General features: G+C 40.0%; 2 protein-coding genes across 3 annotated transcripts in view; one reads left to right on the top strand and one right to left on the bottom strand.

The window, feature by feature from the left end:
• RBM11 (RNA binding motif protein 11) overlaps positions 1-7,828 on the bottom strand; it is an 11,818-nt gene extending 3,990 nt beyond the window's left edge. The window contains exons 1-4 of one of the 2 annotated variants that reach the window (XM_059688092.1): positions 7,652-7,828; positions 3,329-3,491; positions 1,910-1,982; positions 687-783 (exon numbers count right to left, since the gene is read on the bottom strand). In XM_059688092.1, coding sequence (XP_059544075.1) covers positions 687-783; positions 1,910-1,982; positions 3,329-3,491; positions 7,652-7,747 — 429 coding nt within the window. In that variant the 5' untranslated portion in view covers positions 7,748-7,828. The remainder of the gene's footprint in view (positions 1-686; positions 784-1,909; positions 1,983-3,328; positions 3,492-7,651) is intronic. The other variant, XM_059688091.1, reaches the window with a different exon arrangement.
• Positions 7,829-39,755: 31,927 nt separating this feature from the next.
• On the top strand, positions 39,756-107,376 carry LIPI (lipase I). Its single transcript, XM_059686200.1, has 9 exons — positions 39,756-40,130; positions 43,185-43,293; positions 46,424-46,525; positions 53,873-53,962; positions 55,479-55,646; positions 57,348-57,449; positions 85,223-85,331; positions 89,600-89,776; positions 107,289-107,376. Exons 1-9 carry the CDS (start codon positions 39,786-39,788, stop codon positions 107,374-107,376), a joined length of 1,290 nt encoding a protein of 429 aa, XP_059542183.1. The 5' UTR covers positions 39,756-39,785.
• The last annotated feature ends 36,803 nt before the right edge of the window (positions 107,377-144,179 follow it).

Raw genomic sequence — 144,179 nt, 5'->3', positions numbered from 1 at the left:
ACATTAAAAATCTTTGCCTCTAGTTAAAAAAAAAATTCTTAAATTAATCCAAGTCCAAAAGCAATATATTTGTGATTAATGTTTACATTATAAAAACAATTCACCAAATAAAATAATTTAATTCCAAAAAAATATCTTTTAAAACAGCCATTTAAGTCCTAGCCGGTTTGGCTCAGTGGACAGAGCGTCAGCATGCAGAACAAAGGATCCCAAGTTCAATTTTGATCAAGGGCACGTACCTTGGTTGTAAGGTCCTCCCCGGCCTGGTTGGGGCTCATGCGGGAGGCAACCAATCTCTGTTTCTCTCACATGGATGCTTCTCTCTGTCTTTCTCTCTCTCTTTTACTTTCCCTAAAAATCAATGTAAAAATATCCTCACGTGAGGATTAACTAACAAAACAAAACAAAACAAAAACCTCACTTAAATGACAACTCTACTCAAATTTTACTCGGACCACAGTGCATTATCATTCCCATCCACTCTTCTGGCTGTTTGCTGAGGTAGGTACTATGTTCTGGACTTAAGATGACTGTATTAGAGCCCTCTGCCATTGGGGGAAAGTGTTCTGGGAAGCTGCTGACTTTGTCCCAAGATTAGATTTGAGCACTGTAAGCTCCAAATAGTTTTCATATTCTTCACAATTTGCACCACATTATATATTGAACGAAAGGCATATCAAACTTACCATCTTCTGAAAGAAAAAATATTCTTGAGGTAAAGCTGCATTATTAGTTGGAAAGAACTGCATGGGAAAGAAAGAACGGCCCATGGCTTCTTCATTTCTTTGGAAAGGTAAAAGAAAATAATAAAAAGTTAAAATTCCTACCCTCAAATGTCCATTTTTCTTAAAAATAAAACCACAGCTCTTTATAATTAAAAAGAGAGAGAGAGAGAGAGAGAGAGAGAGAGAGAGAGAGAGAGAGAGCTCCTCTAAGAGAATGTGGTTAAGAACAATTAACTGTAAACATACATACACAAATAATCAGTTAATTAGGTACAGGAGCACCTTAAGTCATATTAATAGCTACATATTTAAATCTCAATATTTAGAGTCACATTTAGCTTTTTGATAGGAAAATAGTAAGCAATGTTAATTTTATAAAGAAAAAGAACACTTAGATATGAAGACAGCAGAGCAAGTCATTAATAATTATCAAGGGTAAATTCAATATTTTACAGATATTGAACAGTCAAAAAAAGGTAGACATTTTTCTCAATTTATTTTTGAATGTATATTTACTGTTTATATAAATTATGCTCCTTCCTAAATGTGCTGATGTTAACATGAACACGTATTTGCTGATTTCTTCTACACATTCATATAGTCATAAAAATTGCTAATTTAAAACTGTGGTGTGTAAAGCTTCATATCAAAGTGTACTATTTTCTTCTATGGAGATGTTCAAAAAAGTAAGTAACAAAAACTGGCTAGATCTATAGCTTGTCTTCATTAGTCTACTTGCTCCAGAGTATAGTACAATTTTAATGTTAATACTACTAATCCTTGCGACAGAAAGTATACTTTGGGAAGAGTGCAATTAACACAGGCAGGTCGAGGCAGTCAGATGAATAGGTGTATATCCCAATTGTAAGTGTTGAGAGTAGTGCCACAGAAGGCTAACTGATCCATCACAACGAGGCCTTGGATGCTTAAATGATTAACAGCTATGAAAAGAACATAATGAACTGTAAAGAATATACAGATATAACTCCCTACACCACATGCTGCTGAAAATAATATGACTGAAGTTAAATGAAAATATCTTGTCACTTTTCATGGTTTCAGAAAAAATGAATTCCTTAATTTTATTGTATGCCTAAATGGTAAGGTTTACAATAATCCAAAACATTTCCTGTCACAAGAACATATTTATTTTCTTTACCTTCATGAAAAAATATTTTAATTACCTGTAGCTGTGTGAATTGATCTTAACACAGCTCTCAAAACTTTGATTAGTTGGTTCAGAAGAGCGAGAACTCCCTTTAAAAGAAATAGAATAACATGGTGATTACTTCATTGTATAATTTTTTGAGTTCTAAAATAAAACCATAAAAACCCTCCAAACCAAAAAGGACATAGTATTAAGTAAAATTCTATACTCATATAAGATACATGGATATGTTATTGGTCTCTCAAGAAATATTTACAGATTGTTTATATTATTATAAATGACTAAATTATAATCAGGCTTTGTCCAAAGCAATGGCTCTATAATAAAATTATATTGACATGGGACCATACAAGATACATGCTGTTTTGCTCTATACACCTGTAAACTAAAAATGGCAACTCATCAGTGTTATTTGCTTCCCATGTATACGGCATGAGTTCTTTAAACTGCACTGACAAAGCCAATGCAACCTTACACAGGATGCTAAGCAGCTGTGTAGGGAAGTGTCAGAATATGATGTCCTGGACCATTCCACCAGCTTTTATTAATTAAAAGCTGGTAGAATGGGACAGTGCTGAGAGCATGATGCAGCCAATTTTCTTTGCAAAGAAATTAACAGAATGAAATGCAAAGAGAAGCACTTTTCCTTTGCAACAAGGCATTGTTTTATTCTTATTTGTTTTTGCATAGGAAGGTAAATAAAAACAAACAAACAAGAGGTATATCAATAAGCCTGAATCATTTAGGGGAGAGAAGCAACGTAAGCATTGCAAGCATTGCCTCTATCAGTCCCTTCAAACATAAAAGGCCTAGAGTATGAGTAGTGTTCTCGGGATAACTAATGAAAGATGATCAGTTCTTGGCATGTGCATAGGAGAAGGCACTGGAGGCTATTCATGTCAGGAAGCTTTCTCCCACCACTATGAAGGATCACTCTGGAGCTGGTTTTGGTCAGTTGCTCTTAAAGGGGCTTAGATCCAGGGCAATATACATAGCATGATTCCCTCCCCTAGTTCCAAGGAGAAGGACTGTTGCCTACTATATCTTCCAAATAGTAGGTATTTTACATCATATATTAGCAATGACAAAAGGATGAGCAAATATTTTTGCTATATAAAAGCTAGAATTGTGTGTCTCCAGTTCATTTAAATTTTGCTTAATTTATAATAGCCAATAGCAACTATCATAGATATTTGCTGGCTGATACTAAAATAGAACATTAAAATTTTTAATACAGAAGCAATGCAATAGGGTCGGCAATGTAATTAGCAATACTAACTACTAGTAATTACATGCAATTATGAATTAAACATGTGTTTTGAGAAAATTTAATAGAGACTATGGGAGCACTTTTTTGGTCTTTGCTATATAGAAAACAAAATGCTTACACTTCTGAACTCACCAACAATAATAAAACTCACTTGGATACACCTACCAAATCGATACTGCACATTAATCGGTCTTCCATATAAACGAATTCCATTCAGCAAAGCTATGGCATAAGACACTGATTCTGGGTGTTTAAAGCAGACAAATCCAAAGGACTTCGGCTTTCCTTCTCTGTCTTTGCATATAGTCACTTTGGTTAATGGCCCAGCCTAGAAAAAACTTAAAAATTATTTTCTCATAAATCTAAAGATGTTTTTCACAAATAACTCACGTACATTTAGTTATAGATTTTAAAAAATCTGTTAGCAATAACAGCTTTATGTAGTTCTGCTAATAATAGAATTTCCTAACAATTAATATTACACTTCATCACACTTTCTTGGTACTTTCTGGCTCATCAAGAAACATTTACGGTGTTAAGAACAGGAAATTGCCCTAACCGGTTTGGCTTAGTGGATAGAGCGTCGGCCTGCGGACTCAAGGGTCCCAGGTTCGATTCCGGTCAAGGGCATGTACCTTGGCTGCGGGCACATCCCCAGTGGGGGGCGTGCAGGAGGCAGCTGATCAATGTTTCTCGCTCATTGATGTTTCTAACTCTCTATTCTTCTCCCTTCCTCTCTGTAAAAAATCAATAAAACATATATATATATAAAAGGAAATTCTAGGTAATGGGAAATTCTAGGTAATAGGTCCAAATTTTGAAAGGAATACTATAATACCCTTCAATTAGGTTTAATAAAACAATTTAGAGAGCATTTACCAGTGTATAACTAAAAAATGAAATGACAAACCCAATGTTGGTTGAGTTATGACAAAAAACAAAACTGGTAAAAATTTATCACAGCCTAATTTTTTTCTGTAAGAAGTTTTTTCATCAAGAAATGTTTTTATAGTGGATTATTTATAATTAGTGAAAAATCAGAAAGGCTCTAAATCCAACTGGAGAATGTTATTCCGTGGTGCATTATTAAAATACTAGAGGCCCGGTGCACAAAATTTGTGCACTGGGGGGGGGGGGTGGTCCCTCAGCCTGGCCTGCAACGACGCCAGCGTTCCTTGACCCGGCCTCCGGCCCGAGTCCCCTCCCCTCCCCTCAATCCACACAGCCGGGACCCCTTCCCTCCACGCTGCTGGGGCACGGACGCTGGGCTTGTGTTGCCAGGGCAACGCCGCCAGCATCCCACCCTGGCCACTATGGGCACTGCCACCTTTGTTGCAGAGTGACGGTTAATTTGCACATTACTCTTTTATTAGATAGGATCATATCTGGACATATTCAATATGTGATATTGAACCTGTAATTAGAAATATGGAGTAAAAAAGTGGAGTCAAATATTATAAAACAAATAATTTTATTAGTTATACTAGTAACTAAGAAAAAGTTTGCATCACCATGGTAATGATCAGAGGAGGGAAATACATAAACAGCTAAGATTTGATAATGAAGGGCTCAAACTTTTAAATTGTACCATAATTAAAACGGATTGCTTTTCTCTGTAGAGATGGATAATTGTAGTAAGAAACTGCTTTTAATCTGAAGAAAAATGTTAATTATCATCTTTCACAATGATGCTGTGTTTTAGGATTCAGTCTTCTTTTCATTCTCTGCTTTCTCATGAACTAGCTTGTCCTCCCTTCTGGCTTCAAGGATCACTTCATCAAAAAATCTGTTCTTTTCCTACTGATTTTCTTCTTTTGTGCCTCTTTCTAAGAGACAGTCTCCTGGAAACTTCCATGTGATTGTACTTCAAACTCAACATTTTGAAACTTAATTCATTATCTTTCCCCTGGAAATCTATACTCCATTCCTTAGTTAAAAGTACAAAGATATTAAACCTTACTTTCTCACTTCAAAGGATAATCAGAAATTTGAAAGACCCTAGTAAAAAGATAAATGCATAGTAATAAAACCAATTTTAATCAGTACTTTTCTACCACTGGTATTAAATATATGAAATCACAAAGGGACAGAATATCTTAAATGCTTTGAATTTTGTAAATTCAAAGATATGCCAAAGCATGTTGAAAGATAAAGTTCAACGAGAGATGTGCTTATAGCAACAATCACATTAGCTTAATCTTTTTATCGAAATAAAATACATTAATAGTGTTGTAGTTGTCAAGATTTGCTAGGTTGGCTGGGTTGAAGCCTTTCTAAAAGATACCTCACTTTAGCAACTTCTCCTAGAACAGTGATTTTCAACCTTTTTCTTCATAAGACACACATAAACTAATTACTAAAATTGTGCACACACCAAAAATTTAATTTTTACCAAACTGATAAAACAAATTGTTATAATTTTGATTCATTCACACCAGATGGCTGTTGTTGTGTTGGCTGTTGTCATTATTTTATTTGACAATCGAAGGGGAAAGAAGTCAGTGCCCCTGACTAAATAGTCAGGCACTGCATGTTTTAAAATTCTTGTGGCAGAGGTGGAAAATCGCTGTTCTTGAATAGAAAAGGATGTAGGCAAAATAAAAACATATGCTTGGTTGCCTTATCGTTAGAAAAGATGAATGTTTTGTTTGGGTAGACATCATAAAAAATGAGACTACATGGATCCAGTCCTTACTGAGTAGAAATAACATGTGCATGGGGGCCTTCATGCCTTATTCCTCCCACCCGCCCTTTGTTTTTGGAGGCTCAACATAAAAAAGCCTTCTGGAGAAAAAGAATGATTAAGTTTCCCAACCCCCCCTTCTCCCTCCCTTTCCTCTCCCTTCCTTCTGTTTTTTTAGAGTGACAAGTTCTAATGATATTGGGGGGAGGGGGGGATAACTATAGGAAAAGGACAAGTATTAGAGCAGATTTTAAACAGCAAGTTTTAAAAGATGGCAAGTTATTGGAAGGATAAGCTTAAAAGGCTTATACTTCATATTTTTCAAATATTAAAAAGGTTTATGTCCAGGACAGGAAACTGTATTCCTGGAAGGGACTGTCTCTATCAAATTGTATCTACTAGTATAATTAACAGAGGGGAACATTAGTTCAGAGGCAAAGGGCCTTTCAAAAACTAAATGAAGAACCCTCTTCATGGCTGCTACTATACTTACTCATGGAAATTTAGGTTTTGCTATTGTCTCCATGGGAACTTGTCCTTATTCTGACAGGGGAACTCTCTGTCCTGGCTTCTCTTGATGTTAGTATTAGCAGTACTGTCAGCAGTAGTGGCAGCAGCACACAGTGAGTGCCAGGCTCAGTAGTTTTCCCTGGATGCACTTATTTAATCTTCACACATCATACTGGAGATACTATTGCGCCCGAGCAACAGTTCAGGAAATCGAGGCACGGAAGCTCAGTTACTTGCCCAAGGTGACATTGCTGACGTCAGAACTCACGCTTAAAAACAAACAAACGAAACACTTGGCTATAATATGCATCCCGCTCTTCTGTCGATTATCCAAAATCCGGGCAATTAATTTTGTCTTCCCTTTTTTTTATTATTTTTTTGATTTTTTAAATATATTTTATTGATTTTTTACAGAGAGGAAGGGAGAGAGATAGAGAGTTAGAAACATCAATGAGAGAGAAACATCGATCAGCTGCCTCCTGCACATCTCCTACTGGGGATGTGCCCGCAACCAAGGTACATGCCCTTGACCGGAATCGAACCTGGGACCCCTCAGTCCGCAGGCCGACGCTCTATCCACTGAGCCAAACCGGTTTCGGCTGTCTTCCCTTTTTAAAAGGCCAAAGTCTACCTCTTAAACTGTATGCTCAGTACCTCACTTAGTGTTTGCCATGTGATTCTGGGTCTTGAATGAGTATATCTCTTTCGCAAGTGAGACCCAGGTGTACAGAATAGGAATGGGTGTTTACAGGAGGCAAGAGGCTCAATCCTGGAGGCAGCAGGTCTGGAGTATTTCTGGGTCTTCTGGGCATGAGATAAAAGGAGCTGCCCAGGGAATGAATTGGTCACAGTCATGACTTAGCTGAGCAAATCATCTCAAATCTCACTTAACAGACACCTCCACACAACAGGGCCTGCGGATAAAGTAACGGGTGGAGACTTCTACACATCTCATTTCGCAGGAGGTGAGGCGTGAGAACGCTATTTTACCGCCTGGAGCAGTGACGGGGCGGGCTCTGTCTTCGCTGAGCCCCGCGCAGGCCCGCAGCCTCCTCGCAGCCCTAGCCCAGGGCGGAGCCCATCACCGCCCGGCGCGGCGTGGGGCGCACCAGCGCCACTTCACCACCCGGCTGCCCACCGGGGGCGCGCGCCGGGCGGAGCCAAAGCAGAGCCCGGGCCAAGATCAGGGCGGAGAGGGCGCTGGGCTCGGAGGGTCCACGCCCGCCCGCCTCTGCGGCTGCGCTTCCGGCTGCGCGCGCCCGCCCCCTCCGCCGCCCCTTCCCTCCCGACGGTACCTGAAGGAACAGCTCGTAAAGGATTTCTTCCCGCACTCGGGCCTCTAAATTCCCCACAAACACCGTCCTGTCGGCCTCCTCCTGAGCAGGGAACATCCCTCCGGTCCGGGCGGAGGCCTGAGGCGATGCCCACACGCCGCCCTCTTTAGCCTCTTCCCGGCGCGGCCGGGCCAAGGGGCGGGGGCCCTGGAGCCCCGCGCGGGGGAGGGGGCGGGGGCGGGGCCTGGCTGGGAAGCCACGCCCCCTCCGCCTGAGGAACCGGCCCGCAGCGCTGCGCCCGCCTGGGACTGGCTGGGACTTGGGGTGTGGGGGGAATAAGTAAGGCTGGTGTGGAAGGGGCTTTGCCCTGCGGCTTGTGGAGTGCCCGCGATATTTCTGGGAGCAACATTATTCATTGATTCTGGATTTATTCAACCAGCATTTTATATGAACTTTCTATAGAGCTTACCTTATACTGTCAGGCTAATGGGGGGAAATCAATTTCCAAAGAGTAAATGAATCATTAGGATTTTAAAATTATATTCTTTATAAAATTCTTTTTTGAAAGAATGAATGTGTGCATGTATGCATGGATTTGGCTACAATAGAATACTAAAACTAAAGTTTATTCACCTAGATAGCATTTCCTAGAAAAGTCTGAAAATGGCTGCAGAGGTTTTAGGTGGACACTAGAAAGCATTTGAACTTGAGAAAACAGCCTATACCAAGGAATACTAGAAAAGTGTATATAGCAAGTTTTGTGACTGAAGCCAGAATTCTTGGGGATGGCTGCTGGGCACTGTAACAGGATACAATATTTATACCTTGTATTAGGACTGTACTTTGTATATTGTGTCCCAGTGTGAAGAATTGATTCCTTTGGGACAGCATGGATGGACCTGGAGAATATTATGCTAAGTAAAATAAGCCAATCTGAGAAAGAATTATCACATGATTTCACTTATTTGTGAAATCTAATGAACAAAATGAATTGATCAATAAGATTAGACCCAAAACGTGAAGGTATGGAACAGACTGACATACCTTGATGTGGGGTTGGGGAAACGAGAATAGATAAACCAAAGAACTTATATGCGTAGCCCATGGACAGTGGCAATAGGGTGGTGAAGACCTGGGGGGAGGGTGGTAAGGGCTGGAAGGACAGGTGTAAAGGGGGCAAGTGGGAGACATCTGTAATACTATCAACAGTAAAAAACATACATAAAAAACACAAATAGGAATATTTTAAGATGCCAAACTCATTTGTCAAGTAGATAATCAAGAAGAATAAGTTAAGCCTTGGAAAATTATTCCATTCTATTTTTTAAGTACCTACTTCATGTAAGTGTGTTATGGTACATGGACTATAGAAAACATCTTCAGCATGCTTTCCTTCCATCTTTTGCCAGGATTATTTGACATCAGTATTGCAAAAGGAGTGGTCTCCAAACGGTTTTATATAGTAACTAGAGGCCCTGTGCACGGATTTGTGCACTGGTGGGGTCCCTCAGCCTGGCCTGTGGAGATTGGGTGGAAACTGGCTTTCTGACATCCCCCAAGAAGCTCTGGATAGCGAGAGGGTGCAGGCCAGGCCAAGGGACTAGGTCTCCAACATTCCCTATGGGTCCGGGGTGCAGGTGAAGCAGATTCGGAGCCAACAGTGCCCCAGCAGCAACCTAACCCACGGCCAATTCTGCGAGAAATCAGGCTCCCTCCTCTACTGGTTGGAGTGGCTGCCCCCTAGTGGTCATTGTGCATCATAGCTACCGGGCAAATGGTTGAACAGTTGGATGGTTGTTTAGACTTTTATATATATAGATTTTGCAAATGTATATTTTATAAGCTGATAAGATACTAGTACTATACTATGTATGTTTTAAAAGTAATATGAATGTATGTTTTTAATGAATGAAATAAAATAAATATAAATGGGGAAATGAAGAATTGATTCCTACTTGAGGAGGATTTTTAAAAGTCTTAAAAAATAATAAAAATAATTTAAAGAAAGGGGGAAGAAAATTTAGAATCTCAGTATTTTGGTAAAGCAATTATCTGTTAACTTGGCTTCCTTTCTGAAGATACCATATGTCCACGTAGAAACCTGAAATCATTATGTTAGTGTCATTTAAGTAATCAGGATACCATTTGGCCTTTAGGTAGGCATGGAGAGAATTCACTTTGATTTGACAAGGCATGCTTTTGCTTGAATGGTGGACCAAAAAATAAAAAAAATAAAAAAAAATAATCTCTTCAAATGAAAAGAGACACATCTTTGGAACCCTGATTTCTAATTGAACTTTGACATTACTTAATTTTATGATTTTAGATAAGTAAATTTACTTTTTGGAATTCAAGTTCAATTTCTTAAATTGGATGGACTAATATAATTACTTCATTGAAAAGGTATTTTCTGAGTGCTTGTTATGTGCCAGGCACTGCCTTTAATCCTTGGGAAATACAAGTAAGTATAAAGATCTGCCTTCCTGAAGCTTACCGCATAATGGGAGAGACATACTTAAATACAAAATAGTGTGCCAGCAACTTTACTAATCACCTCCAGTTGATATATCATAATATAAATCCTGTCTGCATTTGTTCTTTCTTTCCTCTGTCATCAACATTGTTATAGTAGGGTAGAAAGGGGTGAAGGAAACTAGCATGTTATAAGTGTATAACAAATATATGTTCATCAAATGAATGCATACTTGCAAGTTCCTGTTATGACTGCACCTATTGATTTTTAAAAATTCATTTACCTTATAAATCTTATCCAAACCAACATATTTCCTTATTAACTCCCTTCAGGCACTGCTTATCTGGGAAGTGTATCTTCAGGTTTTATTGTAATCTGGAAAATAATGTGCAAGATTCATATTACCCTGTCACTTCGAAAACACAAAGCAAAAGGATAATTTATGTTAAATAGGAAAGACATATCTTTTAATTTGAGTATACTCTGGTTAAGAAAAATCTCTTTTAGCATGTATGACAATTATGTATTTTTTCTTCCCAGATTTTGAAATGATGTTGTCTATATCTTGGTTAGGAAAGTGCAGTTGATACAGCTAAATAATATGAAAGGACCTAGGTTATTTGGTGGTCTTCAGTGAAATTTTAATGGACACAGATAACAAAGTGGTTAGAGCCGGAGGGAAGGGAGGGCGAGGCCTGGCGGAGAGGGACAAAGTAGGAGCAAGGGGTGGGCAACATCTATAATAATGTCAACAATACAAAACTGTTCATGGTGACACCCTTTTAAAAATGAAGTCTCACAAAATAATGATGAGGCTTCAGCAGCAATTACATTTTTCATTATTTTTAAATGAATAACCCATTCTGTTTGTGAAGCCAATGAAACACCTCCTCAGACTGAAGACTGGTTTCTGTTGATCAATGATATAATTTAAACACTTCTTTTTGTAAAGTATATTTGGAAATTTAAAGACTTAAATTAAAAAAAAAACAAGTTTAATTTTGAACTTGTAATGCATGATTTTAGAACAATTCTCTATTTTCCTTGCCTACTGAAGTTCATTGCTGGAAGGAAAATAAGAGAAAAATTAAGTAAGTGTATGAAATAAAACCTATAATAATTGTAAAATATGTTTGCTATACTAAAAAATATTTTACGTTTTCAAATTATAGATCTAGAGAGACAGGCTAGCATTTTAACATTTAAAATAGCCACTGAGTTTGGGTTACATAGTGACAAACATGAAAAAGCCATATTTTATACTTGACAGTTTTATGGATATGAATTTCATTATTGATTTTATGGTGTATAAAGACAAATTAGTTTATAATCAAAAGTAACATAAAACCCAACTTTTTCTGACTCTTTCCATTTCTAGCATTTGTTAACATCACATTGCTCTAGGTTTTCAACAAATATGTTCTTCCTAACCACTTCTGAAATCCTGAGGTTAAGAGAAATGAAGAAAGATATAATTAGGTTTTTCTTTCCCTTAAATCCAACTTGTATGATTGAATGTTTGTGACTTATTACAAAGTCTTTGACTTAAAGTCTTTCTCACAATCACAAGCTAATTGGGTAGAAACAATCTACCTCACCTTTTCAACAAACAGGGTGGAGCAAAGGTCAGGGATCTTTTACATTAAAACCTAGCAGACTGTAACAGTCCTACCAAAGAGAAACCTCACTGGCTATCACAATTTCTTTTTTGGTGAATCTAAGTGCTTCTTTTTATCAGATTCCAAATGAGAGTGTATATATTTCTCTGTTTGATGTGCTGTGCAAGATCTGGTAAGAACTTGATAATTTGTATTATCTTTAAAACTTGTGTATAAAATAATCAGTTTGTCTGTATTGTGGGATATAGACTGCAGACATGATATGAAAAATATACTGTGATTATGGATACAAATGATATCAAACAGATTACTATGAAGAATATATATAGTGTGTTTTGGTAAAATACATATTTTGTTTTTCCTTTCCAGGTAATAGTAGCTAGAAAACCTTTTACAAAAAAGACATAAATAGAGAACAAATAGAAATGTTCAAGAGAAATTAGAATAATTAAATTTTTATGTAGGTATATTGTCAACTGCCAAGCAAACAAAGTAAATATACTACAATTTTCCTTTTTTTTAAAAAAAATTTATCCTATTATGCTAAAGTAAAACTAAAACTGATCTGTGGTAATAAAACAGAACTTTTTTCTCCTGGTATACTAGTTTATGGTAATAAAGTTTACTATTTTTAATAATATCACTTATTACTTTATGGCAATAAAGTAGAACTACTTGTTCCACTTTATGATAATAAGAAAAGTAAATTTAAAATTCATGATGAATAGTTTTTTGTTGGGATTTTACAAAAGCAGATATTTTTCCCTTTGTTTTGATTTTAAAATTCTTCACTGCATACTTGAATCTCCTTAAAAATATAACCTAAAAATTCAAGTTATTTTTTGTTTCTCTTCCATTAGATATTTCAGCTAATCAGAAATTTTAGAAATGGTTGCTTTTTATATTCTGTGGGGAGGAGGAAACTTTCCTCTACCCTCAAGGTTCTTTCAGTTGATCTGATAATGACATAGGCATGAGACAGAGTAACAAGAGAACATAGCCAATTTAATACATGCATATGCATGGAACCTTCCTTGCATACATGAGAGATTCAAAGAGCAAAAGAGAAAGCAGTATATATGACATTCTAAGCTAAGGATGAGGTAAGGCACCTTGGGCTTCAGAGGGAGGAAAGCCATTTACAGGATGATAAGAGCAGGTGTTTAGCAATTGGAAGATAGATTAAAAAAATATCTCTAGATAATCTCTTATTATGGGTAAGGCCCCTAATTAGAATTTCTCTATATAGTTAAGGGGAGAGGGCAGAAGTTTCTGTTAAGCCTATAGCATCTTGATTGTGTTTAGCTCAATCAATCTGAATACCACAGAATGACATCTGAATCACTCGTCTACACTTCAAAATTCAAATACAGGACTTAAATGGTACTAATATAGAGTTTATCATCAAATTGGAAGTTTCTTGGTAGTATTTTATGTTTCTGTAATGTATAATAGTAGCACCTCTACTTGAAAGTCAGAGAAATATGAAATCTTAGGCTCCTAAGCTTGTATCATATCAAGATTTATATCATTTTAATATCACAGTTTTTACACCAAATTTATATGGTTGACTTTCTGAGATTCTTATTATTTTTGTTACTCGCTAAGCAGTTACCTATATTTTCAATTGGAAAAACTCAGATATAATTACTAAGCGTGTTTCTGACTATTGACTAAAATAGAATAGTAGACCTTTTAGTTATTAATAGGAAATAAGGAAATTAAAGATTTCAATGATTCCCAAAATCACTCTTAACCTATGCAAACTCTTATGCTTCCTCGCATTTTCTTTTTCTTGTTATTGATATTATTACAGATGTCCCCCATTTCCCCCCTTCACCCTGCCTTCACCACACTGTTGTCTGTGTGTTGGGCATTGCACTACACATATATGTTCTTTGGCAAATCCCTTCATCTTCTTTTATCCAGTCTGCCTTTAAAAAAGGAAAAATATTTTAAAAAACAGATTAGTCAAATGTTTTTTTTAAAAAATTTCATTTAATAGAATAAAAGGCAAGTGAAGTGGTAACTAAACAAACTGTATATAAATATGTATGAATATACATCAAAATTGTATGCATATGTATATATATTATTAGTATAGTTTCTGATTTATACGTATGTTAGGCCTTGAGGGCCAGTCTCGTGCATCTATTCAACTCTGCCATCATAGTATGAAAACAGCCATAGACAATTTGTAAAGAAATGAGTGTGGCTGGGTTTTGAAAAATTTGTATGGATGCTGAAATTTGAATTTATTATAATTTTACTTGCTATAAAATATTATTTTAATTACCTGAAATTGTAAACACCATTCTTAGCTTTCCAGCCAAATTTGGCCCACAGGCCTACTTAGCCAACTCTTGTGTTTCAGTAAGTTGTAAGAGATGTTAAAAATAAATTAATTCATTCTCATTTTACTGTTGAAGAAAGTGAAATTCAGAAAAATAGAGTCATTTTTCTAAGATGGTAGAACTTACAATATGTGATATTGGACATCTAGAATCGTATTTAAAATACAGACTTTTGGAATTCTAATACAAGGCATGGGAACCACACTTTTAGTAGTGGTAAGAGTTTAGAAATTTGTAGAACCTTATTTCCTAGGCTGTTTGTAGAGCAATGATCTTTTAAAAACTTGTGGAATTCTGAGCCCATTGTCTCAATAAATTCTTCATTGTTTTTCTCTAAAATGCACAAAAATATTTATGATATGACTAGTAATTTATTTCAGTTGATTTACTTGAATCAGGTGCCACAAATAACATTAATTTATTAATTTTTAAAATTCATTAATTTACTCTACCAAATTTCTGGAAAATTTGGAAAATGTGAAAGAACATGGGATTGAAGTAGTGGTGGCTTGTTATCCCAGGCCAAATCATTTAACCTCCCTGAACCTTAGTTTTCTTACTTGTAAATGGAAGTAAAATTATAGTACTCTTTTTTCTGTCCTGTGAAGCTCCAAGGATATAACATAAATATGTGATTTGGTCAATTATAAAGCAGTATAAATTAGGTTAGAATAACCCACTATGTTTTCTTCCATGTCCACATTCTCTGTTATTCTCTCAATATTCAGGTGTAAGGTGTTGCCATTGTGGCCTGTGGACCACCTGTATCAGGATCTCCTGGATTATGCATTTAAAAATGCAGATGTAGCTTTTAATCCAGAAACTCTGGGGATGGCCCCAGGAAGCTACATTTTCAATGACTTTCCCAGTCACTTTACACTCATTTTTAAACCCATATTTATGAATTCCTGCTCTAAAGATTTACTTTATTTTGCTTGCATAGTCAGCTTCATTTTCAACAGCTTTCCAAACATGTTGCCCAGCTGAATTAGTTACTGATTGAATATTTCGATTTCTTAGGACATGTTAAATAATTATATATATTCTAAATGCACTTTGATTGCTTCAGAATTAGAAAAGCATGTTTTTACATTATCTGATTTTGTGTTCTGCCACTAGCTTTCCGAGATTTTAAAGTTCTACCTACAGTTTTGCACCTTAACAGGCTTTATGGCCATACAAACCTCTGCCTTGTACCTGGAATTCTGCTGGCCCCAAAAGATTTTCATTTTTACTGTACATGAATAAACAACTAAACTAGTGGACTTCTGATAATCTCATTTATGTTGTTCAACTGTTTACATAATGACATGTGCCATAAATATGTCCATGCTTTTCAGATCTCACCCAGAGATGTCCTCTTGCTTCTAATTATGTAATCTTGGACAGGTTGTTTAAGCTCATAAAACCTCACTTGCTTTATATATAAAATGAGGAAAAGGATAGCAAACATAAAGCAGTGCAGTGCCTAACATGGAATGATTGCTAATGATCATATACCATTATTATTGTTGATTGATTGTTACAGCTGTTAGCAAATACATTTTGTTTTCAGAAATGAGGAAAGAGAAGGAAGGAGGTTTTCATGTGGATTTTGAGAAGAGTGTGGGGTTTGAGAAGATTAACAGAGGAAGAAGGGTTAAATCTTTCCAGAATGTGTTAAGATTGGTAGCTTTTTTAAAATTTATTAATTTATTTTTTAAATTTTATTTTCTTGTTTAAAGTATTACAAATAGTAGCACATATGTCTCTTTTTTTTCCCCATAGACATTCCCCCGGCCTCCCCTACACCCTGGCACATGCCCTTACCCCACCCCCAAGTGTCTTGTGTCCATTGGTTATGCTTATATGTATGCATATAAGTCCTTCAGTTGATCTCTTACCCTGCCCCCCCCAACACTCCCCAGCCTTCCTGCTGTAATTTGATAATCTGTTCGATGCTTCTCTGCCTCTGTATCTATCTTTTTGTTCATTAGATTATAATGTTCTTTATTATTTTTAAACTAGAGGCCCGGTGCACAAAAATTTGTGCACTGGCGGGGGGGAGGGGGGGAGTGGGGGTTGTCCCTCAGCCCCACTTGTGCCCTCTCACAGTCTGGGACCCCTCAGGAGATAACGACCTGCTGGCTTAGGCCCACTCCCGGGTGGCAGAGGGCAGGCCCAATCCCTAGGTGCTTGCCCTGCAGCTCCTGGTCGGGCTCAGAGCAGGGCCGATTGGGGAGTTAGGGAGCTGCCCCCTGTCACACCCAGAGTAGGGCCGATCAGGGGGTTGGGGAGTTCCCCCCTGTCACGCACAGAGCAGGGCCGATCAGGGGGTTGTGATGTCACCCTCAGTCACGTTCAGGGTAGGGCCGATTGGGGGGTTGGGGCGCCGCCCCCTGTCACACTCAAGGCAGGGTCAATGGGGAGGTTGCGGCGCCACCCCCTGTCACCCACAGAGCAGGGCGGATCAGGGGGTTGTGGTGCCACCCTTGTCACATACAGAGCCGGCCGATCAGGGGGTTGGGGCACTGCCCCCTGTCACGCAAAGAACAGGGCCCATTAGGGGGTTGGGAGCTCCCCCCAGTCATGCACAGAGCAGGGCCGATCAGGGGGTTGGGAAGCTCCCCCCTGTCATGCACAGAGCAGAGCCGATCAGGGGGTTGGGAAGCTCCCCCCTGTCATGCACAGAGCAGGGCCGATCAGGGGGTTGGGAAGCTCCCCCCTGTCATGCACAGAGCAGAGCCGATCAGGGGGTTGGGACGCTCCCCCCCTGTCATGCATAGAGCAGGGCCGATCAGGGGATTGGGGCAATCCCAACTGTCACACTCAGAGCAGGGCCGATGCGGAGGTTGGGGCGCCGCACCCTGTCACACACAGAGCCGCAGGGTGATCAGGGGGTTTGGGCACTGCCCCTTGTCACGCTGCTCCAGGGGCCAGGAGGCCTCGTGGCTCTGCTGATCCCAGTGCTAGGAGGCCTCGTGGCTCTGCTGATCCCAGTGCTAGGAGGCCTCGTGGCTCTGCTGATCCCAGTGCTAGGAGGCCTTATGGCTCTGCTGATCCCAGGCCGGGAGGCCTCTCGGCTCCGCTGATCCCGGTACTGGGAGGCATATTACCCTTTTACTATATAGGATAGAGGCCTGGTGCATGGGAGGGGGCCGGGTGGTTTGCCCTGAAGGGTGTCCTGGATCAGAGTAGGGGTCCCGCTTGGGTGCCTGGCCAGCCTGGGTGAGGGGATGATGGCTGTTTGCATCTGGTCACACCCCCTTCAGGGTGGGGTTCCCCACTGGGGTGCCTGGCCAGTCTCAGTGAGGGGCTGAGGGCCGTTTTCAGGCTGGCGGGTGACTGAAGCTCCCAACCTCTCCTTTTTTCCTTTATTTTTATTCTGGGGTTTATTTATCTTCTATGGCTAATACTGGAGCTGAGAGCCTGCTTTAGCTGTGAGACCTCAGCTGCTGAAAGCAGGTTTCTGGGCTTTGTTTACCTTCTGTATTTGAAACTTTGTTGCAACTCCAGCTCTGAGATCCCGGCCAGCTGAAAGCAAGTATCTGGGGTTTTGTTTAACTTCTGTATTTGCAACAATGTTTCTTAGAGAGCAGCTCAGAGCCCAGCAGTGGCAGGCAGGGAACCTGGCTTCCTCTGTCACTGGAGCAAGCAAGCCTCCTGTTCGCGTCAGTTGCCTGGCTGCCGGCCGCCATCTTGGTTGGCAGTTAATTTGCATATCTCCTTAATTAGCCAATGGGAAGCATGTCGGAGCTACGGTTAATTACCATGTTTCTCTTTTATTAGATAAGACTAGAGGCCTGGTGCACAAAAAAATTGTGCACTCAGGGGGAAGGCGGGGGTCCCTCAGCCCGGCCTGTGACCTCTCGAAGTCTGGGACCCCTTGGGAGATAACGACCTGCTGGCTTAGGCCTGCTTCCGGGTGGCAGAGGGCAGGCCCAATCCCTAGGTGCAGCCCCTGGTCGGGCTCAGAGCAGGGCCAATTGGAGAGTTGGGGCGCCTTCCCCTGTCATGCACAGAGCAGGGCGATTGGGAGGTTTTGATGCCACCCTCAGTCACGCTCAGGGTAGGGCCAATTGGGGGGTTGGGGCACCGTCCCCTGTCACACTCAAGGCAGGGTCGATGGAGAGGTTGCGGCGCCACCCCCTGTTACGCACAGAGCAGGGCCAATCAGGGGGTTGGGGCACTGCCCCCTGTCACTCGCAGAGCAGGGCCCATCAGGGGGGTTGGGGCTCTGTACCCTGTCATGCACAGAGCAGGGCCTATAAGGGGGTTGGGGCACTGCTCTTTATCACCCACAGAGCAGGGCCGATCGGGGGGTTGGGGCACCACCACTCTCACATTCATGGCGGGGCTGATGGGGAGGTTATGGCTCTACCCCGTCACACACAGAGCAGGGCCTGTGGGGGGGGGGGGGGGTTGGGGCGCCACACCCTGTCACACACAGAGCCGCAGGGTGATCAGGGGGTTGGGGCGCTGCCCCCTGTCACGCTGATCTCGGTGCTGGGAGGCCTCGCGGCTCCACTGATCCCCGTGCTGGGAGGCATATTACCTTTTTACTATATAGGGTAGAGGCCTGGTGCACGGGTGGGGGCCAGTTGGTTTGCCCTGAAGGGTGTCCTGGATCAGGGTGGGGGTCCCCACTGGGGTGCCTGGCCAGCCTGAATGAGGGGATGATGGCTGTTTGCAGCTGGTCACACACCCTTCATGGTGGGGGTCCCCACTGGGGTGCCTGGCCAGTCTGGGTGAGGGGCTGAGGGCTGTTTTCAGGCTTGCAGGTGACTGAAGCTCCCAACCGCTCCTTTTTTTCTTCTTTTTTTTAATTCTGGGCCATCTTTAGCTCTGAGGCTCCAGCTCTTAGGCCTCCGCTGCTGAAAGCCGGTTTCTGGCCTTTGTTTACCTTCTGTATTTTAACAATGTTGCGATCCTGCTGGCTGAATCCAGGCGACTAAAGCTGGTTTCTGGGGTTTTGTTTAGCTTCTATATTTGTAACATAGTTGCTTAGAGTTGCAGCTCAGAGGCCGGCAGCGGCAGGCGGGGAACGTTGGAGTCCTCTGTCACTGAAGCAAGCAAGCCTCATGTTAGTTTCAAGCTGCCTGGCTGCGGGCTGCCATCTTGGCTGGCAGTTAATTTGCATATCGCCCTGATTAGCCAATGGGAAGGGTAGCAGTTGTACGCCAATTACCATGTTTCTCTTTTATTAGATAGGATGAGTGAGATCATGTGGTGTTTTTCTTTCACTTCCTGGCTTATTTCACTTAGCATAATGCTCTCCAGTTCGATCCATGCCGCTACAAATGGTAAGAATTCCTTGATTTTTATAGCAGCATAGTATTCCATTGTGTAGATAAAGCACAGTTTTTAATCCACTCATCTGCTGATGGCACTTAGGCTGTTTCCAAATCTTTGCTATTGTAAATTGCGCTGCTATGAACATAGGGGTGCATATATCCTTTCTAATTGGTGTTTCTGTTTTCTTGGGATATATTCCTAGAAGTGGTATTACTGGGTCAAATGGCAGGTCCATCCTATCTAATAATAGACAAACATGATAATTTACCGTAACTTTGCTACCCTTCCCATTGGCAAATCAGGGCGATATGCAAATTAACCGCCAACAAAATGGTGGTTAATTTGCATATGTCGGCACAATGCTGAGAGGTGAAAGGGGAAGAAGCCGCCTGCCACCCGGTGATTCGAAACCCAAGTGGCACCTAAGAGCCCGGTGGCAGGGCAAAGGTGGCCCTGCGGCTCAAATGGAAGGAGGCGATGGTGGGGTCCCGCCCCCTGTGCGGCCAGGCCATTCTTTCTGGGCTCAGGCAGAAAGCAGCGAAAGGGGTTTCCCCGCCCCGTGTGAGCCCACTCCATGTGCGGCCAAGCCATCAGCACGGAGCTCAGGCTCAAGGAGGGGATGGCAGGGGCCCCGCCCCGTGTGCAGCCCCCTCTGTGTTCAGCCCTTCCTGAGTGCAGCCCCAGCCATCCATGGGGCTCAGGGGGATCATGGCGATGGCATTGGCCCCGCCTCCTGTGCGCCCAGGCCATGGGCATTGGGCTCAGGAGGCTCCACCAGCAATGCGGGACTGTGGATTTGGAATGGGCACAAGGCAGACCTCCTGGTCCTTCCCCTCAGCTGGCAGGCTCCTATCAATCTTCTGTTTCTACTGAAAGGAATGTGGCGCCTCCACTGGGCAGCCTCCCAGGACTCGCAGGCTCTGGAGTGGAGACTTCAACAAGGACTTCAGTACCTGCTCAGGGGAATAACCACCAACTCTCTACTCCGCAGCTGCTTCGGTGTCTGCAAGAAACTGCGCATGCTCCTTTCTGTGACATGGGCAGGGCGAGAGCCTGAGTTGTGCGGTTCCGCCATAGCATAGCAGCTGGACCAGTGCAGGGATGGAGGGAAGGAGGGCAGGGAAGGAGCAAGGGGAAAGCCCTGGTTCCCTGCTCCTCCTCCCACAGGCATGGCCCTCGCTGCTGTTATGATAAAAGGAGTTGTGTTTTTCTAACTCTGTCTGGGTAAAGGAAACAAGTGTCTGTTGACTTCTGATCTTATTCTCAGAGCTGCCAATTAATCCCTCTGGATGCATCATATCCAACCTCCATAGGATCCGAGGGGTAGGATCAACCTTTGCTCCATAGTTGAGGAAATTGACCAATAAACACATGTGTCTCATGCCTCAGTGTTAACTACCACAGAAATCTCCGGGTAATGACTCAGATTCTATATCTAAGGGTATATTTTCTTCTGTTTTCATGTTTAATTCAGCCCCAAGAATCAAATAATACAATAAAGAATAAAATGAGTTCAGAGGGCTCAGCATTGTATTCCCAGGACCTTTGGTCCCACCCAAACCGCAGAGCTCAGTTATCCTGAGATGAAAGGAAAGGAAAGAGAAACATGAAAGGTTTCCCAGCTCAGTCACAGAGACATCTCATAACCACATATTAAGGACACGACATTAACTTAGGAGTGGAAAGGACACAAATGGAATAGAATATGGAGCCACTTGGAGTGAGCAGGCCAGCAGAGGGGCAGTTAGGGGCAAGCACGCCAGCAGGGGGAGTAGTTGGGGTGAGCACACTGGTACAGGGGGCAGTTGGGGCTGATCAGGCTGGTGGGGGGGCATTTGGGGGCGAGTAGGCTGGTGGCAGGGGGAAGTTGGGGGCAAGCAGGCTGGCAGGCAGAGTGGTTAGGGGCAATCAGGCAGGCAGGCAGGCAGGCAGGTGAGTGGTTAGGAGCCAGCAGTCCCAGATTGTGAGAGGGATGTCCGACTGCTAGTTTAGGCCCTATCGCTGTAAACCAGCAGTAGGACATCCTTCTAGGGGTCCCAGATTGGAGAGGGTGCAGGCCGGGCTGAGGGACACTCCCTCTAGCCCCCGAGTGCACAAATTTTTGTGCACCGAGCCACTAGTTTTTAAATATTTGAGGAAATTCCATACTGTTTTCCACAATGGCTGTACCAGTCTGCATTCCCACCAGCAGTGAAGGAGGGTTCCTTTTTCTCCGCATCCTCTCCAGCACTTGTCATTTGTTGATTTGTTGATGATAGCCATTCTGACAAGTGTGAGGTGGTATCTCATTGGTGTTTTGATTTGCATCTCTCAGATGATTAGTGACTTTGAGCATGTTTTCATGTGTCTCTTAGCTTTCTGAATATCCTCTTTCGACAAGTGTCTATTTAGGTCCGTTGCCCATTTTTAGAATGGGTTGTTTATCTTTCTTTTGTTAAGTTGTATGAGTTCCCTATAAATGTTGGAGATTAAACCTTATTGGTGATAACATTAGCAAATATGTTCTCCCATGCAGTGGGCTTTCTTGTTTTGTTGATGGTTTCTTTTGTTGTGAAGAAGCTTTTTATTTTGATGTAGTCTTATTTGTTTATTTTCTCCTTGGTCTCTCTTGCCCTAGGATCTGTATCTGTGTAGATATTGCTATGACATATGCCTGTAATTTTGCTGCCTATGGAGTCTTGTAGGGTTTTTATGGTTTCCCATCTTACATTCAAGTCCTTTAGCCATTTTGAATTTGTTTTTGTGTATGGTATAAGTTGGTGATCTAGTTTCTTTCTTTTTTTTTCTGTTTTTTTTTTTTTCATATATATGACCAAATTTCCCACCACCATTTATTAAAGATTCTGTTTTGACTCCATTGTATGCTCTTATCTCCTTTGTCAAATATTAATTGAGCATAATGGCTTGGTTCAATTTCTGGATCCTCTATTTTGTTCCATTGGTCTATATGTCTGTTCTTGTGCCAGTACCAGGCAGTTTTGAGAACTGTGGCTTGGTAATATAGTTTGATGTCTGGTATTGTGATCCCTCCAATTTTGTTTTTCTTTCTCAGAACAGCTGTGGCTATTCGTTTTAGTTTTAGTTTTTGTTTTTTTTTCCAGATGAATTTTTGGAGAGTTTGTTCTAGATCTTTGAAATATGCCATTGGTATTTTAATAGGTATTGCATTGAATCTATAGATTGCTTTAGGTACTATGGACATTTTAATGATGTTGATTCTACCAATTCATGAACATGGGATGTTTTTCCATTTGTTTATGTCTTCCTCTATCTCTTTTTTCAATGTCCTGTTGTTTTCTGAGTACAGGTCTTTTACATCCTTGGTTAAGTTTATTCCTAGGTATCTTAATTTTTTTGGTGCAATGGTAAATGGGATTTTTTTTTTCATTTTTCTCTCTGGGAGTTCATTATTGGTGTATAAAAAGGCCATAGATTTCTGGGCATTAATTTTGTATCCTGGTACACTGCCAAATTCATTTATTAGGTCTAGTAGGTTTTTTGTTTGTTTTTTTGTTTGTTTGTTTGTTTTTTAAACATTTTAAAAATGTTTATTTTAGAAAGGAGGGAGAGAGAGAAACACCAATTTGTTGTTCCATGTATTCGTGCATTCACTGGTTGATTCTTGCATGTGCCCTGATTGGGGATCAAACTGCAACCTTGGTGCATTAGAACAACACTCCAACCAATGAGCTACCCGGCCAGGGCAAGAATCAGACTTTTGAAACTCTTCAAGTCATAGCATGTTCAAGGGATGGGTGGAGCTCTTTAGGAGCAGTGGTCAGATTCTTCTGGGCTGCTCTTAACTCCTCAGGGCTACAAACTAGTTCTTGCCTGCAGCTGGTTTCCTGGCTCTGAGAAAGACCCAGATCATCCTCAGTTCACCAGGGCTGCAGATACATCGGCCTTTCATCATGCTCTTACTGGAACACCTTTGGGATATTCAGGTATCCCACCACCACTTATTAGAAAGTCCATCTTTGCCCTAGTGATTTAACAAGTCACCTTTATCATATATAAATTTCTGTGTGTCCTTGAGTCTGTGTCTAGACTTTCTTTTCTGTTCCACTGGTCTTTATTTTATTTTATTTTGTTTTATTTTAATTTTTTAAAAGTTCTCTGCATTTATTGTTCTTCCAGTTCTTATCACTTTTTATTTATTCATTCTTGTGGCAGTTTTAATGTTAGAGGCTTTATAGTATTTTTCACACCTGGTAGGGCTAGTTGCCACATGCTTCTCCCCCATTTTTTAATTTTTCAGTGTTTTCCTGGTATTTTCACATGTTTTTCAGTCTGGTTTTATATTTTTTTATTTTTATTTTTTTAAAATAATTTTTATTTCTTGAAGTATTACAAAGAATATTACATATGTCTCCTTTTTCCCTCCCTTGACATTTCCCCAGTCTCCCCTACCCCCTAGTGTCTTGTGTCCATTGGTTATTCTTATATGCATGCATATAAGTCCTTCGGTTGATCTCTTAACCGCCCCCCAAAACCCTCCCCAGGCTTCACACTGTAGTTTGACAGTCTGTTCAATGCTGCTCTGCCTCGGTATCTACCCCTATTCATCAGTTTATCCTAGTCCCCATTATCTGTCCCAACCTTACTGGAGCCATCCCAACCTCACTGGGGCCGTTTTATCCTCACCAGGGCCGTCTTGACCTCACTGGGGTCATCCCTACCTCACCGGGGCTATCCCTACCTCACAGGGGCCATTTCAAACTCACTGGGGCCGTCCCAGCCTCACCGGGGCCGTTGCAACCTCACCGGGGCTGTCCCGACCTCCCTGGATCTGTCCCAACCTCACCAGGGCCATCCCGACCTCACCGGGGCCGTCCCGACCTCACTGGGGCAGTCTCGACCTCACCGCGGCCATCCCAGCCTCACTGGGGAAACACGAAGTTTGGCACTCTGTCCCCTCCTGGGCGGCTCCCCACTAGACAAAATCTCCAGGCATTCCTGGTGGCTGAACATCCAGCATGCCTGCTTGGACTTCGCCCTCCACCAAGTGCACAGACTGCCCATCTGCCGCCCCCCAGCATCCCACGCAAGACTGGATCCGGTGGGCGTGCTTGTGCACCTGCTGGTACAGGGGTTCCACATCGCTGGCCCAGCCGGGTCCGGCCCCGGCCCCGGCCTGCCCCGAACCCGACTCTGCCCCCCGAGTGCATCCCTCCCAGATGCGAGGAGCCGAAATCTGCAGCCTGCTGGGTTGGGCTCTGTACTTGGTGCCTCTGCACATCCTACTCAGTCTCAATGCTCTTCTTTCTATGCAAGGAGTTGAAATCTTCAGTTTGTTGGGTTGGGCTCTGTACTTGGTGTCTCTGCACATCCTACTCAGTCTCAATGCTCTTCTTTCTTTCCTTCCAGTTGTAGAGCTTCCACTGGGCCAGCTTTCCCATGGTTCCATATGATCGCTGTTTGTCCTATAGTTGGTAGTTTTGATGTTGTTGTGGGAGGCAGCATGCACAGGTCTGTACCTTACGCTGCCATCTTGGTTCTCCTGGGTCTGCTTCTTGAGTGTGTCTCCCAGGGTGCGAGGAGTTGAAGTCTGCAATTTGTTGGGTTAGGCTGCAAAAGTGCAGGTGGGTCTTTTTGTGCCCCTGGCACAGCTTGGATGGGAATGTAAATTGATTAGGGCTGGGTCTCAGGGGGTCACCAGGGCGGAGCAAATAGCAATGTCGTCTCCACAGGTCCTCGCCTCTCTGGGGCTCTGGGACTTTGAGTCCCCCAGTGCCGGCGAGCAGCTGTGCAACAGAGCCTCCCTCGCTTTCTGATGGCTGCAAGGCCATGCCACCTCTCCCCGTAGGGTCTGGTGCCTCATGATCCCACGCGAACCAGCTCAGTGGATTTGAGAGTTTGTAAAAGAGCAGGCATTTCCTCTTGTGCCTCTGGCACAGCTTGGATGGGGATGTTAATTGTGTAAGGTGGGGTCTCAGGGAGTCGCCAAGGGCGGAACAAATAGCAATGGCGGCGTCTCTGCGGCTCCTTGCCTCTTCGGGACACCGGGACTTCGTGTCCCCCAGTGCCAGCGAGTGCCGGGAGCCGGTCCATCCTTGCTGTTTCAAGGGACCTGGCATATATGGCATACTGTTCTTAATATGTTTGCTCACCTTCTAAGGTAAATGTAAAGGCATGGGAGGAGATAGGCCCAAGGAGCCTTATCCTTAACCCCACTGCAGCCTTTCCACCACAGGAAAGTGTAGGATTGGCAAGCTCTCCCTGGGGTGATAGATCAGGACTCAGGTAATAGCGGAAAGCGCCAATCCTACTCTTAAAATGGATACAAGAGAGCATTTGGGGTTTTTTCTTTTTAATGCCTGCTTTTAAAAAATAAAAAAGGGGGAATTTGCCGGGAGCCGGTCCATCCTTGCTGTTTCAAGGAACCTGGCATATATGGCATACTGTTCTTAATATGTTTGCTCACCTTCTTGGCGCTATGTGTTTTAACCAAGGTCACCTCTCCGAGAAAGCTTGTTTCCCCAGGTAGGGATTTTCCCCTGAAGTTAGGGAGGAAATAAAACCCCTTAACTAAGTGCCAGGCGGGTAGTTAATCACTTTAACTATGAACAATCATGCTTAAGCTACATAATCTTTACTCCCTGGAATGGAGATAAGAAGCGCCCTAACCTTTGGAATAGAGATTGATAGGATTGGAATCAACTGGTATAAATACAGATGCAACAAGACAACAGGACACAGAACCTACACAGAATCTAGAGATGGAACCTAGAGACAGAACATGGCAAAAGATCCTGGACAGAAACTGGCAACAGAACCTAGAGACAGAACCTAGCGAGAGAACCTGGCTGAAGATCCTAGAGACAGAACCTGGCTACAGAACCTGGACACAGAACCTAGAGACAGAACCTGGCTACAGAACCTGGCTACAGAACCTGGCTAGAACATGGCAAGAGAACCTGATTTGAACCTGGACAGAACCTGGCTGGAGAACCTAGTGAGGGAACATGGCTACAGAACCTGGCTGGAGAACCTGGCTGGAGAACCTAGCAAGAGAACATGGACACAGAACTTGGCTGGAGATTGTGGCTAGAGATCCTGACAAGGCTGCTGATCAACTGAACACTGTCTCCGTGTCATTCCTTCTTCGCCGACTCCGTCCACACCTTTGGGGACCCCTGGACCTGCTGGGGTTGGACCCCAGCAAGCGAGCAGCTGCGCGCCAGAGCCTCCCTCGCTTTCCGACCACTGCAAGGCTGTGCCGTCTCTCCCCATAGGGTCTAGGGCAGGGGTGGGCAAATTTTTTGACTCGAGGGCCACAATGGGTTCTTAAACTGGACCGGAGGGCCGGAACAAAAGCATGGATGGAGTGTTTGTGTGAACTAATACATGCTAACACTGCTGCTGGTGAAGGAGCGGAGGGGAGAGCAAGAGAACCCTCCGCTCTTTCGGCTCTGTGGGCCGGATAGAACAGCCGAACGGGCTGTAGTTTGCCCACGGCTGGTCTAGGGCCTCAGAGACCCGCCCCGAGCAATCTGGTTGAAAAAAATCCACACATCCAGTTGCAGCCCGCCTGGGGTGCGACTGTGTACCTCTGTTTTTGGCGCCTCTGTAGCTCCTACTCAGTCTCACTGTGCTTCTTTCATTCCTTCCAGTAGTAGAACTTCCACTGGGCCAACTTCCCCATGGTTCTGAATGGTGTTTGTTTGTCTTATAGTTGGTAGTTTCAATGATGTTGTGGGAGGCAGCACGCACAGGTCTACTCCCTACGCCGCCATCTTGGTTCTTGGTCTAGTAGTTTTTGTTTTTGTTTTGTTTTTGTTTTTAAATATATTTTATTGATTTTTCACAGAGAGGAAGGGAGAGAGATAGAGTTAGAAACATTGATGAGAGAGAAACATCGACCAGCCGCCTCCTGTACATCCCCCACCAGGGATGTTCCCGCAACCCAGGTACATGCCCTTGACTGGAATCGAACCCGGGACCTCTCAGTCCTCAGGCTGACGCTCTATCCACTGAGCCAAACCGGTTTCGGCAGGTCTAGTAGTTTTTTGATGGAGTCTTTGGGGTTTGCTATGTATAGTATCATGTCACCTGCAAATAAGGATAGTTTTACTTCCTTTCCAATTTGGATATATTTTATTCATTCTTTTTATCAAATCACTATGGCTAGTACGTCTAGTACTATGTTGAACAGGAGTGGTGAAAGTGGGCATCCATGTCTTGTTCCTGTTCTTAGGGGAAATGGTTTTAGTTTTTGCCCATTGATTATGATGTTGGCTTAAGGTTTGTCATACAGGGTTTTTATTGTGTTGAGGTATGATCCCTCTATTCCCACTTTGCTGAGAGTTTTTATTCAGAAAGGGTGTTGGATTTTGTCAAAAGCTTTTTCTGCATCAAGTGATATGATTATGTGATTTTTGTCTCTCAGTTTGCTTATGTGATGTATCACATTTATTGATTTGCAGATATTATACCATCCTTGCATCTCTGGAATAAATCCCACTTGATCATGGTGTATGATCTTTCTAATGTATTGCTGAATCTGATTTGTAGAATTTTGTTGAGGATTTTAGCATCTGTGTTCATCTAGGATATCGACCTGTAGTTCTCGCTCTCTTTTTTTTTGTGGTGTCTTTATCTGGTTTTGGGATTAGGGTAATGTTGGCTTCATAGGAAGAGCTTGGAAGTGTGCCTCACGAATTTTTTGGAATAGTCTGAGGAGGATAGGTTTTAGTTCTTCTTTGAATGCTTGGTAGAACTCCCCTGTAAAGCCATCCAGACCAGGGCTTTTGTTTGCTGGATGATTTTTGATCGCTGTTTCAATTTCTTCAGTAGTTGTCAGCCTATTCAGGTTTTTTGATTCTTCTTGGTTGAGTTTTGGGAGCCTGTATTTTTCTAAGAATATATCCATTTCGTCTAGGTTCTCCTTTTTGTTGGAGTAGAGTTGTTCATAGTATTTCTTCATAATCGTTTCTATTTCTGTGGGATTGGTTGTTATTTCACCTCTTTCATTTCTGATTTTGTTTATTTGGATTTTCTCTCTTTGCTTCTTGGTGAGCCTGACTAGAGGTTCCTCAATCTTGTTTATCCTTTCAAAGAACAGCTCTTGGTTTTGTTGATCTTTTGTATTGTTTTTTTGGTCTCTATTTCGTTTATCTCCGCTCGGATCTTTATTATTTCCTTCCTTCTGCGTATGCTTGGCTTTTCTTGTTGCTCTCTTTCTAACTCTTTGAGTTGTAGGGTTAGGTAATTTATTATCATTGTTTCTTATTTTTGTGATAGGCTTGTAGAGCTATGAACTTCCCTCTCAAGACTGCTTTCACTGTGTCCCATAGACTTTGCATTGTAGTGTTTTCATTGTCATTTGTTGCCATGATGATTTTTATTTCTTCTTTGATCTCTCTGGTAACCCAGTCATTGTTTAATAGAATGCTATTTAGCCTCCAGGTGTTTTATTTTTTTATTGTTTTTATTGTAGTTGATTTCTGGTTTTATGCCTTTGTGATCTGAGAAGATGCTTGATATGATTTCTATCTTCTTGAATTTGAAGAGACTTTGCCTGTGACCCAAATTTTGGTCTATCTTTGAAAATGACCCATATGCACTTGAGAAGAATGTATATTCTGTGGTTTGGGTGAAATGTTCTGAAGATGTCAATTAATTCCATCTGATCTAGTGAGTCATTTAGGATTGATGTTTCTTTGCTTATTTTTTGTTTAGAGGATTTGTACAATGGTGATAGTGGGGTATTAAAGTCTCCTACTATGACTGTATTGCTGTCAATATCTCCCTTGATATTCTCCAGAAGTATTTTTAGGTATTTGGGTGCTCCTGTATTGGGTGCGTATATGTTTACCAGAGTTATTTCTTCTTGTTGGGTTGCTCCCTTTAGTATTATGAAGTGGCCTTCCTCATCTCTTTTTGTTTCTTTCACTTTGAGATCTAATTTGTCAGATATAAGTACTGCTACCCCAGTTTTTTTTTCATTTCCCTTCACCTGAAAAACCTTTTTCCATCCCTTCACCATCAGTCTGTGTGAGTCCTTTTTGGTGAGGTGGGTTTCCTGTAGACAGCAGATTTTGTGGGGCACAGACTTCCCCAAACCTCTAGATCCCGTTCTCGCATTTCCCTCTCCTGCCTGTATTGCAGACCTCACTTTTCCTTAGGCCAGTGGTCGGCAAACTGCAGCTCGCGAGCCATATGTGGCTCTTTGGCCCCTTGAGTGTGGCTCTTCCTAAGCCTTAGGAATACCCTAATTAAGTTAATAACAATGCACCTACCTATATAGTTTAAATTTTAAAAATTTGGCTCTCAAAAGAAATTTCAATCATTGTACTGTTGATATTTGGCTATGTTGACTAATGAGTTTGCTGACCACTGCCCTAGGCAAAATCTTACCTTTCCATGAGAAGGTGCAGAGCTCATCTGAGTCCATGTATTCGAGCTGCTAGAGACCCTGTGTTCCTGGATTCATAGCTGGTTGCTGGGTGTTGTGGTTGTAGAGACCGGGCTGTATAGGCTTCTAATAACAGCCACTCACCCCTTCAAGATGGCGTGGTCTCCACGGCAAACCTGGTCGCTCTGGAGAGATTTCAGCAGCAGTGGAGGCTTCCTGGTCAGGGGAGCCCATTTCGGCAGTCCCCAACAGTCCCTTGGAGGATAGCTGTCCCTCACCCACAAATATACACTCCTCATACATCCCCATGCTCTCCTTTTATTCTCTCCCTCTCACAATATCTTGCAGACTGCTTTCCTGTCAGCAGCCATCTTCCCCTTCAGGATTAGTAGCTTTTTTTAGCTGAGTTTTGAGACCTCTTTGTTATTGATTTGGTCAATGCTGAAAGTTGCAAAACAGGCTAACTTGTCTCTGAAGGTTACCACCACTAAGATTGGGTTTGAAATCAAAGAAAGTTAGAATAACACGAGTTATTTGAAGGAACCAAGGCTCAGAGATGAGAAGAAAAAGAGAAATTGTTAAGTCATAAGAGATGTTTGAGAGAAGCTAGAGACTCTTGGGTCATAGCTACCCATGTCTAGCTCACTGTCCACACATTGAAATTCTGTCCATTCGATCTCCTTGTCCTCTTCACAGTCATTCTCACTATAATGGAAATATATTTCAGGGACACAGCTGAATGACTTAGAATGATTGTTCCTAACATCACCATATGTCTTTTATATTTTTAACAGTTTACTGCCAAAACCTCGGAAGATTTTTAGAATTCTCTCTCAGTGTATCTCTGTGTTGAAATATTGCTAGAGTTGTGGCAGAATATATGGGACAATGATCAGGCAGCACTCTGAGGAAGGAAAGTTTAACCTTTATTTTGCAGATCTGCTAGTCCAGGGGAATTCAGGATCCAAAGCCTGAACTGAACTAGTGGGGAGGCTCTGACCTATATATCTCCTCCTGTGGCAGGCCTCTGAGGGTCCCCGAAGCTCCATCCAAGTCAGTCTTGGGGGGCTTTGGGGTCATGGTCCACAACTCTGCCCAAGTCAGTCAGAGTGGGGAAGTAAGACTACAGTTTTAACCAGATACTGAACTAGGGTGCAAGCCCCCCGCCCCCATTTTCCTTTTCAGAGTCATTATCTTCCTACATGGCAAAGAAATATAATATTTGGTCCCTCTTACTGAGTTTCTAATTACAATACAGTTACTCAGTAAAATTCCCAGGCTCTCAATGTCTTCGTTTTCAAACAGGATTTAACAAATCAATATTTTTCTTTTTGTTTTAGATGTTTTTAATTTTTTGCTAATAATATTATTTTTGTTATCATTTTTAAATACCTGAAGTCTATTTGAACAACTTTTGTCATTATAAAACTAATAAATAATTTAGATCCAGAACATTCAGAAAATATTAAAATACAGAAAACAGAAATAGAGAAAAACATAAAACATCTTCATTAATATCACCATCATTACAAATAACAATAAAGTAATTGTTTTATTTACTACCAGCCCCATTACAATATGTGCGTATGTATACAAATATGTATCTGTGTATATAGTATACTATATCATCCTATATAATAAAAGGGTAATATGCAAATTGACCAAATGGCGGCACGGCCTGTCACTATGATGTTCACTTTCCACCAGGGGGCAGACGTTCAATACAGGAGCTGACTCCTGGTGGTCAGTGAGCTCCCACAGAGGGAGTGCCGCTCAGCCAGAAGCCGGGCTGAAGGCTGGCAAGACCAGCGGCGGTGGCGGGAGCCTCTCTCATCTCCGTTGTAGCACTAAGGATGTCCAACTGACGGCTTAGGCGCGCTCCCTACGAACATCCTCAGAGGGCTCCTGGGCTGCAAAAGGGCGCAGGCCAGGCTGAGAGGACTCTTCCCCCACCACGCCCCCGCCCCCCTGCATGAATGTCATGCACTAGGCCTCTAGTACTGTATAAATATCATACACTATTGATAACATTATAACTGTATATATGAACTATTAATTGCTGCATATAGTTCCTATCTATAGATACACCATAATTTATGTTTCTAGTTTCTCATTACCATATATTTAGTTAATTTCTAAATGTGCACTATTAAAAATTTTGTGATACATGGTGTTGATGGTCAATGTATATAATGGTAAAATGACATGGTAATATTGTTTAATTCATCTTTATTTGACTTTTAAGAAGGTCAGGTACATTTTAATTAGTTTATGAGCAATATTTTATTTTGTAAAATTGTCATTCACTTTGTGTTCAATTGGGGTATTTGCTTTCATTCAAAGTATCTTATACATAAGTATATTAATTTCTTCCCTACTTTTATTTGGAAATATTTCAGAGGGAAGCTTTGTGGGAAGAGATTTACCAAAGAACTTGTATGCATAACACATGGACACTGATAATACTGTGGTGAAGGTGTGGGGCAAGGGGCAGGTGTGGGCTGAAAGGGGTGAATGGGGATAAAAAGGGTACAACTGTAATACTTTCAATAATAAAGATTCAAAACAGGTTTAACAAGCATCTTGATGTGTTTCCCCTGCTAACCTCACTTTGAAAACTACTGTAGCAACATATCTATCACAGAACATTTTAACTGGCACAAAGTACACTGGGAGAAAAGAAAGAAAATTATTTTCCTAGTTTATTTATTTTTTTGTCATTTGCCTAATGTACAGTGTTTTAATATTTCTAATGTATGCAATTGTATTTTTACTTTTTCCTAATAGGAGTTTCTCATTATTCCCTGTTTCATCTTAATCTACTGTACTTTTAAACATATTTTCTTTATTGATTAAGGTATTACATATGTGTCCTTATCCCTGATTGGCCCCCAACCCCGCACTCATGCCCTCACCCCCTGGTGTCTCTGTCCATTGGTTAGGCCTATATGCCTGCATACAAGTCCTTTGGTTGATCTCTTTCCCTTACCCTCACCCTCCCCTATCTTCACCCTGAGGTTTGAAGGTTTGATTGATGCTTCTCTGTCTCTGGATCTGTTTTTGTTCATCAGTTTATGTTGTTCATTATAATCCACAAATGAGTGCGATCATGTGATATTTATCTTTCTCTGACTGGCTTATTTCACCTAGCATAATGCTCTCCAGGTCCATCCATGCTGTGGCAAATGGTAAGAATTCCTTTTTTTTTTTACTGCAGCATAGTATTCCATTATGTAGATGTACTGCTGTTTTTTAATCCATTCATCATCTGTTGATGGGCACTTAGGCTGTTTCCAGATCTTAGCTATGGTAAATTGTGCTGCTATGAACATAGGGGTGCATATATCCTTTCTGATTGGTGTTTCTAGTTTCTTGGGATATATTCTTAAAGTGGGATCACTGGGTCAAATAGAAGTTCCATTTTTAGTTTTTTGAGAAAAGCCAATACTGTTCTCCACAGTGGCTGCATCAGTCTTCATTCCCACCAGCAGTGCATTCCTACCTTTTCTCCACATCCTCGCCAGCACTTGTCATTTTTTCATTTTTGATGACAGACATTCTGACAGGTGTGAGATGGTACTGAATTGTCATTTTGATTTGTATCTCCTGGATGATTAGTGACTTTGAGCATGTTTTCATATGTCTCTTGGCCTTTCTTATGTTCTCTTTCAAAAAGTGTCTATCTAGGTCCATTGCCCATTTTTTTATTGGGTTGTTTATCTTCCTCTTGTTAAGTTGTATGAGTTCCCAGTAAATGTTGGAGATTAAACCCTTATCGGTGATAACATTGGCAAATATGTTCTCCCAGGCAGTGGGCTTTCTTGTTGTTTTGTTGATGGTTTCTTTTGCTGTACAAAAGCTTTTTATTTTGATGTAGTCCCATTTGTTTATTTTCTCTTTTTTTCCATTACCCTAGGACAGTGATGGCAAACCTATGACACGCGTGTCAGAGGTGACACGCGAATTCATTTTTTGGTTGATTTTTCTTTGTTAAATAGCATTTAAATATGTAAAATAAATATCAAAAATATACATCTTTGTTTTACTATGGTTGCAAATATCAAAAAATTTCTATATCTGACACCGCACCAGAGTTAAGTTAGGGTTTTTCAAAATGCTGGCACGCTGAGCTCAAAAGGTTCGCCATCACTGCCCTAGGAGCTGTATTGGTGAAGAAATTGCTTTGGCATATGTCTGAGATTTTGCTGCCTGTGGATTCCTCTAATATTTTTATGGTTTCCTGTCTTACATTTAAGTCCTTTATCTATTTTGAGCTTATTTTTGTGAATGGTGTAAGTTGGTGGTCTAGTTTCATTTTTTTGCACGTATTTGTCCAATTTTCCCAACACCATTTTTTGAAGAGGCTGTCTTAACTCCATTGTTCTTGCCTCCTTTGTCAAATATTAACTGAGCATAGTGGGTTTGGGATGATGTCTGGGTTCTCTATTTTATTCCATTTGTCTATATGTCTGTTCTTGTGCTAGTACCAGGCAGTTTTGAGAACAATGGCTTTGTAATACAGTTTGATATCCGGTATTGAGATCCCTCCTACTTTGTTCTTCTTTCTCAGGATTGCTGCAGCTATTCGAGGTCTTTTTTTATTCCAGATGAATTTTTGAAGAGTTCATTCTAGGTCTTTGAAATATGACATTGGTATTTTAATGGGGAGTGCATTTAATCTATAGATTGCTTTGGGTAGTATGGCCATTTTAATGATGATTCTATCAGTCTATGAATACGGTATGTTCTTGCATCTGTTTATGTCTTCTTCTATCTCTTTTTTCAGTGTCCCGTAATTTTCTGAGTACAGTTATTTTACCTCCTTAGTTAAGTTTTTTCTTAAGTATCTTAATTTTTTTGGTGCAATGGTAAATGGGATTTCTTTTTAGTCTTTCTTTCTGTAAGTTCACTATTGGTGTGTAGAAATGCCATAAACTTCTTGGCTTTAATTTTGTATCCTGCTACATTGCCGAATTCATTTATTAAGTCTAAAATTTTTTGATGGAGTCTTTAGGTTTTTCTATGTACAGTATCATGTCATCTGCGAATAAGGACAGTTTTACAACTTCTTTTCCCATTTGGATATCTTTTATTTCTTTTTCTTGTCTAATTGCTACGGCTAGCACTTCCAGAACTCTGCTGAACAGCAGTGGTGAAAGTGGGCATCCCTGTCTCATTCCTGTTCTTAGGTGAAATGGTTTATATTTTTTGCCCAGTGAGTATGATGTTGCCTACAGGTTTGTCTTATAATGCTTTTATTATATGACATTGAGGTATGATCCCTCTATTCCCATTTTGCCAAGGGTTTTTATCAAGAAAGGGTGTTGGATTTTGTCAAATGCTTTTTCTGCATCAATTGATATGACTATGTGGTTTTTTCCTCTCAATTTGTTTATGTGTTGCATCACATTTATTGATTTGCGGATATTGTACCATCCTTGCATCCCTGGGATAAATCCTACTTGGTCATGGTGTATGATCTTTCTGATGTAATGCTGGATCCAATTTGCTAAAATTTTGTTGAGGATCTTGGCATCTATGTTCATGAGGGATATTGGCCAGTAATTCTCTTTCATTGTGTTGTCTTTATCTGGTTTTGGTATTAGGGTGATGCTGGCTTCATAGAATGAGCTTGGAAGTGTTCCTTCCTCTTGAATTTTTTGGAATAGTCTGAGGAGGATAGGATTTAGTTCTTCCTTGAATGTTCGGTATAACTCCCCTGTGAAGTCTGGCCCCGGGGTTTTGTTTGTTGGAAGCTTTTTGATGATTGCTTCAATTTCTTCCATAGTTATCGACCTACTGAGATTTTAGATTCTTCTTAATTGAGTTTTGGAAAGTTGAATTTTTCTATGAATATGTCTATTTCCTCCAGATTGTTGAGTTTGTTGGAATAGAGTTGATCATAGTATTTTTTAACAATTATTTTTATTTCTGTGGGGTCTGTTGTTATTTCATCTCTTTCATTACTGGTTTTGTTTATGTGGGTCCTCCCTCTTTGCTTCTTGGTGAGCCTGTCTAGAGGGTTCATCAATCTTGTTTATCCTTTCAATGAACCAGCTCTTCATTTCATTGATCTTTTGTATTATTCATTTGGTCTCTATGACTCTTATTTATGCTCTGATCTTTATTATCTCCTTTCTTGTGCTCATTCTGGGATTTTCTTTTTGTTCTCTTTCTAATTCTTTAAGTTGTAGAGTTAGATGATTTATTACAATTTTTATTGTGTGTTTTTTTTTTTTTTGGTAATCTGTATTTTTACCCCAATAAATTTTATACATTATTGTCCTTGCAGTCTAATAAATGTACTATAGTGTTCTGAAATTACTTTTACAGCTTTTACTGGATAATAGATCTCTGTGTTGATTGTTTTGGGTGATTTCTTTTCCTTATATTCTAGCAGGGATTTTATTGGGTTATTCCCCATTACTCATTCCTAGGCCAAATAAACTCTAACTTGGCTTGGAATGGACTAACAGTTTGGATATATCAATTGCATTTGGCCTTCTTACTGTTCTGGGTGGTGGGAATGTGGATGGACATAATTTCTTATACAATTTATACAGTACAGCAAGTACTGTTACTGTACTGTGGTTTGATTTATCCCTTTTCTTAACTTCCTCATTTTCTAGTACTTAGAATAAATGAAGTATCAAGATTTTCCAAGTATCTTGACCAAGTATCTCTTCACTATTAACTCGGGAGTTAAATGCAGGTCATGTTTTCTTTCATTGCCTTCCTCCCATATATTTTTCTAAATAATTGTGACAATATTACATATATACTTTCCAAACTGGAATGATTTTAATGAATAAATAATAACATTTTTATGATTTATCAAATATATATATATAGTAGAGGCCTGGTGCACAAAATTCATGCACTTGTGGGGGAGGCCCTCAGCCTGGCCTGTGCCCTCTTGCAGTCCAGGAGTCCTCAGGGGATGGGGAATGGGCCAAAGCTGGCAGTTAGACACCCTTAAGCTGCTGTGGGCGTGGGAGAGGCTGCCACCACTGCCACTGTACTCACTAGCCATGAGCCTGGTTTCTGGCTGAGCAGCACTCCCCCTGAGATGCTCCTGTGTTGAGCGTCTGCCCCCTGGTGGTCATTGCATGTCATAGTGACTGGTTGTTCCACCGTTTGGTCGATTTGCATGTTAGCCTTTCAACACTAATAAAAGAGAAAAATGATAATTGGCGTACGAGCTACCCTTTTCATTGGCTAATCAGGGCTATATGCAAATTAACTGCCAACTAAGATTGGCAGTTAACTGCCAACAAGATGGTGGTTAATTTGCATATGTAGGCACAATGCAGGGAGGCAAAAGGGAAAGCAGGAAGAAGCCCCCTGCCACTGACAGTGATCGGAAACCCAGAGGGGAGCTAAGAGCTGGGGGGCAGGGCAAAGGCGGCCCTGGGGCTGCCTTTGCCCTGCCCACCAGCCATGATCGGAGAATCAGGTGCCTTTTCCGCCCTGGCCAGTGATAGCAGGAAGTAGGGGTGGAGCCAGCGATGGGAGCTGGGCACGGTCGAAGCTGGCAGTCCCAGGAGCTAGGGGTCCCTTGCCTGGGCCTAAAGCGAAGCCCACGATCGTGGGGCCGCTGCAGCTGCGGGTCCCCGCTGCCCGGGCCGGACGCCTCAGCCAGAGGCGTCCTGCAGGGGCAGGGGCGGCACCCCCCCGCTGCCACTGCAGGTCCCCACTGCCCGGGCCGGACGCCTAGGCCAGAGGCGTCAGGCCTGGGCAAGGGGCCGATCCTGAGATTGGAGGGTGATGGGGGTCAACGCCTGAGGGCTCCCAGTATGTGAGAGGGGGCAGGCTGGGCTGAGGGACACTCCCCCCCCCACACACACACACCCAGTGTACGAATTTCGTGCACCGGGCCCCTAGTTATTATATAAGATATTATATTTATATATTAAAACACTAGAGGCCCGGTGCACAAAAATTTGTGCACTTGGTGGGGGGAAACCCCTCAGCCCGGCCTGTGCCCTCTCGCAGTCTGGGACCCCTCAGGGGATGACCACCTGCTGGCTTAGGCCTGCTCCCTGGGGGATTGGGCTTAAGCTGGAAGTCATACATCCCTCTGGCAGCCTGGCAGTCCTCAGGCGATGTCCACTTGCCAGTGGGGAGCAGGCCGAAGCTGCAGTCTGACATGCTTAGGGCTGCTGAGGAGGCAGGAGAGGCTCCCATCACCACCGCTGTACTGGCAACAATCAGCCTGGCTTGGGGCTGAGCAAAGCTCCCCATGTGGGAGCGCACTGACCACCAGGGGGCAGCTTCTGCATTGAGCATCTGCCCCCTGGTGGTCAGTGTGTGTCATAATGACCAGTCATTCCCAGTCTTTCTGCTGTTAGGGTCAGTTTGCATATTACCCTTTTAATATATCGGATAGAGGCCTGGTGCACAGGTGGTGGCCTGCTGGATTGTCCTGAAGGGTGTTTCGGATCAGAGTGGGGGTCCCGCTTGGGTGCCTGGCAAGACTGGGTGAGAGGCTGAGGGCTGTTTTCAGGCTGGCCTGCGACTGAAGCTCCCAGCCTCTCCTTTTTTTCTTTTTTTTTTATTCTGGGATTTATTTACCTTCTATAATTGAAACTCTGTTGCCGTCACTGGCGCTCCCAGCTCTGAGGCCACGGCTGGCTGAAAGCAGGTATGTTGGGTTTGTTTAGCTTCTATAATTGAAAATTTGTTGCTTTTGGAGCTGTTGCTTTCGTAGCTTAGAGCTGGGCCACAGCAGGCGGGGAACCTTGGCTTCCTCCATCACCAGAGCAAGCAAACCTCCTGCTCGCTTCAGCTGCGTGGCTGCTGGCCGCCATCTTTGTTGGCAGTTAATTTGCATTTCTCGCTGATTAGCCAATGGGAAGAGTAGTGGAGGTATGGTTAATTACCCTTTTGTCTTTTATTAGATAGGATATTTATAGTTATCAAATATCCTATATAATAAAAGAGAAACTTGTAAATTAACCATCCCTCTGCTATGCTTACTAGCCAATCAGAGTGAGTATGCAAATTAACCTGACAAAGATGGCAGGTTAATTTGCATACACAGGCACCTGGCAGCCAGGGCCATACTGGGAAAGTTCTGGCCCCATGGCTGCTTGCTCGCACACTGGCCCTGGGGAGCCAGGAGCAGGGAGGCATGTGCAGACGCTGGGGAGCCAGGGTCAGGCAGCGTGTGTGGAAGCCGGGGGCAGGGCTTGGAGTGCAGGAGCAGGCACCAGAGCCAAAAGGCCTCTGTCCCCAGGACAGTCTAGATAGGTAGGTAGGAGGATAGATAAGATGAACATATGCATGAGAAGACTTATAAGAGGATATTTAAAGTGTCTTACATTTTGGTGTGCTTATGCTTAACCCTGTGATTAATGACTTTACATTTAATATTATTGCTTATTTTATTAATATAAATCCTAGAAATAAAATCAGGAAGGATAAATATTTTAAGATTATCTGTGTGATATACACACACATGTAAAATGTCAAAAGGATGCTGTATTATCAGTATCCATGTAAATGAATATTTGTTACATTTATCCTCACAAATATTGAGTATTAAAATGATTTTTCTACTATTGCTTAATTTGGTAGGAAGAAAAAGATAACTTATTGTTTTGATTTGTATTTATTTGATCCCTAGTCAGTTAAAATATATTTTTTCTAATGCTTATCCATATGTAACTATTTTCTGCAGAATAACAGTTAAAGCTCATAATCAACTTACCTACTTTTATTGCTGTTCACACTTTATTAATAATAATAATTTTACTCAAACTATTGCTACTAGTATATTGTACAGATAAAAATAATTCTTAATTTTAATCAATTTTATTTATTTCTATATTTTATAGTAAATTTTAAATAATTCTAGTTCAAAAATTCATTTTACATAATCAGCAAATCAACATTGTAGTTACTCAGTAAATTGTGTTGAAGTGCTAATGAAATTAAATTCTCCCCACCCTTCAAGTTCAATCTTGCTTTTTTCAAGAGCAATGGGAATGGAATCAAATACTATATCAGTACTCAGCTTGACTGATTTTTTTTTTCAGAGAATAGAAGACCATGCCTTGAATTTACAAAGCTATCAATGAAGGATTCCTTCAGTGATTTGTTTAATCCCCAAGTGAAGATGTTTTTGTTAATGTATACAAAGAACAACCTAAACTGTCCTGAGCCACTGTTGGAGCAGGATAATTCACTTAATGTTAAGTTCAACACAAGTAAGAAAACAGTCTGGCTTATTCATGGATACAGACCACTGAGCTCCATTCCATCATGGCTTCCGAGCTTTATAAGGATCTTGAATCATCATGATGTGAATATAGTTGTAGTGAACTGGATCCGGGGTGCTACAACGTTAATTTACAGTAGAGCCGTTAAAAACACCAGAAAAGTTGCTGTGAGTTTGAGTGAGAGCATTCAGAAGATGTTGGTAAGTCTGGAATGTTATGTATTATATACGTTATACAATATACAGTGTCTTATGCAAGACTACAAACTGTTAAAGAATGCTTTTTTCATATTTTAGTGCTTAATGCTTTTTTCTCAGAATTCAGAATTATTGTTGATATGCTAATGTATGCAGCCATCCTTTTTTGTTTATGTAAATGGATAATTTTATGCCTAGACATGACCTGTCTTAATTTAAAAAAATATGTTAAAGACTAAGTTATTGTGTTTTATCTTTTAGGATTTTAACTTTTTAACTCTATACAGATTTCAGGATAAAGTAATGATTCTATATAGACATAGGAAATAAACTATATAATCATTAGATACTTTAAATAGTTTTTCTAATGTATGGCTAGTATGTTTATAGTTTATAGTTAATCAAGTGTGAATTGGTAAAAATTAGAGAAAAACAACTGAAAAGTAGCTTATTTCTGCCAACCTTGGAGGCAGGTCTTAGTTTCATTCATATTTGTCCAGCATTTCGGTCCAGGGTTGGGTGAGTGAAATAAATTCAGGACAGTTTTAGGTCATCTGCCTTTACTAAGTCAATCCATATGGAGATCCATGTCTGTTCCAGAGATAGGTGGTGGTGATGGGCACTCGAGAGAAAGAAGGATATTTGATTTGGGGGACATTCATAGCCTTGAAATCTGCCTTTGAATTGTGTTGTGCTTAATTTCCAAGTCTCTGCTCAAATTGAGCAAGCATGTCACATCCAAGTAGTTACATGCAGTGGTTAGGACAGCCGTGGGCAAACTACGGCCCGAGGGCCGGATCCGGCCCCTTTGAAATGAATAAAACTAAAAAAAAAACAAAAAAACAAAAAAAAAAAAACCATACCCTTTTATGTAATGATGTTTACTTTGAATTTATATTAGTTCACACAAACACTCCATCCATGCTTTTGTTCAGGCCCTCCGGTCCAGTTTAAGAACCCATTGTGGCCCTCGAGTCAAAAAGTTTGCCCACCCCTGGGCTAGGAGCTAGACTGGAGGGTTTCAAAGACCCAATCCATCTCAGCATCTGTGTGACTTTGAGCAATTGCTTAAGCTCTCTGCCTCATTTCCTTAGCTATACATTTGGAATAACAAGACATTATGTCAATATTTAACTTTTAAATAAAATTAATTCTTAACCAGTGCCTGCTATATAATAATCATTGGCAAAAATCATTTATCCTAATTAATATTTATATACTTAAATGTGGACAAACCCAAACCATCCCTCTAGAGAGAGGTAATTGATGCACCTGTTTTTATGGATAGTCTATGATTTTCATAATTGATTGTTTTCCTTACAGCAGTGCTCTTTAATTAACATGCACCTTAAAGTATGGAAAATGTGAATGTGAAATAGAAAAATTTAGGAAAATTTGTAGTTTCTATATGTTTCAAATTTAGGAAAATTTGTAGTTTAGATATGTTTCTAAGAGTGGCTTTGCTTGCAAAAGCTTCATATTAAGGGGAAGAGATGAAAGGACCAGTAGCACTAAACTTGAGAGTGATACTTCCTCAGGTTTCTGGGAACTGCTCTGAAAATTTTGAAGAAAATTATCACCTGGAGCTTGGAAAGCCTACGTCTAATTTCTCATTAGAAATAAATGCTCTATATCTTCAATAAGCCATTGCATGTGTCACTGTGTAAAATGGACCCTCACTTGCTTCTTGAGAACTTGGGGGAAGAAATTCTCCCTCATTTAAGCTTTTAATTGGCCTCCTCCCCCACCAAGGAGGGGTGTTTGAAGCTCAGAGAGGAGTCTAAAATTTGGGCTTGAAAGATCAGATTTCATTGTTCTTTGATGTGATCTGGGGAAATCACTCAAAAACCATGAGTGATTTATCATCTCTGAAATGAGGATGATGATTCACACTCTTCAGTCTTCCAAGAATATTTGACACAATCTGATGAGAATATATTTTGGAGTTAAACAGACTTGGACTAGAAGTACACATTTTTCCCTTTTAGAAATAGTACATTTGGCTTTGGGCAACTTAAGATCAAATGATATTTACTCTGCATTTATACATTCTAGGAAAAATAGGATAACAATAAATGACTCACAGAGCTAGTGTGAATATTAAATATGAGATTTATGAAGCACTTGTCAAGGTAGCTAGTACAAAGTAAATCCCCAATAATGTCTAATTATTATTGTTATACAATGATTTACTAATTAAATGTGTTATTTTGCATATATTATTCTAGATAATAGGTGGCAGAGGTTTAACATCGATATATATATATATATATATATATATATATATATATATATAGCCAGAACGACTGGAATGACCAGACGCTATAATGTGCACTGACAACCAGGGGGCAGATGCTCAATGCAGGAGCTGCCCCCTGGTGGTCAGTGTGCTCCCACAGCCAACTTCCCCAGGCTGGCCAACCTCCCACAGTCCCTTCCCCCAACTCCCAGGCTGGGACAGGGAACTGGGGGTGAGTGGCAGTGGATGCAGCCCCTTTTCCAAGGGGGCTGAGGGTCAGCTCCCTCCTTGGGAGCAGTGGCCAACCTCCTGTGCCCTGTCCCTCCTCCCAGCCAGCAGGCCCTGATTGACCTGCCTGCCCGCCTTGGTGGTGGTGTGGTGGCGAGGGAAGGAGGAGGGGGGAGGTAGGGAACCGCACAGTGGCGAGGCGCTGATGATCAGCATCCAGCATCTGTTCCTTCTGCGCCCAGCCAGGCGACCATCACCTCCTCTCCAGCCCAGCCCTGATTCACCTGGCCCCAATTGTCCCTGATTGCTGACCAGGCCTAAGGACCCCACCCGTGCATGTATTTCGTGCACCAGGCCTCTAGTTTTTAAATAAAAATTTAATGTAATTATTAAAAATGTGTAGAGAAAATTCAGATATTTCATGGAAGAAGTTGAACAAAGATAGTTGTTTTAAAATTATAAAATCTTATTTTCTATCTTTCAGAAATGGATTAAACTACAAAAAATAACAAATTTTAGAATATTGATGCAAAAGGTATAATTTGTGATTTTATGAAATGAAAACTGTAACATTGCACTTTCTATTGCAGAAGCATGGAGCATCTCTTGATAATTTTCATTTCATAGGTATGAGTTTAGGGGCTCATATTAGTGGATTTGTTGGAAAGATATTTCAAGGTCAACTTGGAAGAATAACAGGTAAAAATTTTTAAATAAAATTAATGTGTTTGCATATATTTAAGCATCAGAAATTACTTTATTTAAACTTTAATAGATATAATATTTAAGCCATAAAAATAATGCACAAATATTTATTTTTTCTATATTATATTCAAATGTTAGTATTTATTTTAGTTAGATTTAAAAGCCTTGTTTGGTTCTTAGATGAGCATATTACCCTTATAGTATTGAAAAGAATCAGATCAACTTCTGCAGCCCCATTTGAATTTTAAAAACACATCATAACAATACAAAGAAAAAGTGTTCCATTAAATATAAAGCTTTTTTAACTGAAAATATAATAATGTGCTATATTTAATTTCAAAGAATTTGATGAATTTCAATACTTTTAAAAATTTTACTGGAACAATAGGAGAGTTGGGAGTTGGTATTTAAATTTAAGGGATTCCAGATCCTCTCATATTTTCATAACAAAGTTACCTCATCCGGTAAGCTTGATTACCAAATAATGCTGACATGGATTTTCATGCTTCCCTTTAGGAATGCTGGTGAAATTTTTTAGAATTACAGATTTTCTTTGTACTGGAAGACTTCCATTTATGGTAGGGATGAATTGGCCATAAGGCCACAGAGCATGGCTGCATAGGTTGAGCTCTGTACATCTCTAGGATACGATGGAAATGGTGCTCCCTTGAGTTCTTGTGTCCTCAACCACTCAGCACAGCCACCCATCATGGGAGAATCAGGGCCATCTGGTCTTCCTACCTCTGAGGTGTAGCCTAATTAGTGAAAGAATCTGAATTTGAACGCAGGGCTTCTTTTTCTCTGCTTGCCATCTTCTACAAGCATGTATCAGTTTTCTGGGGACAGTGGCGGAAGTGGCTTAGCTAGGCAGGGCAACATGCTTCCACTCTGTTAGTGTAGAGTTGTTACTGGAAGGTGGTATCCAGTTTCTCTCTCTGCTTGCGATGCCATCCAGCCAGTAAGGCCCCATTTCTCAGCACCAAGTGGTCTAGGGGTCCAAGTGGTTTTCCAGACCTCACAGTTGACCTAAGTGCCAGTCAGTGAGAATTTCATTTTAATTTTTTATTATTTTTAATGTTTATTTTTCAATTACAATTATATAATTTTCAGGTATACAGTATAGTGGTAAGATGGCTATATAATTTCGAAGTGACCTCCTCCAATAATTCTAGTACTCACCTGCCTCTAGAATAATGGTGATTTGAGAACTGGTAGGATATTATCCCTCCCCAACCAGTTTAGCTTTTTAAGAATTAAGGAGATTGATGTCTATAGAAGATTTTTAATAATTTCAAGTGTAAATAAAAGGTAATAGAGTTTTTAGGAAAGTTAAGCAAAAGGGGGAGAGGAGTGGATAACTAGTACAGATTGTTAGGATGTTTACAAGCCTTTAGTATACCTTCCTTACCTTGATCCGTTTTAGTGTCATTCTCATTATACAGATGTGAAAACTGAGGTTAATTGAATGAATGTGAAAGTGTTAAAAAGCAACAGCTAAACCAGAATTTATACGAAGGTCTCTAGCAGCCAAAGCCCATATTTTTTTTCAATCGCCATGCTAACTCAGTTTCAACTGGTGGTAAACCTACTTTATTTTAAGGTGTGTTTAATCACATATTAGTCCAATTTAAAAGGTTATACATGTCAAGCAATTATGAAAGTTTACAAGTCCAGGAAATGTGGTGCTTCTACATCAGAATCACTTATAGAAAGAGAGAATTTTCTGCCTTAGTCAGTAAGTGGGCTAAATAAACAAGAATAAAGAAGGGCCTGAGATAATCAACATTAGATTTTACTTTAAAAATCTCTTTTTAAGATGATGTGTCTTCCATTGTGTATATCTTATCAAGGCATTGACTTTTATCTCCTCCCTCCTTTTTTTGGCACTGTCCAGAAGATCATGAGCCTAGACCAGTGATGGCGAACCTATGACACGCGTGTCAGAGGTGACACGCGAACTCATTTTTTTGGTTGATTTTTCTTTGTTAAATGGCATTGAAATATATAAAATAATTATAAAAATATAAATCTTTGTTTTACTATGGTTTCAAATATCAAAAAATTTCTATATGTGACCCAGCATCAGAGTTAAGTAAGGGTTTTTCAAAATGCTGACACACGGAGCTCAAAAGGTTCACCATCACTGGCCTAGACTTTTTACTTAGAATTTAAAATATATCAGAAATGTATTCATATTTCATGGAACTTTTAATATATTTTTCTTATGTGTGTGGTAAACTTTTGTAAGAAGTAAATGATAAATAAATGTTTATTTAAATATAAAACAATAGAAAATGTATTTCATCCCACAGCCCAAATTACATCTGATGCTTAACATTATTTTAGACCTATAGATGGACCCAGGATGAACTAATAATGCACAGGATTGGGATTTATTTTTCCCCCTTCACAAGTTGTAGTAGTTATTTATTATTAAAGTTATAACATTTTTTCCTAATTACTTCTTAAATAAAATTGCTAAAACCTACAATATTTTGTTGAGGCATCTCTAGTGATACTTAATACTGTATTGTTGATAAACTCTGAAAATTGGTAGAAAGTATCCTATAAAATAAAACTCTAATATGCAAATAAACCAAATGGTGGAATGACCAGTTGCTATGACAAGTACTGACCACCAGGGGGCAAACGCTCAAGGCAGGAGCTGCCCCCTTTGGTCAGTGGAAGTGCTGCTCAGTCAGAGGCCGGGCTTATGACCGGTGAGCCCAGCAGCAGTGGTGGGAGCCTCTCCCGCCTCTGCTACAGGTAGGCAGTAATGAGAGAGGAATACAAGACTGCGAGAGCCCCGGACTGCGAGAGGGGTGTCTGACTGCTGGCTTAGGCCCAATCCCCTAACCTGGCAGGTGGACATCTGCCTAGGTGTCCCAGACTGCGAGAAGGCACAGGCCTACGAATTTCATGCACTGGGCCTCTAGTTATTAACATAGTAAAGATACTTGCTATTCATCCAATTTTATTTATCTTTAAATTTGTTTTTTGACAGATTTAAGCTAAAACTATAGAGGTTTATATTTATGATGTAATAATAATGCAAGCATATGATCTGGTGAACATTATAGTAGAACTTGAATAAGAGATTTATAGTTTCTTTGTTGAATTTCAGGACTTGACCCTGCTGGGCCAAAATTCTATGGAAAACCATCAAATGACAGATTACATTACACTGATGCAAAGTTTGTGGATGTCATCCATTCTGATACTGATGGTAACAATGCAGAATTTATTGATTAATTATTTTAAAATGAAAAAAGGGATGTAGACACTTAGAAAGGAGAACCTAAGAAGAGAAAGAGTAGGAGATAAAGTGATGATATATCTGTAACTATGTAGTGAGTGTATTTACCACAAGCTGTATTTTTTGGAGTTAGTGAAATCCTGTGGTGTCTATTGGCACTCTTTGTTTTCAGTGTCCCAACTTCAGGTTTCAAGAACTATCATGTCATCAAAAAAAAAAAATTAAAAATTATAAAAAATATTTCATCTTGATTATTTTATTGAGAGTTTTATTGATTTGATCACAATTTCCTCCATGCATATTGTATTTAAGTTACCGTTCTCTCCACTCATTTTCTAGTTTTATCAACTAGAACTGAGCACAGCAATTCAGGCATAGGGAAGGAATACCTTTCCCTACTGGTAGGAAAATAATTTAATTATTCTTCCTGAAAATGTCTAATAGACTATTAATAGTTTTGGCCAGAATACATTGGACAGACACTTTCAATGAATAATTTAAATATTCATTGAAATCTGATATCTTTGACACTGATTATAATAATACTAGTGGCCTTGTGCATGAATTTGTGCACATTGAAAGGAAATTAATTAGAAGAAATATTTTAATATCACTATTTGCCATTTCTCTATAATAGAAGTGTCAGAGATGAAAGAAAATTAGTAAATGTATATGAAAATAATATATAAATTGATTAATAAATAAATAATAACAGCATGATATAACAACATTTAAAATAGGGTTGAATGTATCCTGGATAGAGAGATGAAATCCATAACACTGCATTTGTGTGACTCGTGTCCTTACATTTTGTCTAGTATTATTGTTTTGTTTTTTTAAAAATATATTTCTTTATTGATTTCAGAGAGGAAAGGAGAAGGAGAGAGAGATAGGAACATCAATGATGAGAGAGAATCATTGATTGGCTGCCTCCTGCACACAACCTACTGGGGAACGAGCCCACAACCCAGGCATGTGCCCTTGGCTGGAATCAAACATGGGACCCTTCAGTCCACAGTCTGATGCTCTATCCACTGAGCCAAGCTGGCTAGGGCTTGTCTAGTATTATTGTTGATTACACTGTCATCTCTGAGTCTTAATGCAATATCCGTTCTTTTTCGCCATGTGAAAAAGAATAGGACATGTCATTGCATATAATGTAGGAAACAGGATACAGTGGGGCCTTGACTTACGACTGTCCCGACTAACGAGTTTTTCGAGATATGAGCCGTCTCTCCACCGATTTTTTGCTTTGAGTTGCGAGCTAAAATTCAGGTTTCAAGCCAGCTTCAGATACCCCACCGCTAGTTGGCGCAGCGAACATCACAGTGAATGCCACAACATCAGCCCAGCATCACATGTCTCACTCGTTCACTTTAATGATTTGACATATGAGTAATTTGAGTTACGAGCTCCGTCACAGAACGAATTAAACTCGTAAGTCAAGGCCCCACTGTACTGATTTGTTTCATTTTAGTGGCATTTGGATTATTGGGATCTAGTTTACAATGAATGATGCCAGCTTCTTTTGGTTTCAGAGGTACATGTGACAATAGTTGATCTTCAGACATATTCTGTCAATGATGCCACTTTCTTTAGCCTTCAGAATGTCAACAAAAACAACCAAATTTATAATCGACAATGACAGATCGAAACACATGTGCCAGCAGGAGCTTTATATGTATTGTGCATGTGTGAGTCGACTTAGCCTTTTATATACATAGAATAAAACTTGCTTAATTAGACCTGCTTTCTGATTTAGCTAAACTTTTTCCAGCCCAATGAAGCATCCCAACTTCTCTTTCAGGTAATTGTCAGCAACACAGCAGTAAATATCAACACAAAGCAGATTATTATTGTAGATCACGCAGGGAGAACAAAGGATAAAATACTTGACTGTAGCAGTGTTTGACTATATTCTGCTCAGTGAGAAAACTTGAAGTCATTTTCAAGGTCCATCATTTCTTTTTTTTAAAATATATTTTTGTTGATTTTTTAAAATGTATATTATTGATTTTTTACAGAGAGGGAGGGAGAGAGATAGAGAGTTAGAAACATCGATGAGAGATACATCAATCAGCTGTCTCCTGCACACACCCTACTGGGGATGTGCCCACAACCAAGGTACATGCCCTTGACCGGAATCAAACCTGGGACCCTTGAGTCCACAGGCTGACGCTCTATCTACTGAGCCAAACTGGTTAGGGCAAGGTCCACCATTTCTTACTTCTTTTCAGTTGGGTTAAGTTTCTAAACTTTCCAAATATCTGTTTTTCAGCTAATGAAAAGAAAATAGGATTCTACTGAGTCTCCTACCTACCTACTCCAGGACTTCTGTGAGGATCAAATGAGATGAGGCACATGAAAATGCTTCATAAACATTTGGTTAAACTGTAAAATGTTTGCACCTGGCTATAAAGCAAGTCATGTTCCTGGGCTGAAGAAACTCCAAAGGAGGCTAGTCGCTAGGGAGAAGAAGCCAGGCATTGATACATGGTGTCATTACCTGGCACCCACAGGGACTGTTTCCGGGATGGACTGGGCTGTGGGCCACATTTTGCACTATGGGGTCTTAGAAGTGTCCAGTGCAATTAGGTAGGGTGTCGCTCCAGGGTGGTGGCAGGGCCTGTGTCCCACTTGGGGAAGCCAGGCGTTAGTTTGTCGGTGCCAGGTCCATGGTGCCGTTTATTTTTAAATGGCCAGTGTGCATCATGGCAGCTCCTGCATTAAGCATCTGCCCTCTGGAAGTCAGTGCACATCATAGCTTCCGGGTGGAGGGAAGGACGACACTTAGCCTTATATATATATATATATATATATAGATTTATTGAATATTTCCTATACATCAGGCAATGCTTTAGGTGTATGTGAATTAATTATGGACTTCTTCTAGGTCCCTATAGATAAGTAAACACTATCATTCATGTTTTACCAATGGGGAAGCTAGGGTCAAGTCCCAAGGCCAGCAAGTGGCAGAGGCAGAATTTAAAATGAAAGCTTTTGATTACAGAGTCTACACTTCACTAGTATGTTGCTCTGATTAAGGTGTGTTGTGGTTGTGGTCATGGGAAGGATATGGTGTTAAGACAGAGACAGGAGGAAGAGACACTTGGACTGCTCATACTTCCTTGTTTCCTCGAGTTTCTTTTTCTTTGGTCCAGGTAATTTATTTGCTCCCATATTACTCTGAATGTACCTTGTGGCAATGCCTTTGTGAGGAATATAAATGCCATATATGCCATACATAACAATTTTTCAGCTTCTATGTCTATATGCCAATCCACTGAAACTATAGTGGGAGCAATTCTGCTCCTTATTTGGAATCTAAGGTCACCTACAGTGCCCAAAGTTTCATAGTCTGAGTACAATAGCCCCAACATCTCAAGTTACCTTTATCTCAAGCTCTGTATATCAGCTTAACATTCCTATACACAGCACACCTGTTGCCCAATTACTCTTAAGTTCTTTGTCTGAACTATTCTTCCTGAAATCCCAATATCTATTCTGCCTACAGCCTTTTGAATTAGCTCTGTATACTTTTTCTTATTTTTGTTTGCATATCTTACTTTTCCTAATAAACTTTTTTGGATTGTCATATACAGTCATCGCTTGGTATCCATGGGTATTGGTTTCAGGACTCCCTCATACCCAAATTCACAGCTGTTGAAGTCCCATGTATAAAACGGCACAGTATATGCATAGAAGCTACACACATCATCCCACATACTTTACATCATCTCTACCTTACTAATACCTAATATATTGTAAATGTTATGTAAATAACTGTGACACTGTATTGTTTAGGGAATAACAACAAGAAAAAAGTCTGGACTGTTCAGTAGAGTTGCAACCATAATAGGCCTAACTACATAACACATGTCAGAAACAATGTAACGCATTTTTTTTGAATATTTTTGATCTGTGGTTTGTTGAGGCTATGGATTTGGAACCCATGGATTTGGTGGAACAACTGTACTCAGCATCTTTTGATGAAAAGCTGGTCATATCTTAGTTGCCGCTAGATGCCACAGAGTTGGTATCTTTGGTAATCTTTTTATGACAATCACAAATGGGGAACAGAGATTTTGACACTGCACATTCACCTGACAATGTGGATTGATATCAGAAATACAGGGTGGGGCAAAAGTAGGTTTACAGTTGTGAGTACATGAAACACAAAGTTTATTCTTGTATCATTATTTGTTAAATTTTGTATCATTTTCCATATGAACAACTGTAAACATACTTTTTCCCCACCCTGTACACTAATAGTCTAAGGAAGCCAGGCACAAAATAATACATGAAGTATGAGTCAATTTATGTATTTTTTCAAAATGGCCAAATCTAAATTGTAGTGTTTTATGAGGTAAGCTGAGATGATAAAGAATAGCAAAATGAAGGATATTATAAATGGAAAAAAAATGTTTTTTTTTTAGAGGAAGGAAAAACTGGTGATTGGATAGGGTACACCAGGGGCTTCTAAGTTACTATTTCTTGACATGGGTATCAAGTGACTAAGTGGCTACTGGCTTTATAATTATCACTAGCATCACGCTCTATGTTCCTTTCTGTATTTATGTGTTACATATATAATAAAAGAGCATTAAAAACCCACATTTGCTCTCCCCACCCTGAAGCCAAGTGAATGAATGACCTGAGCAGACCATGCTGCCCTGCCCCCTCCATATGATAAAAGGGACATAATATGCCTGAATTGGCTGCTTATAAGTTAATAATAAATATATTTTGCTTCTCCATGATTCCTGAGCAGTCTTCTTGGTTTGACTCTACTTCAGTGGCAGATGGGAGAAAATTATGACTCTAAACCTGGAACCCTTAGTCTTGCATCTTCATGTTGAGCTCAGATATAAGGAAATTTTAAAGATCTCACAAACTATTGGACATTTTTTGGCCACATTTAGGAGGTTGTTCATCCTTGCTTAAATTCCACAAGTTAAGCAGATGATGGCATGTAAAGAGGGATTGGTTAGTATACTTTTTCCACTGTCACAATCAAATCACACAATGATTCACTGAATTCTAAGAGGTTCTAATAAAGCATCTAAATCATGCTGTCTCTTTCCTTATATACTGATTTCCTGTCCTTTAATGCACATGCCCAGTATTCTCATGCCCTGGGGACACCTCACTAGTTGTTGTTTTGTTCTGTGATATACTAGAATTAAATCAAGTTGTTACATTTTTTTAATCTTAAAATTTTTATTACTATTAACAGCTTGTGAAAACATTTCCCAAAATTTATTTTTAGTTTACAATAATGTCTCCCAGTAAATATTTCACTATAAGCAACAGTTTATAAATGTTAAAATTCTCTAAGAAATTATATTAAAACTTACAGTATTTTGCAAGTTTATTATGAAACTAGAGGCCCAATGCACAAAATTTGTGCAATGGTAGGCCTACCTTTCCCTGGCTGCCAGCTTCTTGGTCCTGGCTTCACGGCCTCACTCCCCAGCCGCCCCTGCACCTGCCTTGGCCTGGTGCTGCCCGTGTCCACTACCACATACACCCGGTTCCCCAGTTCCCCCTGATCAATCGCCCCACAGAGGGTGACCTGAGCTTCACTCTTTGGGGCAATCATGGAGCCCCCTGATTGATTGCCCTACCAGCCAGTGGTCTGGGCCTCCCTCTGTAGGGTGATCATGGGGTGATGGCCTGGCCCCCCTGACCAATTGCATCGCACCTGCCCTGGCTGGCCTGGCACCAGTACATGTCATAGTGTGGTCATCTGGATGGTCATTTTGATGTTCGGCCGTTCAGTCTGCCGCAACCTTTGGAGCAGAGTTCAGGATCTAAAGGAGGGGCTGAGGCACAAATGAAAATACTATACAAGAAATATGAATTTAGAAGGCATGGGGGCCAGGTGGAAACCTCTCTCTAGGAGAGGCACGCCAGCTTCTAGCCTGTCTGCTTTTTATTTACTTGAATACACATTTGCCCTTTAGCAATTCATGCAGGTATATCAAAGGTAAAGTTTGGTAAACAGTAAAAGGATTATCAGGTTAGGGAATTGCCTTCAACCATTGAGCCCACAGCAGGGCAATATTATGCTGATTTTTAGCCCTGCTGAATATCAAAGTCCATTGGCCTTCCAATGGGTCTTTTTGCATCAATATGCTAACTACTGTTGGTTTTAGTCTCTGGCATAGTCGATTTGCATATAATGCTTTTATTATTATAGATGAGCTTTTCTTGGGTGGTGTGTGGTGGCAATGCCTGATCTAATGCTGTGTCTACTCAGGAATGGTGTCCTTTTCATTTTCTAGAGGGTCATTGTAACCCTTACTATCTATCTAAGTATTTATCTTTGTTATGCTAAATTTATTACTGATCTCTTTCAAGAATTCATTAAGTTGTAGGATATTTCTTCCACCTGAAGCCAAAGCATTGCTATCTTATTTGGCAGCAAAATTTTATATCCAATTACAGTTTTGAATATTGTGAACTTGTTACCCTCTTTATAGACCTGGGTTATAGACTCCATTTTTGTAATGGACCCAGAATTTGTACTCTTCTTAGTACCCCAAGGATCCACAGATGTGCAGAAGCCCTTAAATCACAGCTACATGTTTCATGTCACTATGGCCCAACTTGTTCCAGCTTAAACAGCATTTTTTTATTTTTTTCCAATTTGTGAATCTAGCCCCAAGTCCCATGCATTATTATCCAGAATAAGAGTAAGTCATCACACTTGCCTAAAAGGTCCTATATGACTACCCTTCATTTCTTCCAGTGCTCCTTTTTACACATTATACTGTAGCTAACCTGGCTTCTTTGAGTACCCTGGGCATGCTCACACAGTTGTCTACTTGGCTCATTGCCTCACATATACCCTTCAGCTCTTTGCTCAACTCTTAACTCCTAAGTGGGAAATTCTCTAATTTACTTAAAAGTGCAAACTACCACCTCCACTAGTCACTTACTATTCCCTTATTCTATTAATTTTTTCTATAGCACTTATCTGACATACTGTATTTTGGGGTTTTTTTATGTCTTACTTCCACTGTCATTTCCAATTTTTTTTCATTTATGTTCATAGCACAAAGAATTATGATGGACCCATAGTAAACTGGTGACTGGTAAATGTATTGAATTGATGAACCATACTTTTCATGAGGAATTCATTTGAGGAATTAGTAACAGAAAAACTCATCTTCTTAAAAATTGCATTTATTTTATTTTCAATTTAAATTTTTAAAAGTCTCCTTCAATAGATTTATAGGAGAATTTATTTTATACAAGTATTGTTGATCTGATTATTTGCATTTTGTGATTCTTGGGTGCTTTTCTTCTTAGGTTTAGGCATTTTAGAACCCGTGGGACATATAGATTTTTACCCAAATGGAGGAGAAAAGCAGCCTGGCTGTCCTACAACAATATTTGGAGGTATATGAATAGTATTTTTACATGAATTACATATGATTCAAAATGATGAAAGAAAATCAGTATTTTTTTTCTCCTCTTAAACTGTGGGGCAAAATTTTGATCACTATTGCCATGAATTGGGAGTTATTGGTGAAAAATGGTTAAGTTTTATCCTTCTTAGTTTGTAAAGTTTACCAGTAGATATACTATATGGTCATGGATGAGAACTAGTACACTATGGTTTTAGCAGTTTTAGTTCTTAATTTTAACATTAGGAAAATTTTTAAGTCATTGAAGGTGCACATGTAGCTAACCAAGTATCATATACCACAAGTCTGGCCTCACAATTTAATCTTTCCTGTCACCAATAAACACAATCTTTCCTGTGTTTATTGTATAAACACATATTTATAAATTCTTGCACTTTGTTGTTTTGTACATAAATAGCTTAGAAACTTCTTCATGTATGGGATTGGGCTAACTTCAAAGCCTTAGAGAGTAATGCTCTGAGTTCTACAGTGATTAGGAACACATTGCTAGATGCCACTGCAGCAACAGAAGTTTTCTCAAAGGGATAAGGACATGAGAAGTTGGCAAAGGAAAAGGGACATGATAAAGTTTTTAAAATAATCCTCACCTGAGAATATATTTTTCCAGAGAGAAGAAGTGAGAAAGAGAAAGAGAGAGAGAGAGAGAGAGAGAGAGAGAGAGAGAGAGAGAGAGAGAGGGAGAGAGAGAGAGGTGAGAGAGAAACATTGATTGGTTGCCTCCAAAATGTGAGTGGGTCTTGAACCAGCAACCTTTTGGTGTACAGGACGATGCTCCAACCAACTCAGCCACCTGGCCAGAATGGGACATGATAAAGCTTTAGTATTTCATAGTCATATTTGACATTGAGTAGAAATGTTAACAGTGTGGGGTTAGAAAAGAGATGTATATACCAGTTATTAAGTATGACTAGAGGCCCATTGCAGGAAGATTCCTGCAAGAATAGGGCTTCCTGCGGCCAGAGCAAAGCAGAAAAGGGAGTGAAACCCGCCAAGGCAGGCTTCACTCCCACCTCCACCACCCCGCTTGCTTCTCCACAGCTTCCCTCCCTTCTGCAGCTCTTGGGTTCCTTCCATGTTGTCTTCAGTCTTCGCTCAGTGCCTGCATATGCAAATTAACTGCCATATTTGTTGGGTTAATTTGCCTACTCGTCTGATTGGCTGGTGGGCATAGTGGAGTGACACCAATTTGCATGTTTCTCTTTTATTAGTGTAGATAGCACCATGTTTGAGTTTGTTAAATTATTGAAATTAAAAAATTGCTGCTAATGATTCAGAAAATTTCTTATAAATATGATGTAAAGGGAATATTAAACTTAAGTTTTAATTTGTATGACTTATTTAGTTGCTCACAATACACTGCATTGTAGTCAACACTTTAATATTCATGAAACAGTATTGAGTAGAACTTAATTTTTAATTTTTCTTCAATTTTCTTGAACTCAGTCTAATGCATTTACAATTCTTTTGCTTGATTTTTAACACTTAAGGAATACAATTTTTTAAATGTGACCACCAGAGAGCAATCCACTTGTACATGGCAGCTTTGGAAACAAACTGCAATTTTATTTCATTTCCTTGTCATTCATACGAAGATTACAAGGCTGGTTCATGTATGGATTGTGACAACTTTAAAAAGAAATCATGTCCTAGGTTAGGTAAGAGAGATTATTATAATTACTATAATTCTTTTTGGGAAATGTATAGCATAATTGTATTAGTATTTTGCTGCTTCAAGCTTTCCTATTTATTTGTATGTCAACATTTTATGGAAAAATTATCTGTGTAGTAACCAGAAAAAAATAGTTCACTTTTTAGTAAATATTTTTAATATGTGTAGTGAGGGGAACTTGATCAAATGCCTTTCTATTTTCAATAGAGTGTAAATATTTGGTGGCTTCATGATGACCCATGTTTTTTATATTCAAAAGGACTCATTCTCTATTTGTCATCCATCTACTAGTATATTTCCACTAAAGAAAGAGCCTGGTGCATTCTTAGTGGCACTAAGGTTTTTTTTTGCTTTTTTTTTTAGTGTTAGGAGCAATTGAAGAGGTGTGAATCATAATCATAGTTAGCTTTTCATTTGCTATTAGCAAGTAGACATGACTCATACATGGTTCACACCTTCTGAAGTGATAAAGCTTGGTAAGAGCATTTAAGTGTTGCCACTTCTGAGAACTAACGCCTGCTGATGGGAAATTTGGTGAAAAAAAGATTCCACATAAAAATAGAATGTTAGAGCTGGAAAGAATCTCAAAGTCTGTTTGGTCAGAGATTCTAAAGAGAATAGCAAAACCCAAGCATGTCATGAGCATGTAAACATCTGATCAGTGTCATGACAAGGTCTGCCAGGTATGTTTCCAAAGCCAAAGGCCTCAATTGAATGGGAAGCTATTACAAAGGCTGAACTGAACAGCCTCCCACAATTTTCTTTAGCAGGAGGTTTGCGCTAAGGTACTGAGAATTGCTATGGAGGGGTAGGAAATAAGCAAGTTTTGCCAGTTTTATTTTCTCATAGTCAGTCCACAAGACAATTTGTAGAATTAGTTTTCTTCATACCTTATTTTGGGGGTTGCTTTTCTGGTCCCATTGCTTTCCCATATAAATAAGAAGCCTCCTGTGAACATATGGATTGCTTCAGGTTACAAGTGAGAACTAGCAATAAACCTCTGAATTCCCAGTTCAGTATCCTTTCTACTATATTCAAATCTCAAATTTAGAGGTAGCAATGTGGAAACAGATAAATACATGAAGTGAGAAGCATTTTAATATGTACCTATTTGTATAATACATGTTCCTTATAATGTATGTATCTAAAATATATATCACTTACATAATATATAGTGCATATCAATGCTACCTATACTATATATTATATATAATGTATACATAGGCATACCATATTTATATGAATGTATATGTAGAAGTATTGGGGGCAGTACTCATAGAGCTAAATTTAGTGTTAAAGTTTTATCTAATTGATTTATTCTGATGACTTTATTAAAAAGAGTTACAGGTACGATTCTGAACTTGTAATACAATAATGAAAATGTGTACAAATGGACTGTAGACATATGGAGTACATTAAGTTATGATAAGATTTCCAGGGAATGGATTTATTTGTAAATATTCAACTTAAGACTTATTATTGTAATTAAAATATGTGAAATTATTTGAAAAGTTTTGTTATAAAAATCCATGAATAATAATAGCAACAACAACAATAATAATAATAATAATAATAATAATAATAAATAATAATATACATTGATGCTTTAGTTTCTTTAGGAAATTGAAGTTTTTACAAGCTATTTGATGGAAGTCCAATTTCTAATGTTCTATTTCTCAAATATCAGGTCATCAAGCTGAGCTATGGAAAGATGTTTTAGAAGAAAGAATGAAAAGATCTCTTAGGACAACTGTGTTTTTGGATACTACTGGCATAAATCCATTCTGTAGTAAGTAAAAAATCTTTTTTAATGTATTTTTTATTTCAGAGAGGAAAGGAGAAGGAAGAGAGAAATATAAACGTCAATGATGCGAGAGAATCATCGATCGGTTGCCTCCTGCATGCTCCCCACTGGGGGTTGAGCCCATAACCTGGGCATGTGCAAGTAAATAATAATTTTCCCAACATATTTATAATTATACAAGAGGAAAAATTTGAAGAACAAGAGAGAATCTTTTAGAAATGTATTACATAATGAATTTATAAGGTGATAAGGAAGCAAAATTATTCTGTTTAGAGATGAAAAGCTTGAAGTGGTTTATAAATAAAAGTTTCTAGTCACAGTCATTGACTTTGGTTATTGAGGGATAAATATTTAAAATAGATTCTCATATTTAAACATATGTTTAGGTCAGTTGTTGTACATGTTTTGTAGTCACAGTTGCTATTCATTATAAGATATTATAATTCTTTAAACATTAGTGATGTCTTCTATCACCATTTTTTAACTTAAATTGTTATCAAGTTAAATTTAGATTTACATATAGATATAAGAAATAATACAGAGACCCTGTGTACACTTTATCCAGTTTTCTTCAATGGTAAAATTTCATAACACTGTAAAATATAATATCACTGCCAAGATACTGACATTGATACAATCCATATATCTTACTTATATTTCTGCAAAGAATATGCATGTGTGTGTGTGTGTGTGTGTGTGTGTGTGTGTTTAGCTCTGCACAATTTAATCACACATATAGAGTTATGTATTTACAACCATACTAAAGATATGAAACAGTTTTATCACTAGTATTCCTTGGGTGGCAGTTTTATAACCACATACAACACCTTCCTTCCAATCAGCTGTTCCTAACCCCTATTATCCATTAATAAATTCCTAATATTATATTTTGAAAATGTTACAAAAAGGGAATAATTTAGTATGTGACCTTCTAATTGACCTTTTCCCCATACTCAGCATAATTCTCTGGAGGTTCATCCACGTTTTAGTATGTATGAATAATTCATTTGTTTTTATTGCTGAGTGGTATTCCATGGCATGTGTGTACTATAGTTTGTTTAATCATTCATCTGTTGAAGAATATTAGGTTTTGGCTATTAATATAGCTGCTGTAAGTATTTCTGTATAAGTTTTTGTGTGAATTTAAATTTTTATTTATCCTAAATAATAAAAGCCTAATATGCTCTAAGTGTCTGGTCGACCAGTCGGTTGTTCAATCAATCAAAGCATAATATGCTAATGATATGCTAAGACTGCTCAACAAGTTGCTATGATGTGCACTGAACACCAGGGAGCAGATGTTCTGATTGGTAGGTTAGCTTGCTGCTGGGGTCCAGCTGATGGGAACTGAGCAAGATGGGCCTGACACGCCCCCCTCCCACAGTCCCTCCTTGGCTGGCCAACCTCCCGAGTCCCTCCCCAGCCTAATCATGCACCAGTGGGGTCCCTTGGCCTGGCCGGCACCCTTTTGCAATCCAGAACCCCTCGGGGGATGTCAGAGAGCCTGTTTTGGCCTGATCCTGCAGGCCAGGCTGAGGCACACCACTGGTGCACAAATTTGTGCACTAGGCCTCTAGTCTCTTATAAAAGTCCAGGAATGCAATTGCTGGCTGGGGTCAGAAGCTAATTGCAGATTTAACTTTGTGAGAAATTTACAGTGTTTTTCAGAGTGGCAGTACCATTTTACATTCCTCTCAGCAAGTGATTCAATTCCTCTGATTTCTTACTAATGTTTGGTATTACCATAATTTCAAAAATTGTATTCATTCTGATAAGCAAATGATGATACCTTAGTGCAGTTTTTATTTTTTGTTGCCCTGACAATTGAGTATATTTTCTATATATTCTCTTCAGTGTAATGAGTGTTTGTGTCTTTTGCCCATTTTTCCAATTGGATTTTTCAAACTGTTGAGCTTTCAGGGCTCTTAATATATTTTTGATAGTATCCTTTGATGGATAATTGGTTTGCAAATATTTTCTCCCTGTCTGTAACTTGACTGTCTTTTTATCTTCTTCACAAGGGGTTTTGCAAAGTCAAAAGTATTTACTGTTGATGAGATTTAATTTATCATTTTTTCCATTAATGGAACAAGCTTTTGATGTCAAACTTAGCCCTAGGTCCTGAAGATTTTCTTAAAAAGTTTTATGTATTATATCTAAGTCTGTAATACATTTTAGTTTAAATTTTGTATAATATTTGAGATTCATATTAAAGTTAACTTTTTTTTTTTTTTTTTTTTTGCCTAAGGATGCACCTTTTTATTAGGCACCATTTGTTGAAAAGGCTATCCTTACTTTATTGAACTGCTTTTGCACCTTTATAAAGAATAAATTAAGCATATTTGCTTAAGTCTATGTCTACTGGGTCAATATTATGTTCTCTATTCTGTTGCATTGATTTATATGTCTAGACCTCACTGTATTAATTACTAGAGCTATGTAGTAAGCCTTATCATCAGGTAGAATTATCATTTATTATTTATTTGTTTTTGTGCTGATTATTTTAAATATTCTAAAGTATGTGCCTTTTAATATATATTTTGTGTAGAAAAAATGTGACTGGGATTTTGGTAGGGATTACATAGACCAATTTGGATAAGATTGACATCTTCATTATAAGTCTTTGGTTCATGAACATGTGATATATGTCCATTTACTATCAATCTTTGATTTATTTCATTAGCATTTTGTAATTTTCAGCATACAGATTCTCTGTAACTTGTTACATATATACCTAAATATTTCAATTTTTTAAGTGATGGTAAATGATATTTAAAATTTGATAACTTCATGTTCATCATTAAAATAAAAAAAAGAATGAATCTTTTTAAAAGAACTTTATTATTGACTAGAGGCCCAGTCCACAAAAATTGTCACTGGCGGGGGAGGGTCCCTCAGCCCTGCCTGTGCCCTCTCGCAGTCTGGGACCCCTCAGGGGATGACCACCTGCTGGCTTAGGCCCGCTCCCCAGGGGATCAGGCGTAAACTGGCAGTCAGGCATTCCTCTGGCAGTCCGGGGCCCTCGGGGCATGTCCACTTGCCAGCGGGGAGCAGGCCTAAGCTGCAGTTGGACATCCTTAGTGCTGCTGATGAGGCGGGAGAGACTCCCAACACCACTGCTGTACTGGCAGCCATCAGCCTGGCTTGTGGCTGAACAGAGCTCCCCATGTGGGAGTGCACTGACCACCAGGGGGCAGCTACTGAATTGAGCATCTGCCCCGGGTAGTCAGTGTGTGTCATAGTGACCAGTCATCCCCAGTGGTTCTGCTGTTAGGGTCAATTTGCATATTACCCTTTTATTTTATAGGATAGAGGCCTGGTGCATGGGTGGAGGCCAGGGGGATTGCCCTGAGGGGTGTTCTGGATCAGGGTGGGAGTCCCGCAGGGTTGTCTGGCCAGCCTGTGTGAGGGGCTGGGGGCTGTTTTCAGGCTGCCGACAGCCCCTTCAGGGTGGGGGGCCCTACTAGGGTGCCTGACCAGCCTGGGTGAGGGGCTGATGGCCGTTTTCAGGCTGGCCATGGCCCTGGGCTAGAAGCAGGTATCTAGGATTTATTTATCTCCTATAATTGAAACTTTGTAGCCTTGAGCGGAGCCCAGGTTACCCCTGGCATCAGAGGCTCCCAGCCCCTTCTTGTGGGGAGGCCATGCCAGGTGGAAGCAGGTATCTGGGATTTATATATCTTCTATAACTGAAAATTTGTAGCCTTGAGCGGAGCTCCAGGCCAGCAGGGCAGGGGGGAAGCTTAGCTTCCTCCATTGCTGGGGACAACTCATGCCTCCTGCTTCCTCCAGCTCTGTGGCCACTGTCAACTTAGTTTGGTTAATTTGCATATTTGCTCCTGATTGGCTGGCGCGTGTGGCTTGTGGGCATAGCAGAGGTATGGTCAATTTGCATGTTTCTCTTTTATTAGATTAGATTGAGGCCTGGTGTATGGGTGGGGGCCAGCTGGTTTGACCTGAAGGGTGTCCTGGATCAGGGTGGGGTCCTGCTGGGGTTCCTGGCCAGCCCGAGTGAGGGGCTGATGGCTGTTTGCAGGCTGGCCACAGCCCCTTCATGGAGGGGCCCTACTGGGGTGCCCTGCCAACCTGTGTGAGGGGCTGATGGCTGTTTGCAGGCTGGCCAGGGCCGCGGGCTGGTGGGCTGGAAAATAGGTATCTGGGATTTATTTATCTTCTATAATTTAATCTTTGTAACCTTGAGTGGAGCTCAGGGTCGGCAGGGCAAGAGGGATGCTTGGCTTCCTCCATTTCCAGGGGCAACCCAAGCCTCCTGCTTGCTCCAGGCGGCTCTGTGGCTGCCACCATCTTATTTGGGTTAATTTGCATATCTGCTCCTGATTGGCTTGTGCGTGTAGCCGAGGTAAGGTCAATTTGCATGTTTCTCTTTTATTAGATTAGTTAGTATTACATACAGTATATCACCTTTATACCCTCTTTGACCTCCTCTAGTTTCCCCCCCTTCGCAGGGATAGAGGCGAAGTTTTCTTACTCATGTGTATTTGTAAATAGTGGGATAGTTGCCTAATAATGTCCTCATTATTTGAGTCTCTCAGACCTTCCTTCTCCACCCTCTTGAGAGTATCACTATCTGAAGCTATAATGCTTTGATCTCGAAATTGGGCAGGATCAGGACTAAAAGAAGCCTGTGCTTAGAAGAGCCCAGAGCTCTCTCCTGAGCATTTGTGTTTGGATTGTGGTGTGGTGTACCACTAGGTCTGAGCTGCTGTTCTAAGCAGATGGTTTTTACTGTCCACCTGCTCTTTGCTATTTAATGAGTAGATTAGAAAAGGAGTTGGGACTCCTGTGTGTTCATGTGCTCTCTCCCTCTGAGTAGCACACAATCTTGCAGCATTTGCACAGCTGGCATTGATCGGATAGCAGTGAGATGCCTTGTCTTGATGATCCTTACTGGGTTGTCATTAGAGGAATCATAATTAAAATAACCAGTATAATTGTTGCTTGGAAAGAGTTGGAGGTACAGCAAAAATAAATAAAAGAAAAACCTACACCCATGCTACATCCAGACATGCTAAAAGTGGTTTAATTTTCTAAAGTGTTTGCCAGATGCTGAGGACATGGTGTGGGAGAAAGCTCTCCTGTGTAGGGACATGTTAAACTGTTAGAGAGCAGCCTTTGGAAAACCCCTATTTGGTCCTGCTTTCTGACCTATCTCTGCCTCTTCAGGGTAATCTTGTGACACAAGTGATAGCATTTAAAAGCTTTAGCCTTTTAACTCCTTCTCCTTCCTCTGCTGTGAGCCTGAGCTGTCTTCTATGCACTCCGCCTTGTCCACTGTGTGGTCTCTGTGTTCTTTGTTAGTTGGATGCAATAGCAACTTCTCTGTGCATTCCATCTTTCAAGTTGTGTAAAGTTCACTTTTTTCTCAGAGGATGTATGTGGGAGAGGCAGCATGATTATATTTTAATGTCGAAAATGTGACATCTGGATATAAAATGAAAATAAATATTAAATTAAATGGAAGCGACTGAAAAAAAATGAAAAACAGCTGGGTAGCAATATTCATATCTGACAAAATACTCTTCAATGTGAAGGCCATAACAAATGATAATGAAGACCACTTCATAATACTAAAGGGATTGATACAACATTTCCATTTACCCAGAAGTTTTTTTTTCTATCCCTTCACTTTCATTCTGTGTGAGTCCTAATGCTCTAAGGTGGGTATCTTGTAGACGGCATATATGTTGATCATGTTTTCTTATCCAATTAGCTACTCTATGTTGATAGAGCATTTAAGGCATTTAAATTTAAGATTCTTATTGATAGGTACTTATTTGTTGCAATTCTTACTCTTTATGTCTGTGTTCTTTTTTTCTATATTTCTTCTTTTTACACCAGTCCCTTTAGCATTTCTTGTAGTGCTGGTTTTGTGATAATAAATTCCTTTAGCCTCTTTTTTTTGTCTGAGAAGCTCTTTATTTCACCTTCAATTTGGACTGATAGCCTTGCTGGATAGAGTAGTATTGGGTTTAGTCCCTTGGTTTTCATTACCTTGTATACTCCATGCCATTCCCTTCTGGCATGAAGTGTTTCTATTGAGAATTCACCTGACAGTCTAATGGGAGCTCCCTTGAAGGTAACTTTCTGTCCATGTCTTTCAGCCTTTAAGATTCTTTTTTTGTCTTTAATGTTTGCCACTTTAATTATTATGTGCATAGGTGTGGGTCTTTTGGGACTCATCTTAGCTGGAACTCTCTGTGTTTCCTGAACTTGAATGATTTTTTTCCTTCACTAGTTTAAGGAAATTTTATGCCATAATTTCTCCAAACAGGTTCTCTACTACTTGCTTGGAGTCTTCTCCTTGTGGCACTCCTATAATGTGAATGTTGTCAGATTTCATATCATCCCAAAGCTCTCTTAAACTCTCCTCTTGCTTTTTAATGTTTTTCATTCCAATTGCTGCTCTGAATGGGTGTTTTTTTCCTACCTTGTCTTCTAATTCACTGATTCAGTCCTCAGCTTCTTCTAGTCTACTGTTGAATCCTTCCAAGATGCTCTTTACTTAAGCTATGTCATTCCTCATTTCCAATTGATTCTTATTTATTCTTTTACCTGCTCTTTTCATGTTGGTGTATCTCTCATTAAGTACCTTAATATTCTCATTATTTTTCTTATCATTCTCATTAATTTGCTTGTAGTTCTCACTTTATTGTTTGAGCATCCTTATTATCATTTCTCTGAATTCTTTATATATATATATATATATATATATATATTTTTATTAGTTAAGGTATTACAAATGTATCCTCAACCCCCCCATTAACCCCAAACCTTCCTCCCCCCCCCCGCCCCACACACTCATGATCCCATCCCTCTGTTGTCCATGTCCATTGGTTTGGTTTATATACATGTATACAAGTCCTTCGGTTGATCTCTTCCCCTTACCCCTGCCCTCCCCTACTTTCCTTCTGGGGATTGATAGCCTCATCGCTGTTTCTCAGTCTTTGGATCTGTCCCTTTTCATCAGTCTATGTTGTTCTCTATAATCCACAAATGAGTGAGATCATGTGGTATTTATCTTTCTCTGACTGGCTTATTCCACTTAGCATAATGCTCTCCAGTTCCATCCACGCTGTTGCAAAAGGCAAGAGTTCCTTTTTTTTTTTTTTTTTTTTTTTTACCACAGCATAGTATTCCATTGTGTAGATGTACCACAGTTTTCTAATCCACTCATCTGGTGATGGGCACTTAGGCTGTTTCCAAATCTTAGCTATGGTGAATTGTGCTGCTATGAACATAGGGGTGCATATATCCTTTCTGATTGGCGTTTCTGGTTTCTTGGGATATATTCCTAGTAGTGGGATCACTGGGTCAAATGGGAGTTCCATTTTTAGTTTTTTGAGGTAGCTCCATACTGTTCTCCACAGTGGCTGCACCAGTCTGCATTCCCACCAGCAGTGCAGAAGTGTTCCTTTTTCTCCACATCCTCTCCAACACTTGTTGTTTGTTGATTTGTTGATGATAGCCATTCTGACAGGTGTGAGATGATAATGCATTGTCGTTTTGATTTGCATCTCTTGTATAATTAGTGACTTTGAGCATGTTTTCATATGTCTTTCGGCCTTCTGTATGTCCTCTTTCTAAAAGTGTCTATCTAGGTCCGTTGCCCATTTTTTTTATTGGATTGTTTATCTTCCTTTTGTTAAGTTTCATGAGATCCCTATAAATGTTGGAAATTAAACCCTTATCCGCGGTATCATTGGCAAATATGTTCTCCCATGTAGGGGGTCTTCTTGTTGTTTTGTTGATGGTTTCCTTTGCTGTGCAAAAGCTTTTTATTTTGATGTAGTCCCATTTGTTTATTTTCTCTTTAGTTTCCATTGCCCTAGGAGCATTATCAGAGAAGAAATTCCTTCGGCATATGTTTGCAATTTTGCTGCCTGTGGATTCCTCTAGTATTTTTATGGTTTCCCATCTTACGTTTAAGTCTTTTATCCATTTTGAGTTTATTTTTGTGTATGGTGTGAGTTGGTGGTCTAATTTCATCTTTTTGCATGTATCTGTCCAGTTTTCCCAACACCATTTATTGAAGAGACTGTCTTGACTCCATTGTATGCTCTTGCCTCCTTTGTCGAATATTAATTGGGCATAGTGGTTTGGGTCGATTTCTGGGGTCTCTATTCTATTCCATTGATCTATATGTCTGTTCTTGTGCCAGTACCAAGCTGTTTTAAGAACAGTGGCTTTGTAATACAGTTTGAAATCTGGTATTGAGATCCCACCTACTTTGTTTTCTTTCTCAGGATTGCTGCAGCTATTTGGGGTCTTTTTTTATTCCAGATGAATTTATGGAACGTTTGTTCTAGATTTGTGAAGTATGCCGTTGGTAATTTAATGGGGATTGCATTGAATCTATAGATTGCTTTGGGTAGTATGGACATTTTGATGATGTTGATTCTACCAATCCATGAACACGGTATGTTCTTCCATCTGTTTATGTCTTCCTCTATCTCTTTTTTCAGTGTCCTGTAGTTTTTGGCATATAAGTCTTTTGCCTCCTTAGTTAAGTTTATTCCTAGGTAGCTTAATTTTTTTGGTGCAATGGTAAATGGGATTGCTTCTGTAGTTTCACTTTCTGTAAGTTCACTATTGGTGTAAAGAAATGCCAAGGATTTCTTAGCATTAATTTTGTATCCTGCTACATTGCCAAATTCATTTATTAAGTCTAATAATTTTTAGATGGAGTCTTTAGGGTTCTCTATGTACAGTATCATGTCATCTGCAAATAAGGACAGTTTTACTTCTTCTTTTCCAATCTGGATGCCTTTTATTTCTTCTTCTTGTCTGATCGCAATGCCTAGTACTTCCAGTACTATGTTGAACAGGAGTGGTGAGAGCGGGCATCCCTGTCTTGTTCCTGTTTTTAGGGGGAATGGTTTTAGTTTTTGCCCATTGATTATGATGTTGGCTGTGGGTTTGTCATATATGGCTTTTATTATGTTGAGGTATGATCCCTCAATTCCTATCTTGCTGAGAGTTTTTATCAAGAAAGGGTGTTGGATTTTGTCAAATGCTTTTTCTGCATCAATTGATATGACTATGTAGTTTTTTTCTCTCAATTTATTTATGTGATGTATCACATTCATTGATTTGTGGAGATTGTACCATCCTTGCATCCCTGGGATAAATCCTACTTGGTCATGTACTGCTGGATCCGATTTGCTAGGATTTTGTTGAGGATTTTGGCATCTATGTTCATGAGGGATATTGGCCTATAATTCTCTTTCATTGTATTGTCTTTATCTGGTTTTGGTATTAGGGTGATGTTGGCTTCATAGAATGAGCTGGGAAGTGTTCCTTCCTCTTGGATCTTTTGACATAGTCTGAGGAGGATAGGTTTTAGGTCTTCCTTGAATGTTTGGTAAAACTCCTTTGTGAAGCCATCTGGCCCCGGGCTTTTGTTTGCTGGAAGCTTTCTGATTACTGCTTCGATTTCCTCCATAGTTATTGGCCTGTTAAGATTTTTAGATTCTTCCTGATTAAGTTTTGGAAGGTTGTATTTTTCTAGGAATATGTCCATTTCCTCCAGATTGTGTAGTGTGTTGGAGTAGAGTTCTTCATAGTATTTTCTAACAATCTTTTGTATTTCTATGGGGTCTGTTGTTATTTCTCCTCTTTCATTTCTGATTTTGTTTATTTGGGTCCTCTCTCTTTGTTTCCTGGTGAGCCTGGCTAGAGGTGTATCAATCTTGTTTATTCTTTCAAAGAACCAGGTCTTGGTTTTGTTGATCTTATGTATTGTTTTTTTGGTCTCTATGTTGTTTATCTCCGCTCTGATCTTTGTCATTTCCTTCCTTCTGCTTACTGTGGGCTTTTTTTTGTTGCTCTCTTTCTAACTCTTCGAGTTGTAGAGTTACGTCATTTATTCTCATTGTTTCTTGTTTCTTGCAGTAGGCTTGTAGAGCTATGAACTTCCCTCTCAAGACTGCTTTTGCTGTGTCCCATAGGTTTTGGATTGCTGTGTTTTCATTGTCGTTTGTTGCCATGATGTTTTTTATTTCTTCTTTGATCTCACTGGTAACCCAGTCATTGTTTAATAGCATGCTATTTAGTCTCCATGTGTTTGATTTTTCTGGATTGTTTTTGTTGTAGTTGATTTCCAGTTTTATGCCTTTGTGGTCTGAGAAGATGCTTGATATGATTTCAGTTTTCTTGAATTTGAAGAGACTTTGTCTGTGACCCAATAGATGGTCTATCTTTGAAGATGACAAATGTGCACTTGAGGAGAATGTATATTCTGAGGCTTTGGGGTGAAATGTTCTGAAGATGTCAATTAATTCCATCTGATCTAGTGAGTCATTTAGGATTGATGTTTCCTTGCTGAGTTTCTGTTTAGAGGATTTGTCCAGTGGTGATAATGGGGTGTTAAGGTCCCCTACTATGATTGTATTGCTGTCAATCTCTCCCTTGATCTCCTCCAGAAGATTTCTTACGTATTTGGGTGCTCCTATATTGGGTGCATATATATTTACCAGAGTTATTTCTTCTTGTTGGACTGCTCCCTTTTGTATTATGAAGTGGCCTTCTTTATCTCTTTTTATGTCCTTCACTTTGAGATCTAATTTGTCAGATATAAGTATTGCTACCCTGGCTTTTTTTTTTCACTTCCATTGGCCTGAAAAACCTTTTTCCATCCCTTCACCATCAATCTGTGTGTGTCTTTTTTTCTGAGGTGGGTTTCCTGTAGACAGCAGATATATGGGTCATGTTTTCTTATCCACTCAGTTACCCTATGCCTTTTGACTGGGGCATTTAATCCATTTACATTTAAAGTTATTATTGATAGAAACTTGTTAGTCGCCATTTTTGTTCTTTACTGCTGCATTCCTTCTTTGTTCCTATTTTTTCCATTTACAGCAGACCCTTTAGCATTTCTTGCATTGCTGGTTTGGTTGTAATAAACTCCCATAGACCATTTTTGTCTGTGAAGCTCCTGATTTGACCCTCAATTTTGATTGATAGCCTCGCTGGGTACAGTATTCTTGGATTCAGACCCTTCCTTTGCATGACTTTGTATATTTCATTCCATTCCCTTCTTGCCTGATGTGTTTCTGTTGAGAAATCGGTTGCTAGTCTGATGGGGGATCCTTTGTAGGTAACTTTCTGTCTCTCTCTGGCTGCTTTTAAGATTCTTGCTTTGTCGTTGGTGGTTGCCAATTTAATTATTATGTGCCTTGGCGTTGGTCTTTTCGGGTTCATTTTGTCTGTGAGCTTCTTGGATTTGTGTGAGTTTTTTCTTCCCTATATCAGGGAAATTTTCTGTTACTATTTTTTTAAACAGATTTTCTATTCCTTGCTCCGTCTCCTCTCCTTCTGACACCCCTATTATTCGGATGTTGTTTCGTTTAGTGTTGTCCCAGAGTTCTCTTAGGCTCTCCTCATGCTTTTTAATTTTTTTTTTCTAGAAGCAGTTCTGTTTGGGTGTTTTTTCCTACCTTGTCTTCTAGCTCGCTGATGCGGTCCTCTGCTTCTTCTAGTCTACTGCGGATGCTTTCTATTGAGTTCTTTATAGCAGTGATGTCATTTTTCATTTCTTCTTGGTTTTTCTTCATTTCCTCTTGGTTCCTACACATATTGTTGAATTTGTCTTCCATTCTTTTCATCCACCTTATGGCCATTTCTCTGAATTCTTTCTCTGACAGGTTGCTTGCCTCCATTGCCTCCATTTCGTTTACTTCCTTTTCTGATGATGCCTGTTTTTCTTTCATATGTGGGTTGGTTCTTTGTTTCACCATGGTCGCTCTTCTCCAGGTTTTGGTTATGTAGTTCTCTCTCTACTTTCTGTGAGAAGAAGCAGTGCACATCTGAGTTCACACAGTCACGCTGCTTGAGATCCCTTGTTACCACGTTAGAAGCTGATCTCTGGATGCCGGTAACAGCCACTCAAAATGGCGCAGTCTCCGCTGCTGCGCTGGCGCACCGGGAGAGGTTTCAGCTGCAGTCTCCAACTGTCCTTTTTTTCCCTGGAGTTCTCTGTCTTTCTGGGCTGCAGACTGTCTCGCAGCTGAATATCCTCTGCCTATTTGGCTGTATGTTACCCGTTTCAGCTGCTCACCCTTATCTGCTCCAGGACAGAGCACAGGACACGTCTGTTTATACCTCCACCATTTTCCCTCCGTCTCTGAATTCTTTATATGACAAATTGCTTGCCTCCATTTCATTTAGTTCCTTTTATGGAGATTCCTCCTTTTCTTTCATTTGGGGGTTCTTTGTCTCCTGTTTTTTGCTGTCCCTTTGTATTTGTTTCTATGTATTAGATGAAACTGCTATGCCTTCCAGATTTTGTGGGGTGGTCTTAAGTCATAAGTGGTCTGTTGGACCCACTATTGCATTCTCTTAGATCTTCTGAGCTGGATGCTCTAGGAAAGCCCCTTACTTTAGTCATTTGGGTTCTCCTATTGTATCTGGGTATTGAATGTTATTGTCCCATTTGTGGATGGAATCTCCTCTCAGGCTGGTTGACTATGTGGCTCACACCCTATCATGTTGTGTGAGCTGCTGTAGAGATGCTGACCAAACAGAACAAAATACAACAAAACAAAACATGAAACAGAAGAAACAAAACAAAATTGTACACAAGACTCCTACAGCACCAACAAAAGCAACCACAAGAGAAGAGAGAACTATCAAAGAGGAAAGAGAGCAAGAATGGTAGGAAAAAAAGGAAGAAAAAATACTAGGAGAAAACAAAACAAAATAAGCAAACAATAAAAGCACAAACAAAAAACAACAAAGGGGGTTTGAATATATAAATATGGAGCTGAAATAAAGAAAATAAGAATGAAGAGTTAGAGGAATAGGGGAAGGAAAACGTTTTAAAATAAAGGAGGGAGAAAATAAATAAAAAACAAGAAAAAGGTTTGAAAAAGATAATAGAGGAGAAAGCAGATAGACCTAAAGGAAGAAAAAAAAAAAGACAAGAAAGCAGGAGAAAAAGAAAAGAGAAACAAAATGAGTAATGGAAAAAAGAAAAAAAAAGGGTAGGAAAAGGGCAGAAGAAAATTAGATATATGAACAAAATAATAGACTAGAATAAGAACAAATCAATAAAGCAGATAAATAAAGAAGATACACTTAAAAACTGAGAAAAAAGCAAAGAAATAAAAAATAAAAGAGAAGAAAAAAGGTAGGAAAAAAGATAAAAGAAAAGAATGGTAGAATAAAGAAAAGGAAAAGGTGAAGTGTCTCATTTCAGCCTACTTTAATGCCCCATGGAAGTTTGCTTTGGATCCTTCTGTTCATTCTGTCAGACAATTCTGGGCTTCCTCTTAGGTCAGTGGTTCTCAACCTTCTGGCCCTTTAAATACAGTTCCTCATGTTGTGACCCAACCATAAAATTATTTTCGTTGCTACTTCATAACTGTAGTGTTGCTACTGTTATGAATCGTAATGTAAATATCTGATATACAGGATGGTCTTAGGCGACCCCTGTGAAAGGGTTGTTCAACCACCAAAGGGGTCACGACCCACAGGTTGAGAACTGCTCTTAGGTACTTAGGTGCTAACCACTGTCTGACATTTTCTTTTGGCTTTCAGCAACCTGCTTGAAGCCCCAAGCAATCCACCGATCCACCCGCTTGTGTCTGTCTCCACAGGCCTTGGCTGCAAACAGGAGGGGATAATTTTCCCTCTAAAATAGGTGTTTTAGCAACATGATACCCAGGGCTGGGTCAGGAAACTTCCTCTGGTTCCTGGGCTCCACCCCTGCTTGCTTTTGCCTGCTAGCTGCTGTCAATCTTAATCACTCAAAAGCCTGTTTCTGAAAGGGCTTTAGGCAGGAGAGGTGCTGGTTAGCTTTCAGGGAATATGATGGGTGTGTTTCCTGACTCAGAGCTACTCCTCTGTAAGTGGCCCAAAATATTACTCTGTCCTTGGTTGGACAGAGATCCTTGTATTGAGACCAACAGGACTGGCTGGAAACCTGGAGCTTTTATCATTTTTCCCTTCCAGGGAAAATATCAGTCCAGTTCCCAGGATAGTGGGGCAGATGGCCCATCCCCCAATCCAGTCCCTTAGGGCTCCTTGACACTGTTCAACCCCATAAGCTTGACCTCTGCTTTTGTTTCCTCTGAAAAGCTCAAAATACAGGGCACCTGTGGGTGAGACAGGCTATAGCCCTAGGGAGTGGCTTTTTCCTTTAACTTGCCCTCTGGCTGCTGGGAGCAGCTAGCTTCCCTCAGAAAAAATGCCCGTTTTGGTTTGGGGGATGACTAAATGATCCTGGCTGCTGTTTTACCAAGTCTCCCTGCAATGCTTCCCATTCCAACCTCTCATTAAGCACCTTGAGTCCATGTTTCCCTCCTTGCACCAAAGTCTCAGGTGAGTAGTTGCAAATGAAAACTCCTAGGCTCTGGGTTTAGAGAAAAACAAAACAAAACAAAACAAAAAAAACAAAACTGCAGCTTTTTCTCCATCCAGCTCTTGTTTATAAGCTCCAGACTCTGCTGTGGCCGGCAGCCCTCCACCTTTCCTGGCTGGATGTTATGGAGGCTTCGGGTCTCAGCTCTGGTGCTCCGTGCCGTGGAGTCCAGCCTGGGCTCCAGGCCTCTATCTTCTGAGGGAACAGACTCTCCAGTAGCTGGGCGTTCCTTCTCACTCTTGGCCCACCAGCCTGATGCCGCTGGGAGCTGGGTCAGCTTCTCTTGAGACCTCGCCCTTCTTACCGGTCTCCGGGTGTTCTGTGTCCTTCCTTCATATACGTCTCCTTCTAAGCTGGATCTCAGTTGGTAATTCCAGGTGAAAGTTCTCCAATTTAGTTGTATTTCCCATTTGGCCCTGGTACAAGGTACATGACAGGTCTGCCTATTTGACCTCCATTTTTCTCAGAAACATAACTTACCTTACCATAGATGCATTATCTTTTTTGCAGTCAAATATTAGTTGAACAACACCTTTTAATGTTTCACTTTTTACCATTCTTGACTTTGTGTTGATATGGATAGAATGCAGTACAGATAACAGAAGGTAGAATCCGTGACCTTGTGGAAAGAACAACAAAATTTACCCAACTGATGGAAAGAGCTGAGTGAAGGCCAAAATGAAAAGAAATCCACTTCGAGGCACACCATCAGTAAACTTGAAAGTCAAAGATCAACACTAATAAAAGAGAAAAATGGTAATTGGTGTACGACGATACCCTTTTCATTGGCTAATCAGGGCTATATGCAAATTAACTGCCAACTATGATTGGCAGTTAACTGCCAACTAAGATTGGCAGTTAACTGCCAACAAGATGGTGGTTAATTTGCATATGTAGGCACAATGCAGGGAGGTGAAAGGGAAAGCAGGAAGAAACCCCCTGCCACTGACAGTGATCGGAAAACCAGGGGGGAGCTAAGAGCTGGGGGGCAGGGCAAAGGCGGCCCCAGGGCTGCCTTTGCCCTGCCCCCCAGCCATGATCGGAGAATCAGGTGCCTTTTCCGCCCTGGCCAGTGATAGCAGGAAGTAGGGGTGGAGCCAGCGATGGGAGCTGGGCACGGTCGAAGCTGGCAGTCCTGGGAGCTAGGGGTCCCTTGCCTGGGCCTAAAGCGGAGCCCACGATCGCGGGGCCGCTGCAGCTGCGGGTCCCCGCTGCCTGGGCCAGACGCCTAGGCCAGAGGCGTTAGGCCTGGGCAGGGGCGGAGCCTGCAACCACGGGGAGCTGGGGGTCCCCTGCCCAGGCCTGACACCTCTGCTGGAGGCCTCAGGCCTGGTCAAGGGGCCGATCCGGTGTTTGGTGATCGGAGGGTGATGAGGGTCAACTCCTCTGGCCGAGGCATCAGGCCTGGGCGGGGGGCTGAGCCGGGGATTGGGGGGATATGATGGTCCCCTTGCCCAGGCCTGAAGCCTGGGTCAGAGGCGTCAGGCTTGGGCCGGGGGTGGAGTAAGCGATCAGAGGGAGATGGGGGTCCCCTGCCCAGGCATGATTCCTGGGCCAGAGGCCTCAGGCCTGGGCGGGGGCCAGAGCCAGTGATCGGGGGGAGATGGGGGTCCCCTGTCCAAGCCTGACACCTCTGGCGGAGGCATCAGGCCTGGGCAAGGGGCCAATCCTGCAATTGGAGGGTGATGGGGGTCAACGCCTGAGGGCTCCCAGTATGTGAGAGGGGGCAGGCTGGGCTGAGAGACATTCCCCCCCCCCACACACACCCAGTGCACGAATTTCGTGCACCTGGCCCCTAGTAAAAAAATAATAATAATGTGACTGACTGAATCTTTTGTTTGTAACTTGTTTCCTGGGATCTTTCTGAATTCACTTATTATTTCTTGGAGATAATATAATATGTAAATTAGGCCAGGATGCCTTAAGAGTCATGACCAGCTCAGGAGGAGGGGCTGGGCATGGACCCGGAGCTAGAGACACAACACACAGGGCTGCTGGCCCAGCCCCAGCCCCAGCCCCAGTGGCGCGGCTGGGGCTGTTGCAGGCCCGGAGAGGAGACACACACAGGGGGCCTGCCAGCAGCAGTGCACCAGCAGTCCCACCTCTGCACATGAGCTACAGAGGAAACACCTTTTCTTACGCTCATTGGCTAAGCTCCCTGTACACCACTTGCAATGTTCTTGGTAACTTGGGTAATAAGAATCCAAGAAGGTGATCTAGAGTTTTTCCACCTCACTTCTGGAGGAAAAAATGAAGGTCCGCTGCTGGAGGGGCTAAGAAATGTGATATCCTGCCCTAGCTGGTTTTGCTCAGTGGATAGAGCCTTGGCCTGCAGACCGCAGGGTCTAGGTTCGATTTTGATCAAGGGCATGTACCTAGGTTGCAGGCTCCTCCCTGGCTGGGGCCCAGGTCAGGGCTCATGCAGGAGGCAACCAATCGAAGTGTGCCTCTCACATTAATGTTTCTCTCTGTCTTTTCCTCTCTCTTCCACGTTCTCTAAAAATCAATGGAAAAATATCCTCAGGTAAGGATAAAAAAAAGGAAAGAAAGAAATATCATATCCTATGAAAGAGACATCTTGAAAATGCCTAAAGAAAGTTGTTATTTTTTCATGGTGAAGAGACTGGAGTCCTTGTTGATGAAAACACTGTGGTGGCTGTGGTGGCCGGCAGTAGCAGCAGTAGTGGGGTGATGGAGGTGCCGCCTTCCCCTGATCAGCCTGGTGGCCTCCTGCAGAGGGAGGCCAGACTGTGGCTTAGGACCCTGAGGGCTCCTGGACTGTGAGAGGGGGCAGGCTGGGCTGAGGGACCCCCCCAATTCCAGTGCACAAATTTCGTGCACAGGGCCTCTAGTTTAAAATAAATGTCTTCGAACATTTATGTAATAACTAGAGGCCCATTGCATGAAGTGATTTGTATAGTAGGCCTTCCCTTCCCCTGGCTGCCAGCACCGTTTTTCCTCCGGCACCTGGGACCCAGGTGTTTGCTCCAGACGGAGCCTTCAGTCTTCGCTCTGCTGCTTCGCCCCTATGTATGCAAATTAACCGCCATCTTTGTTGGGTTAATTTGCATGTTCTCTTGATTGGCTGGTGAGCATAGCAGAGGGACAGTTAATTTACATATTTGTCTATTATTAGGTAAGATCATGTCACCTACAAATAGAGACTTTTATTTTCTTTCTTTCTAATCTGTATGCCTTTTATTTATTTTTATTGACTTACTTTAGTAGCTAAAACTCCCAGTATTGTGTTGAATAAGAACAGTTGGAGAAGTCATGTTGCCTTCTTCTTAATCTTAGGGGAAAAACATTCAATATTTCATCATTAAGTATGCTATTACCTATAAGATTTTTGTATATGATACTTATAGAGATGAAATAATTTCTTTCTGTATCTAACTTGTTAAAACTTTTTCTCATAAACAAATGTGTTTTGGATTTTGTCAAATGCTTCTTTGGGATTATTAATGTAATCATATAAATTCTTCCTTTAATTTATTGAAATAGTGGATTACATTGATTATAGAATGTGAATTTATCTTGTGTTCCTGTAATATATCCAATTTGATTATAGCAAATTATTTTATACGTTATTCGATTTGGTTTGTTAATATTTTGTTGAGGACTTTGTGTTGAAGTTCATGAGAGCAATATTTTATTTATACAAGAGTAACATAAACTCATAAAATGAGTTGGTAAGGGTTCTCTCTTTTATTATTTTCTGGCATATATTGTGCAAAGTTGGTGTTAATTCTTTTTTAGATAATTGATAGAATTTTGAGGACAGCCATCTGGGCCTCAAGATTTTTATTTTTGAAAGGTTTTTAATTACAAATTGAATTTCTTTAATGGATATAAGGTTACTCTGATTATCAGTTACATCTTGGTTGAATTTGTAGTTTTTGGTTTTCAAGATTTGGCCCATTATTTCTAAGGCATCAAATTTATGGGATAAAGTTGTTTGTACTATTTTTTTATTAAATTTTAAATGACTACAGTATCTGTGGTATCTTCTATTTCATTGGCGATAGCGGTGACTTGTGTCTTCTTTCTTTTTACTTTTGTATATGTTGCTGGAAGTTAGTCAATTCTGTTACTTCCCCCACCCCCAAAGAGCCAGCTTTTTGTTTAATTGATTTGATATTGTTTTCAGAATTAATTCATTGATTTCTGTTTTATTATTTATTATATCCTTCCTCCTACATTTTTTGGAATAGTTTTAATTTTTTTTTTCTCTTCAGGCAGGATCTTAGATTGTTGGTTTGAGATATTTCATTTCTATTCCTATGACTTTTTCTCCAATCATTGCTATATGTAGCTGTATTGCACATGTTCTGGTAGATTGTATTTTCATTTTCACTTAGTTTTATATATTTCTTTTTGACACTTCTTTGGCCATGGTTTTTGAAAAATAAGCATGTTGTTTAATTTCACATGTTTAGAGATTTTCCTATTATCTGTTTTTAATTTATTATATGGTGTCATTATGGTTAGAGAATGAACTGTACAATTTCAATTTTTTTTAAATCAGTGTTGTTCTTTTTTATAGCCTAGAATATTTGGATGAATGCTTCATAGGCACCTAAAATTAATGTGTATTCTGCTTTTGTTGGGTGGAATGGTCTATATATATCAATAAGATTTTGTTGGTTGGCCTCAACCATTATCAACTCAAAGTAAAAAATCTCATTTAATCTCATAAGATAAAATAGTCCAAATCTTATAATTTAATTCTAAATGTAAATCAGATTTGGGTGAGACTCTAGATCAGGGGTGGGCAAACTTTTTGACTCAGGGCCACAATGGGTTCTTAAACTGGACCAGAGGGCCGGAAAAAAAGCATGGATGGAGTGTTTGTGTGAACTAATATAAATTCAAAGTAAACATCATTACATAAAAGGGTCCGGTCTTTTTTTTTTTTTTAGTTTTATTCATTTCAAATGGGCTGGATCTGGTCCGTGGGCTGTAGTTTGCCCATGGCTGCTCTAGATAGTTTCTATCTTTGGGCAAAATTTGTCTCCACTTGTGAGCCTATGAAATTGAAGAATTAAGTTACTTGCTCCCAAAATAGAGTGGTGAAGCAGGCAAAAGAAACTAGTTATAGACATTCCTGTTCAAAAGAGAAGAAATAAAAGGAAAATGCAGTCAATGTTTTTAAGCAGTTTTACAGTTCAGTGAGACAAATTTCATTTGGTTTCAAGGCCTGTGAATAGTTCCCTCTGGTTCATTCACCCTGGTTCTGCCCTTTGGTTTCACAAGGCCATATTCTAGGCTCTTAGAGTTATCCTTCTTTATTTTTTCACTTTTATATGAATGGTGGCATATAATTCCATCCGAATAGTTCTATTAGCCTACTAGAGGCCTGGTGCATGGATTTGTGCACCAGTGGGGTCCCTCGGCCTGGCCTGCACCCTCTTACAATCTGGAACCCATTGGGGATGTTAGACTGCCAATTTCAGTCCAATCCCCACAGGCCAGTCTGAGGGACCCCACTGGTGCATGTGCACCGAGCCTCTAGTATGCATATAAGATCTTTGGTTAACCTATTCCTGCCCTCCCTGCTCCCCTTTCCCTCCGAGATTCATCAGTCTGTTCTATGTTTCCATGCCTGTGCGTTGAGTGTCTGCCCCTGGTGGTCAATGCACATCAAAGCTACTGGTTGAAGGGTCGAACAGTCATTTAGGCTTTTATATATATGTAGATTTGTTGCCTGTAGAATTGTTGGAGTCCTATGTCTTCTTTCATTTTGTAGTGTCTATGCACTTTTCAGTTCAAGCTGGCAGTATTTACATTGCTACAACATTCTCAAAAACCTTGTAGATCTCCATATATATCACAGAAATGCATTCAATTAGACAAAAGATTCCTGAAAATATGTTTTCTACATTTTTTTGCTTCTGCTTAGAAATGGCTGAGGGAATCTGTTCCACTTTTATGGGAACGTATGCACAGGTGACCCAGAGCACCTCATTTGGATATACCAATACAGACGTCAAAGGGTACTTATTATTTATTAATTAGGCCGAGCTTAAACTAAAACTAACTAGAGAGGAGACACAGGAGACAAACAAATGCAAGAATCACACAGGTTTATTTACCAGAGAGCTGATGGGTTTCAGTCCTTGGCAGGCCACCTGAGACACTGACTGACAGAGACACACGGAGGTCGTCAGGTACACAGCTGCAAGATGCTTGGTCTCTTGACACGAAGAGCAGCCTCTCAGTCTGGGCTCAGAAGCAGAGCAGGGACAGCAGTTTCCAGGGTGAAGGAGAATGTCTTTTCTGTGTAGGTCAGACAGGCGCCTGACAGAGTCCTTTTTATACCCCGGGGGGCTTCTTCAGTGTCTCATCTCAGTGTGCTCCGGGGGTGTCTTCTGGGCTTATCAGAATAAACACGCAGGGAGTTATAAGTTGTTTACCGGGGGGCATAGGCATGGAGTTACAAGTTATTTATCAGGGGTGCATATGCAGGGAGTTACAAGTTATTTATCAGGGTCACACACACACATACACAAGTTAGTTCCTCTTCTAAGTAAAGTCAAGTTATTTATCAGGGTCATACATACACACACACAAGTTAGTTCCTCTTCTAAGTAAAGTTAAAATTCCCTCTAATACAAAATGAAATTTGCTTATGCTAACCTATACTAATACAAAGTGGAGTTTGCTTATGCTAACTTATATTAACTAAACTTATTACTATAACAGAATCTATGAGTCACACACTAATCTTTTCAGAGACATTTGTATTACTGAATACTTTGACTTTTTGATCTTTCTAAAGGCAAAAGATTGTCCAGCCACATTTCTAGCATTTTTTCTCTAGAGCATGGTTTTCTGATGGCGAATCTTTTAGTTAAGGTATCTTTCCAAACTTGGTAAGATAATAATTTTTCAAATCCTCAGGATAGGTTTTGCTTTTCTTTAAAACTTTTATTTCAGTTTATGTTTTCCCTTATATTTAGCCATAAACACTAATAGCAAATAAGGCTACACTTTCAATCCTCTGGCAATCCCCTCAGCTAAATGTCCAATTGTTTTTTTTTAAAATTTGGAATTTCTACTTTCCACATAATATTGGGATATAATTTTGGTAAGCTATTTCTGTGACTGTATAGCAAGGATTCTTTTTCCTTCAATTTCCAATACCATGTTCTAAGTCCTCTCTAGTAGAATTATTAACATCTACGTTTTTACTAATAATATAATCAAGGTTATCTAGTTTTTATGTCATGCTCCTCAAAATACTTTAAGCTTCTGCTCATTGAGAATTTCTCATTTCAGGTGTTGTAAAACCATCTCAGTTTTTATACCAAATTTGGTATTTATTTTCCATCACTGCCATAATAAATTACCACACACTTCAGTGGCTAAAAGCACATACATTTATTATTGTACTAGAGGCCCAGTGCATGGGATTCATGCACTGGTGGGGTCGTGGCCTATGGGAATCTGCCTGCTGTGGGAGCACTGCTCATCCGGTCAGCTGAGCAGCTGTGGATCCACCCTCTGAGTGGCTGCTCCTGCTGTGGGGGTGCCAATCATTCTGGTCAGTTGAGTAGTGCTCCTATTGTGGGAACACACTGACCACCTGGGGGCAGCTCCAGAGTTGAATGTCTGCCCCCTGGTGGTCAGTGTGTGTCATAGCGACTGGTTGACTGGTCATTCTGGTTGTTCCACTGTTCAGTCGTTGGGCTTTTATTATATAGGACTAGAGGCCCAGTGCACAAAAATCCATGCACTTGGTGGGGGGTCCTTCAGCTCAGCCTGTGCCCTCTTGCAGTCTGGGAGCCCTCAGGATATGTCCAACTGATGGCATTCTGGCCTTCCTCTGTGGGCCTATTTCGGGGCGGGCCTATCTGAGGGTGGCGAGCAGCCACCCCTACCCAAATCGCCCCACCACGGTCACTGGTGGCCTTTCTCTATAGGAAGCGACCCAGGCGGGCCTATCTGGGGACTGCGAGTGGCTGGCCCCACCCTGAATTTCCCCACTGCTGCTACCACCTGTGGCCTCCCTCTATGGGAGGTGACCAGGCGTGTGATCAGGGGATGATGCCAGCCCCTATCGCCCCGGCATTGGTCACTGCCACCCGCCTCTACCCCATCACTACCCCATCACCGTCCCCTCCCTCTGCCTGCTGGCATGCACCTTGGCTGTTCTGGTGCCACCTGCTCACTGCCCTCCCCCCCACACACACACCTAGTGGTCATTCTGTTGTTCAGTCAATTTGCATATTATGCTTTTATTATATAGGAATTATATAGGATGGTTATGTAGATCAGAAGTCTAAAACAAGCGTTACTGTGTAAAATCAAGATGTCAGCAGGACTGAGTTCCTTTCTGGAGGCTCAAGTGGGAGAATCTATTTCCTTGACTTTTTAAGTTTCTAGAGCAGTGGTTCTCAACCTTCCTAATGCCACAACCCTTTAATACAGTTCCTCATGTTGTGGTGACCCCCAACCATAAAATTATTTTCATTGCTACTTCATAACTGTAATTTTGCTACTGTTATGAATCATAATGTAAATATCTGATATGCAGGATATATTTTCATTGTTACAAATTGAACATAATTAAAGCATAGTGATTAATCACAAAAGCAATATGTAATTATATATGTGTTTTCCAATGGTCTTAGGCCACCCCTGTGAAAGGGTCGTTCGACCCCCAAAGGGGTCGTGAACCACAGATTGAGAACTGATGTTCTAAAGGCTGTCTGTATTCCTTGGTTTGTGGCCTCATCTTCTAAAATATTGGATTGATTCCTCACACTGTTTCACTTTGACTCTTCTGTATCACATCTATTTTTAGATTCTCTTATTTTGTCTTCCTCTTCTGCTTTTAAGGTCTTGTGATTGCAATTCCTGTGATTACATTGGACCCACTTGGATAGTTTAGGGTAATCTTTCTATTTTAATGCCAGTTGTTTAACAACATAAATTACATTTGCTATCTTAATTATCCTTTGTCACTTACTAGTGAAGTAATATATTGAAAAGTTCCAGAGATTAGGAATGACATATTTGGGGATGTATACTGCAATTAAAATATGCATATGTGAGTTTTCAATCTACTGTTATCAGCATTGTACCACTTTAGTGAAATGTGGGAACCTCACTTCCATTTAGGTACCTTTACATTCTTCACTTTTAAATATCATTGTCTTAATATTAGGTTGTATGATAATTTTTGTTGTAATCATCAAATGAGATTTATAAAACTCATGATAAAAGGAATAATCTATTGTATGTACACATATATCTTATCTTTCCATTGTTCCCTTTTTGTTTCTTATGTTCTAAGAGTATTTATTTTGCCAATTAATTTATGTTTGAAGAAATTCACTCTTATAATAATTAAGAATGGGTCTGGTAATGAGAAATTCTTTTAGTTTTTCTTTAAGATTGTCTTTAGTTCTTCTTTGTTCTCAAAGGATAGTTTTGCTGGATATAAAATATTCTTTCTTTTAGCACTTGAAAAATATTGTGCCACTTCCTTTTGGCCTCTGTGGTTTCAGGTAAGGAATCTTTTGCGACTCAAATTGGTGTTCTCCTGTAGGTAATTCATCTTTTCTCGTTGGTTACTTTCAAGAGTATATTCTTTATTTGTAATTTTCTAAACTTTAATTATGATATATCTTGGCGAGGATTTCTTTAGGTTTATTCAGTTTTACTCAGCTTCTTGAATCTGTGTGGGGTTTTTTTCTTTACCAAATTTAGAAAGTTTTCAGATATTATTTCTTTGAATATTGTTTTAGTTCCACTCTCTTTTCCATCCTCTTGCACTCTGCTAACACACATATTCCATCTTCATTATGGTTCCACAAGTCCCTGAGACTCTTCGATTTTTTTCTTAGTCTGTTTTTTCTCTGTGGCACAGAATGAGCGGCAGATTTACCTGTGTTCAAGTTCACTGATTTCTATCCTGTGTCATTGCCACTCTACTAATGATCATATCCAGTGACTTTTTTATGTTGTTATATTTTTTATTTATGTAATTTCTACTTTGTTTTCTTTTATAGCTTCTATTTATTTGCTGAGAAATTTCTATTCTTTTATTTTTTAAAAGACTCTGACTTTGAAGTATTTTTATGATGGCTTCCTTAAAATTCTTGTCAGATGATCCTGACATCTGAGTCATCTCAGTGCTAGCAATAGTTGATTGTCTTTCCCACCAAAGATGTGATTGTCTTTGTTCTAAGTATAATGGATAATTTTCAATCACATCCTGGAAATTTTGTCTATTATGTTAGGATTTTGAGTTATATTTAAACTTCTTTTTTAGCAGGCAGTCACATTGTTTAAGTTTTTGCTTATGTCTTCTGATGATGTAATTCTTTAGATGTACAAAGGTTCAGGATTATTATATTTCCCTGGCAGCTTTCTTCTTTTTTGCTTTACATATAAGAATGCATCTTGCCTCAAAAACTATTTATTGGATTCTGTCACAAGAATTTGCCTCGTAGAGCTTTTGAATTGTGTGTATTCTTTCCTATCTCCTATATTATATTCTGTATTATTTTATTTCACTTCTTATCTAACAATCAATATTTATTATGAATATTATTACTATATCAAATGCTCACTTATATTTAATTTCATTTTTTTACACTTTATCTTACCCTGTTTTCCCCACTTTTTTCTTCTAGGTCTAACTTCTATCTTGCTGAAATAGATCCTTAATGACTTTTCACTAGCAGTCCCTCTCAGTTTTTGTTTTGTGTTTGTGTTGAAATGATCTTATCTTTCTCTTTTTCTGCAATATAAAGTTAGTTCAGGATATAATTCTACATCGAGAGTTATTTTTGCTCAGCACTTTGAAGATATTAATTTTTTTCAGATAAATTTATTTATTTTTAAATTTATTGTCAATGCAATTGTTCTATACAGAAATCTGTGGTTTTCTTTTGGTTATATTTACCTATCTATTCATCTAGACATGATTCATTATAATTTTCTAGTCTTACGGATCAGTTGCAGTCTCTATCAAAAGGAAAGAAAAATATTTATACTATCAAAATAAAAATCCATATCTTCTTCTATTACAGAAAATTCTTAACAGTCAGCTCTTCTTCAAAATCTCTCCCATAAAAGTTGGATTTTTCCACCCAAAATTTACATTCCATAATCCTGGAGCATTTTTGATACAGATTGGGGAGAGGGGTCTGACCAAGTGGTGAATGTAAATTCCATATTATGTCGTGTTTTCTTTAGTTTCAGATAATTGTGTCTTTTTTTACTTAACCTCAGACCCTAATATAAAATACTGTGCAGGGATTTTTATTTCAGCCTTATTACTTGTAGAAAATAAGCCTCTGTGGTCCATCTTCAGTGTAGTTAGCTTTCAGTGGAAATATACTAGCAGCATGCTTACCAGCTGCCGTAGAACAATTTCAGCATGTCATAATTTCAAGAGTTTCATCAAAAGGTTGATGAAGCTTGGGGACTCAACAGGGTTGAGTCACACATGTAGTCACCTGTTGGAAATGGCTAAAGGCATTTCCCCAAACCTGAATAGGAAACTGATTGTGGCTGCCAGACAGTTAAAGGGCATCTTAATTTACATGTTATTGCCTCCTACTGGCCAAACACCTGAACAGCCGTAGGCTATTCCCCTCCCCGATTCTGACAATGGACTCTGTACCCTTTGATACCTTACCCATTGAAGTGTATTATCTCCACCTTGCCTTAGGACAAATTGTGTTAATAAAAGCAAGGGTCCTAGACAAGGAGGGGCTCTTCAGTTCCTTTAGCTGAAGGCCCTCTGACCCCCAATGCCTTTCAAAATTATATCTCGTCTCCGGACTCTTTATTGGTCTCTGGATTTCTATGTCATCTACGCGCAGCCCCTTTTCCAGATTCCTGAACCCTTCTTGATACTGGAACATAAACCCCGGCAACCAGCCAGTGACTGAACCACAAGGCTTACACAGATAAAGTCCCAGGGCAAACTGTAATAAGAACAAGGAAATTTGTATGTGACCAACAGCACCTATTCCAGGAAGACCTTCCCAGCACAGGGAGGTGGAGACAGCTAGAAAGGTCCTCAGCCTACTTTTTGAATAACCCAATGGGAAACAATAAGACCTAGGTGACATTCGGGGGGGAATGTTAACTCCATAGTACTCAGCGGATGAGGAACCTGGAAAGAGACTCTTGGGCACTAGGGATATATTGCTTGTGGTAACTTCTCAAAAGGGTGCGCCTGCTCCACCAGACACCCGATCTTGCAAGACCGCCATTAAACGTTTTGCTTTTGTTGCCTTTGTGTCTCTGAGTCCTTAATTGACTTCAGACAGGTGAGCGTGTTTTTCATGTTACTTAACATCACATCTTCTGTTCCAGCGTGGAAAGTGACACTTAAGCCTCTGTTTTCAAGCTACACCCAGTTCTTAAGTGCCTCCTAATATTCCTCTTCTTCATCTGGGCTTTGCTGTAATTTAATTTATGGATTGTACATCCAAAATGTCTATTAGTATGTGCTTTAGCTGAAAGAAGGCTTTCTGTAATATCTCAATATGTTATGCTGCCAGAAATCACGTGAGCAAGTCTGAACACCTGCCTTTTTTGGGTGAGGTGGACCAAAATATTTTGTCTAAAGTTGGGCAGTCACTTCAAAGTAAGAAGCATTCCTCTTGTCTTAGAAATGGATGAGGTCCAATTATAAATCCATCACCTATTGGAGGTAGTAATAAGTATCAGACAAGAAATTACATGTATTTCTCACAAGAAAATTTCATGCAATCCATGTCCGGTTTATACATTGTCTTTAGGGCACAGTGTTCAGTACTTGCGAAAACTCACAGAGTCAGAACTTTCTGTTTAGCCCAGTCACTGTAAACTATAGTGGTAAGTTCAGAATCCTTGCCTCTGAAAGATATACTGTATCAATTTTTAAAAGGAGCATTTTGAATAGGAACTACCATGAGCTTACTCTACCTATGATTATTTAATTTCATAGTCAATCCTAAACAACCAGTGAAATTGGGAATTATATTTGTCAAGCAAGCTTAGCTAGGACTATTTGATAATTAGGGAATGTTATATTTATTTTATAGGTAATATATTTTTAAAAATAGTTTAATTGACCTAAATTCTGAAAACTTTTGGTTTGCAGAAGAGTTAGTATTCACTAATTATTTGTTCACCTCTTCACCATACCCATGATGTCTGACAGGCTTTGTCATTTCTTATTTTCATGACTAGTTAAAAATTTATAAGAAGTAAAATATATTATCCATATACCAAATAAGTGCCTCTTGACATTATTTACATATATAATATGTTCTTATGTGCTTATATATATACATGTGTATCTATGTATGTGCCAAAACAATTTATTTTAAAAATGTGAACTATATTTTGTATTTTTGTTTTGTAGCCTATTATTTTGTTCTCAGTGTAATTGTCGAAAACACAACGATGGATGGCTATATTACATTTAAATTATTAAACCAGCTTGGAAGGGTTGAAGAACCATGGCTCTATAAGTAAGTCTAATTTAATATTATTTTTATTCATAAATTAAATGTTTGGTTTCTTTGAGCATCCAATTTGGAAGCTAATCCAAGTAGTGTGGGTTTTCTATGCAGGGTGCTTTCAAAGGCACGGAGAGGAATGTTCCTAACTTCAATAACAGCACACAGACGATAGTCTTAGAGCAGTTGTTCCACACTTGTTCAGAAGTCAAATAAATTGTGAGTCTTGATTACCTTTAAAACATCATGTTCTGTGCAGATCACCATGAAATATTAATGTGTTTTATTCAGATACTTGAATTCGTGCATTTTAAAATAACAGAACATAAAATGTGGAAAACTTACCCATGGTAAATCTGTCCATCTAAACCTGGCCAATTAATTTATGTTTTTATTAAAAATTATTTGCTAATAAATTTAGTTATGCTTTGAGATTTAAACTGTTTTAGATGCCAGGAAAATAAGAGACTTCTACATGATCTTTTATTTCTCTTTTGAGAAATAAAAAATAGAAGCATTTTTTCTAAAAATTTAATTTTTATTTCTAAAAATTAAAATAGAAATATTTTCCTGCTGTAAAGGGCATGTCCTATTATATAGTAGCAAATTAGAATCATCTATAATTATATCACCTAGGGATATTTAGATTTACATTTGATTTGTTGGTATAGTCAATTTCTACACCTTTCCTTCTATACCTCCTCCTTTTCCTCTTATATCTTCTTATACATACCCTTGTGCATGTTACGCCCAGATTTCAGGATCCCCAAAAGCCCACCAGGGAGCCAGCCGAGTCCGATGCAAAAGCAAAGCGTCTTTATTCGAGCTAGCTCGGCTCCCCGACCACACTCACTGACACAGAGGCAAGCACCAGAGAGAGAGAACTCTGTGTGGAGAGGGGTTTTATAGGGGGGTTGGAGTAAGGGGAGGAGAGAGGACTGAGGGCCCTGCCGATTGGCCAGGCACAAGTCGGTGTCTTGTTACACAGGATGTGGTCATATCTATGGCGCACACTTCCCTTGATTGTCTTTGGTTAGTTTAAAGAAGTCCTGGGTGTGGCTAGCAGAGGCTTGGGCTTCCGGGAAGAAGCCCCTTGCCGAGCACATGGCTAAGGCTGCTGCCCCAAAATGGAGGATCCGGGATAAGATGAAGGGCGTAGCCCTCGCCCTTTCAGTGCACACACGTTTTTATTTAGCAAAATTACGATCTTATTGCAAATGTGTTCTGCATCCTGATTTTTATATAAGCGTTATTGTGTGATCACTTCTCTATGTTATTATAATCACATACATTAGCCCAGCCAATGTGGCTCAGTGGTTAACCATCAACCTATGAACCGGGAAGTCAGGGTTGGATTTCTGGTCAGGGCATATGCCTGGATTGTGGGCTACATCTCTAGTAAGGGGCATGCAGGAGGCAGTTGATCAATGATTCTCTCTAATCACTGATGTTTCTCTCTCTCTCTCCCTCTCCCTTCCTCTCTTTGAAATCAATAAAAACATATTTTTAAAAAATCACATACATTAAATATAGTACCAAATATATTATTATGCCAATATAGGATTTTAAACAGGGGATAGTAATAATGGATATTCAGGTTGGAACAATACCCCAGCTGGATGAGTAATGGGGCAATTAGAGTGGAACGATATCAGAGAGGTGACTATTGTAATAATTGATATGATGGGGGAATAAACCCAGTAAGTGGAAATGGGTTTTTAGGATTTAAATAGACCTATTTTTATGATTAAACATGTGAAAATGAAGGAAATAAACCAATCTAGAGTGACTTCAAATTTTAATCTTTATGACTATTTAAATTACGGTGCCATTCACTGAGCTCGGAGATGTATGGAAAGGAGTCAATTTAATCAATAAAAATTCTTGAGAACTTCTATAGGACAGAAACTGCACTAAAAATTGGGGGTAAAATTTTGGGCAAATTAGAATTTTTTTGCATAACTTATCTAGTACAACAGATAGACTTTACAAATATATAATACAAATAAAATGATGTTCATCATTTTTCTATTCAAATGATTTTTATGAATATCCACATGGATGTAGGCACTGTGCTAAATGCTGAGGATCCTACATAATAAAAGCCTAATATGCTAAGTGTCCGGTCATTCAGTTGGCTGTTCAACCAATCAAAGCGTAATATGCTAAAAATATGCTAAGGCTGCTCAACCGCTTGCTATGACATGCACTGAACACCACGGGGCAGATGCTCCAGCCAGTACATTAGCTTGCTCTTGGAGTCTGGCTGATCAGAACTGAGTGAGATGGGCCAGACACACCCTGGAGCCCTCCTGCAGTCCCTCCCCAGCTGGCCAACCTCCTGCGTCCCTCCCCAGTCCCAATTGTGCACCAGTGGGGTCCCTCAGCCTAGCCTGCATCCACTTGCAATCCGGAACCCCTCAGGGGATCTCAGAGAGTCGGTTTTGGCCCAACAGCAGAACAACCAGTGACAATGACGCACACTGACCATGAGGGGGCAGACGCTCAATGCAGGAGCTGCCCCCTGGTGGTCAGTGTCCTCCCACAGGGGGAGTGCTGCTCATCCAGAAGCTGAGCTCACTGCTGGTGAGTGCAGTGGTGAGGAGCCAGCCTAAGCCATCAGTCAGACACCCCATGAGGGCTCCTGGACTGCAAGAGGGTGCAGGCCAAGCTGAGGGACTCCCCTGCATGCACAAATTTCATGCACTGGGCCTCTAGTGCTGTGATAAGAAAAATAGATATAGTCCTACCTTCATTAAGCTTACAGCCTAATGAAGAATATAAATATAATGAAATAATTAATAAAATATGTAAATATAATCTACTCATTCAAAATGTTCTTGAGGAACATTATAATGTGTAAGGAAACATAAAATTGGGGATGAGGATTATTTAGTGGGGCCACTAAAAGTTTCTTTAAGGGTATTTTACGTTTATTGGTTAAGAATGAAATGATGAACTAGAGTTAGTCTGCTTTGCTGTATTCCAGGCAGAGACTGATACAGACAAAGATCTTGAAGCAGGAGGGATCATAGGCTATTTCAGGGGCTGAAGGAAGTGCATTATGTCTGCAAATGGAGGCAACGAGAGAGGTAGAGAGAGAACACCTAGGTTTTGTAGGAACTAGATTTGTAGGACATGTTTCAGGATTTATATTTTATTCACTGGGAAAATGAAAATCACTCATGTGTTTTAACTGAGGCAATCTGGTTGGGTCAGGATTGGATTTTTATTTTGTAAAAACAGCTTGACTTCCGTGGATTGGAAGCAGGAAAGACAGGGTACTGTTACAAAAATATGGGCAAGAAACAGTCTTGCGATAGAGGATTTGTAGTGGAGGTGGAGAAATGAGGATGAATTCAAAGCAGATTCAAGAGATTTCAAAGGTAAAGTAAGTGGGAATTTATGATAGATTTGATGGAGGGATTGAAAGAGAAGATAATATCAAAAATGAACCTTAGTTGTCTGGTTTGGGCAATAGGCAGTGGTGCAATTTAAAATGATGAGGAAATTTGTAAATTTAATGATTTTTTTAAAATATATATTTTATTGATTTTTTACAGAGAAGAGGGTGAGGGATAGAGAGTTAGAAACATCAATCAGCTGCCTCCTGCACAACCCCCACTGGGGACGTGCCCGCAACCAAGGTACATGCCCTGACCAGAATCGAACCCGGGACCCTTCCGTCCTCAGGCCGACGCTCTATCCACTGAGCCAAACCGGTCAGGGCGATTTTTTATTTTTATTTTTAATGAGAGGTAGGTATTGGGGAAGGTGTCCTTTAGATTAATGTCCTGGGCACATTATAAATGCTCAGGAAATTGTACTTATTAAATACTAAATTTATTTTTCTTTTGAATATCAGGCTTTTAGAATTATTCACAAATATTTTATAATGTAGCAGAGAACAACAAAGGAATATTATTTGAATATCCACTCCATGATAGCTGTTCAGGGGTCTATAAAAAGACGCATAAGATGACTTCTCTAATTTCAGACAAATGAACAATCTAACCATCTAGTCAGAAAGATAAAATTTCCCAATTTACCCCAAAAAAGTATTTCCAAATGTTGTGTATGGGGATGTAAATGTTATCATTCTTTTGTTTTAAATTACTGTATAAATTATTTTAATAAATACTTTAACAGACACTTATTGTTTGGCCTTTTCCTAAAAAATTGGCCTTTTTCTATCCTGAATTGTTAATATTATATTGATTTTAGAGTGAAATTATATTTCAAATTACTAATACGCTGAGTATATAAAATTTTCTGTTTAGGAAGAATAAATCATTTTATAAACTTCAAGAAGCCAAGATTCTTGCTCAGTTTTTAAATGATGTTGTAAATATTTCAAGAATTGGTTTGGTATATTATCAGGACTCTAATCAGCAATGTTGCACATGCCAATATAGCATCCAGCGTCTCATGTTAAAATCACTTACATATCCAGAAAGGTAAGAACATTAAAATTTTATTTAAGTAGGTCATCTTTTAAATTTGAACATGTTGGCTTGCTAAAAAATGGTTTAAGAATTCCTGTACTCAAATATCGGTTTATTGTGTATTTCAAGATGTATCTGAAAGGTGTAAAATGCATTCTGTTTTTTTTTAATTTGGATGAGATTCATTGGAATTGCATTACCTAAGTGAGGGAAAACACACACAATTATCTCATAAGACATAACAAAAATGAAAAAAGTAAGACAAAGGTCTGCCTTAGAAGTTTATCAATAATTTCTTATAATTGCATATGTATTTAGAGTGGTTTAGAGTTCTTAAATACAATGCTTTAGATGAGGTCCAATGGCTAAAAACTCTATAATAAGACATGGTTACAGGAGATGTAAATGATCATGATTTTCAATGATCTTTTCTTTTGCCTAACTTTTTAACTTTTTATTTGAGAAGAGAAAAATGTTAATTTTCATCTTCTGTATCTAAGATTCTACAGTTTGCTGGAGATTCAACCCCAAGAATATGCTGACAGGAGTGAGACTCTAGCATGTGCACAATAACAGCATGAGGAGAATCTGACTAATTTTATAGTCACCTGTCTTGGCTTGTCAGTAATATCACAAATATCTTCATTCCAAAAATTATGACACCATCATTACTGTGTGGGTACCATTTTTTAAAGACAAGAGACTCTATTGGTATTTTTCTAAGACCATTTAATATGTTCTTCTTGGTTTTATGTCCTCACAACCAAAGAGGTCTTCCCACTATCTTTTCCCACCTGGTGTGGATGCACATGTTCGCCATGGCAGAATTCGTATTTCCAGAAAAACACTCATGTGAAGCACTCAGAACTACTGAGAGATCTTTAATGAGTTGATCAACTGCCAGTATGAATGTATGAATTGTTCTAATGCTGTGCATCAACAAAGACAGGTTTTTGGATTGCTAGAAGTCTCTCCTCTTTAGCTGATTGCAGCACTTCAACTTTATGTCTCTGTATATTTCTGTGTTGATATATTTGATTTCCTAAATGCCTTTCTATGAATGTTGAACTTAGTAAGTAAGAATTTTTGAATAATAAATAATAAAAATATTCATTTAGTTGACATTCATATCAGTAGAGGAGAGTTGGGAAAATTATTTGAAATATAAGTTATTTTGTAACTTGTTATAAGATTATTTGTCATTCAAAAGTCAATAAGTAAGATGTAATTATAATGGAAAAAATCTTGGGATAATTTTACTGTCCTTTCCTTTGATTTAAATACTTACAAAAATATAAAAATATATGAATATTCTTTTTTTTTAATATATTTTATTGATTTTTTACAGAGAGGAAGGGAGAGAGATAGAGAGTTAGAAACATTGATGAGAGAGAAACATCGACCAGCTGCCTCCTGCACATCTCCTACTGGGGATATGCCAGCAACCCAGGTACATGCCCTTGACAGGAATCGAACCTGGGACCTTTCAGTCCGCAGGCCGACACTCTATCCACTGAGCCAAACCGGTTTCGGCATGAATATTCTTAAGAATATTAGCAACATCATTCCATGACAAAGTATATTGGAGGGGGTTATAGGGTCATGTTTGAAGGGCTAAAGGGTTGAATGGCATGGGTCCACTTATATATGGGTACTATTTTAAAAATAAATACATTGGAAAAATTTTTGAAGATTTGTGACAATTTGAAAAACTGCAGATGAACCACATAGCCTAGAAATAAAAAAATTAAAAGTTAAGTATGTCACGAATGCATATATATGTAAATAGCTTCTCTTCCTTGTGGTTTTTCTAATATTTTATTTTTTGTAGCTTACTTTATTGTAAGAATACAGTATATAAAACATATAATGTACAAAATATGTGTTAATTGGCTGTTCACATTATCTATTAGTAAGGCTTCTGGTCAATAGTATGCTTTTAGTAGTCAAGTTTTAGGAGGGTCAAAAGTTAAACACAGCCCAGTGGGTGTGGCTCGGTGTTTGAGCATGGGGCCATGTGCCCAGATATTGCCAGTTCCACTCCTGGTTACAGGATTGATCCCTGGTTGGGGTGTGCAGTAGGCAGCTGATCAATGTTTTTCTCTCTCTCCCTTATCATTCCCCTCTCTCTAAAAATCAACATTTTTTTAAAAAGTTAAACAGATTTTTGACTGCTCAGGGGATCTGTACTCCTAACCCCTACATTGTTCAAGAACAACTGTATTTTTATAATCCCCCAAAACTAGGTTTAAAGAAGCCAGGGTTGTTGTACCATCATATTTTCCTATTCTCCCCCATTAATACTTCTGTGAGCATAAGAAATGTGAGTATGCCTAGTATATGGTGACAGAAGATGGTTTGACTTTGGGTGGTGGGCATGCAGTGCAATATACTGATATTTTATTAAAAAAAATACACTTTAAACCTATACGACCCTGTTAAACAATGCCATCCCAACAAATTTAATAATTAAAAATATCCATAAATAAAAAGAAAGGTGAGTATGAGAGTGAAGTTAGAGGCTATAGTTATCATTCTCTGTTTCTGTTTATTCCAGGAATAAAGACTTCTTCCTATACTAGTATATCATAAATGGAAAGAGAAACAAAAAAGATAACTCCATAGTGTAAAAGAAGCATATAATGTAAATCTTGGGCAGACACCAGACATTTAGCTAGAATCTCTACACAAAACAGCATAGAAGCTTTAATGAGAAAGATACATTTAGTTCTATACATGTGAACAGTGAAAGGAATCAAAGGTAATTCATCCATGTGTATCTAGGCAAATGCTAGAACTGGATACTCTTGTCATTATTTAAATCTTTGTAGACTCGAGAAGCTTATTCAGTGCAGTAGCTTCAAGGGTCACTGTCATATACATAACAATATGACCATAATGTCCCTGAAGATTTGCAACATTGTAGATTTGGTTATAAGCAATTTTCCCTTTCTAACTATAAGTCAACTGCTGCCATCTTTTGTGGAATATTCAACTTAGTTTTTCCTTTATTGTTGGACTAGAAGCCCGGTGGACAAAATTTGTGCATGGAGGGGGTGTGTGTCCCTCAGCCCAGCCTGCACCCTCTCCAATTTGGGACATCCCTCTCACAATCCAGGATTGCTGGCTCCTAACTGCTCGCCTGCCTGCCTGCCTGATCGCCCCTAACCCCTCTGCCTGCCAGCCTATGCCTCTAACTACTCCCCTGCCTGCCTGATGGCCCCTAACCGCCTCTGCCTGCCAGCCTGATTACCCCTAACCTCTCCCCTGCCAGCCTGATTGCCCCCTAATTGCTCCCCTGCCAGCCTGATCACCCCTAACTGCTCCCCTGCTGGTCTGATCACCCCTAACTGCCTCTGCTTCGGCCTCTGCCACTGTGGCTTTGTCTGGAATGACATCCAGAAAGTTGTTTGGTCTAATTAGCATATTACGCTTTTATTAGTATAGATACTTTATTTTTTCTCAATGTTTGCTTATCAGAAACACTGGCTATGCATAGACAACTCTCTGCACTTTGAACACTTTCCTTGTTTTATATTCATAGAAGAAATATCAAGGTGGGAGAACCTTTTCATTTTTTAAAAAATATATCTTATTGATTTTTTACAGAGAGTAAAGGGAAGAGATAGAATGTTAGAAACATTAATGAGAGAGAGGAACATCGATCAGCAGCCTCCTGCACACCTTCTACTGGGGATGCACCCACAACCAAGGTACATGCCCTTGACCGGAATCGAACCTGGGACCCTTCAGTCCGCAGGCCGATGCTCCATCCACTGAGCCAAACTGGTTATGGTGGGAGAACCTTTCAAATCTCCCCCCTCAATTCATGATGCTTTCTCTTTGATACAGAAAGCTGGTGAGTTAATAGACAGCTATTGCTTTCTCCAAGCACTTCTCTTTTTTAAGTGACTTATTATAAGGGAAAGGAAAGGCAGACAGATGTGACCACTGTTATATTTGACTCATTATCTTCTTAATTATGGGTTATGTAGAGACATTATATATAACTCATTCATTAGGGTGAAGTCATAGGGATATGCCACAGAGAAAAAGGTAGCATGCATTATAATTTTAATAGACTATGAATATTTACTAAATTTTCAAAATATAAGTACAATTATTTTCTATCCAGGGGGAAAACTAAAATACATTGTAGTGTTTAGCAAAACTCTTACTATTTCCTACTGGCTGGAGATGCTAACAGATGCTTAGACAAAATGTACGCTTTAAGTTTAATTACCTAGATAATTGTCCTAACAATTTAGTTGCTTTCCCTATTTAGATCTGTCCAAACAGATAATGTGCAATTAATGAGAATTAGCACTGCTAAATTATTGAGAACATGTGTAATAAAAATGCAATGCCTTATGGTACAGATTAAACTGTTAAGCACTCAACCAGTAATTATCTCTCTGCAACAGACTGTGATAGAGACTGCAACATAGTTCTCTTCTAGGTTTTTCCAGGAGAGCAGTGCCTTCGAATGTAGGGACTGAGAAGGATATTCACAGTGGAGGGACCTGGTATAACTTCCTGAGAAAAGTTGGACTAAAGTTACCTTTAGAAACTTAACAGTAAAGCGTACTCTTCTAGGCATAGAGTTCCATGAGTTTGATAAATTCATTGAGTCATATAACGAACCACCACCATCCAGATCCAGAGAATTTCCATCATTTACAGAAACTGCCTTGTGCTGTTTCTTTTTTTCAACCTCATTCCCTACTCCTACTCCCTGGCAATCACTGTACCTAGTTTTGCCTTTTTCAAGACATTATATAAATGGAATCATATAGGTGTAACCTTTTAAGTATGGCTTCTTTCACTTATATTTCATACATTTAAAAGGTACCCATATTATTTCTGATATCAATGGGAATTTTGGATGAATAGTACTTTATGTATGGACTAGAGGCCCAGTGCACAAAAATTTGTGCACCCGGGTGGGGGTGGGGTGGGGGGGAAGGTCACTCAGCCCGGCCTGTGCCCTCTCACAGTCTGGGACCCCTCGGGGGATGACCATCTGCTGGCTGAAGCCTGCTCCCCAGGGGATTGGGCCTAAGATGGCAATCAGACATTCCTCTGGCAGCCCGGCAGCCCTCGGGGGATGTCCACTTGCCAGCGGGGAGCAGGCCTAAGCTGCAGTCGGACATCCTTAGTGCTGCTGAGGAGGTAGGAGAGACTCCCACCACCACCGCTGTACTGGAAGCCATCAGCCTGGCTTATGGCTGAGCAGAGCTCCACCATGTGGGAGCTCACTGACCACCAGAGGGCAGCTCCTGCATTGAGCGTCTGCCTCCTCATGGTCAGTGTGTGTCATAGTGACCAGTCATTCCCAGTCCTTCTGCTGTTAGGGCCAGTTTGCATATTACCCTTTTACTATATAGGATAGAGGCCTGGTGCACGGGTGGGGGCCGGCTGGTTTGCCCTGAAGGGTGTCCCGGATCAGGGTGGGGGTCCCGCTTGGGTGCCTGGCCAGCCTGGATGAGAGGCTGAGGCCTTTTCTCAGGCTGCCCGCACCCCCTTAAGGGTGGGGGTCCCCACTGGGGTGCCTGGCCAGCCTGGAGGAGGGGCTGATTGTGGTTTTCAGGCTGCCTGCACCCCTTTCAGGGTGGGGGTCCCCACTGGGGTGCCTGGCCAGCCTGGATGAGGGGCTGAGGGCTGTTTTCAGACGGGCCAAGCCTGCAACTGAAGCTCCCAGTCTCTCCTTTTTTTCTTTCTTTTTTTTTATTCTGGGAATTATTTACCTTCTGTAATTGAAACTTTGTTGCGGCTCCAGCTCCTAGGCTGGCTGGCTGAAAGCAGGTATCTTGGGTTTGTTTAGCTTCTATAATTTTAACGTAGTTGCTTAGACTGGAGTTCAGAGCCTGGCTGTGGCAGGTGGGAACCTTGGCTTCCTCCATCACTGGAGCAAGCAAGCTTCATGTTCGCTTCAGCGGCCTGGCTGCTGGTCGCCATCTTTTTTGGCAGTTAATTTGCATATCGCCCTGATTAGCCAATGGGAAGCATAGCAGAGGTATGGTTAATTACCATGTTTGTCTATTATTAGATAGGATATGCCAGAGTTCATTTATCCATTCACCAGTTGGAGGGCATATAATTTGTTCACAGTTTTTGATATTTGTCTCTGAATAAATCCAACATAAATATTTGCATGCAGATTTTTATGTTAATATAAGTTTTTATTTCTGCTGAATAAATATATATCAGTGAGATTGCTGGGTCATATTGTAAGTATATGTTTAACTTTATAAGAAATTGCCAGGCTGTTTTTTAAGTGATTGCACATTTTGCATTACCACTGACATTTGTCAAAATTCCACTGTTCTCCTGCACCAAATACTACAACACTTTTGCCAGATTTATTGTTTGTTTTGTTTCTGTTTTCACTATTCTAATAGGTATTAAGATATCTCTTTGTGTTTTTAATTTGCATTTTTCTAATGACAAATTATGTTATAACCTCTGCCATTTTATTAAGGGTATTTACATCTCTTAACATAATATGATGGTTAATGTGGTTGGATTTCAATTTATCATCTTGCTATTTTGCTTCATATTTTTCCTATCTGTTCTTTGTTTCCATTTTTCTCATTGTCTGCCTTCTTTTGTGTACATTGAGTAGTCTTATACTTTCATTTTCTCTTTTGTGGGTTTATTATCTATAACTCTTTAAAATTTATTTTAGAGGGTTTTTGGGGAGATCTCTATTATAATCTTTAGTTTATTGCAGTCTACCTTTAAGTGAATGTCACCACTTACCATATAACATAAAAACTGTATATAATATAATTCCACTTTTTTCATTCTAGATTTTGTTTTGTTGTTGGCATACATTTTTCTTGTACATATGCTAAAAAATTTCAAAATGCAATGTATCATATTTTTAAAGAGTAAGACTATTAAAATATTATAAATAATTAGGAAAACTCATATATTTATTCACTTTGTTATCATTTCTGGTGTACTTCTAAACCTTATGTGGATATATACTTTTATGTGGTACAATTTATATTTTGACTAAAGGAGTTCCTTTAAGATTTTTTGTAGTATGGGTCTGCTGGTTGTTATTATTTTTTTTTCAATGCCTTCTTTTAAAAAATAATTTACCTAGTTATAGAATTCTAGTTTGACAGATTTTTTTTTTTTACTTTGACTTTAAAGATGTTGCTGTGCTGTCTTCTACCATGGATTTATCCAATTGAGAAATTTGTTACTATCCTTCCTTTGTTCCTATAAAGAAAATACTCCCCCCCCCCCCCCCCCGCCCGGCTAGTTTTAAGATTTTTCTCATCACTGATATTAAAGAGTTTGATTATGTGACATGTAATTTTATTCATACCTCTTGTGTTTTGAGTTTTTGACCTTCTTGGGTCTATGATCTTATAGATTTCATCAAGTTTTATTAAAATTTGTAACTATTTTTTGAAATATATTTTTCTATGCCCTTTCTTTCTCCTCTCCCTTTGGTGACTATTTCAAGTTTATTAGGCTGCTTGAAATTATCGCACAGCTCACTTATGGTCTGTTAATTTTTAAATTTGATTCCTCTTTTACTTCCTTTTGAATATATTGTGTTGCTATGTCTTTAAGACCACTGTTCTTTTCTTCTAGAATGTCTAATCAGACATGAATCTCATCCAGGGTACTTTTCATATCAGACATTATAGTTTCACCTCTAGAAGTTGGATTTGGGTTGATTTTTTAATCTTTTATGTCTCTACTTAACTATTTGAATGCATGGAATACAGTTATAATAATTCTTTTAATGTCTTTGCCTGTTGATTCTTATATCTGTACTAGTTTTGGGTTAGTTTCAATTGATTGACCATCATGTGGGTCCATTTTCTTGCTCCTTTGCATGCTTGGTAATTCTAATATTATATTATAAACTAGAGGCCTGATACATAAAATTCATGCATCGGGGGAGAGGGGTTCCCTCATCCCGGCCTGCACCCTCTCCAATCCGGGACCCCTTGCAGCAGTCAGACATCTCTCTCACAATACGGGATCGCTGGCTCCTAACCGTTCACCTGCCTGCCTGCCTGATCTCCCCTGCTAGCTTGATCCCCATAACTGCTCTCCCCTGCGGGACTGATCCCCATATTTGCTCTCCCCTGCTGGCCTTATCCCCCTAACTGCTCTCCCCTGCTGGCCTGATCCCCCTGACTCCTCCTCTCCCCTGCTCGCCTGATCCCCCTGACTGCTCTCCCCTGCTGGCCTGATCCCCATATTTGCTCTCCCCTGCCAGCCTGATTGCCCCTAACCACCTCTGCCTTGGCCCCGCCATCATGGCTTTGTCCAGAAGGACATCCAGAAGGTCGTCTGGAAGATGTCTGGTCTAATTAGCATATTACCCTTTTATAAGTATAGGTATGTGAATAGCAGAATCACTTAATGGCAGAGGTAATTTATCCATTAGTAAGTTTAATGACATACTTGTCCTACTATGGCAAGTTAAAAAATGAGGTGGAGCCTTGGATGGGTGGCTTAGTTGGTTGGAGTGTCATCTTATACAAGAAATGGTTGCAGGTTTGATTACTGGCCAAGGCACATACCTAAGTTGTGGTTGAAAGCCTAATCAGGGCACATACTGGAGGTATCTGATCACTGTTTCTATCTCATATTTATGTTTCTCTCTCTCTCTCTCTCTCTCTCTCTCTCTCTCTCTCTCTCGCTCTCTCTCTCTTTCTCTCATCTTAAAACCATTAAAAAAACATAATCACATGAGAATTTTTAAAGAAATGAGGTGGAGGGAGATCCAGAACACTGAAGGCACATTCAGTGAATAAGGGATGTAGCAGAATAAATAATTGATATAAGTATAGATAAATTTGGGTGGGGTAATGATAAAATCATTCCTCTACTTAATTCTTAATAATGGAGAAAGGATGAATATGATTTTTCAATTATATTCTACTCTCTAATTTATAATAATAAAAGTGTAATTTGCTAATTAGACCAGACATCCTTCCGGACGACCTTCCAGATGAAGCCGGGGCTGCAAGGGAAGCCCGGGTCCCGGGTGCCCGTCGGCGGCCAGAGGGAAGCCCAGGTCCTGGGTGCCAGAGGGAAGCCAGTGTCAGCAGCTGGGGGAAGAGAGGCCTACTCTTGCAAGAATTTCGTGCATTGGGCCTCTAGTAATGTTATAAAAAGATATTTTTGCTAAATCTAAAAAACCTTATGAGATTAAGGTACTATCATTTTACACTTACTGCAATATTATCTATGATAATAAAAGAGAAAAATGCAAATCGACCAAACGGCTGAATAGTGGAATGACTGTCCGGACATCCTTCTAGACGACCTGAGACCTTACAGATGATCTTTCAGATGAAGCCGGGTCTGCAGCCATGGGATCGAGGCAGCTGCCAGGACTGTGAGGGAGGGATCGAGGCTGTGAAGGTCTACTCTTGGATGAATTTCATGCATCGGGCCTCTAGTTAATAATAAAGTTTTAACATATCTTTATTATTTTATTTTATTTTTATTTTATTTTTTTTTTATTGCTTAAAGTATTACAAAGGGTATTACATATGTATCCATTTTATCCCCCCGCCCTAGACAGTCCCCTAGCCTCCCCTATCACCCAGTGTCTTATGTCCATTGGTTATGCTTATATGCATGCATACAAGTCCTTTAGTTGATCTCTTACCCCCCTACCTCCTGCCCCCCAACCCTCCCCGGCCTTCCCGCTGCAGTTTGACAATCTGTTTGAGGCAGCTCTGCCTCTGTATCTATTATTGTTCAAAAGTTTATAATGGTCTCTATTGTCCATGAATGAGTGAGATCATGTGGTATTTTTCCTTTATTGACTGGCTTATTTCACTTAGCATAATGCTCTCCAGTTCCATCCATGACGTTGCAAATGGTAAGAGTTCCTTCCTTTTTACAGCAGCATAGTATTCCATCGTGTAGATGTACCACAGTTTTCTAATCCATTCATCTACTGATGGGCACTTAGGCTGTTTCCAGATCTTAGCTATGGTGAATTGTGCTGCTATGAACATAGGGGTGCATATATCCTTTCTGATTGGTGTTTCTGGTTTCTTGGGATATATTCCTAGAAGTGGGATCACAGGGTCAAATGGGAGTTCCATTTTCAGTTTTTTAAGGAAACTCCATACTGTCTTCCATAGTGGCTGCACCAGTCTGCATTCCCACCAGCAGTGCACAAGTGTTCCTTTTTCTCCACATCCTCTCCAGCACTTGTCGTTTGTTGATTTGTTGATGATAGCCAGTCTGACAGGTGTGAGATGGTACCTCATTGCTGTTTTGATTTGCATCTCTCGGATGATTAGTGACTTTGAGCATGTTTTCATATGTCTCTTGGCTTTCTGAATGTCCTCTTTTGAAAGGTGTCTATTTAGGTCCTTTGCCCATTTTTTGATTGGATTGTTTATCTTCCTTTTGTTAAGTTGTATGAGTTCCCTATAAATTTTGGAGATTAGGCCCTTATCAGATATGTCATTGGCAAATATGTTTTCCCACACAGTGGGTTTTCTCGTTGTTTTGTTGATGGTTTCTTTTGCTGTGCAGAAGCTTTTTATTTTGATGTAGTCCCATTTGTTTATTTTTTCTTTAGTTTCAAGTGCCCTAGGAGCTGTATCAGTGAAGAAATTGCTTCGGCATATGTCTGAGATTTTCTTGCCTTTGGATTCTTCTAGAATTTTTATGGTTTCCTGTCGTACATTTAAGTCCTTTATCCATTTTGAGTTTATTTTTGTGTATGGTGTAAGTTGGTGGTCTAGTTTCATTTTCTTGCATATATCTGTCCAATTTTCCCAACACCATTTATTGAAGAGACTATCTTGGCTCCATTGTATGTTCTTGCCTCCTTTGTCAAATATTAATTGAGCATATTGGTTCGGGCCAATTTCTGGGCTCTCTATTCTATTCCATTGATCTATATGCCTATTCTTGTGCCAGTACCAGGCAGTTTTGAGAACAGTGGCTTTGTAATACAACTTGATATCTGGTATTGAGATCCCACCTACTTTGTTCTTTTTCAGGATTGCTGCAGCTATTCGGGGTCTTTTTTTATTCCAGATGAATTTTTGGAAAGTTCGTTCTAGATCTCTGAAGTATGCTGTTGGTACTTTAATGGGAAGTGCGTTGAATTTATAGATTGCTTTGGGTAGTATGGACATTTTAATGATGTTGATTCTACCAATCCATGAACACGGTATGTTCTTCCATCTGTTTATGTCTTCCTCTATGTCTTTTTTCAACGTCCTGTAGTTTTCTCAGTAGAGGTCTTTTACCTCTTTAGTTAAGTTTATTCCTAGGTAGCTTAGTTTTTTTGGTGCAATGGTAAACGGGATTGTTTTTATAATCTCTCTTTCTGAAAGTTCACTATTGGTGTATAGAAATGCCTCAGATTTCTTGGGGTTAATTTTGTATCCTGCTACATTGCCAAATTCATGTATTAAGTCTAGTAGCTTTTTGATGGAATCTCTAGGGTTTTGTATGTATAATATCATGTCGTCTGCAAATAAGGACAGTTTTACTTCCTCTTTTCCAACTTGGATGCCTTTTATTTCTTCTTCTTGCCGAATTGCAATGGCTAACACTTCCAGTACTATGTTGAACAGGAGTGGTGAGAGGGGGCATCCCTGTCTTGTTCCTGTTCTTAGGGGAAATGGTGTTAGTTTTTGTCCGTTGAGTATGATGTTGGCTGTGGGCCTGTCATATATGGCTTTTATTATGTTGAGGTATGATCCTTCTACTCCCACCTTGCTGAGAGTTTTTATCAAAAATGGGTGTTGAATTTTGTCAAATGCTTTTTCTGCATCAATTGATATGACCATGTGGTTTTTTTCTTTCAATTTGTTTATGTGATGTATCACGTTTATTGATTTGCGGATATTGTACCATCCTTGCATCCCTGGGATGAATCCTACTTGGTCATGGTGTATGATCTTTCTGATGTACTGCTGGATCCGATTTGCTAAGATTTTGTTGAGGATTTTGGCATCTATGTTCATGAGGGATATTGGCCTGTAATTCTCTTTCATTGTGTTGTCTTTACCTGGTTTTGGTATTAGGGTGATGCTGGCTTCATAGAATGAGCTTGGAAGTGTTCCTTCCTCTTGAATTTTTTGTAGTAGTCTGAGGAGGATAGGTTTTAGTTCTTCCTTGAATGTTTGGTAAAACTCCCCTGTGAAGCCGTCTGGTCCTGGGCTTTTGTTTGATGGAAGCTTTTTAATGACTGCTTCAATTTCTTCCATAGTTATTGGCCTGTTGAGATTTTTAGATTCTTCCTGATTGAGTTTTGGAATGCTGTATTTTTCTAGGAATTTGTCCATTTCCTCCAGGTTGTCTAGTTTGTTGGAGTAAAGCTGTCCATAGTATTTTTTAACAATCATTTGTATTTCTGTGGGGTCTGTTGTTATTTCGCCTCTATCGTTTCTGATTTTATTTATTTGGGTCCTCTCTCTCTGCTTCTTGGTGAGTCTGGCTAGAGGTTTATCAATCTTGTTTATCCTTTCAAAGAACCAGCTCTTGGTTTCATTGATTTTCTGTATTGTTTTTTTGGTCTCTATGTCATTTATTTCTGCTCTAATCTTTATTATCTCCTTCCTTCTGCTCACTCTGGGGTTTTCTTGTTGCTCTCTTTCTAATTCTTTGAGTTGTAGAGTTAGATGATTTACTACCATTTTTTCTTGTTTTTTGAGATAGGCCTGTAGAGCTATAAACTTCCCTCTCAGGACTGCTTTCAATGTGTCCCATTGGTTTTGGATTGTTGTGTTTTCATTGTCATTAGTTTCCAGGATGTTTTTAATTTCTTCTTTGATCTCATTGGTAACCCAATCAATATTTAATAGCATGCTATTCAGCTTCCAGGTGTTTGAGTATTTTGGGTTGTTTTTATTGTAGTTTATTTCTAATATTATGCCATTGTGGTCTGCGAAGACGCTTTTTATGATTTCAATCTTCTTGAATTTGGGGATACTTTGCTTGTGACCCAATATGTGGTCTATTTTTGAATATGTCCCATGAGCACCTGAGAAGAACGTATATTCTCTGGCTTTGGGGTGCAGTGTTCTGAAGATGTCTATTAAGTCCATCTGATCTAGTGAGTCATTTAGGATTGCTGTATCTTTGCTGATTGTTTGTCTATAGGACTTATCCAGTGCTGTCAATGGTGTATTAAAGTCCCCTACTATGATTGTATTGTTGTCGATCTCTCCTTTGATATTTTCCAGGAGTTTTTTTATGAATTTGGGTGCTCCTACATTGGGTGCATATATGTTTACCAGGGTTATATCTTCTTGTTGTATTGATCCCTTTAGTATTATGAAGTGGCCTTCCTTATCTCTTGTTAAGGCCTTCACTTTGAGGTCTATTTTGTCCCATATAAGTATTGCTACCCCAGCTTTCTTTTCCTTTCCATTTGCCTGAAAGATATTTTTCCATCCTTTCACTTTCAGTCTGTGTGAGTCCCTTCTAATGAGGTGGGTTTCTTGTAGACAGCAGATGTATGGGTCATGTTTTTTTATCCATTCAGCCACTCGATGTCTTTTGGTTGGAGCATTTAGTCCGTTTACGTTTAAAGTTATTATTGAAAGGTACTTGTTTGTAGCCATTTCTTTTTGTGTGTGTGTGTGGCTGTTTTCTTTCTGAGCTTTTTATTTCTTCTTTTTATACCAGTCCCTTTAGCATTCCTTGCATTGCTGGCTTGGTGGTGACAAACTCCCTTAGTCTTTTTTTGTCTGTGAAGCTTCTTATTTCCCCTTCAAGTTTGAATGATAGCCTTGCTGGATAGAGTATTCTTGGATTCAGTCCTTTGCTTTGCATCACTTTGTAAATTTCAGTCCATTCTTTTCTGGCCTGATGTGTTTCTGTTGAGAAGTCATTTGACAATCTAATGGGAGATCCCTTGTATGTAACTTTCCGTCTCTCTCTTGCAGCCTGTAAGATTCTCTCTTTGTCCTGAACATTTGCCATGGTGATTATGATGTGTCTTGGTGTGGGTCTTTTCGGGTTCACCTTGTTTGGGACTCTCTGGGCTTGTGTGACTTTTTTCTTCCCCACCTCAGGAAAGTTTTCTGATATTATTTCTTCGAGTAGGTTTTCTAATCCTTGTTCATCTTTCTGTTGTTCTGGTACTCCTATTATTCGTATGTTGTTTCGTTTCATGTTGTCCCAAAGCTCCCTTAGGCTCTCCTCCTGTCTTTTAATTTTTTTCTCCAATTGCAGTACATTTTGGGTGTGTTTTGCTTCCTTGTCTTCTAATTCACTTATTCGGTCCTCCGCTTCTCCTAGTCTACTGTTGATACTTTCAATGGAGTTTTTCATTGCAGCTATATCACTCTTCATTTCTTCTTGGGTCTTACTTAGGTTGTTGATTTTTTCATCTGTTTCTTCTAGCTTCTTCCATATGTTATCGATTTTTTCATCTGTTTCTTCTTGCTTCTTGCAGAGGTTGTCGATTTTTTCCTCCATCCGGTTTATGCACTCTAGGATCCTTATTCTGAATTCTTTATCTGTCATGTTGCATGCCTCTGTATTACTTAGCTGCTTTTCTGGAGAGTCCTCCTTCTCTTTCCTTTGGGGGTTTCTTTGTCTACCCATGTTTGATCTCACTGACATATCTAGACGTTGAGTTGTTCGGTGGTTGCTCCCTTGGTGGCAGTGACTCCTTGGTCTGTGGTTGCTCTTTGGGCGGTTGCGGTAGCAGCTGCTCTTCAGTTGGCAGCAGCTCCTCTGGTGGGTGCTGTTCACAGCTGTGGTGGCTCTTCCGGCTGGTGGGGCGAGGTTTCACGTACAGCTGCTGTTCCTCAGCAGAGGATGAGGTGCTCAGGAGGTTGCTGTTGCTTGGATCTGCTGCGTTGATTTAAAGGCACAAAATACAACACAACAAGGCACCACGTACCAGGCACTATACACAAATATATTCACGATATTAATAACCCCAATTAAAGGTGACCACCTGAATTAAGAGAATTAGGGGATAAGGCAGAAGGAAGAGAAAAAGATAAAAGAGAAAAAGGAAAAGAAAGTAGGGACCAAAAAAAGGGAGTGCAAAAATGAAATTGGGAAAAAGGAAGGGGGAAAATAAAAGCGAGAAAAGAAAAGAAAAAAAAAAGAGCAAAAAGAGAGAATGAAGTGGAAGAGGGAAGAGACTTTTTATATGAGGAGAATACTCCTATAGAACAGCCATTAATCCCAACAAATTCCAGCAACAGCTCCCTGGATATGAATGCAAACTAGAAACAACCAATAATATAACGATGAAAATAGAATGGTGAACACTAATCCCAAAATAAAATAAAGAAAAAATAAAATGGCACTTTAAAAAATGGTAAAATGGTAGCAGTAATAATACTGGTTAAAAATAAGAAGGTAGTAATTAAAAGGGTAAAATCAGGTGATGGAAAAAGAAGAAAAGAAAGAAAAAAAAAGAAAAAAAAAAGAACAGAAAAAAAAAGAATGAAAAAAAAATTGGTTTCTTAGTTAAAAAGTGAAAAAAGAAAAAAAATTGCAGTAGTGAAGGTCCTTCGTTTCTTCTATTCTTCAGTGTGGCTCGCCTTAGACCTTCCAGGTATTCAGGACAGTGTTGAGTTTCCCTGCGATATACTGTTCCTCTGTGTTGTAAACCACAGTCCTTATTTTAAAGCATGCCGCATTTATTTCCCAGACTGCCTTATTTTGTGTTTAGCAAAGAGTCAGTTTGTGGGTCAGCCTCTGGGTGGCAGTGTTCTGGGGTTGGCCTCTGGGGCTATAGGGCCTCTCTGTCCAGTGGAAGTTCACTGCCCAGAGCTGACTGCGTAATAGTTAGTTACCAGCGCTATGTTGTTGCTGGGATTGAAAATCCCCCTATAGGCCAGACCCTGTTAACTCCCAGGGACTGATCAGGTTATCTTAATCCTTGATCTCGTACAGGGTGGAATCTGGGTGTGGCTGTGCTCCTTGCCTGGGGGCTGGGGGGAGGAGACTCCCTCTCAGGAGCGGGTGGCTGCCCCAGTCCCGGGCTCTGGGGTGTCTCAGCACTCAATTCACTACCACCTCTCCCGGCTCCCCCTCTTTCCCCAGTCTCTCCCCAGATTCCACTCCTCCGCACACTCTCCCTCTCTTCAGCACAGGTGAGTGTCTGTATCCGAAATGTCCCATGAACAGGATTCAGTGAAAACAAACAAACAAATGCCGGCCGCGGAAACGGGGAAGGCTTGGTTTCTGTAAGCTTCTTCTCTTACCGGGACTGCATGGTCAGGTCAGCTCTTCAGGCTGCCCCCTTTAGGCTCAGTCCTCCGTGATCACAGAACCCAGCTCTCAATTTCCCTGGCGGCGCCCGGAATCCCGCGGTTCTCCTTTCCCCCGTCAGGGGCTGTGCCTGTCCCAAGGGACGCGGCTGTCTGCCACGCGGTCTCCCTCCGACTCTCTGGGCTCAGAGGTCTGGCAAACTTTCCTGCCCAAATCCCTGGTTTTTTTTTTACCTTACCAGGGGAGTTCTGCTCTTCCCGGCTGTAAACCCTCTCACCAGCTGAGCAATTTCGCCAATTCGGTGTGAGTGTTACTAGCTTCAGCTGCTCGCTCCATTTGCTCCGGGACACGACCTGGGACCATCTTTATTATTTTAAATGTAAAGTACTGTAGTATTGCATATCAGGTTTTATAATTAGATATGAATGTCTATATTTTATCATTTTCAAATATATTAGCAGAAATAGAAAATAGGTTTATTTAAAAATTGAATAATTTAACCTACCTGTTGAATATTTTAAAACTTTATTCAATGATGTCTTAACCAAGCTAGTAGAAGACTGGGAGCAATGTGTCTCTTGAACTAGATAAGTGCAAATGACCATTTAAGGTGAACTACCAGCACCTATGAAGTTGAATGACCCCATTTTCCTTGACTAAGTTCTGTTGCTGATACAGAAAATTTGTTTTTATTGCTACCATTTTTTTCTTTAGCTACTTTTCTGAACCTTTGCCAATCTTGTCTTATTCTAGTTAATTACTTTTTTTTAAGGTTTTCAAGATATTAGCAAGAAGATAACTAGACAAGATGCCTGATTTACTTGACTTCTCAGAAATCTTCAATTGCCAACTACCCAATCTCTCCAAAAATAGAATACTTTACACATTATTTCCATTTTAGTAGGTGGCAAAAATAATTGATTAAATCATATTGCAACATTTGTCTATGCTGTTCAACCTAACTCTTCCATAGTGACTATCAATGATGCAAGAGGTGGCCTGACTACTGAGATGAGTTCAGGTTTCAGTTATTCAATTATTTGAGTATCCAACAATATCTACCACACATTGTAAATATCCCAATGAAGCAGCAAAGAGAGAAGTGGAAACACACAGAATCTCACCCCCGCCCCGTGTGTCTACTTTATCCCAGTCTAGCCCAATAAGAGAGTGGAAACCATGATGTAGGCATGTTCCAATGCCCAGCATTTGGAGAAGTAGTTGGTTATAGGCATGACATACCCTAATATTTATGAGAAGAAAATAAACTTTGTAATTTTACCAAGAGTTTTTATTTCTTTCTCTTTCTCTCTTACAGACCACCACTCTGCATGTATGATATTGTACTTAAAGAAAATGAGGAGGTATTTCTCAATCCATGCACCTGTATAGCAGAGGAAATATAGCATGCCTTCTTCAATCAATTGTAACAACTTGTTTGTGAAGTGAAGAAGTTGTAATGGGAACAGTGTAATCAGTATTTCTTTTAGAATGTACTGTTCAATCTGGGATTCAGATATTTCTACTTCTTAAAAATGCATATGGCAAAGCATTCTGAATATATTTTAAAAGCTGTTTATTTCTGTGTACATCAATCAACTGTTTATCATCTAATTTTCCCTTAATTGCTTATCCTATATAATAAAAGCCTAATATGCTGAGTGTCTGATCGTCTGGTCATCCATTCAACCAATTGAAGTGTAATCTACACTAATAAAAGAGAAACATGGTAATTGGCGTACGACCGCTACCCTTTTCATTGGCTAATCAGCGAGATATGCAAATTAACTGTCAGCCAAGATGGCGGCTGGCAGCCAGGCAGCTTGAAACTAACATGAGGCTTGCTTGCCTCAGTGACGGACGAAACCAACGTTCCCCACCTGCGGCTGCAGGCCTCTGAGCCTGCAGTTTCAAACATTGTAACAAATACCGCAGGACTTCAGCCAGCAGATTCGCAACATTGTATGCAAAGGCCAGAAACCTACTTTCAGGAGCGGCGGCCTAAGAGCTGGAGCCAAGCCTCAAGCTAAAGCTGGCCCAGAATAAAAAAAAAAAAAAAAAGGAGCAGTTGAGAGCTTCAGTCACCCCCAGCCTGAAAACAGCCCTCAGCCCCTCACCCAGACTGGCCAGGCACCCCAGTGGGGAGCCCCACCCTGAAGGGTGTGTGACCAGCTGCAAACAGCCATCATCCCCTCACCCAGGCTGGCCAGGCACCCCAGTGGGGACCCCCACCCTGATCCAGGACACCCTTCAGGGCAAACCAGCCAGCCTCACCCATGCACCAGGCCTCTATCCTATATAGTAAAAGGGTAATATGCCTCCCAGCACCGGGATCAGCATGACAGGGGGCAGCGCCCAAACCCCCTGATCGCCCTGCGGCTCTGTGTGTGACAGGGGGCGGGGCCCCAACCTCCTGAGCAGCCCTGCTCTGTGCCTTATGGGAGGAGCTCCCCAACGCCCCCACCCCCCACGGGCTCTGCTCTGTGTGTGATGGGGTAGAGCCATAACCTCCTCATCGGCCCTGCCCTGAGTGTGAGAGTGGCGGCACCCCAACCCCCTGATTGGCCCTGTTCTGTGCCTGATGGGGGGAGCTCCCCAACCACTTGATTGCCCTGCGGCTCTGTGTGTGACAGGGTGTGGCACCCCAACCCCTCCCCACGGGCCCTGCTCTGTGTGTGACGGGGTAGAGCCATAACCTCCCCATCGGCCCTGCCCTGAGTGTGACAGTGGCGGCGCCCCAACCCCCTGATCGGCCCTGCTCTGTGGGTGATAGAGGGCGGTGCCCCAACCCCCTGATGGGCCCTGCTCTGTGGGTGACGGGGGCAGCGCCCCAACCCCCTGATTGGCCCTGCTCTGTGCGTGACAGGGGGTGGCACCACAACCTCCCCATTGACCCTGCCTTGAGTGTGACAGGGGATGGTGCCCCAACCCCCAATTGGCCCTACCCTGAGCGTGACTGAGGCTGGCATCACAATCTCCCAATATGCCCTGCTCTGTGCATGACGGGGCGGTGCCCCAACTCCCCAATCGGCCCTGCTCTGAGCCCGACCAGGGGCTGCACCTAGGGATTGGGCCTGCCCTCTGCCACCCAGGAGCAGGCCTAAGCCAGCAGGTCGTTATCTCCCTAGGGGTCCCAGACTGCGAGAGGGCACAGGCCGGGCTGAGGGACCCCCCCCTCCGAGTGCACAAATTTTTGTGCACCGGGCCTCTAGTATATTAATGATATGCTAAGCTCCGCTCAACCGCTCACCATGATGTGCACTGACCACCAGGGGACAGACAGTCAACTGGTCAACCAGTTACTATAATGTGCACTGGCTGCCAGGGGGCAGATGTTCTGACTGGTAGGTTAGCTTGCTGCTGGGGTCCGGCTGGCCCCACCCCTGATTGGTGCCCCCCACGGGACCCCACCCATGCATGAATTTGTGCACCAGGATTCTAGTTAATAGATAATATGTCATAAGAATAAAGAGAAACATTCTTCCAATACACAGTCTAAACATTCTCCACTTCTCAAACTGCAGTGGTAAAATAAATGAATATTTTTAAATTGTAAATTTGTCACTTGAATAATTCACTTGTATTAATGCAAATCTTATAAACACAAATACACCTTCTGTTTAGTGGTCTATTTAGAATTTTTTATGATGCTTTGTACATCAAGATTTTGTTCCTATGGAGCATAATAATCTATGGGTTCATAATATTTAAGGCCAAATCTTAGGCCCACTACTACTGATGGTGTTATCATAAGTAATTAAATTTACCTCACCATGTTTCAGTCACCTAAGAATTTTTGTGAAGATTGATTCAATACTTTGACTTGTATCTGCTTATAATGATAATAATAAAAATGATAGCTAACACATGAATTACTATATTCCTATTCATTTAATTGTTACAAAAATCCTATGTGATTGGCCTTGTTATCTCCACTGATAAAGAAATTGAGGCACAGAATGTTAACTAACTTACCCAGGATCATAAACAAAACCAGAATTGTAAGCTAAAAAGTGTGGATCATGTGTCCATATTATTAAACCCTATAATATGTGTTTCTCCACAGTTTAATATATGTTAGTAGCTATATTTACAAGTATTACTTTCAGAGTGAATAATGTAAATGTCCTTGGCATTGTCCTTTTTACCTGTTCAGTCCAGGAATTCCTGGCCCAGGTCTCTCACTTATGTGTGAATGCTCCCAAGGTTTCTTTTATGTATGTTTTAAACCAATCTACAACTTAGTCTCTAAGCTTCTGAATTCCTCCTTTATTAAGGGGAATTGCTGGGGCTGCCTTAACAAACTACCACAGAAGCAGTGGCCCAAACAACATATATTTTCTCAAGTTCTGTAGGCTAGAAGTCTAAGATAGGTGTCATCAGGTTTGGTTTTCTCTAAGGCCTCTTTCCTTGAGTTGCAGATAGCCATCCTTTTAAAAAATAATTTGTTTTTATTGATTTTTAGAGAGAGGAAGGGAGAGAGAGATAGAAGTGTTGATGAGAAAGAAACATCAACATCAATTGGTTGCCTCCTGCACACTCCCTGCTTGGGATCGAGCCTGCAACAGGGCATGTGCCCTGATCAGGAATCAAACCAGTGACCTTTTGGTGCAAGAGTGGAGCTCAACCACGGAGCCACACAGGCTGGGCAATAGCCACTATCTTGCTGTCTTCTCATGGTCTTTCCTTTGTGCATGCTGTCTCTAAATTTCCTCTTATAAGGACACCAGTCAGATTCAAGTAGGGCCCACCCCAATGAATTCATTTTAATTTAGTCACCTCTAAAGGCCCTATCTCCAAATACAGTCACATTCTGAGATACTAAGGGTTAGGAGTTTAGCATATGAATTTGGGGAGGGGTCATAGTTCAGCTCATAATACCTTTTATGACTCATTGGCAATGCTGCCGGCACCTCTACTGTCTGACAGTCGTTGAAAAGAGCTCCTTCAGTTTTTACTACAGCCATTCACCCCAGGCCTCTGGCTCCAGACCACAGAGACACGTTCTCTCTCACCTCTGTCACTTAGGCATTTGCTCACACATTTCCCACATTCTTAAACAAAACCAGGAAATGTTAGGTAGTTTCACTTTTCCAATCCCTTCCCACCCAATTTCTTGGCAAATATCCCCAGAAATGTTTAAATCTCAGTCAGTTACATTAATTACATATAAAATGAAAAAAAAAAAGCATTATACGTATGTCACCAGTAGCAGAAATCCTGCTTTAGTCTTGGTTGTGTTGGGCCTCTTGATGACAGAGAATCAGTAACCAACTTGTCTTCCAACATATTCAATGACTCCATAACCCTCATCATAAAGGTTCTTTGACATGGGTGATAGAAGCTTTCAAGGAGAACTCGAAGATATAACCTTACAATGTGTTGTTAGGTTTTCGGTATCCTAATTCTATACACTTTTATTTTGTTTGTCTGTTTTTTCAAGGTAAAAGTTAACAAGGGAAGGAAGCCTTGGGACTTGTCTTGGTGGTGAGGAAAATAAACTCTGACGCTCAAGTTTATAATCTTCTAGGAATATTTTAATCATATTTATTTTTTTGAAATTTGTGGAGATCATAGATCAAAAATAGAAGAAGAAAAATATGTACTTTCCAGAGGCCCATAAAGAAGTACAGATGTTCTATAGCAGTGATGGCGAACCTATGACACGTGTGTCAGAGGTGACACGCAAACTCATTTTGGGTGACATGCATCGACAGAGACAGAAAATTGCATAAATCAAATATTTGTCTCTCACAAAGGCCAGAGTTGGGCATCACTCGAGTAATATTATTACTCACGTTACTCATGATCAATAATGCAATTCTAAAACATGTACATCGGTGTTGCGTAGCAAAGATACATAGTGAAAACATCCAAGATACATTGTTCCAATATTGACATTAATATAAAAAGGTTAAGAATTGCACTATAAAGAGATTAATCTTTACTCATGACATTTTATTTTTACTCGAGTGACAAAATGCCCAATTCTGGAAACGGCCTCATTATTGTCAACATGTGCCTCGGGTAAGCTTCCCGTGCGTTCGGGTGCATTCCACAAACGGACGCACTTGATCGCCATGTTCGTTAGGAGACAGGAGTGGGAGGGTTAGAAGAAAAAGATATACAGTGCAACAGTGCTCGACGAGACATTCTGCGTGTCGGATAATTGATTACAGCACCATATATTTGTTGGTTATACATACTATCTTTGAATTGTTTTGCACCAGGGGTCAGTGCAACAACACTGCAAAAAGTTAATAGGTAAGAAACCTATCAACCATTTATAAAAAACGCCGTGATTTATATTTATTTTTGCAGCCTTGAGATGGAGAATCAAAAAAAATAAAAAAGCAAGATTGAATGATAAAGGAAATGGAAGTAGCAGTAGCCAACCCTTTCAAGACATATGGACCGAGATGTATGGGATTGTCAACAGAAACAGCAGATCATTGTGCATACTGTGTAATGAAACAGTAGTAAGCAGAACGTGGAATGTAAAGAGACATTTTGAAACTAATCATTGTCAGCTCTTGAAAAAAGTATCAATGAAAGGAAGGAATACATTTCTAGGCAGCTACACCTCTATAAAAGTCAATCAAATTCCATCATTAAATTTGTAAGATGCTCTACAAATTTAACATCAGCAAGTTACTGTATTGCTCACTCCATAGCTCAGCATGGAAAAGCCCTCAGTGACGGAGAATTTATTAAGAAAACATTTCTAAAATGTGCACCAGCTCTATTTCACGATATGAAAATAAAGATGATATTATTAAAAGAATTTCTGAGTTACCACTCAGTAGAAATACTATCAAAGACAGAATAATAGATCTTAACAAAAATGTACAACATCAATTAAAAAAAGACTTAAATAGTTGTAAATATTTTTTGATTTCTCTTGATGAAACTGATGTCACATCAAATGCTCAGTTGGCCATTATTGCTAGATATTCTGATGGTCTCACAATGAGAGAAGAGTTGATAAACTAAGAATCAGTGCCAATAAGTACATCAGGAAACGAAATATGTAAGGTTGTTATAAAAACATTCAGGAACCTAAACATTGATATCTCTAAAATTGTGTCAGTCACGACAGATGGGGCACCAAATATGGTGGGAAAAATGTGGGATTCCTGAAATTGTTTATGGAAGCTATTAGACATCCACTTGTACCTTTTCATTGCATTATCCATCAGGAGGTGTTGTGTGCCAAATCGGGATTCTCAGAATTGAATGATTTAATGTCAGTTGTAACAAAAATTGTGAATTTTATAGCTTCTCGACCCCTTCACAAGCGAGAATTTTCTGCACTTTTACAGGAAGTTGATTCAACCTACAGTGGACTACTGATGTTCAATAATGTGAGATGGCTGAGTCGAGGTAAAGTACTTGAGCGATTTGTGGAGTGCTTAGAAGAAATTACTGTATTTATTGAGAATAAGGATCTGGCAAACTTTCCTCAGATCAATGATCATAAGTGGGTCAGCAATTTGATGTTTTTTACACATTTTTCTGTTCATATGAATGAACTGAACTTAAAATTACAAGGTTTTGGGAAAAGTATTGACGTTATGTTTGGATACATCAAATCTTTTGAAAGTAAACAAAATTTTCAAGCGAGATATTGAAGCTAAAACTTGTAAATATTTTTCTCGGATAAAAAATGTATTTTGAGAAGGCCACTACAACGAGTGTAATGGAGTCCATACTTGTGTACCAGAAAATAGTAACACGTTATTTGAACAGTTCAGTGAAAGATTCAACCAATTTAGAAGCCTAGAACAGACCATTAAAATAATTAAGTATCCAGATGTAGTTGTTTCCAGTACTTTGGAATTAAAGGATTTCCAATGGATGCAAATTGACGATTTAGAGATGCAACTTGCAGATTTTCAAGGTAGCATTTGGAGTCATGTGTTTGTCGACTTAAGGTCGAAACTTGAAAATCTGAAACGAAATCGTTTGAATAATGAAGAAGAGTGCAACTATGAACAAGAAATTTTGAGTGCTTGGAACAGAGTACCTGACACTTTAGCGACATAAAAAATCTAGCAATGGCTTTGCTAACAATTTTTTCATCAACATATTTTTGTGAGACTTTGTTCTTAGCATTAAATAATATTAAAATGAACAAAAGAAACCGGCTAACAGATGAAGTTAGTGGCGCTTGCTTGGCCTTGATGTGCACCAAGTATGAACCTGCAATCAAAGAATTAGCAGACAAACTTGAGCACCAAAAAAGTCATTAATTTCTAGTTTTCATACCATTTGATTATCATTGGTTTTATTATTATTTTTTCCTAAATGTACATTGTTTTTGTTCATTTTATACATTTTTTGTTGATTTTTCTTTGTTAAATGGCATTTAAATATACAAAATAAATATCAAAAATATAAATCTTTTTTTACTATGGTTGCAAATATAAAAAAAATTATGAATATTTCTATATGTGACACGGCACCAGAGTTAAGTTAGGATTTTTCAAAATTTTGACACGCCGAGCTCAAAAGGTTCACCATCACTCTTCTATAGCAATTATCTGGTCAACAAAGAGAACAAATAACTCTTATTCGCAAAATATGTTACGCCAGGCTGCTTTGAAGACATGAAGTTCTGGATCAGATACAAAGAAAGCGGAGAAATGAGGTGTTTAAAACCTTTAACCTTAAGAATGTCTACTTGGCACAGGTCACAGCATCAACTTAACACGGTCTTTCAAAGTTCCCTCACAAATGCAGCTTGAAGATTTTAGGTCAAGATAACAGAGTGGGCAAATGCTGTGCTCATCTCCTTGCATGACCACATTGAAATTACAACTAAATTATAGAACAGCCACCCATGAGAACCATTTGAAGATTGGCTGAACAGAACTCCTATAACTAAGGATATAAGGAATAAGCAATGTCGAGATTGGTAAGGAAGGACGGAGATGTGAATCAGGCAGGTCCCACATCCACGTGCAGTGTTTGAGAATCAGGAGGCGTATCTTGGCTGCACATGTGCCCACTGAGGAGAAAGGGGTAGCAGTCCCAAACTGGGTTTTCTAGCCTGGAGTACCAGTGTGAGAAATAGAATTCCCCCAAACAGTTGGCCGTGAAAGCCAGCAGGGTCTCCATCCAGGTGAGACAGGGCTGCTGTGAACCCAGGCGTCTACAAACACTAGCCCTAAACTCTAGAGAAAGGGCAGCAGCTCAAAAAAGCCTGGGACAGGAGAGGAACTGAATTGTCTGGCTTCAGGGTGAGGGCTGGAGGGGCAGCTCTCTCTGAACTAAAGTGCTGGCAAGTGCCATTGTTTTTGTTGACCCCTCCCACACAGCTGGCAAGTGCAAGTAAACACCAAATCTGATTCTCCATTAACCAGGCTTAAGCCACTCTCGCCCCACACTGGTGATACTGACCCAATTTAACCACCTGGCCCAAATCTTTTTCAGAGGCTAATTCACTTAAAGCACAGATGTTTTATAGCAATTAACTGGTCCCAAAATGCAGACTTTCATATCCCAAACAAGCAGTCTGGTAACTCTTGGCAAGTGGCCCCAAGTCTGGCATCAGTAACAGCAGGCCTCAGTCACTTCCACGTCCAGCATAGGCAGCTACCAACCACAGATAAGTTTATAGCTCTTACTAGATGACCACAGGCAGACATAGGTAGCCGCTAATCTTAGCCTTCACCAGAGCCTTTCCAAAGAGGTCCCGGTACCAACATACCATTGGCCAGCTTTAGATCACACCAGGGCACTATCTAATAAGATCCACAAATAGCACACGCAAAAGGTGCGCTTGTCAGGCACCAGAGACCTCTAAAGCAAATCCCGCTCTATGGAGTCATCACACACACAGTAGCTTTTCTGCTATTGTCATAGCCAGTCGACCTGAGGGTCAGTCCCACCAATTGATGTGCAAACAGCAATCAAGGTCAACTCTAACAGGAGAGTACATATAACTCACACAAAAGACACCCCTAGAGAACTCAGCATAGGTGACCAGGAGCAATGAATCACTGGACCAATCAAGACACTACTATATAAGGTGACTCTGCCAAGACTGGGAGAAGTGGCAGATCTACTAATTATATAGAAGCAAATTCAAAGAGATAGCCAAAATGAGAGAGTCCCAATCAAGATGAACCCAAAAAGACCTACATCAAGACACATTATAATTAAATTGGCAAATGTAAAAGACAAATAAAATCTTAAAGGCAGCAAGAGAGAGTCAGAAAGTTACTTACAAGGGATCTCCCATTAGAATATCAATTGATTTCTCAATAGAAACACATCAAACCAGAAGGGAGTGGCATGAAGTATATGAAGTGATGAAAAGTGGAATAGAAGATGGCGGTTGGCAGGATGGAGGTGAGGAGAGGATGTGAGCAAGTGAGGGGGTGAAAGAAGAGTGCGTGGATGTGTGGTGTGGTGTGTGTGTGTGTGTGTGTGTGTGTGTGTGTGTGTGTTGTGGGGGACAGTTAAATCTGGCAGGAGTAGCAGGGGCTAGCTACTGGACAGGGAGAACCTACCACAACTGCAGACACTCCCCAGGCTGTGGGACTTGGGCATGGAGCCCACACCATCTTGAAGGGGAGAGTGGCCTCTTCTAGGAACTCATCAGCACCACCACCCAGACAGTCCTTGCACACTGCCTGCGACCCTGCAGCCACTCCAACCAAAATCCTGCGCCTCACCTGCAGGCCTGCAGAGCCTAGGACCTCCACCTCCAAAGGTACACACCTCCTGCAGCAGTAAGTGTGACCACCCCCTTCCCCAGTGGCAGACCTCTGGACACCACAGTTGTGCGTTTCTAGTTCATAGGCCTCCTGAGCCCATTGCTCCACAGGCAGCTCTTGGGTGCCGCTATGAGCCCCTGCTGGGTGTGATCTTACACAAACAAGGCTGCACTGCCCTGGCAATAGAAATTCTGAATTCGCTCTTCCTGGATACCTACCCACAGACACCTTGGTTGCACGACATCAGAGCCAGGGCCCCTCAGAGTGGGTCAGTACACTGCGCTGGCAAACACACCTCCACAGATGCACTTTTCCAGAGTGCAGGCCTCCTGAGCCCCACCACCCCTACAGATGGCTCCTGGGTGCCTCTGTGAGCCCCCACTGGGTATGTGCAATTTTAACCAAGGGTGCAAGGCAGCAAAAATTGGAACCCCCTCCCAGGCTGCTGACTTCTGGACACCACAGTGTGCCTTTCTAGCATGCAGGCCTACTGAGCCTGCTGCCCCTATAGGCAGATCCTGGGTGCCTCCTTAAGCCCCGGATGGATGTGCTCATATCCAAACAAGGACGCACGACCTGGAAGTAGAAATTTGGACTTCCCCTTCCCGGCTGCATACCCACAGACACCGTGGTCGTGTGGTTTCAGCACGAATGTCCCCAGAGGCCACTGCCCCAGCAGGCAACTCCTGGGTGCCTCTGTGAGCTGCGACTAGGTGCATTCATATCCAGCTAAGGGCTCAAGGCCCTGACAGCAAAAATTCGGACTTCCTCCTCCTCAGCTGCTGACCTCCGGTCACTGCAGTTGCACTAATCCAGGGTGCAAGGCCCCTGAGCCCACTGCCCCAGCAGGCAGCCCCTGGGTACTTCTTGAGCTGCCAAAAGGCACAAACCCAGCTGCTGGCATCCAGTCCCTGCAGTAGTGCCACTCTAGCACAAGGGATCTGTGAGCCCACTGTCCCAGCAGACGGCTCCTGGGCACCTCTGTAAGAAGCCACTGGGCATCCATATCCAACCAAGGGCGCATAGCCCCTAAAGCAGAAACTGGGACTTCTCCCTCCATGGGGCCAGTGGCACACCACAATCACTCCGATCCAGCATGTGGGCCCCATAAGCACACACCCCTTGCAGACAGTTCCTGCACCACTCTGTGTGCTGCCACTGGGTGTGTGCCTCTCCAACCAAGGGCGAAAAACTCCCTCAGTAGGATTCATGACATCTCCCTCCTGGCTACCTACCTCTGGACAGCCTGCTGCTGGATCCTGAACCACTTTGTGATTCAGAGAGGGAAATCACTTTGGCCAGAGTCCCACTGCCTCAACCACAGACTATGAGACACCCGCCCACCACTGTCACAGGCTCAGGGCCTCTCATAGTGAGTTGCAGAGTGATGTTAATCTAGCAAGAGTCACACCACACCAGCCAAAGTCACAGTTCCTGAGCCTCAGGCCCTAAGACATCTTCCTCCCAGGCCGTGGACCCTGTGAACCCACAGCAAGCACATACCAGTGAGACCTTAGACAACCTTTTCCAGAACCACAATCATATCCAAAACTGCTTGCACAATGAAGCTTGGGGTGAGTCACCTTGCTAACCCGTGACAAGACATCATCCATGAATAAGAAACTAATATTCAAGATCCAAATACATCAAGAGAACTCAAATAACTCAAGTAGGGAGCTACGCTAGATTACCAAGCCCAGGAGATCTGAGAGATCACACCAGGAGCAACATCCCCAAAAGATCCTGGGTAGCAAAGCAGTCAGATCTAGGACACAGAAACAATTAAAATGTTACAGCAAAACATGGGGAGACAAAAAAGCAATCCCTAAAGGAAAGAAAAAGAGAATCACCAAAAAGGAAGTTAAATGAAATGGAGGCAAGTAACATGTCAGAGAAAGAATTCAGAGTAATGGTTATAAGGATGCTCAAACGACTGGATAACAAATACACACAACTCAATGAGAATTATAAGGAGCTGAATAAGAATGTCACCAACATGAAAAGGAACCAAGAGGAAATGAAGAACGACAAAGATTCAATAAAGAACACAATGGAAGGTTTAAACAGTAGACTAGAAGGGGCTGAGAACCGCATCAGCTAATTAGAAGACAAGGTAGGAAAAAACACACAAACACAGCAGCAACTGGAAAGAAAAATTAAAAAGCAAGAGGAGAGCCTAAGGGAGCTTTGGGACAACACAAAATGAAACAAAATCCACATAATAGGGCTACCAGAAGGAGAGGAAGCAAAGCAAGGAATAGGAAACCTGTTTGAAGAAATAATGACAGAAAACTTCCCTGTTATTGGCAAGAAAAAAACTACACAAGTCCAAGAAGCACATAGAGTCCTAAACAAGATGAACCCAAAAAGACTAACACCAAGACACATCATAATTAAATTGCCTAACATCAACTACAAAGTAAGAATCTTAAAGGCTGCCAGAGAGAGACAGAAGTTACCTACAAGGGATCTCCCAACTGATTTCTCAACAGAAACACACCAGGCCAGAAGGAAATGGAATGAAATATACAAAGTGATGCAAAGCAAGGGACTGAATCCAAGAATACTATACCCAGCGAGGCTATCATTCAAAATTGAAGGTGGAATCAGAATCTTCACAGACAAAAAAGGGTTAAGAGAGTTTATTACCACCAAGCCAGCAATGCAACAAATGCTAAAGTGACTGCTGTAGAAAGAAGAAACAGAAAGGCAAGAAGAAACACAAACATTAAGAATAAAAATGACGACAAACAAGTACTTATTAATAATAAAATTAAATGTAAATGGATTAAATGTTCTAATCAAAAGACATAGGGTAGCTGAATGGATAAGAAAACATGACCCATACATTTTCTGTCTGCAAGAGACCCACCCCAGATCAAAAAATTCACACAGATTGATAGTGAAGGGATGGAAAAAAATTTTCAGGCAAATGGAAATGAGAAAAAAGCTTGGGTTGCAATACTTATATCTGACAAAATAGACCTCAAAGTAAAGGCCATAAAAAGAGATAAGGAAGACCACTACATAATACTAAAGGGAGCAATTTAACAAGAAGATATAACTCTGTTAAACATATATGCACCTAATACAGGAGCACCCAAATACATAAAAATACTTCTTGAAGATATAAAGGTAGAGATCAATAGCAATACAGTCATAGTAGGGGACTTTATTACCCTACTGACACCACTGGATAAATCCTCTAAACAAAAAATAAGCAAAATAAGAGCAATCCTAAATGACTCACTAGATCAGATGGACTTAATTGACATCTTCAGAACATTTCACCCTAAAGCTACAGAATATACATTCTTCTCCAGTGTGCATGGGACATTTTCAAAGACAGACCACATATTAGGACACAGGCAAATTCTCTTCAAATTCAAGAAGATAGAAATCATAACAAGCATCTTCTCAGATCATAATGGCATAAAACTAGAAATCAACTACAATAAAAACAACGAAAAAAAGCAGACACTTGGAGGCTAAATAGCATGCTTTAAACAATGATTGGATTACCAAAGAGATCAAAGAGGAAATAAAAAGCATCCTGGAAACAAATGACAATGAAAACACAACAATCCAAAATCTATGGGACACAATGAAAGCAGTCTTGAGTGGGAAGTTTATAGCTCTACAGGCCTATCTCAAAAAACAAGAAAAACTGGTAATAAATTACCTAACCTTGCCACTTAAAGAATTAGAAAAGAGCAACAAGAAAAGCCTATAGTACCCAGAAGGATTGAGATAATAAAGATCAGAGCAGAAATAAGCAACACAGAGACCAAAAAAACCACCCCAAAAAACAACAACAAAAAAACCCCCAACAATACAAAAGATCAATGAAACCAAGAGCTGGTTCTTTGAAAAGATAAAAATAATTAATGAACCTCTAGCCAGGCTCACCAAGAAACAAAGAGAGAGAATACCAAAATAAACAAAATCAGAAATGAAAGAGGTGAAGTAATAACTGGTCCCACAGATATACAAAGGATTGTAAAAAAATATTATGAACAACTCTACAACAAACTGGACAACCTCAATGAAATGGACACAGGGGGGTGAGGGCATGAGTGGGGGCAGGGTGTCAGGGCAATGGGGGGATAAGGACACATATGTAATACATTAATCAATAAAGAAAAAATACTTTCAACAATTAAAAAAAGTAAAGTGATTAAAAACAAGAGACTTAATGCAAGAATAGTCTATCCAGCAAGACTATCACCGAAGGTGAAATCAGGAGCTTCACAGGCAAAAACAAACAAACAAACAAAAAAACTAAAGGAGTTTATTACCACCAAACCAGCAATGTAAGAGAGGCTAAAAGGACTGTTATAAAAAGAAGAAATAGAAAGAGTGGGAGGAATACAGGCATAAAGAATAAAAATGACAATACCAGTGCCTATCAATAATAACCTTAAACATAAATGGATTAAATGATCCAGTCAAAAGACAGGATAGCTCAATGGATAAGAAAACATGACCCATATATATGCTGTCTCAATGAGACCCACCTCAGGACAAAGGACTCAAATAGACTGAAAATGAAGTGATGGTAAAAATATTCTCAGGTAAATGCAAAAAAAAAAAAAAAAAAAAAGCTGGGGTAGCAATTCTTATCTCTGACAAAATAGACCTCAAAGTGAAAGCCATAACAAGAGATAAGGAAGGCCAATTCATAATACTAATGGGATCCATACAATAGGCTATAATTCTGGTAAATATATATATACCCAATACGGAACATCCAAATATAAAAAAAAAATAAAAGAATTCTGGAAGATATCAAGGGAAAGATTGCCAGCAATGCAAGTATAGTAGGGTACTTATTACCCCACTGACATTGCTGGATAAATCTTCTAAACAAAAAAATTGAACAAAGAAACAGTAATCCTGAATGACACATGAGATAGAACTAATTGACATCTTCTTTTATTATGTTGAGGTATGATCCTTCTATTCCCACCTTACTGAGAGTTTTTATCAAAAATGGATGTTGGATTTTGTCAAATGCTTTTTCTGCATCAATTGATATGACCATGTGGTTTTTTCTTTCAATTTGTTTATGTGATGTATCATATTTATTGATTTGTGAATATTGTACCATCCTTGCATCCCTGGGATAAATCTTACTTGGTCATGGTGTATGATCTTTCTGATGTACTGCTGGATCCAATTTGCTAAGATTTTGTTGAGGATTTTGGCATCTATGTTCATGAGGGATATTGCCCTGTAATTCTCTTTCATTGTGTTGTCTTTATGTGGTTTTGGTAGTAGGGTGATGCTGGCTTCATAGAATGAGCTTGGAAGTGTTCCTTCCTCTTGAATTTTTTGGAATAGTCTGAGGAGGATAGGTTTTAGATCTTTGAATGCTTGGTAAAACTCCTTTGTGAAGCCATCTGGCCCTGGGTTTTTGTTTGTTGGAAGCTTTTTGATGACAGCTTCAATTTCTTCCATTGTTATTGGCCTATTGAGATTTTTAGATTCTCCCTGATTGAGTTTTGGATTGTTGTATTTTTCTGAGAATATGTCCATTTCCTCCAGGTTGTCTAATTTGCTGGAGTAGAGTTGTTCATAGTATTTTTTAACGATCCTTTGTATTTCTTTGGGTCAGTTGTTATTTCCCTCTAACATTTCTGATTTTGTTTATTTGGGTCCTCTCTCTTTGCTTTTTGGTGAGCCTGGCTAAAGGTTCATCAATCTTGATAGTTTATCCTTTCAAAGAACCAGCTCTTGGTTTCATTGATTTTATGTATTGTTTTTTGGTCTCTATGTCATTTATTTCTGCTCTAATCTTTATTATCTCCTTCCTTCTGCTCACTCTGGGCTTTTCTTGTTGCTCTCTTTCTAATTCTTTGGCATGTAGAGTTAGATGTTTTATTACCATTTTTTCTTGTTTCTTGCAGTAGGCCTGTAGAGCTATAAACTTCCCTCTCAGGACTGCTTTCATTGTGTCCCAAAGGTTTTGGATTGTTGTGTTTTCATTGTTTTCAGTTTCCAGGATATTTTTAATTTCTTCTTTGACCTCATCGGTAACCCCATCAATATTTAATAACATGCTATTCAGCTTCCAAGTGTTTGAGTGTTTGGGGTTGTTTTTATTGTAGTTTATTTCTAATATTATGCCATTGTGATCTGAGATGCTTGGTATGATTTCAATCTTCTTGAATTTGGGAAGACTTTGCTTGTGACCCAATATGTGGTCTATTTTTGAAAATGTCTCATGTGCACTTGAGAAGAACATATATCCTGTAGCTTTGGGGTGAAATGTTCTGAAGATGTCAATTAAGTCCATCTGATCTCTTGAGTCATTTAGGATTGCTCTTTTTTTGCTGATTTTTTGTCTAGGGGATTTATCCAATGATGTCAGTGGTGTATTAAAGTCCCCTGCTATGATTGTATTGTTTTCGATCTCTCCCTAGATATCTTCCAGGAGTTTTTTTTTATGTATTTGGGTGCTCCTGCATTGGGTGCATATATGTTTATCAGGATTATATCCTCTTGTTGTATAGATCCCTTTAGTATTATGAAGTGGCCTCCTTTATCTCTTATTATGGCCTTCACTTTGAGATCTATTTTGTCAGATATAAGTATTACTTCCCCAGCTTTTTATTCCTTTCCAGTTGCCTGAAAGATATTTTTCCATCCCTTCACTTTCAGTCTGTGTGAGTCCCTTATTCTGAGGTGGGTCTCTTGTAGACAGCAAATATATGGGTCATGATATTTTACCCACTCAGCCACTCAATGTCTTTTGATTGGAGCATTTAGTCCATTTACGTTTAAAGTTATTATTGATAGGTACCACAACATGAGGAACTCTATTAAAGGGTCGCAGCATTAGGAAGGTTGAGAACCACTGCCCTAAGCGATTGGATGATTGGATGACTAGATGACTGGCCAGTAGCAATGATGTGCACTGACCACCAAGGTGCAGACGCTCAATGCAGGAGCTGCCCCCTGCTGGTCAGTGTGCTCTTAGAGGGAGAGCACCACTCAGCTGACCACCGGGCATCAGATGCTGGGCTCAGAGCTGGTGAGTGCCATAGCTGCACTCCCACAAACACTACCCCTTTGTTCCCCTCCCCCCCATGAGCTGGCCGGTAAGGCCTGGCTGCAGGAATGGAGGTCCTCTGATTCCTGCAGGCCAGCCCAAGGAAGCCCACCAGTGCATGAATCCGTGCATTGGACCTCTAGTTGATTGTATAATAGGCATTAGGTAAGTTTTGGTAAATAAATAAATGGGTGGCTGGGTCAATAGGAAGTCAAATCCTGTGGGAAAGAAGCATAGGCTAAAAGGGGAATCCTGGCTCAGAAACTGTGATGTGGCTGCCATGGGGCTTGCTGAATGTGACGATCCCGGCAAATCTCCAGACACATATGCCGGTTTCTGACATGTGCTTTTAGGATCTTAGGATAAAGACATTGCTAAAAGTTACGAAATACCTGAGTTCTGCCTCTGACACTACAACCTGCTTCTCCAGGCAGCATAAACAACATTGTTACAAAATAGTTGGGGAATAAATATGGAGCTAGAAAATGTAGGACTTCAAAGCACAGATAACTTTTTCATTCATAATTTCTTTGTTCCTATAAATATGTGGTACATGAAAAAAGGAGATATGGGAGTGGAGGTGACTAGCTGGCGATTCAGATGGTATTGATGAATTGAATTTGGATTTCTGTATCATGGCTGACATTTTTGGAAACCTAGGTTCTTGGCTAGGATTTGAATTATATCTCACAGGAACATGGAGGAATTCATTTGCATGTAGACTAGCAATAATGACAAAGTGCTAAAATGTAATATAATATTATAGACAGTGTTTGAAGATTCAAACAACAGATAACTCATTCAGATTCACCAGGACGCTATGGAATATTCTTCCAGCCTTATGCTTAATCTCCATCAGCTCCTTCCAGTTCTTAACTCATAATTTGCACTCACACTTTTCTTCTCTCTTGGGCCCTTTCTTGGATTTTTCCATAGTTAACTTGTTATCTCTCTCAGTGTCGCTCCTTCCTTTGCCTTTGCCTCCTCTCCTGTTTCCCAGAGATGGCATTTTATATCTGTTACAGCACAAGGCATTAAAACTCTGGGCTTACTTGTCTGTATCCACCACAAGAATGGAATTTTCCTGAGATTAGGAGGTTTTGTATTATACATATTTGTATTTTCACGGTCCATGTGAATGACTGGCCTGTTTCAGGGGCTCCATAAAAACATGTCGAATGATAAATGAAAAAAAATTAAATAAGCAGAACAGTAAGTTCTTAGCTTACTTGGGGAAGAGTGGGCAGAGACCAGTGTGTGCAGGCTATTTAGAAGAACAAAATGTTAAAAGTGGTTCTGGTTAGAGATCAGAGAGCTCTCCTAGCACAACAAATTAAAAATTATCTATGTCTTAAGCTCTTTTCTAAGAATTAAGTAAAACCAGATTTTAATATAGTATTTAAGAATACTTTTCATTTAGAACTGAATTAAAAAAAATTTTCCACTATATCATTACACTCTATACACATAGAAGAATTTTAAGTTTCAAGTCTTGCCTTAATAACTCTCTGGGTAGAGAGACCATTTAAACGTTTTTCTAAAAAGTCTACTGCAGGCCCAGATTCTGAAATCACTGGATTTTGTCAGTTGAAGTTGTCATGTTTTTCAATTTTTTTTTACTCTCCAATATTTGTTAGTGTTGTTTTACCTGTTTCCCATGATAGACATATTTAATTGGGAAAATGTCTTTCAAGATAAGCGTTGTCAAAGTGAATGGCAAATGGAGAACTAGAAAGTAGGATTATTCTTAGCAAGACACTATTTAAGTATGGATATATAGGATGAGAGGGACAAATAGAGAGACAAAGAGAGAAAGTTAGAATTTATTAAGAATATATTTTATCCTAATGATCAAACTAAATGTATTCTCAGAACCACATGACCTAAGACACTGTCCCCAAGAAACTGTCCTTCTAAAAGACAACATACAGTTTCTGTTAGTAGTGAGTTATTGAACATATAGGGACAATTTTATTTCAACCTTTCCCCCCAACAAGCTGCACCAAAAATAACACGTGATTAATTTATACATTTGTATATAGACACAGTTTTATATTGGGTAAAGCAAAATGATTTGGAAGACTCCCCAGAGATATGATGATGGCCACCAACAGTGCTGGATGACCAAGTCAAGAAAATAAACATTTATTATTTGTACTGGATAATATTTCATTGTCCAGATATATCACAGTTGATTTATATATTTTCCTGCTGGAGGACATCTAATCTGCTTCCAAGTTTTAGAAACTATGAATAAAACTATTATAAACATCCACGTGTAGGTTTTTGTATAGACATATATTTTCAATGTCTTTGGATAAACACCAATTAGCACAATTGTTGGATCATATGGTAAGAGTATGTTTAGGTTTGTAAGAAACTTCCAAACTGTCTTACAAAATGGTTTTGCCATTTGCATTGTCGCCAGCTATGGATGAGAGTTCCTGTTGTTCCACATCCTCACCCACATTTGGTGTTGTCAGTGTTCTGAATTTCGGCCATTCTAATAGATGTGTAGTGGAATATCACTGTTGTTTTAATTTGCATTTCCATGATGACATTCAATGTTCAGCATATTTTCACATGCTTATTTGCCACCTTTTGGTAAAGTGTCTGTTAAAATGTTTGGACATTTTTCATTTTTTTTTTCTTATTGTTGAGTTTTAAGAATTCTTTTTTGGATAAGTCCTTCATCAGAAGTATATTTTCCAAGTATTTTCTCCCAGTCTGTAGCTTGTTTCATTCTCTTGACATTGCCTTTCAAAGAGCAAAAGTTTTCAATTTTAATGAAGTTCAACTTGTCAGTTATTACTTTTATGGATCGTGCCTTTAGTGTTGTATCTAAAAAGTCATGGCCATGCCAAAGGTCATTTAAGCTTCTTTCTATGTTATCCTGGAGGAGTTTAATGATGTAGCATTTTATATTTAGGTCTATGATCTGTTTTGAGTTAATTTTTGTGACAGGTGAGGCATTTGTCTAGATTTCTTTATTTGCATATGGATGTCCAGTTGTTCCAGCACCATTTTCTCCATTGTATTGTTTTTGCTCCTTTGTCAAAAATCATTTGACTATATTTATGTGGGTCCATTTCTGGATTCCCTATTCTGTTCCATTGATTTATTAGTCTATTCTTTTGCCAAACCATGTTGATTCCTATAGCTTTATAGTAAGTCTTGAATTTGGGTAGTGTTAGTCCTCCAACTTTGTTATCTTCTATCTTGTGCTGGCTATTCCTTGAAACATTTTTTAGAATGTATCTCTGAAGACTTGCTTTTTAAATATTTTTCAGACACTCAAGTATTCATCATGAATCTCCTTAAAAGAAGTGGGGTTACTGTATACTTAAATATTGCAATCAATCTCTTGGGATACAAAATGGGAAAAGTTCAAATTCCTAATTCAAGGAACTTGTGTTGTATTAAGAGAGCTACCATATAAACACTAGAGGCTCGGTGCATGAAAATTCGTGCACTCGAGGGAGTCCCTCAGCCTGGCCTACACCCTCTCACAATCTGGGACCCCTTGGGTAGGGTCCCTAGGCCTGGCCTGAGATCAGGGCCTATCAGGGCTTTCCTGCCATGGATGCAGGCAGCTGGCACCACCCCCACCACTGCCACTGCTTGCCATCTGTGCAGCGCTGCCCCCCCATTGCTTGCCACTGGTGGCCTCCCTCTGCAGGCAACAGAAATGGGGTGTGATGGCTTCGATGGCCTGGGCATCCCTCTGTTGGGTGATCCCTGGCTGGCAGCACATGCCCTGGGCCTCCCTCTTTCTTTGCTGGGGGGCAGGGCCAGCTCTGGGTGGGGCCATCTGCCTACCTGATTGCCCCCAACCACTGGCCTACCTACCGGATCACCCTTAATCACTTTCCTGCCTACCTGATCACTCCTAACCGCTGGTCTGCCTAACTGATCATCCCTAACCACTGGTATGCCTACCTGATCACCCCTAACCACACTGTCTGCCTGATTGTTTGCCCTAACTGCTTGCTTGCTGGCAGAGCCAGCTCAGCGAGGGGCCGTCTGCTTACCTGATTGCCCATAACCATTTGCTGCCCACCTCATCACCCCTAACTGCTTGCTGGGGTCAGGGCCAGCCCTGCAAGGGGCAATCTGCCTACTTGATCATCCCTAACCACTGGCCTGCCTACCAGATTGCCCCTAACCACTTTCTGCCTACATGATCATCCCTAACTGCTGGTCTGCCTACAAGTCTTCAGAGATATATTTTAAAAAATATTTCAAGAAATAGCCAATCTTAACCTAATCAACCTTAACCACTCTGCTTGCCTGCCTAATCACCACTAACTGCTTGTTTGGGGGCAGGGCCAGTCCAGCGAGGGGCCATGGTGGTTCTGGTCTCTGGTCATTCCAGTTGTTAGGCTTATGATGGCAGGCCTTTTATTATGTAGAATATGCTGCAATACTGTGCGATGCTTGTAGAAATACTAGTAATTATTATTCTAAGGTGTGGTGTGGGGAAAGCTGAGTATCAGCTGCAGTGGAAGAGGTTAGGGAAGGCATGACTGATAATAGAGATGATTACATTGGTCTTGAATATTTAGGGATTAGCATATGCAAGGAGAGATATATAGAAAAATATAACTTGGTGCGCTTTGCAGACTATGAGGCAGGAAGGGAAGACGTGATGTAGGCAGGTCAGATTCTGTGATTTCTGTATTGTCATAGAAAATGAATTATTCCAGTCAGGGGGTATTTAACATTCTTGTGTAAGGACAGGGCATATCTGTGATTTTTCTAAAGATACTAGTTTCCCGGTGCATATTTGTGAATGGCGGAGGAGGTGGGGGGAGTTCCCTCAGCCCAGCCTGCACCCTGTCCAACTGGGGACCCCTTTGGGGATGTCTGACTGCCACCAGTCGGACATCCCTCTTGCAATCTGGGACCACTGGCTCCTAACGCTCAACTGCCTGCCTGCCTAATCACCCCTAACTGCCTCTGCCTGCCTGCCTGATTGCCCCTAACTGCCTCTGCCTGCCTGATTGCCCCTAACTGCCCTCCCCTGCCAGCTTGATCTCACCCCCAACTGCCTTCCCCTGTCTGCCTGACCTCGCCCCCAACTTCCCTCCCCTGCTGGCCTGATCACCCCTAACTGCCTCTGCCTTGGCCACCACCACCATGGGTTTGTCTGGAAGGAAGTTGGACATCTGGAAGATGGCCAGTCAACCCAATCTAATTAGCATATTATCCTTTTATTAGTATAGATAGATTATATAGGATAGGGTTGCTTAAAATGGGGGGAGGAGTCTTTTTCAGCAGGAGAAGATGCTCTTGGGAGACAAAAATACACAATCCCTATATTTGGACTGACAGTCAGCTTTATGCACTATACTGCCAAACCGGTCATTAAAAAATTGAATCACTTTCTTACACCTTACACCAAACAGCTGTTGCCCTTAAAACCCCTCCTCAGCCCCCACTTTAGGTTCTGCCTTCACAGTTCACCCAAATTAGGTTCTGATTGGTTGGTTTCTATGCCAGTCAGGATCAAAAGCTCCACCTCCTAGGCAGCCATTGGCTCCTTGCAGTTCGCCCAGATTTGGTTCTTATTGGTTGGTTTCTATGCCAGTCAGTGTCTTCGGGCCTATCTCCAGGCCTGATCAGAGAGGCAGGGCTGATCAGCAGCCACTGTGTTGCTGGTGAGGCCTAGAGAGAAAGAGAGGCAAGGGCTGAACAATAGATGCCACAGAGTCAGTGGATAAGACCCTGCTTCTCTCTCCGGGTCTCTCTCTGGGCCTCATCCGCAGCCCCCTCAGCAGTCAGTGCTGGCGACCCAGCACTGATTGCAGGACTGACTTCTGGTGTTCGGTCATCCATTAGGTCATTTTGGGTGTTACAGACCCTGGCTCTTTATATATATAGATATCTCTCATGTACCTTACTGGAAAGGTTATTAATAATCTCTCTGCCAGAGTCCTGGACATGCCAAGGAAGGAAGATAAAAAATGTTAGGTAAACAAGGACATAGATGATGTGCTGAAGTTTTGTGCTGAAGTTTTGCTACAACAGTCTGGTGAGAGCAAAAGCAAAGTTCATTCTTTATGAAAATGTGACCCTCTAATGTGGCATAATTTTCTCCATTCCTTCCCTAAAGCATGTTGAGATCCTCACCTCCATTCCAACTCCATCAAAGGGAAAACCTAGTGGAGGTTCTGTAAGTGGTCTCAAGTGGAATAAGGGGCAACACAAGAGAAACAATTAAGAATTGCTCATCATCCACTTGAAAATTGTATGGGGTTTATTTTACAGAACATAGTACATGCTTTTGAAGGATTACTAGTAGAAGTGGTTTGAAAATTCATGCCTGCCAAACATATATCTCCTAAATGAGTTATACCCATACTCACTAGGCCCAAACTACAGCATATCTCTGTCATTCCTTCTCCAGAATAAGGGTATTTTTTGTTTGTTCATTTTTTTAAAGAGAGATCATGATAAGAGATCTTATATATGAAAGGATTAAAGAGAATAAAACAGGGCAGAGAAAAACTTATTGTGCTTAGCAGATATCTTGCAGAAAGCTTGTAGCCTTGAGCACAGCATAGCTCAGATAACCAGAAGACACCTGGCATGGGAGGAACCAAGGACGGACCAGACCCTTACATCAGCAGAGACGCTTGGTGCCTGGAATAAAATCTGTTTTGATACATTATGGCTCGTGTCATAGGTGCATGACCCCAGCCCACTTTAAACATTTCAATATGTCATTTTTATTTTTCTTTATTCCTGGAAAAAATCATCTCTCTCTCATTCTCTCTCTCTCTCTCTCTCTCTCTCTCTCTCTCTCTCTCTCTCATTCTCTCTCTCTCTTTCTCTCTGGGTGTGGGAAGGGAAATAGGTTAGAGATCTTTTAAATTTCCCATTGAGAAAATCTAAGTTTTCAGGTGAGCAAAATTAAATGTATAAGTTGTGCTTTGAATAAAGTCAATTATCTACTTATATTTATTAATTATACCAATTATTTATGATATACTGATTTATAAATTATCACATTTCATTAAACGATTTAATCAAACTCTTCAAATGCATTTTTATATAAATGTCTTTTATCAATTAAGCTCCCTTTAGAGTTATCTGACAGGGTTTTCTAGACTTAACCTTTTTTTTTTTTTTTAAATATATTTTTTTATTGATTTTTTACAGAGAGGAAGGGAGAGAGATAGAAAGTTAGAAACATCGATGAGAGAGAAACATTGATCAGCTGCCTCCTGCACATCTCCTACTGGGGATGTGCCCGCAACCCAGGTACATGCCCTTGACCGGAATCGAACCTGGGACCTTTCAGTCCACAAGCCGACGCTCTATCCACTGAGCCAAACCGGTTTCGGCCTAGACTATAATCTTTATGTCTATTGAAGTTGTCTGCATTATAGAACTTTTAGAATCTCTATATCTAATGTTGTCCAGGGATCTTCCTAATTGCTTATTTAAGGGTTTCTTTCAATAAGATGCAGCATCAAAATGCACTAAAAGGACATAATATCCAGTGTTTCCTGCTTTGGAATCAAATTATGCCACATTAGAGGGCCACATTTTCACAAAGCATGAACTTTGCTTTTGCTCTTACCAATTTCTTACATATCCCACTGGAGTTAAACTATTAATTTTAAACAATCATTAAATGACATGTTTAGTTACAATTTTGATAATAATTAGAAATAATTATTATGTTTGATAAATTCACTTTTCTCCTTTTTTGTAGCTGGACTCTCTTTGTTCTAAAACTGTCCTGAATTTGGATAAAGGAGCCAGGCCTTTATAGACCCACATTGAGCAGTCCTTAGGTATATATAGGCTGTCACTGGGAAAGGGTTGTGAACCTACTTGAATGAGATGATTTTATTCAGCTGTGAGCATTATGTCACCGCTCCCGGGAGCTGGGAGAAAGATGCTTCAGTCTGAAGAAGGCATCTGGGTGGCAGAACGCAGCCTTGGTAAGCAGTGCTAGAACTTAGGGGACAAACGATGGATAGGCATGTAGTGCTTAGCCATCTGTCTACACAGTCTGCTGCTGGCCTCTTCTTTGTCCACCCCTGCGTGGCCCATTTAGGCCCAGGAGCTCTCTCATGCTTCTTTATCATATTTGGAGTGCAAAAATCCTATCACGAGTTTGCCTAGGGCCCCATATACCTAAACAACCTTGTAACTATTTTTTTTTTTCCTGGGATCTTTACATCCCTTGAGATGTTTCTAGATAACTGCTCCTAGGTCTCTACTGTTCACCAAGGGGCCCCTTTGTTTTCCATTTTCTCAACCATGTGGTAGGATGGAAAATGATTTTTTCCTAACCTGGGGAAAAAACATTTTCTTTTTCACATTTATACAGTTTTTCTCACGCTGTAAAATACTTCTTTCCACCAGTTCCATGATCCTTCTACCTTCTCCCAAAGGCATCACATTCTAAAATACAAAAGTCAGAAAGAATTGCAGGTTACTATTTCTTTCTATGAAATGCTTTGTTTCTGTTCCTCTAAATCAGTGAGCCCAGAATAGTTTTTCTCCTAGAACTGGGGAAGAAGACCTAGGCAAGTACAGTACTGGAAGGAAAAAAGGGAACCTAAAGTTATCATGAAGACATTGTAGTCACTGTATTTGTACTGTGAAGTTGTGATGAAATGAAAAGAAGGGGGCAGTTTCAGGAGGTAATAAAGGGAGAAAATCCATAACATTTAACCCTTATCACATTGCATTTACATTGTTTACAGTATGGTTTCTCCATTATTATGAGTTTATTAAGTGTAGGGACTAAATATTTTCATTAAGATATCCTCAAATTCTAGAGGGTACTTAGCATATAATAAATTGTGTGTCTTCTTCAAATTTTAATAATATTCCCAGTGTTAACTTATCCTAGTGAATTTCCCTGGTTCTCTATAGCAAAGCGAAATGCTTTCTCTTCTATGCTTTCAGGAGTAGTATATCCATCTGTACTATAGCATTTACACTTCTTCTTTGTAAGTGTCTGCTTATATCAGCTATCTCCTGCATCAGACAAAGAGCTCTTCAAAGCCAGAAGACATACTATTTATCTTTCCATTAGTAATGTTTATTGTTTAATTATTTACTCTGAGGGGAACATTCACAGTTACGATAACATAAATGACAACTTAATTTATTACATTTTATGATATATGTCACTGACACCTAAATATATAGAGAAATTTGACTAATTTATTAAGAGCAGAGAAGTGAGTTGTATATGTTAGAAATAAATTAAGTGAGTTAAATACTGAGATGCATTTAAATTTTCAGGTCCCTGGAACATCTGTCTAATCAGTACTATTCATTATCCAAAGTTGCCATACAAGTAAGATATACACATTTTAAATTAAAAACTTTATCAAGGTTTTACATCTTTTTAATAGTATTATCAGTTTGATTCAAGAAGGTATGAGGCTGATTTTCCAGTAGTATATACAATACATTGTCACAAGAGGGCAGCCTTTAAACAAGAATTGTTCTTCAATTTGTAGGCATTCCTTCAATTTTAGACAGTTACTTTAATCCACACAACTCAATAAGAATAAAAGCAACACAAAACATTCAAACAGATGTTTGGTATTACGTATGCTGATTTTTTTGCATTACTTATTCCAAGTACTATTTATAATCCATAAGGGAAACAAGGGCAGAATGTCCCAGGTAGAAAGGTGTGTTTAAATAGATTGTGCTTTAAACATCAAGCCAGTAGGTCAATGGCTGAGTAGAGTGCATTAAGATTTCACATGACCAAAGTTGAATTCTCTGATCTACTCAAAATTCTAACCAAGCAAGAGCAAGCTGGAAGCATCCAGATTGATATATTAGCCAAGGGCAAATGAATGTCATTGATTCCATGTTTCTAATTTTTAACTTGTGAAGTGTGTAAAAAGACATGTTGCTATTGGACATATTGATGAAGAGTAAATTGCAAGATGTATTGGTGAATGGCTGGTCTTGGTCTGTTTTACAGCTGGATAGAGCTCCCTCTCCCAGACTCATGATCCCTTTCTAGGAGAGGTCGGTGGCATGGTAAATGCCTACCCCCACCTTGCCCACCTTTCTGCAATTTGTGTTTCTCTCCTTACTTAACTGGACAACTGTGGTTTCACCATACTTCCAGGAGATTCTGTTTGAGAACTATGGGCAGCTACTGGCAGATAGCAACAAAGGCCAAATCCCCTTGTGTGGTTTAAAGACCGCATCTAGTTTTCAGCTTTAATGCCTCTCTCCTATTCACAGCCTTGCCCTTTAAGCCCAACTCTGTCCTCTAACACACAATGAACTGTAGCCTATACTTGCCTCCCTGTCTCTAGGACCAATCTGACTATGGTAGAGTTGTTGAAAGAGCTCACATTTGAAATTTTTTCTGCATCATCTCTGACAGTTGTGGAGTATTCTGGTTGTGATCATGAGGTTAAACCATTTGTTTTCTGTCCTATGACCTTCTTCTCTACAACTGTCTTCCTTATAATTACCTAAGTGATTTGGTAAGTAAGATCTTGCCCACCCTCCCCAAATCCTATTCCTAAATTTCTATTTCGGCAATTGGTTCAATAATCCAGTTGTTCTCACTGCCTGGAAAACCCAGAATACAGCCTTCTTCTTTGTATTCTTCTGAGTATTTGAATTATAAACCTTCCTTCTTGCTAGTTTCAGTCTAGCGAGAGGTCCAATTTCTGTCTAAATTTCAAAGTACTGACTATTTTAAACTTACTTTTGTGAGTGACATGCTTTTTCATCTTAGACATCATTGACAATCAATTCATCTTACATGCAATTGAAATAGTTTAATCTTTATTACTTCCCAGTAGCAAGGGCCTTCTTTACTAAATCTGGAAGGGGGGTGGGTCAGTGTCACAGCTAGTGTCCCACTCCTTGTGTGAACTTATGTCAGAGCCAGGCCATTCCTTTGCCCCCAGCTGGGTTCTCAGTAACTAGATCTTCCCCACAAAGTTCCAAGATACAGCTCATGAGGCAGAGCCATGTTTGGGGCTGATAAAAGCTGTGAAATAAACCTGCCTTAAATATGGACTTATATCAGGATGGGATTATTTTTTATGATGCATATTAAATTATTCACCTTTACTCACTGATTAATGAGTTTTGAAAGTTGTTTCTTTTTTTATTGTTTAAAGTATTACATATGTCTCCTTTTTACACAATTGACCACCATCCCCCCACCACCACTCCCACCCTCCAGGACAAGCACCCACTGCCCCAGTGTTTATGTCCATTGCTTATGCTAATATGCATGCGTACAAGTCCTTTGGTTGATCTCTAAAAATCTCCCTGGCCTTCTCTCTGAGGTTGGATGACCTGTTCAGTGTTACCTTGTTTCTGGATCTATTTTTGTTCATCAGTTTATGTTGTTCATTATATTCCACATATGAGTGAGATCATGTGATATTTATCTTCCTCCAACTGGCTTATTTCGCTTAGCATAATGCTCTCTAGTTCCATCCGGTTGCAAATGATAAAAGTTCCTTCTTTTTTATAGTAGCATAGTATTCTATTGTGTAGATGTACCACAGTTTTTTAATCTACTCATTTGCCGATGGGCATTTAGGCTGTTTCCAAATCTTAGCTATTGTAAATTGTGCTGCTATGAACATAGGGGTGCATATGTCCTTTCTGATTGGTGTTTCTGTTTTCTTGGGATATATTCCTAGAAGTGGGATCACTGGGTCAAATGGGAGTTCCATTTTTAACTTTTTGAGGAAACTCCATACTGTCTTCCATAGTGGCTGCACCAGTCTGCATTCCCACCAGCAGTGCATGAGGGTTCCTTTTTCTCCACTTCCTCGCCAGTACTTGTCGTTTGTTGATTTGTTGATGATAAACATTCTGATAGGTGTGAGATGGTACCTCATTGTTTTTTTGTTTTGCATCATACTCAATGGGCAAAAACTAAAACCATTTCCCCTAAGAACAGGAACAAGACAGGAATGCCCACTCTCACCACTCCTGTTTGACATAGTACTGGAAGTGCTAGCCATAGTGATCCGACAAGAAATAAAAGGCATCCAAATTGGAAAAGAAGAAGTAAAATTGTCATTATTCACAGATAACATGATATTGTACATAGAAACCCCAAAGACTCCATCAAAAAACTACTAGACTTAATAAATGAATTCACAAATGTAGCAGGATACAAAATTAATACCCAGAAATCTATGGCTTTTCTATACACCAATAGTGAACTTACAGAAAGAGAGACTAAAAAAACAATCCCATTTACCATCACACCAAAACAATTAAGATACCTAGGAATAAACTTAACCAAGGAGGCAAAAGACCTGTACTTGGAAAAATACAGGACACTGAAAATGAGATAGAGGAAGACACAAACAGATGGAAGAACATACCATGTTTATGGATTGGTAAAATCAACATCATTAAAATGTCCATACTACATAAAGCAATTTATAGATTCAATGCAATCCCCATTAAAATACCAATGGCATATTTCACAGACCTAAAACAAAAATTCATCTGAAATAAAAAAAGACCCCGAATAGCTGCAGTAATCCTGAGAAAGAAGAACAAAGTTGGAGGGATCACAATACCAGATATCAAGCTATATTACAAAGCCATGGTTCTCCAAACTGCCTGGTACTGGCACAAGAACAGACATATAGACTAATGAAGAGAATAGAGAACCCAGAATTAGATCCAAGCCATTATACTCAATTAATATTTGACAAAGGAGGCAAGAGCATACAATGGAGTCAAGACAATCTCTTCAATAAATGGTGCTGGGGAAATTGGTCAGATATATGCAAAAAAATGAAACCAGATCACCAACTTACACCATACACAAAAACAAACTCAAAATTGTTAAAGAACTTAAATGTAAGATGGGAAACCATAAAAATCGTAGAAGACTCCATAGGCAGCAAAATATCAAACATCTGTTGTAGCAATATCTTTACCTATACAGCTCCTAGGGCAATGGAAACTAAGGATAAAATAAACAAATGGGACTACATCGAAATAAAAATTTTCTGCACAGCAAAAGAAACCGACAACAAAACAAGAAAGCCCACTGCATGGGAGAACATATTTGCCAATGTTATCTCAGATAAGGGTTTAATTTCCAAAATTTACAGCGAACTCATACAACTTAACAAAAGGAAGGTAAACAATCCAATCAAAAAATGGGCAAAGGACCTAAATAGACACTTTTCAAAAGAGGACATTCAGAAGTCTCTTGGAATCATGCTCATTGATTCTTAATAACAAAGGACCAGTAGCGATTTATGAAATTATGTTCTCATTTGCTTTTTACTAATATGTGAAGTGATTTTGTCTTTAATTTCACCTCTAGAACTAATTATGCATTCTAGGGTAACAAAAATTCCTAATCATGCTATCAGTGGTTTAAACTTTAAAATGAACTCATTATTTCCATTTATAACTAGCCTGCATTATGGCAATCTGTGGCTGAGTTCTCAAAATGTTTTTCAAGAGGTTAAAGAGGGCCTCATATAAATGCCAACGTTAATTTATCTGGATTATTAAAAAGTTGTTTTTAATTTCAAAGGACACTAAGGAAATTAAGCTATAAGCACTGTCTGGTTAAAAAAATTGCAAAAGTTAAAATGGATTATTTCACTTTTTTCTTATACTTTGATGATTACATTATTTTTAAATCAGTGAACATGCTTAATTCCTTTTTTAAAATATATTTTATTGATTTTTTACAGAGAGGAAGGGAGAGGGGTAGAGAGTTAGAAACATCGATGAGAGAGACACATCAGTCAGCTGCCTTCTGCACTCTCCCCACTGGGGATGTGCCCGCAACCAAGGTACATGCCCTTGACCAGAATCGAACCTGGGACCTTTCAGTCTTCAGACTGACGCTCTATCCACTGAGCCAAACCAGTTAGGGCACATGTTTAATTCTTAAAGGTTTATGCTGTCTGATCTATTCAAATGGGTGAGCTTCTGAGTTTAGCTGGTTGTTAAAGTTTGAGCAAACTTTCCTTTGTTTAATATACCTATCCCTCCAGGTTTCCAGAGTTACTGGTGTATATGAAATCATATAAACAGCAACCAGACACATCTATAAAGCTTTCTGTAGCAAACTTTGAGCTTATATTATAAATTCTATGTAACTAGACATTGATTGCTTCAATTCATAAATTGTGAAACACAAATGGAAGCACTGTATAGTAACAATAACAGAATTTAAATTATGCACAATTTTGCTTTTGAAGAAAAGTCTTTTAAAAGTGCATGTGGATTAACAGCACTTGGAACTTATAAATAGTTATGTATAGGTAAGTAGGCAAAGACATCTGTGAATAAAACAAAATTTGATAGAGATATTTTATTTTCCACATGTAATATCTGTGTGTTGAATGATTTTGACAAATATGCAATGCTGCAGGGAACTGATCCTGAGGTAGAGGCAGGAGACAAAGGATGGTGTGAATGTGAAAATGAGGAGCAAATAGAAACAAGCCTTTAAGTGGAAATGTTGTTATGAGAAAATTATCAGATGGGAGGTAATTTCAAAACTTGACTTTACCTTCTGTCTAAAGGTGTGACAGAAGATGATGGATCACCTATTTGTGTGGATCATGCCAGCACAACAGGCACTAAAAGCTGTTTACTGATGTCTTCAAAGTGGCTGATAGTGGATGAGTTATTTATATTTATGTTAAAAACAAAACCTTGACTTTAGGGGATGTAATGATTTAAAAAAATTCTCCATCAGATTTTTTTGGGTGTCTAATTGGCAAAAGCTTAGCTCCAAAGAGTGACATACATCAAAGTCTATAAAACATTTATTAGTGTGATTTCAGCAAGTTTCAAATTCTACTATCCTCACAACTTTATAAGATGAATATTCACCAAGCTAAAATATTAGAAAATTAGTTGGATCCTACAAGTGAAAAGGTAGGCCACCATAGTTCTTCATTCTTAATAATTGATTTTTTAATGAGTATCTTCATTTATGACTTTGTAGGTGGAGCAACACTCTTGAGACCATCTTGTGAGACCTATGGCCACCAATAAAACCATCCTATATAATAAAAGCCTAATTTCAATATGCAAATTGTCCCCACGACCGGGATTTCAACTGCTCTCTATAACATGCGTTGACCACCAGGGGGTGGCATGGAACATGGAGGGCATTGACAATGCGGTGCTGGCAGCAGGTGGCAGTGGAGGTGCTGCTGGCCCCATGGGCCCTGACAAGAGCAGGACCACAGCTGAATGGTGGAGGAGGTGAGCAGGAAGCACCAGGCCAAGGCAGGTGCAAGTGGGGGCCGGTCGCCCCACCAATCGCCCCACAGACAGCGACCAGTGGGGGTGGTGGGGCGTGGGGCTGCCACCCAACTCCATGGTGTTGAGGGAGCTGGGCGGCCCCCCCTAGGCCCCCCGCCCCCCAGCCCTGATCTATCGCCCAGCAGACTGCGACCAGCGGCATTGGCATGGGGCAGCACCAGGCCAAGGCAGGGTGCCAGGCAGGGCTGCGGGGCTGCGAGGCTAGGGGTGCGAGCGGGGGCTGTGAGGCTTGTGGTGCGAGCTAGGGCCCGATTGCTGCAGGCCACCCCAAGGTACCCCACCCATACAGAAATTTCATTCACTGGGCCTCTAGTCATGTATAACTAACTAGTCCACCTGTAAGAGGCTGGCTAAATAAAATTGGAACAAATTTTCTAATTGGTACATCCTGGAGTTAAAAAATCTAATAACAGTGTTTGTAAGAAGCTTAAATACATTTTTATTAAATTTTGTAAAACACAACATATAAAATTTGGTCTCCTGTATTTTTTCTCTTTTTTATTGAATTTGTTGGGGTGATAGTGGTTAACAAAATTATACAGGTTTCAGGGGCATAATTCCATAATACAGAATCTGTACACTGATTGTATGTTCACCACTCCAAGTCAAGTCTTCTTCCTTCACCATTTCCCAACCCCCATACCTTCCTCCACCTTCCCCCAACTCTCTTCCCCATCCTGCAATCCTCACACTGTTGTCCATGTCAATGAGTTTTCTCTCTTTTTTTTCTTGTGTGTATTGTACAGCAAATGTGTCAATGAACAACATTTGCTGATTAAGCAAGTTCATGCAAAAGTTTTGGAACAGGTCCAGCTCTAATTAAAGTTGTACAGTATCTGAGTGTCTTTCTCTCTCTCAGAGGTAACCCACATATCAAAAGATCTATGAACTTCTAAAATTACTAGTGGGAAATGTGCCATGCATAAAGAAGCCTCAGTAGCCTGAATACCCTTCAATCTCATGGGTGACAATTACAATGTTACAGGTCATTCTACCTCTACACTCTTGTACATAGCAAAACAAAGGAACATATCTGGTTAAAATGTGTCTCAGTTATCAGACATGTTTATTTATTAGCAAGAAATTTATCAGTTTCACTGTAGAATTCAATAACTTGATTATCAGTATAACAATACTCAAGAAACAAACTGTCTTAACAACTCTACCTTATCAAGGTAAGTACAATTTAAGGTCAACTCCAAGTTAGATAACTGGAACACACAAGTTATATCATTGGTACTCAAAGGCACAGAACCAGGTTATAAATAGTCAGTGGTATTTTCCATACACTTAGCAGCCTTAGCAGTGGAGGTGCAGCCCAGAAAATCAATAGATTTGGAACTCTTGAAGAGACATAAATGGCATAAACACTTTGAATCTATTTGGATTCAGGTTAAGTAGGAGGTTGGGTAGCCCATTTATTCTGCATCAGCCACTCATTACTGCTGTTTTATTTATGGGTTCTCCCTTTTCAGTGTCTCTAGATGGCAGTAGGTATGTCTGCCTTGGTGTTGGTCAAAAACGGTGCCATCATAGTAAGACTTCACTGGCCAGCATCTAAGTCATCTCACTGCATGAGCTCTATTTTTTGTTGCTCAAGATGGCAACGGTTATATAATACAAAACAGTTACTGGAAAGCTGATGTTATACACTTCTCTAACAACTGATAGAATGAGGACAGCTGACAAAATGTGAACAAGTGAAACTTCGAGAAAGCTGTTCAAACAGTTTGTGATCTAAGTAAAATATCTAGAAGAAGTGTGATCTTGAAAATGTGCTTTCATGTAGCTCTTATCATATACAAGACCTTGTTGCTCCAATTTGAAGCTACAATGTCCATTTCTTATGAAGTTCCTAAGTTGTTATCTAATAAAAGAATTAATGATAGTATTGAAGGGTCCATTGTAATTTAAATAAAAGAAAGATATTTGCTTAATTCTGTTCACTTTAAATGAAAGTTGACTTCCTGCCCGCTCTCATGACTGTCCTGTTGAAATACTGCAGCATCCTGAGAATCTGGAATCTCTTATAAATCCTGGAATTCTCTGTTGTTGGATAAATGAAGACCACCTGATATCAAATGAAGCAAAACTTTTCCTTATAAGGACATGTGCTTTCTTATTAATCACTAAACAGAATGTGTGTTTGTTTGTCTTGAATGTTTCTGCAGCATGGACTAACCTTGGGTCATAATTTTCTGCCTATTTATAAAAAAAGACAATATTTAGTTTTGGAAATATTCTTTTAGTATTTAGTAAACAGTAAGTGCCAGTTATGAGAGTCTATCTCCCAGAATTTTTATTGTCAAATCCAGTGAAATCAAATGTTACTATGGAAAGCAGTCTGGCAATTCCTCAAAAAATTAAGAATAGAGATACCATACAACCCAGCAATCCCACTCCTTGGGCACATATCCCAAAAAACTCGAAATCACTTATACACAAACACATATACACCACTATGTTCATTGCAACAGCATTATTCATGATGGCCCAAACATGGAAACAACCCAAGTGCCCTGCAATAGAGGACTGGATAAAGAAGGTGTGATACATATACACAATGCAGTACTACTCAGACATAAGAAAGGATGAAATAGCATCATATATATATGGCTAATATGCAAAGTGTCCCCTTAGGAGTTCAACTGGCAGTTTGATCACTCGCTATGACATGTGCTTACCACCAGGGGGTGGTGCAGAATGAAGGGAGGCTCCAGCTGGTAGCTGGAAGGCCCCGATTGGCCCTGATCGCCTGCCAGGTCTAGGGACTCTAACCGTGCACAAATTTCTTGCACCGGGCCTATAGTTTACAATAACATGGATGGACCTTGAGAACACTATGCTAAGTGAAATAAGTCAGACAGAAAAAGCTAAGAACCATATGATTTCACTCATATGTGGAATATAAAGTTGAAACTTATGAACACAAACAGTAGTGTGGTAGTTGTTAGAGGGAGAGGGATGTGGGGAAAACGCATCTTAATATGAAGTGAGAGGAGAAGATTTGACTTTAGGTGGTGGGCACATGGTGCTATATACAGATTTTGTAACTTCGAAATTCACACATAAAACCTGTAAGTGCATGTTGACCAATGTCACTCCAATAAAATTTAATTTTAAAAAAAGAGTCACTGTTAGAGAGCTTCACTGACAACACTGTATAGTAATCCTATCTAATAATAGACGAATAGGGTAATTGACTGTACCTTCGCTACACTTCCCATTGGCTAATCAGCGAGACATGCAAATTAACCGCCAACAAAGATAGCAGTTAATTTACATATGTAGGTGCCAAGCGAAGACTGAAGGTGGCTCAGGCCAGAGCAGCGAAGGCTTTGAAGGCGGCTCCGGCCGGATCGAAGGCTTGGGTCCCTGGTGCTGAAGGAAAACCAGTGCAGGCAGCCAGGGGAAGGGAAGGCCTATTGCACGAATCTTTTCATGCAACAGGCCTCTAGTAGATATATAAAGATATTTATCTGTCTATCTATCTATCTATCTATCTATCTATCTATCTATCTATCTATCTCTCTCTGATTAGGCAGGATTTTGACCTTTCTTTTAGAGCTCTGGGTTAGGGATCTGGTCATATATATCTTTGCATGTCCTTCAAAATTATCCTATGTAGACGTTCCATAGGCTTGCATTTGGGAACCACTGATAAAGGAAATCATTAGAATTGCTTTGCTCAAGTAGATTCCTCCATTCATTTATATATGCAATGGTAATTTTCTGAAACCAATGTTCTTCTTTTGAAATTGTAAATTGTAAATATTGACTGATAATTGCAATACCATAAATTAGCAATGTTTGACTCAAGTAAATTGTGTTTTATGCTGAAGTGGTGCAGATTCTGAATCACCATTCACTCCTCTTACATTTTCTAAGTTTCAGGGCAAGACTGAAGCCTCTCTCCTATATTAAAATCATGTGTCAGAATGACTAAAGAAAACTGTGCATATATTAAAAACACATCCTCCAAAGCCAGCATTGAATATGTGGCGATCTTTGAAAAGGCATCAATTTAATCATCACAACATTTACTACCAATTACATTCATATTATTGGTGTTCATAATATTTAATTAAATGTTGTGTGCATAATGATAAGAGAAAATAGTGTATATATGGTGGGGAACAACTTAGCACCTTGGTAAACCTATAACTTAGCTGGGGGTAGCAGAAATGTCTGGTTATAATAGCAAGAAACAAGCCAGCCATAAGTGGGTAGTAGTTTTTCAGGCAGAAAAGTATGTTAATTCAGAGCCAACAATAAGTAATGGTCAGTTAAAAGATCAAGTATTTGGTAAGTGTTGCTTAGATTTCTGCTAAAAAGGAAATATAACACTGTAATTATTTTTCCCATACTTTTCTGGTTGTTATTTCTCAATCTTTAGTGAAAGCTGCCACCAGCCACTGAGCCATCCAAGATCTATGGGTCATACTCAACGTTTCATTTTCTCAAAACTTTTTTAAATTCTCAGGGTCTCCATCAGAACATTCCCAGCACTCAACAGTTTCTAGTCACTGATTGATTCACCATTGTGATCTCATCCTTAGAGACTTTCCCTTCCTCCTCTCATACTTTCAAATATATTTTCCAGCAAAATGGGCTTGTTTATATGGTTTTGTATTTCTTCCTGTTGTCTTTATATATACTTATCCATTTTGACATTGATTTTAATCAGGTCACTAACTACTCAGGTGAAGAAAATGGTATAAAATGGCTAATATTTATTAAGAGTCAGGTACTGTTCTAAGTGTTCTACAAGCATAAACTACTATAATATTCACCAGGTACAAATTGATTCCTATAGAAAATTCAGGCCCAAAAGGGTAAGAATCACAGAATCACACAGCTACTAATTGGATGACCCAGCATTTGATAAGAGCCCATGCTTTCAGCCATCACTTGTACTGCCTCCGTAAATTATACTCTACTAGTCAGTGACTTCAAATCTCAATTATGCTACTGATTATCTGGGTATCATTACAACTTATTCTCTATATGACTCAATTTCCTTCTCTGTAAAATGATAAAGTCAGTACAAACCTCATAGATTTATTGGAAAAATTGCATGAAATATCACATGTAAAAATGGTGGAAAGAACTAGAAGATAATAAGCTCTTA

This window comes from Myotis daubentonii, chromosome 3, assembly GCF_963259705.1.
Source record: "Myotis daubentonii chromosome 3, mMyoDau2.1, whole genome shotgun sequence".
In the NCBI taxonomy this organism is placed as follows: Eukaryota; Metazoa; Chordata; class Mammalia; order Chiroptera; family Vespertilionidae; genus Myotis; species Myotis daubentonii.
The sequence above is the reverse complement of the archived record's forward strand: the minus strand, read 5'-3'. Positions and strand labels throughout refer to the sequence as shown.

Coding starts and splice junctions, on each gene's coding strand:
- LIPI (XM_059686200.1), top strand. CDS start 39,786: ATGAAGGATTCCTTCAGTGATTTGTTTAATCCCCAAGTGAAGATGTTT. Junction 40,131..43,184: donor AGAGCATTCAGAAGATGTTG/GTAAGTCTGGAA, acceptor TTTCTATTGCAG/AAGCATGGAGCATCTCTTGA. Junction 85,332..89,599: donor GAAGAACCATGGCTCTATAA/GTAAGTCTAATT, acceptor TTTTCTGTTTAG/GAAGAATAAATCATTTTATA.